At 44.6% G+C, this 144,179-nt stretch overlaps 1 protein-coding gene across 9 annotated transcripts; it reads right to left on the bottom strand.

The window, feature by feature from the left end:
* Positions 1-39,463: 39,463 nt before the first annotated feature.
* On the bottom strand, positions 39,464-128,359 carry PAX2 (paired box 2). Of its 9 annotated transcripts, none has more exons than XM_064716571.1 (11): positions 127,763-128,359; positions 123,791-123,959; positions 122,268-122,465; positions 93,736-93,821; positions 91,592-91,711; positions 70,028-70,203; positions 68,092-68,218; positions 56,788-56,997; positions 53,014-53,115; positions 47,098-47,184; positions 39,464-45,189 (listed from the first exon to the last, which is right to left on the bottom strand). In XM_064716571.1, exons 1-11 carry the CDS (start codon positions 127,803-127,805, stop codon positions 45,113-45,115), a joined length of 1,395 nt encoding a protein of 464 aa, XP_064572641.1. In that variant the 5' UTR covers positions 127,806-128,359; the 3' UTR covers positions 39,464-45,112. The 9 variants fall into 9 exon arrangements, with proteins under 9 accessions (XP_064572641.1, XP_064572639.1, XP_064572648.1 ...); XM_064716569.1 differs by having other exon boundaries at positions 39,464-45,170; XM_064716578.1 differs by having other exon boundaries at positions 123,791-123,956.
* Positions 128,360-144,179: the final 15,820 nt, after the last annotated feature.

Raw genomic sequence — 144,179 nt, 5'->3', positions numbered from 1 at the left:
TTGCCTGCTTCTTACTGTGGGTGGCTAAATGTCTCTTGGAACTGGTGATGGGATAGGAAATATTTTGCTTTTTATCATTGGCTGCTAATGTCAGTGAACAGAAGTTCTCAATTTCTGCAGCCAAACTGGGAAAGTGTAAGAAATAAAGAGCTGGAAGCTGAATATGGTTTTTGACCTGTACAAATGACAAAAGAGTAAACACTTTTCTAACAGTGACAGAGGATGGACTAAGCTCTGGATCAGTGAGACTGGGGGGCATAGTTTCTTTCCAGATCTGGAGGAACATATTCTCTGTTCTAAACCAGCTAACTGTTGCTTTGGTGACAAAAACACCCCAAGCCATGATGGCTGGCTTCCCTGTCTTTCCCTTGTATCTGTTGTTGGTTACTAGGAGAAAGTGGCCACAGTTTGGTTGTCATGGTGCCCCAGCAGCCAAAAGAAAATGTCATCCTTTTGCCATTGTAAGGAGAAGCTTTGCTGCAGAAACTTGGCAAGCTGGTCAGAGGGGAAATGATAAAACATCCCTGGTACCTATCAAGGGGTTAATGTTGATAGTTCTGATACAAATGGCATGCTGCAAGTAAAACTGCAATCACTATGCCTGCTGTTGATTTCTGGGCTATAGCAACTGCTCTGGAATGCTCGTGCCTGTCTTTTCCAGGTCTCTGTTGGCAGTTTCTGTGGAATAACCTGTACCAGCTCCATTGCTGCCAGGTTGATGTATTCCCAGAGTAAGGAATCTGTGTTCTCTCATATTTTAGTAAGAAACACCTGATTTTCTGCCTTATAATAAACAATTTCAAACTAGTCACATTGCTTTATGCAGTTCATTTTCTCTACTGGAGAATCAGGGACAAAGTTACCATTGCTCTTTGCTAAGCCTTTTCTTGGCCTGAAGTGGAAGGGACCTTCTGACATCTTCATGGAGAGACAGACAATGGATGCAGGAAATCCACCACAGGATCACCCACAGCCCAGATGACACGGGGAGCATCCAGATTTCCCTATCTCATTCCAGCAGGGAGACACAGGTGACACCTTGGTAAACGTTTCCTAGCAACTTGGCCTGGAGCAACGCAGGAGAGCACTTGAGTGTGCTCCCCACCGAGTGTCCCAGTGCCCCGTGCAGCATCTTTGGCTGTTGGAAACCAGATCTGGGCAGCATGGAGCAGCCAGACCAGGAGGTGGTGAGGGCAGGAGGAGATGGGCGCGTGTGGAGTGCCCTTGGGGCTGCCAGGCACCTCTCATTAGAATACATTTGTTCCACAGTATTACAGCCGGCTGGTTCATCTCTTAGTCTCTTTGCGAGGCTGTTGCTTACAGAAGGTAGAGGCAGGGACTTGGTCTGGGTCCAAACTCTGGTGCTGCTCTGCCTCTCCTCTCCTCGGTCTCTCGCTGTGCGCAGAGCCGGGCCCCCTGCTGTGCCCTCGCCAGCTTTTACAGCCGCCCTGCCTGTCAGAACAAATGGTACGGCTCAGAAAATAAACTCATCTCATTTGTATGACAACACGGCCCCTCCGGTTAGAACGCTGCACCATTGCTTTTAACAAGGCTTTAAGCTGTTCACTTCAGAGATTGTTACAGCCCCTGGTTTATTGAAATACAAACCTTCTCCTGCTCAGTCATCCTAGGCATGTTCCCTAATGCCTGACCTAGGCTATGATACCCTCAGTGCTCTGTGCCCTGGCTAAGGATGCTCAAGCTCAATGATGTCACTCTTCTGCCTTCATCATAACCTGGGCCCTACATCCCGAGTACTGCTCCCTACAGGGGTGAAAGGAAGGATGATAAAGACCTTTATTGCTAAATAGTGCAAGTGGCTGGGTGTTTCCTCCTGTGCTGTATTGTGCTGTATTGTGGCTTTAGCGTGTGTGCAGGGCACTGTCTGGATGTGGCTCTGGTGGGGTGTGTGTGTGTGAATGCAGGCAATTTTCATTTCTGTGTGTCTCCCATGCTGTGAGAGTCTATGTTCATGAGGGTTGAGTTTGTGTGTTCCTGTTGACCTGTGTGTTCATGTCTTGTTTCTGTGTGTTTGATGTATTGGGTTTTAAGGATGCTTCTGCCTGTGCCTGTCTTCATGTAGCCAATGTTTTTGTATTTATGCCTCTCAGATGTGTATATGTATTCCAGTGAGCATGCTTTCATAAGCCTCCTGCTTACCAGTACTGGAGGGTGTGCAAAGGTTCTCATTATATTGCACGTTTCCCCTTGGTGTGACACATTCCAGCAGTTCATAGGCAGGTGATTGACAGTGTCTGTTCTTTACATGCTGCTTGGAGCAAAGTAGCCCAAAAAGGAACCCTGGAGCTTTAGATGATCCTAAAGGGTGCCTTGTTAATAAGGAAGGAAAAAATTACAAGGAGATGGAAATAAACATTCAGTATATATTTGGTGGCATGCAGCTCTTTCTAAAGCACACCATATGTTTTTTCTGATGATAAACAGAAGATCTGGTCCTCTATTGTCAAAGGAGTTGTAGATTTTCTAGGGTAAATGGTTGCAAAATCACATATGTAGAACAAGTGAAGCTGTGCATTAGATAGAGATGGACACGTGCTTGTAGATGGGTCTGTTATTCTCCCTTTTCAGCACTCTCACTACAGAGTAACTACAGAGTTCCTGTCTTCCATACCTGTTCAACTTGTGGTGGACCAAATGTGTAACTGTTTCATCTTCTCATTAGTGCAAATGCTTAGAATCAAGACCTGAATCCTTACTTTGGCACTATCTTCCTATGTGACCTTGACAAATTACTGTGTGTTTATGCCTCCTTCATTTGCAGGAAGGGCAACTCATAGTGGGTGACCTTACAGGGATGCCAGAGGGCTGACATTGCTCACATATTTTAAGAGCCCCAGAGTAAAGTGGTACTGGCAATCACAAAGTATTAACTCTTTAGCGATATTAGTGTTGCTGACGACCAAACCTGCGATACATCCTTAAGCATGTGATGGATTTCCCTTAGGTGAAAGAGAATCTCTGGGATGTTAAAAGCAAAATCCTGGCTGTCAGTAAAACATGGGGTCTAACATGGATCCAGCTGAAAAGGTTTGCTCCCCTGACTGGACAATAGGTAGTGGATGCTGCACTCCTTGATAAGCTGGGCTTTGGGTTCACAAAGCTTCTGTCCCCAGATGCTGGGCAAAGGGGCAGAGGCTCCCCCTGCATGTCTTCTAATGCCTGCAAACAGGGATTTCCATGGTGGAGAGGGAGCACTAATGGAGTGCACAGCCATTTGTTAGCCAGGGGCTTGGGGGTTTGCAGAGCTGTGCACATTCCTGCTGACGAATGCATAGACAGAGGAGTAAACAATGGCTGTCAGATTTACTGCTGCAGCAAAAACAAACCATTTGTCAAAGCGAGGATAACACAGGGATGCCAACAGCTTGAGGCCACACCTCCTTGGGATGTGACCTGGTTATACCTCTCAAAGCCAGCAGGATGGGATGGAAGCTCTACTGGGATTTAGCCTGAGTCCTTTCAGAAGTGCTTCCTCCAGAGTAGTAGAGAGGAGAGTGCTGAGGAGTTAGCAGGGTGTGCACAAAATATTTCTTTATACAATGTTGTGAGGTCCTGGCAAATAACAGTCTAAGTAAAAACCTAGTATTAGTCTAAACTCTATGCTGTAAAGCATTTCTGTCCTATAAATCAGATGTTCCCAAACACAATGCAAAACTAGATTTTTCTCTATAGACAAAAGATGGTCTCAAGGCTTTGCTGGACATTCTGCATTATTTTAAGAGAAGTGCTCTCTGCATGGGATACAGCAGCATTGATCAGAACATTTGTGGTAATTAAAAACCCCATGGCAAGTTTCATCAGGGACAGGTGACAGGTCAGTTAATTATTTTTAGGAAGCAAAATTCCCTCTTCAGTTTGGAACAAAAGATAAAAGTAACAGCAAAATTAACCTTTCCCAGGGGTGATGGGATATTGTGATAATTATTAGTAGAATATACTTCCTTTCATATTTGGAAAAATTTTGATGAATGGTAATATACAGTATACATTAATTATGTGTTTGGTAAAAATTAGCAAGAGTTAGCAAAGAGTTACTTAACCTGGAAAACTGAAACTGATTTTATAACAAAAGGAGATGTAAATTTAACCTGAAACACAGATTTCTAATAGCAGGAATAATGCTGGAAAGTAGAAACATTGATACAGGTTTTCCTGATGAAAAGTTAGATGCTAGAGTGTACAGAGATATGTCATGAACACCAGTTGTCTTCCCCTTGTATGTTGGTATTACAAAACATTTGTAATATTTTCTATATAGTTAAAGTGGCATGATACTGAAAGGGATTTGTCCCCTTAACTTTTCACTGGAGTTACTGACTCCCAGGTTGGCAAATTAAAGGGATTAAGGTTTGGTGAAGGACCAGGCTTTGCCTAGAGATTCAGCATGCCAGAGTACTGCTGCAACAGTGCTCCTTTGTCTAGGTCCTGGCAGATGCAAATTGAAATACATCACTTGTATGAACTTCACTGCTAGGGTGGATTGTCCTGGAGCACGAGGAGTTTGATCCCACTCACACTCTGGATTGTGACTGGATGCAGAATAATGTGGGGTTCTTTGGTACCGGGAGGAGCATGATCAGAGAAAAACAGAGCATAGCATAGCATAGGCTGAAAATTCCCTTACTTGTAAGAGAATTGAAAGATATCTGTTAAAATCTGAGAGAGCCTTCCAACTCTCAACAGAATGAAAGTGGGAAGGAGCAAACATCAAAATGCTAAGCAGAATTGGAGTAAGGAAGATGGAGTGCAGAGTTCTGAAGATCTGTGCCTACCTATCTTTTATGACTGTAACAATTAAGATTAATTGTCTAATGTGAAGCTGCTGTTTTGTTGTATGAGAAATTTAATGACTCCCAGAGATGAAACTTGCAATTGCTGTAGCTGAAGCTGCTACAAGGGGATTAGGCTTTGATAGTCTTCATGGGCTGGGCACAGGGTAAACCTGAAAGCTACTGACAAACAAGTTATCCTGGGATCTTTTGTACAACTGCAGAGCAAACACCACAGCACATTCTGGTCCAACATAGCAGAACTGGCTCACATTAGGCCCTTGGAAAGGGTGTGATGCATGCACCCAGTTGTCTGCCATGTTCAAGGGAGCCATGCTTATCACTATAACATCCCTCTTCTATAGGCAACCTACCACCTCTACCAAAAACAAGAATGAAAGAAAGCCTAAAAAGGTGAAGAAGGATTTTCATTATGAAGTTAATTAGCTTCTGAGCCAAGCTGCACCTTTTCAAGGGGAGGAATTAGAGGGATTTAATTGCTTTATCAGCCTTCTCTTTGATTTTCAGCAATCAGGCCGATTCCATTTAATTTAACTGCCACAGATGAGAAGAAAATTGATGCACTCACCTGCCTTGGAGCAGAAAGAGAGAGTGAGAAAGAAAAGTTGGAGAAATTGGCAAATATAGTGTCTGCAGATTAATGAAAACCAACAGCATTTGCTCACAATTGGAAATGATGTGCCTGCCCTGAGGTGTTGGAGCTGTGCGTGTGCTGCTGTGCATGGTGATGTGAGACCCATGTTAATGGCAGAGAACAGGGAAAAGCGGGTGGACCTGCCCTGGGGAAAGAAGGAAATATTTGTGAGATGATCAGGGATCAATTAATGACTGGATGTGCGGGGGGGTAGAGAAGAATGGGGGAGAAAGTGGCCAAAGACTCCTGCTAGCAGACAGGCAAGCAGAGGTCAATGTGTTGAGTGGGCTTGGTGTGATATCTATTGTCATCCTCTACCAGTGGGATGCATTTCTGGGTCAGAGGGTTGGTTCATGTTACAGGTAACTGATGTTTGTTTGTTTTACTGAGGTACAAGGGAGAGGTTAGAAACGGCAACACAGGTTTTTGGTATAGATCATGCCTCTGGTGAAGCGCCTTTCCTTGTCAGAATGAGATTTCCTGTTGCTTCCTTCAATGTTTCTAGAAACATTTCATGCAGGCGTGAATAAGACAAAACCCAAGGTGTCAAAGAGAAAGAAGGTGAATAGATGTGGTGGGAGTAGCAGAGGATGGTCCATCCGGAAGTGATGAGGAGAAAGTGGCGTGAGAGGAGCTGAGACCTGTAGAACTGTGATCCACAGGGTGAGAGCTGACTTCCCCCAGCTAAGGTGTGCCTTTGGAGAGGGTCTGCTGAGCTTTAGTCACCTGTTAAACAAAACAAGTGCCTGCAGCTGTCTGTAGCCATAATAACAGTCTGGGAAAGATGTGTAGTTCTCAGACCCTTCCTTTTCAAAAATGAGGACTCAGAGGTAATCCTTCAAAAATGGGCTCAAGTAATTGTTTTTAAAGTGATGACCCAAAATTGTAACGTGACTATACTGGGAAGTTTGATTTTCAGTGGCAGAGTACTTGAACAATGCATTGCTTTGGGAGTATATGAGCTAATTTCTTCACCCTTGCTGGTCCCATTTAAAGGCAGCTCCTCCCTGAATTAAAGAATTTTGGGCCAAATTCTTGACTGGAAAACTTTGTGTCCTTTTGGTCTGTGCAGGAAAGGTGAGACTTCTTCCTGGTTCTCTGGCTAAGTCTTCATTTGAGGGAAGATGGTAAGAGTGGGTAAATAAAAAGCATTCCAGAAGATGGCACTTCCTTTTTCTGTGTTCTCTCAAAAAAATATAATTAAGGGAATGGATTGGTATGAAAAGAGTGTTTCCTGCCACAGAAGATTGTTTAATTGAAAAGAGAAACTTATCTCTGAAATGTCAGCTTTACTGATATTTTGTTTCACAAAAGTTTTTGACAGAAGCCTGTTGGTAGAATTGTCACCTTCCATTTCCCTTCTTCAAAAGCAAAAGGTGGTTTTCACTTTGAAATGACTTTTTTCAAGAAGATATTTGATTCTGTAATATTCAAAAGGGGTTTAAATCAGAAAATTAATTTTTTAAAAAATTATTTTATCAAAATAAAAAATTTTGACCCTTTTTTTTTTTGCCAGGAAATGTATTCTATTGCAGATTTCATTCTGTGTGGATTATTTTCAGTCCCATGCTAAACAAATTTCAAAATTGGAAGCTTTTTAGAAAATGAGAATTTTCAAGTTCCCTATAGTTGCCAAAACTGGGACTTTCTTATCCCTGGGATTCTGCGTCTGATTTCTTTTTCAGCACTACATATTGAACTTAACACATTTCTTATAAATAGCACTTCTCTCATTGTTTAGATATCATATTATCTTTGGTGCAACCTGATTATGAGAATGATCTCTAATTATTTGTTGAAGTCCACATTAAATTTTGAGCTGATTAGCTGCATTATGTTAGGTCCTACTGGCACCCCATGTTAAGAAATGGCATTTTCTCAGGCAAAAGAGCAGATACGAGGGAAAGGGAGGGTTGAATGACTTGGCCAGGGCTTTGCAGCAGTGGGGAGTGGACTTGGAAACACTGCCCATGTGTGTGGACCTGTAGGGAATTGCTAAAAGCTGATAGCCCGGGCTGTGTCTCTGTCAGTTCATTGCTGGGCTTGACATTGGTGGTCAGTCTAGAGTAGAAGCAGGAGCATTTAGGAGCTGTCATTACCCTCACAAATCAGTTTATAGGTCTTTTAAGATGGAGGTCGTTCTTTTCTGGAATTTAACACCTTTAGGTATAGTTTTAAGAAGCAGCAGCTTTGTGGGCTGTAATTAAGACTCTAGAGGAGAGTTTTTTTCTGGCGATTCTCTCTGCTCACCCACAGCAGGTTAAATGAAGGGGTTAATAAGGTATTATTTCCCCACAAAAGCCCTGACGGTGCATTTCCTCACAGCTTGCCTGCCAGGCTTGGCCTAGCTCTGTGGATCAAAGGCTGGTTATCGCTAATATTGAGCTGTTGTAACCTCTGTCCCCTTTGATTAAAGTGGCGCTGCTGTGAATTTCTCAGTTAATCACACCTTGGCTCACAGGGTCAGCTTGCAACTTGGCAAGTTCAGAAAACTACAGCAGAGGAGAGAAAGGTAAAATGTATTATGCAAATGCAATTATGATTGACTCTGACTCCATCCGGCCAAGGCCTTGTACTGCTGGAGAGGCTGGAGGGAGAAGAATCAATATCCTATCCTTCAACAAGGGCCTCTTGGCAAAGAAAAGGGAATAGAACAGGAGACTCTCCTTTCTTCTCCCTAGAACTTCCCACAGTATTGAGGAGAGCAGCATTTTGAGGACCCTTAAGCCTTCAGCAGGTGCAGTGTGTTCAGAGGAGCATGTGACCTCCCAGACATTTTCCATCCCTGGGAGCTATGATTTACAGTTTTTCCTTGGACTATATTGAAATGGGAGCTCTGCCAATGGGTTCAGGACTGCTAATTCTGCTTTCCACTCCACATCACTTCCCAGAGCCTCAGGATGAGAGGAATCAGCAGGCATCATGGCAATATGGCTCCAATTTCAAAGCACACAGTAAGATAGGTATATAAGTCACCAGGTGTATGTGCAGGGCAAGAGATGAAGATTTGAGCCCCAGGAAGGCCATGGTGTGGAACGTGAAATTTGACACAGTTGGCAGTTGAATTAGGTTAGTGAACACAGCAGCCTAACCTTGTTTTGAGGATCCTGAGGGACAGGACTGCTGAATAGAAAGAAAAGATAATAGGAGTTGAGCCTTTTTATGAAAATCACTTTCCTGTTGTATGTTTTGATTTCATTACCTGCAACTTAGAATGTGACGGATTGCCCTGCCAGATGGAGGTGGATATGGGAATTCCTCAGCACTCAGGATATGGGCTATTTTTTTATATAGGAAAGTGCCCTATTCTTAGTAGCATTTCAATGGTCTGTAGAACCAGCCTGTCAAGAACTGGGCTATCTGCAGGCATGTGGTAAAGCCATATGTACATGCAGAGATTTTAATGATGTAGAAACACCAGGATGACTTATCAGTTTTGCAACTGCAACTGAAAAGCTTCACTGAGCTCTGTACTTTCCTAGCGAATCCAAGTGAAACAAATTATGGCTATAACTCCATTTTTGCTATTATTATTGCATCTTCAGGTGTGGTTCTGCCAACCATCTGTTTATCAGGGTTCAAGTCGTCAAGTAGAGTTGCTCCATGAGAGGTGTGCTGTCGGATCTCAAGATCTCAGTCCTGAGATGCTGAGCCTCTGAGACCAGCTTAGGGGTCTCGGGAGTCCTGGAATGTTGCCAGAAGTGTCTGGTAGCTGGACTTTAACCCTACACAGGAGACGACAAGGATGAGGGCTTCACCGGGTGAATGGTGAAGGGATTAGTTAATTAGAGGGTGAGACACAAGGTTTAAGATTTATGTACAGGGGGGTTTAGAGGAGTAAGATGGAGGAATTGGGGTGTGTCCTACCCTCCTTCTTCTTCCTTCTCTCCTCCATCTTCTTTGGCCACGGTGGCACCTTTGGATTGGTTATTACTAAGAGTACACCGAGTTATAAGAATAGATGGTATTGGGGAAAAATGATAAATATTGTATACGTAGCAAAGGGTATAAAGATAGGTGCCTGCCCCGGAGGGAGACAGAGTGTGCCCATGGCTGACTGCTGAGCAGATCTCTGCTGGCTGAAAGAACATCTTTTAGATAAACAATTAATAAACATAAAACCAGAAAGAAGAACTGAAGCCTCTTCTCGTCCTTTGACACGCGGGTGCCCCAAGGCCACCTCCGGGCTCTCCAGGCCCCTCAAACAGCCGAGATAACCCGGACACTTGGCGTTCCCTGGGCGGGCCAGAACCACCACAACCTTTCGGGGGAAGATAACCGGACATTTGGCTTCCACTGGGTGAGCTCTGACCACCACAACCTTTCGGGGGGGCCACCACCACCTTCAAAGCCCTGAAGAAAAAGAGAGAAGAAGAAAAAAAAAAGCCAGCAGAGACTGCAAAAAAAAAAAAAAACAGCAGTCACTGAGAATTCCACCTCTCAGTTTCTGCCGAAGAGAATTCGTAGCAGAACAGCCCGGACTGGAACCAGAAGGCGCCCTGGGTCCACCTCTCGTGATCTGCTGGACAGATCGAGACGTCCAGACTGCTCTGGCGACAGATTTGGTAAGAAAGCCTGAAAAATAAGAACATGGGGGCACACCTTCCCAGGAACAACGGGAAATTTTGTCCACCTTATAAGGTGTGACACAAACATACACAAAAAAAAAAAATTAATTAGCTCTGGCCTTAAAAGGCCAGGAAGGAACACCCCGAGACGCACCAGACGTCCGGGGGGGGGCCCTCGAAAGAGGGGGGAGCAATGCAAGACTCCGGAAAAAATTAGCTCTGGCCTTAAAAGGCCAGGAAGGTAGACCCCCGAGACGCACCAGACGTCCGGGGGGGGGACTCTCTGAAAGAGAGGGGGGAGCAAGGCTCCAGGAAAGAAAAAAATTAGCTCTGGCCTTAAAAGGCCGAGTGGAAAATGCTCTTGGAAAAAAAAGAGCAAGAAATATTATTAAAACACCCGGTCCCAAAACCCAGAAACCCTGGGAAACTCCCAAAAAGCGTCCAGAAAGCCCAGAGAGCATGGAGGATTCAGGACCGAGGGGGGAGAGCAGGGGGGGGAAGAAAAAGGGATCAGGGGAGGCGCTTTCTCGCGGCGGCGGAGCAGGCGGGGAGCGCGGCTGAAGAAAAAACAAAAGACGCGTGTTCAGATACGGCTTTGCTAAGCTCAGGGCCGGGGGGTGCAGCGGCCCCGGGGGCCGGCAAGGTAGCAGAAACGCGTGCGGCAGGCAAAAACTCGCAAGAACCCGGGGCAGAAGTCACATGCCAGCGCAGCAGGGGCGTCCGACATGGGCAGCGGCATGGGAAAAATTGCGCAATCCCAGAAAGGCGGTCAGGGAGACGCAGGAGGCGCGTGGTTGTGACGCAAAAAACCCGGAGCGAGTCGCGGCGGGCGCGGGTGCCGGCGGGACGGCCGCACACACTGACGAAAGGCCACACACACACACAGCGTCGGAGGAGGAGGAGACAGTCAGGGGCAGACCGAGGGGGGAAAATTCAGAGGCGGAATAAAAAGGGAGAGGAAAAAATTACCTCGGGAGAGACACAGAGCAGCTCGGAAAGCACGCATGCGCCGAGCGCGGGCGGGGGCGGGCCAGACCCCCGGTGACGTCTCAGGCGAGGAGGGGCCCTCTCCAGACTTGGTGCCTTTGGTAAAAAACCCTCGGGGTCCTAAGCCTCTCCCCTCCTGGGGAGGCTTGTGTGTTTTCTAACCCTATTGTCAGTTGAATCAAAAACTAGGTAACCCCTGAGTGCACGACATGCCAGATCGGTTCAGCAGAGCTACAACATCATTTCGTAACAAGTCTGCAACTATCCAGCGATTTTCCTCAACAAGATATAAGAAGAAACGAATACTCAGACAAAAGTCGGGACTCAGACTGCAAAGGACAACTCAGAAGAGAAACAAGAGGAACGGAAAGACTCTGGGGGGTTTTTTTCTCTTTGGGGTCTTGAATATTTCTGTATAAGAACGAAAGACTGGGAGGTTTTCTCCTTAAAGTCTTGAATTGCAATAGGCAATGGAGTAATTTACCTATTATAGGGAAAACTGACAAAGGATCATATATCGATCAGCTGGTAGATTTCTTTGACATTTCTCCCATTTGGAGAAGAATTTTAAGGGCAGATTTCTTTGACATTTCTCCCATTTGGAGAGGAATTTTAAGGGTAGGATTTTATGTTTTAATAGTTTAGGATTTTATATTGTAATAGCTTTCCTAGTTCTCATCCATGTCGTCCCAGATGCCATGAATCGGATTGTAAAAGAGGTTTTCTTGGGGCAAACAGAAGGGGGAGATGTCGGATCTCAAGATCTCAGTCCTGAGATGCTGAGCCTCTGAGACCAGCTTAGGGGTCTCGGGAGTCCTGGAATGTTGCCAGAAGTGTCTGGTAGCTGGACTTTAACCCTACACAGGAGACGACAAGGATGAGGGCTTCACCGGGTGAATGGTGAAGGGATTAGTTAATTAGAGGGTGAGACACAAGGTTTAAGATTTATGTACAGGGGGGTTTAGAGGAGTAAGATGGAGGAATTGGGGTGTGTCCTACCCTCCTTCTTCTTCCTTCTCTCCTCCATCTTCTTTGGCCACGGTGGCACCTTTGGATTGGTTATTACTAAGAGTACACCGAGTTATAAGAATAGATGGTATTGGGGAAAAATGATAAATATTGTATACGTAGCAAAGGGTATAAAGATAGGTGCCTGCCCCGGAGGGAGACAGAGTGTGCCCATGGCTGACTGCTGAGCAGATCTCTGCTGGCTGAAAGAACATCTTTTAGATAAACAATTAATAAACATAAAACCAGAAAGAAGAACTGAAGCCTCTTCTCGTCCTTTGACACGCGGGTGCCCCAAGGCCACCTCCGGGCTCTCCAGGCCCCTCAAACAGCAGAGATAACCCGGACAGTGTGCAGCCTAGGAAAGGTCCCAAGTGTGGTGGAGTGACAGAGCTGTGGTTACAAACAGTTCAGTAGCATATCCAGGAGCAGAATTGTGTACCCAGAGCTACAGCCCTCATGTGACAAAATTCATGCTTCTGGTGCCCTGGCTGACTTCAGCATTGATTCTCAGATTCAGCAGGTTGCCTCTAGAAAAAGGGTATTTGCTGTTCTCACTAACCTGGCAGCATCTTTCCTTATCAGTACACAATTTGTTGGAATCCCAAATTAATACACTAAATCATCACATTCCTACCTTTCTTCCTACTCCTAAGGAAAGAGGTGTTTTACTGCTACTGCTGAGACCTGTTGTGCTTTGTAGCTGTGACAGTGAGAAGAGGGAGGGAAGAGAATGAGCTGTTTCTAGGGAGACGTGTTCAGGAGTGCTGGTTGTGGTGTCACAGGGGGTTGTTTCGGCTCCAGCTGTGCTGCAGAGCTGAGGTGAGGGGAGCAGGCACACAGGGGCCTCTGTGCTGCAGTGCGGCTCTGAGCAGAGCGCTGGGCACAGAGTGGGAAGGCTGGAGGAAGAAAGAGCATGGAAGGGCATTCTTGATCAGACCCACTAATTAACTGCTTTATCTTCTTTTATTTACTCCAGTCTTTCTATTTTTGCATGATTTGTTTCCTTATTCAAGTGAAACAGCAAGTAACTTTTTAAAATGTAAATTCAGAAGTGCTGGAACTGAGTTCCTGCTGGGGAGAAAGTCCTGGAACTGTGCTTCTGATGGCTTTTGGGAACATTTTCATTGTCTCTTGCTCCCTTCTAAAAGCAGGTACCATTCTTCTCAGTGGGGGCATGTGGTTCTTATTATGCTATCAAACCTCACAAGCATGGGAACAGAACCACAATGCCTGCTGCTGTTTCAAAGACCCCAAAGCTTGAATTTTAGTAGGTAGCACATACAGGCATCTTTACATTGTGAGTTTTTCTTCACTTTATGTATATCTTTCCCTTGTGTGCTTCTCAATCCCTTTGCACTGTTTTGTTGCTCTGAATTCCTAATGTATGATTATTCTGATTTTCTTAGAGATGTCAAAGATACGATCTAGCTGGCTCAAAGGTGTGACATGGTCCTAAGAGGATTTTAATTGAAATTGTCATTAATAATAAAATATGATAACAGTAATAATGCTAAATTACAGCTTTTTTTTGTCAAAGTGCTTTGGAAAGGTAATGGCCGTGGTACTGCTGTCTCCACTGCAAGGTTAATGTGTCTGGCAGAAATTATTCACCCAAGGTCATGGGTGAGGTTTGTACTAGAGTCAGGAGGTGAACAAGTGTTCCTGGTAGTCAGTCTGTGCTATCATAGCTTCCTTCCTACAGAAAGTTTGCTTTCCTCCAGCTTCCATTTTCCCATGTACTGAATGTCCCTCTGACATCTGTTCAAGACTCCAAGAGAAGAAACTGGCCTTGTGCTCTGAGCCAAGGATTAACAGACTTTGCTCAGGCCCAGAATGAGTGATTCAGTCTAAGCACTTGCAGGTTCACTGTCCAGGAGATAGTCATGAAACAGCCAGTGAAACTGCTTCTCAGGACTCAGGCTTTGGTAGGGCTCTATAGAACAGGAGCTGTGCCTTTGACTTTCTCTGTAAACTAATGCAACTCTGAAAGAAAGGATGTGATGGGCCAAAACCAAAACTCTTAAATCTCTGCTTCTTACCCCACACACATTGTTTCACCTGGCAAGAGTGAGGACCTTCAGCCCAGATGAACCTTTCAGCATCCTTTATGTGGTTTCCTTTGCAAATCTGGATCATCTGTAAATGTGATCAGTAAAGGAGCTCAATGAAATTAGGCTCCCAGGTCCTTTTGAAGTCCAGTGGAAGCTGGGCATCTCTAACTATTCACTTAGTTAAACAAATCTCTGGCAGGGACATAAAATGGGCTCATCAGAGCAGGCTTCTTTGAAAGACTTAATTCCATATTTCTGTAGTCATTCATACCTGATCTCTAATATGGTTGATTCAGGTGTGGGTGCAGGTGGAACTCCTGCTCAGTTTGATGGAGCACTTGGTAGTTTTTCTAGGCATGCAATGTTTTTAAGCTTTACAGGGCATGCAGGAGAGTTGTGCCTGGTCAAACAGAAGTCATGGTGTGATGGGTCTGTGACTCGTGTCGTTACAGAGTCTTTTGAAGAGATATTTATACGGACAGTTCTTTCCATAAAATACAGCATTCTGGAAGCTGCTCCGATATATTCCAGTTTCCCCCTGCAACAGCCCAGTATGCCAAAGTTACACAAGAGGTAAATGCTAACCCCTTTACTTTAGAGGTCCAACATAAAAGCTTATTCCTTATTTATTTCATTTTATTTTTTCAGTGGTGCCTATTACTTTCATGTCTTGCTTTCTTTCCCTGCACCTTTCCTTTCCTTCTGCTTTCTCTTGCCCTTCTTTTCTTTCCTTTCTTCCCCTCAGCCCTCTACTTCCCTGCCTCTTGATTAAAATGTTGACTTTAACTTGGAATTAACCTGATTAATGTAATTGAAAGTAAAAGTCCGCTGCTCAGCACTTTGGGTGATGAGTGGAGATGGATTGAGAAAGAAAGCTTTCAGATTGAATACACTTCTCTCCTCTGGCTGTTAATTGCACCGTTTACTGGTACCTGACTCACTGACCGTCAGTGTTTAGTCCAGTTAATGATGATACACAGTCCATACTTTCCAGAGATAATTAAAAAACATTCCAGCAGACACTGCTGCAGAGAGCTTTTCTATCTGTCGCAGTCAGCAGGCCCCAGGGGTTAGGGGTTCTCGTGTGTAAAGACAGAGTTCTCTGGACAGAGTTGAGCTGGCCTTGGTTATGCAGGCATTTTGAGGAGTATCACAGAATGGTTTGGACTAGAAGGGATCCTAAAGATCACCTGGTTTTGCTCTCTGTGTTGTTGGCAGCGTTGGCTTCCACACAGGTGAAAGGTGGATTGTCCAGCTGTGGGGCTCAGCCGCTGCTCAGCAGCTGTCTCTGCATGCCAGTCTCCCTAGCTGCTGACATACAGGCTGCTGAGGCTGCAGCCCTGCTCCAGCTGCTCATACACACCATCACACTGGCCAGGAATTTCCAGGTCCCCCCAGTGGCTCATGGCTGTGGGTTCCACACCTGGAGACCAGAGCTGATGAAGCAGCATGGTAACTACTTCACATGTTGGCTTTAGTGGGTCTGTCTCTTGACTCTACAGTGCAGTGTGCAGGTGAGCATGGAGGCTTTCTGGAGCTGGGAGTCTGCTTCTGTACTTCTAAAGCACTTTGCCTAAGACATAAGATTTTTAAGTAGAGTGCTCTCCCCACAGTCATTTGAGATCTTATCCATAAGGGATAAGAGTTCAGTGAGAATTAGACATTTAAATGCTTTATGCATCAGGATGTAGGTCTCTTGTGGCATACTTTTACATTTGCAAAATAGGAATGCTCAGACTTCCTTACAGGAGGGGCACTCTCAAACTACGCTGGACAGAAATTTACAGAAAATGCCTTGGTTAACATATTCTGGAGACTCACATACACTGAAGTGATAGTGAGTGAAAAAAATTCTTCAAATATGAGAATCCATTAAGAAGCAGACTGGCAAGGGGTATGGTGAAAATTCTCCTATCACTGAAAGAAGTATTCAGGCAAAACAGGCAATCTGTAACAATGCCAGAATTGGTTAATATATTTGTTAATTATCTGAAAAGGTAATAAACATACGTAAGAGGAATTTGTAGGTGTGACAAAGTTTGGCTGATCAAGATCAGGAAAGACTATAAGGATCATGTGAGGGACTGGCAGCAGTGGACAAGTAGGTTAGAGAAAAAATAGATTTGCACACAGAAGGAATCCTGAAATAATCTATTTTGACCTCCTGAGCAAGACATATAGTGTACAGTTTACATTGTGAGAATAAGAACTCACTATTTCAGTTGACGCTTTCAATTGCTAATCACAGTGAATTGAAACAGTGGAGTATATTTTTCCTCTGAATTTGTGTTCTATCTTCTTGTGTTCTATCACTGTTTTTTGTTAGGCTTTTTTTCTACTAGACTAAAATAAAATCCCTTTTATACTTTGTTTTTTCTCTGTTCAGATACTTCTCTGTTAGACTCAGTGCAGGATTATGTACACCCAAAACTATGATTTACATTTCTTGTATGCTTTATGCTGTCAACTCAGGAAAAAAAAGCTAGGTGTCACTGTGACCAGCTCAACAAACATAAGTATTCAGCATGTCCTCATCCACCCTCTCTTGTCCTGCTGCCATTTCCCTTTACACATGGGCTATGTTCAGTGACCTGACTATGAGCAGTGTTGAAGCTCTGGGGAAGAAGATGAGATTTTAATGAGAGGAGTGGGGTTAGTGTTTGTGTTACAATAGCAATGAAAGGCTCTCGTGAGATCAGAGCCCCTGTCATGATAGGATTTGTCTCTTGTTTAAAAAAAAAAAAAAGCCAAGCAGATAATAATTTGGCTTTGTAATCCAACTGATCTGAAATTTCGGAAGGCTGCATCCTCACACACAGGAAATCAAGTATTTGGGTTTTCAACCACACAGGGGAGAATGAGAACTCTTGCTTATTAGTCCAACTCTGATTTTGCAGGATTCTTCTGTGTCTTGGGCAACTTTTATATTTTTACTTGGATTTAGAAAGAGTAAAGATGGTGCTTTTCTATACTGCCTCCTACTTCCAAAAGATTGTAAGTCTGTATATAGTCATGGTATATTTTTATACAGAGAAATGAATAATAATAGCAGTTGTAGTAAATTTTAGGGGCTACAAAGCTCCTCTTCTCTGATCAGGTGACTCCTCTAGGGGATTTTCAAGCATTAAACCTGGCCCATTCCAGACACAGTGTCAGTCAGACATCAGTCTGGATACCTAGCCAAAGCATCCAAAAATACAGAGTCCTGCTTCCCATCTGAAGACGTGTTATTTGGGGGTTTGTGGTGTTTTTGTGTTTTTGGGTTGTTTGTTTGTTTTTGTTTTGTTTGGGGGTTTTTGTTTTGTTTTTTGGGTTTTTTTCTTTGTAGAAACTTTGAAAAATCTCTGGGAAATCCCATCTTATAAGAAAAAGGCAAAATGTCAGAGCACGAATGAAGAGCTGTATCATGGCTCTGTTCCACAGCCTTTATCTTTTTAAATTTTTTACTTCCATTCCTATATCTGCTTTAGCATTTGTTTCATGATCTTTTCTACGGTTATCCCATCTTTGGTGCACTTCTCTCTGCTCTGTATCACAGCTGCTTGTACCCTTCCCACATTTATCTTTGTCCATAGCCCCACATTGTTCTTTGTCAGATTTACCCTTAAGGCCATCCCATGGAGTATAAGGAGCACTTTTGTCTCCATTCAGCAACAGAAAAAATAAGACTCAGGAGAGCAAAGGGACTTGGGTAGGAGCCACCTGGCAAGTGTTGACTTGGTTTGACCAGCCCCTAAGACCAGGGGTACTTAGTCACTTAAGAGCTGGATAACCTTCCTCTAGATTTGTAGTGGGATTTTCTTCACTGAAATTTTCCCCATCATAATAAGAATGCTAAGCTGAAGAGAGGGATCATTTCCTTGCAGTGGGCTGGATCCTGCTCCTGACTGACCTGTGCCTCTGGAAGTGGGACACAGATGCACCTGAGGGCAGTGTCCTTGAGAGCTGACCACTGGGTGGGTTTCCAAGGGACACTGACCTGTCACAGTGGAGACTAGTCCTGCTCTGATTGCCTTGGGCTTGATCTTGATGCTGCAGTGGGCTTTTGATGGTGCCTGAGTGTGGCTGGTGGTGAGGTTTGCTGAGGCAGAGCACAGAAAGAGGATGCCATGGGACCAATTGTGCTGGGCACCTGTGAGGAGGCCAGACTGGCTGTTGTTTGCTATTCCCTGCACACACGCGGGGAGCCTTGTGCACTAAGTGACATCAAGGCTCATTATTTTCATCAGATGCCACATTTGTAACCTGTTACCAAGTAAATTGTGATAAAATAGACTGGAGCAGCCCAGAGTCTGACACTGTGTGCTGAGATGGCTGCTGTGTGCACAGCAGGCAGGTACAGAGCTTTACAGGACTGTTGCTTTCAGCATCCTAAAGGAGTGGGGAGCTCTCATGGATAGCAGAGTGCTCAGGTCAAAACCAGCTTATGATGCATCTTTTTTGCAGACACTGTGTGCTTGGATGAGGGTGAACTGTCTTTCCAGTGTTTCCAGGAGGTATGTCGTTTACCTCCCTCCTTCTTCTTGCTAATGGGGGAACTGAGACAAGGGGAAAAGAAGTGATTCACCCAGTGCCACATAGAAATCTACAGCTTCATATTGTAGTTCTTGCCCCTGTGCTTGGAGCCAAGAACGGGTCCCTCACATGTTGCAATCCAAATGGTAGGGTGTACAGCAATGTATCTGCAGTTTTCACATTCTCTTTCCCCCAAGCTGGAATCCAGATGGTGTGTGTGATTTGCAATGACATCTGAGGGTGCAGGAGAAAACCCAGCTCATTGCTGGAGTTTAGTTTTCTGTCTTTAAAGATTCTTAAAATCTGCCCAGGATGTTCAGGTTTTTGAAGATGAACTCTGTGTGTTTCTGAATTAGGAGATACCAATTGTTTTGTTTCTGTTGCTTTGTCCTCCCAAGCCTCTGTCTGCTCTACTGGCAGAGACAAAAATATTTTCCCTACAACATATTGTGGAGCTGTATTAAGTAATATCTTCAGTTTGTATGTATGGAAACTGAGGCAAATGGGAAGCTAGTCAATGTCTGCAAGGACTCTTCTGTGCCTTTGAGAGTTAGAAAGCTGGGAACAGGAGCCTCTCCAGAGCTCTCCCCACTTTACAAGATTTCTAGCCTGTTTCTGATATACACAGAAGAACATGCTGTGGTTTTAAGGATCAAATGGGACCTTTACTGGAGATCAAATCCTCCAGTGCTGTGCATATACAGAATTAAACTAACACACTTTATTTGCTTCTAAATAAATGTCTTTTTACAGGACTAATAGATGCTGAATAGCAAATACTAAAATGCTTCACATGTGAACAGTCTGCGTTACTTGTGGTGCTGCAGTGGAACAAGCTGGAGGTAGTCATAATGATAGCTGTAAATAGAGAGTTTCTTGGGAATCAAAAGTATTCTGTGATCCATAATAGTTGGAGAAGTTTGGCTAAACAGGAATGAAGCAATTTTAATAGCAATGTGAATGTTTCACTTTGGAAAAATTACCATGATATTAATTTTAGAACCCTTCTGTATTCTGGCGTTTTACAAACAGAAGAAAATGTTCAAGTGAAAATGTTTTTAATAGAAATACAAACAAATAAACTGGTAATATTTGCTTCCAGGTTAGTTAAAAATATCTTTGGCATAGCTAAATTATGAAATACTTTATTGATATGAAAGGTATATTGAGGGGTGGAGGGGGAGTGCATGAACATTTTTTTTTTAACTTTAGCTTTGTGCATCTGGACTGTGGTTACCAGCTAACTAGGTCTTTACTGCAGCACTTCTTTAATGCTTACTGATCCTTTATAAATATAATAGAAGGCGTGCTCTACTCCCTGCCCCAAAGGTCTTACAATTTAAATTGGCAGTTCAGAAGAATTATCTCCCTATTTCAGGAACTGGAGCATAGCAAGATCAGTGATTTGCTCAAGGTGACATGGAATGTGCAAAAACCAGCCCCAGCTCATTCCACTGTCCGGTTGAGATCCATCCTCCAAGTTACCCCTCACTTTGGGAGCACTGTGACACCTGAGCTGCCTGGCTTTACTGCCCTGAGGCTTGAGGTGTGCACATGGCCAGTGGCTGGGCTGGGAGTGGCCAGCCAGCCCTGCTGCAGCTGTCGCTGCTCTTTGCTGACAGTTGCTGTAATCCATGGTACCTGCTCCTATGGAGCTAATTAATCTCTTTTAATTAATGAAATCCTTCCACTTCATGTTCCTCCCCTTCTTTTCCTCTTTGCATCTCTCCAGCTTCCACAGCTGAAACCTACAGCCCTCCTTGAGCAGGGACTGATAAAATCTCTAGCCTTTAAACATCTCTGTGTACTCATCTGTGGCAGTGCTGGTGGCTCCATCTGCTTTCCTCCTTTGGTGCAGTAGCAGCTTAATCTTCATGGCCTGTTATCTTTGAAGCACACTTGATTTCTCAAAAGAAAAACAGCTAAGCATTTTAGCACCCGCTGCTTTCCTTCATAGGCTGCTACATGTCATTGCTGTTTAATCATGGCCTGAGTTTGCAAACACTGTGTATGTACAAAGTACTCCTTTGAATAGATTTATGGGCTTGATTGGGACAACACATCCAGATAATACTGCTTGATCTGCAGATCTTTGCACTCCAGGACTGCTTATTTTCTTTCATTTCATCCATTAAGTCCTACTCATAACCTTTCCTCTCTTCTCAGGGCACAAATTCTGATTCTTGCCCTTGTGCTATGAAACTTGTAATTCCATGTCAGGTAAACCCAGAAGCAGAAAACTGACTTGGGAACTGCAGGACTGGGTGTATCCAGCCTGTCCACCAAGTTATCACTTCTGGTATTCCTAAAAAAGCAAGGACCAGAGCACATTGCTTAAACAATAACACACAACAAAATATAGTCTTCATTCTGAAGGACATTCAGTTCATGTTGGGACACAGACCACATTTCTGGCCTCACAGAGACATGTCACTGCTTGGCTGAAAGGTGATAGAAAATTCTAGGCAGCACAGCCATCAGCATTACAAAAGAAAGCTTCCATACTTCTGCATATTCTACTGCTAATCACAGCATAATCTTCCCCTCTGTAAACCCTGCCAGATAGTTCTCTGTTTACATTTTTTTCATCAGCTTCTTTACCTCTCTCAATATCTAAGTTTACAGTGCCTTTCCTCCAGCTCAAGTGGCTGATTTACATACAAAAGTGATCAGCTGTGGGATGAACAGTCTAGCGAATCAAATAATAAGTGACATTAAGTGGCATCTAAATGACATTACTTCGATTCTCTGCTGAGCTATGAGTTGCAGTGTGACCATGCACACAGTAATTAATTCCTGTGCCTCAGGTCCCCAGCTGTAAAATGGGCAAGGTTCTGAGTTCCTGGGAAGTCCTGCATTAGTCTGGAGTCAAAGTGAGCAGTGCCTGTGCAGAACTGAGAAACCATGGGGGTGGGATGCATTCAAACATGTCCTTAGAAAGCTGCTAGGAAGGCAGTTACTGTGAGTGAAAAGAATTATATTGTGTCTTGTTTATATGACAGAGAAGTGCTTTTATATGAAATAAGGACTGCATAGGGATCCTCTAGTTGTATTAACTTTTGTTTTTTTTCTGTTCATCCCCATCCTTTTTTGTCAGAGCATACAAACAAATCAGTGAAAGGTAGAATTGATTGATTCATTAGCATGGCGGAGCACACAGAGCACTATAGGGAGATACAGTGAAATCAGAAAAACTTCCATGGCTCATATAAAATTTAATACTTTAGTCAGAGAGAGAGAAAGAGAGAAGAGACAAAAAAGCATGTGTAAAGAGTGATCATACAAAATTTACAGTAAAAGAACCCAAACAAAACCAAATAATTCTATTTTGCTGAATGCATCAACTCACACTCTATGATCCTCACTTTCCTCATGGACTTAGAGGTGTAAATCTGTAAGATTTGTTCTGTTAAAGTCAACAAGAATAAAATAATTTTCAGTGTATGTTTTCCATGTACTTGAACAAAATCAAGTCACTGCTGTATCATCAAGTCACTGTTACACCAGAAACTGTAAATACACTGAGAAAGATATGGTTTTTAACAGTAAAGGATTAGATTATTTTCCTGGTTGGACTCCTGTACATCACAGATGACTTTTTTCCAGGTCAGGGTGAACCCTGACAGGCTGAATAAAGCCTGATCAAGATGCAGAATTACCTGGAAAAGGAAGGGAGTAACAGGGAGACCACAGAAACTTGGTAAAAGCTCCTTTCATCACCTTCTCTCATGGCTGCACACAAAAGCTCTACCCCTACTTAGACTGTCCCAAAAATACACCCCAAGCATCCCTTGCAGAGACCTTTGACTCTGGATCAGGAGCAATTTCAGCCAAGCAGTGAGGTGGGCATACTGACCTTTTCTCCCCAAGGACAATCTCATCCATCCTTGAAAGGAGACCTGAGCAGCAGTGTGCAGTCTCATGCTCCACCACGCTTCTCAAGTGGTAAATGGGTACCACAGAGAGAGGCTGTGGCATCTCCACTGACACCAAACATGTCACTGAGCTGCCAACACAATGGGAGCTGGGAGAGCTGCTGGCCTAGGATCGGATGTCAAGGAGAGGTGGCAGGAGGTGAGAAGTGCCAGGAATACTGCTTCCCAGCTGGCTCTGGAAACAGTTTATGCCTGTGTCCATCTGCACTCAGATCAAAGCCTCCCTGAATTATTCAGGTGCTCTTTGAAAATTCTCATCATGCAGCAAGTGAAGGCAGCTTGGCTTTACCTGCTGGAAAACAAGCATTCATTGTAAGCTCCAGGGCCAAACCAAGGTTCTTCTGCTCACACAATGACAGCAGCTCCTCCCACCTTTATGGCAGAGTTCTCTCCTCCTGTTACACCAAGTTCTTACATATATGTCTCAAGTGTGGGGGCCCTCAGACCTCACAGGCTTCAGTAGGTACTTTGCATCTAATTGAGGCTGGCCTCGCAGTCCTGATCCTGCCTTCTCCAATGTGTTGGGCATACTGATATGTGTGCTTAAGAACAACCACTGGCAAACACACCTGGATGGTGTTCAGTGCTTCCAGCTATATCAGTGAGAAGAACATTCAGTTCAGCCTAAAAAAATAAGATAACAAAAACTTGAGATTTCCAGGAGGGCAAGGGCATCAAGTGTGATCCTTTGTGCTGTGATGCTGCAAACACTGTTAAAGTAATTGGGCCCCAGCACTGACCCCCATACTCTGAGAGCTGCTGTGTACAGCAGCTTAAAATAGAAAAAATGGCCTGAGAAGGAGGAGATGGGGTCAGAGCTCTCTGCTGTCCTTTAAGCTATCAACAACAACTCCTTCTGGGGCGTGAGTCCAGAACTCCTTGTATTAGAAGAGCTGTTTTGGTGTCATGGGCAGACACATCTGTTTTATAAGAAAAGACTATAGACAGTCTTCCTACTGCTTTCTGCATAATAAGCCCTCTGCATATCTAAGGCTGGAATGACTCTGGCATTATAAGCTATTACGTCTTTATAATATTTTAATTGTGTATTTTCTTTTAAATGTCAGCAGCAGGAGAAAAAATATTACCCTAAAAAGTAACTTTCTCTTCAGAATGTAGCTTTACTAGCCATGTAAAAGGTGAAAGGGTTAAAGTAAGATGAAAACACTCAGTCATCCCTGTCATTTTTTGCTTTTGGACTTTCAGGCTGTTTTCTGACTTGCTGAACACTTGCAGATAGCAACCCCCATTATTAGAAAGCTCATCAGTCAAATACCACTTTTCATCCTCTGCTGTTGACTAAGTTAACAGCCTACAGAGTCAGACTGTTCTTACAAGAAAAGGTATCAGCAATAATAGTGCTCATGACGGTCCATATTGATCTCCTAGAATCACAGGATTCTTTTCTCTGATTGTCAGTATTAGTTACACTGCAAAGCCTGTGTCCTTGATATGCATAAGCTCGGATGATGATGGTCTGTACCCTCTGAAACCCCCAGCCTCCTCCTCATAAATCATTATCAGCTGCATCACAGGTTATTTCCCCAGTAAATAGTGAAGTGATTTGACATTTTCACACTAGGAGCTAATGACCTGTTGTGTTTTAGCTTAGGCAGGTAACTTGCTAGGTATGTTCTCCCCTCTGTGTACTGTGATAGGCAGGGAAAGGATTTCTGGCCTCTTTAAAGTGAACAACGATGGAGTTGGGAAAGGTAAAGGCAAGAGCTTTGTGCCAAGATACAACTGCAGTAGTTCATAAACTCAGACTTTTGCTGTGGTTTTGCTTTTCCTTATTATACTGATGAGAATGAAGAGACAGATGTTTATTTGGAGAGACGTCTGCAGAAGAAATGCACTTAAGCCTTGTTCTTGAGTATTCCTGAAGGCTAGTAAAATCCAGATCAGGAATCTAAGACTTGGAAGTATAGGTCTGTTTCTTCAGGCATCAGATGAAATAATATGGCAGAACAGTCTGACTTGGAAGGGGCTCACAATGATCATTGAGTCCAACTCTTGAGCGAATGGCCCATATAGAGATTGAAGCCACAACCATGGCATTATTAGCACCTTACTCTAATCAGCTGAACTAATCTGAGAGTCAGCTGGAAGGGTCCAACAGTGCAGTTCTTCACTGGACATCAAATGTGAAGGAAAAGTTGTTTCTTCTTCAGTGGGGGACTTGAAAGAGCAGAGCTACTAGTGAGAGGTCTAAAATCTGCAATGCTAGTGCAGTATCACCACTCCCAGGATTTCTTCATGTTTTTAAGCTGTCTAATGGAAGATGAAAATTTGGTTCTACTGACCCAGTTGGAAAATTCATGTTCTGTTAGATTAAACTAGAATGCATCCTGTTGTTTTATAAGCAGGCAAGAAAATATTAAAGAGCAGCCCATGCATCATCTGTAAATCTATACCATGTGGTAGAGACATGTCTGTCTCTTACTTAAAGGTGGAGATACATTTCAGGACCTGGCTTGATGGGTTTTTTTTGTGAGGGAATTGACGTTTTCAAACTCTAAAGCCACGTGCAGGGTGAAGAGCAAAATGTGGAGCACGGAGGAGGACTGTATTGGGAGGTTGTATAGCCTTTTTTGTTGATAAGATTTGTTTGGCCAGACAAAAAGGTTTAGTACTTTAACGGTGGTTGAACCTGTCTTGGCAAAGGCATGGTCTTATCAATCTCCTAAGGCCAACTTCAGCCTTATTTTCTGTAATTCTGTGAAAGGATAGAATTGTGTTTTTATAATAACTGTTGTTATTATTATAATAATAACTGCTGTTATTATTCTTTCTGTTACTACCATTTGAGGAGGACTTCTCAGAGATCAGGCATTGCCTGGTGCTTTACTTGTGTGTGAGAGAAGGATGGTCTTGCCCTCAGAGAGCTTTCAAATATGAGCCAAGAGGCAATGGCTAGTACGGACAGCTGGGGGAATACAGCAAGGAGCAATGAGACACTATTGATCAGCAGGATAGGCAGTACTCATAATACATCAGCAGCCTAACTGCTGTCAGATTTTTGCAGGCATCATGGCTAAGGAGAGTTTGAAGGAGGATAATGAGGAAGCTTTGCAAATGAAATCTCCAGGCTCCCACCATCCCTGCTCTAGAGCTGGGCAGCAGCAGGATAATGGTTTGCCTTCTACCTCTGGATGTCCTTGTGTCCCCATCTGCCGCTGCCCACTCTCACTGAGGGCACAAGTGGTCCTCTTCCAAACTTGCTTCTATCCTGTATTGTAGCAGGGTGGCAAGAGACAGAGCCAGAAAAAGGCCTGGCCCTCTATCTCACATGCTGTGGGATCTCTCCCAGTGACAAGAAGTAAAGTTGATGAGTCTGTACTGAGACAGTGAAGTGACCCCCGTGCTGCTCCACATAATTAATAAATAAAGCACTGGGGGAGTTTTTGCCATGCCGGCTGCTATGACAGGGCTGTCTACAGTGCACTTAAGCATTAAATGACCAATTTCTGTCAGACTAACTTCCCAAGCCTCTCTCTCTCTCTCTCTCACACACACACACAAAGCTAGCTTCCTCGCTCCCTGCACTTGGAGTTTTTCAGCAACTGATGGCTCCTGGTTCATTTCTGTGGAATTAATTGGTCCCTGAATGAATTCTGTTGACAGGGCAATTTATCATGTGTTTGGGTTGACAGTGTTGGATACCGGTAAAGGGGGGGAGTGGTGTGTGAGTAGGATGAGGGGAGATGGACAGGATGGGGGTGGGTGGGAGGATGAAGAAGAGGAGGAGTAGAAGAAAGAAGAGGTGGAGGAAGAGATTGCTTAGAAAATAAAATGAAATACAAGAAAATTCTGTTCCTTTTTGAAACTCTTCCTTACAACTCAGTGCAATGGATAATGCACAAGGAGGATTGGGAGAGGAAGGGAGTGCCACATCTCTCATAGTGGGAGTCATAGTGCTGCTTTTCCACAAATAGCACCATGACTTGGGAGGAAAAAAAAGGAAGAAAAAAACCCCAACAATAAAAGCTCATAGTTGTTCTGTGGTGGCTTTGGGGCTCAGCCACAAGCTTCCACCTGTAATGCTTACATCTCTATTTCTCCCCCATAACAAAGTGACTGGGAAGTTAGGGACACATCTGGTTAACCCTCAAAAATCTGATGGGTGCCCAAATACAGTTTCAGTAGATACTGAGTGATGTCTGGCACCTTGGGAGTCATTGGTGTCTGTCATTGTCAGGGATGTCCAAGAAGGCATCACATCTTGCAAAACAAATTCTGTGATTTGCGTTCCTAGTTTTGTCTCTGTATGAGTCGTAAAGGGGTGCCTGGTCCTATATATGCCACTGATGATCCCAGGTTATATAATTTCACATTGTCCGCAATTGAGACAGTGCAGGGCTTTCCAATGTAATTAAAATTACATCACTGTTACATTTTCATTAAAATGTCGTGACTCTCACATAGGGATTCAGTTTTTAGTCAGAGCAATGTATCTGATCATTTTACTGCTTTTGACTTCACAACTTCTGAATGCAGAAGAGCGGGTGTGCATGCACATGCATGTGCTACAGCATGGATAATGTTAAAACCTACCAAAGACAGAAAGAAATTCAATTTGGGTGCAACAAAAGTATGTGCATAAACATTAAATGAATTTTTAAATTATGTATCTTCTAGGAATCTTTAGTGTCCTAAAGAGATGTATTACAGACTTGGTCAGGGAGAGATAGGTCTGTGAAATGCTGGTTGTATGCATGGGTAGAGAACCAGCTTCATCATCTTTATCTTGACCTCAGCTCCTCCCATGGACTTCTCTCCCCTGTAAGTGGGATGTATCAAAATAACTCAATGCTGAGATCAGTGGAAGAATTACCAGCAGCATTCCTGCTCATCTCATTGCAGGCAGCATTAAGTCAGAGCTCAGCATTTCTGGAACAGCCATCCAGAGCCTTTAGCTGCCGGCTAGTTGGACATGCCTTGGTTTTGGAGCACTGTGGCTCAGTTTACCAGCCTTCAGCCATCTTGGGACTCAAGATTTCATCAGTCCACCTGTCAAAATGAGTGTCCATATCATAAACAGCTTGGAGACAGAACTGAATTTGAGTGGCAAGCCCCAAACTGGGGGTGGTAAAACACAACAATGTGTGGTAGACGATCTCTCTTTATTTTGTTTGGTCATATTAAAAGCAAACACAAATATAATTCTCATCTGTTAAAAACTGTGTGACTAGGCTTTGAGGAGACCAAATGCTTGTTTATGGTTGTCTTTGTATTGTTGCTTTTATGCTGGGTTGGGTCAAGCCTCTAGCCTTCATCCTGCCGGACAACGTACGAGCATCAGAACTTATAGGGCGCTAAAACAAAGTGGGTTGGGTGAGGAGATGTAGGAAGCCAGCAGCTATCATAATAAAACTGCAAAGGATTTAAGACAGTCGTCTTGTAGAGCCCCCAGGTTTTTTGCCAGTTAGAAAGACATTTAAAGCTACTGTGCTATGAGCAAGTGTACAGAAAAGAACATAAGAATAGTCTCTTATTTAGGGTGACTCCATACACAGATGTAAAGTCTAAATTCAGGTTATTTATAAAAAGATTTTTTTTCTCCATAGAAGTAAGATTAATAGTGTTACAGTTTACAAATATGAACAAAAATGAAGGACATATTGTTTGGTAGCAAAGGACTCTGCAATATAGCTTGGTCACAATTTGCTATCTGAGAAGCTCCAGCACCTATAAGTTGATACCAGGTAAATTCAACCAGAAAAAAGTGCATATTTCCAACAGTGCAGGTAATCAGCTGACAAAATATTACAGTTAGGGTTCACTGTATTTTCCAGCACTTGAACTTTTACAGTTGGTAGCAAATGTTCCTCAGAAATAGATTCTCCTACTTCAGCTCCAGTTATTGGACCCACAGCAGGAATTAATTCAGAGCAGCCCTATGGGTATCTCATATCAGAGGCCAGACAAGATGATCACAGTGCAATAGGAGTCTCCTCTGGGGTGGCTGCGGCAATGAACTTGAAAACAGCTATCTTAAAAGTCAGTGCCTGATTCCAGTTTCACTTGCTCACTGTTTACATGAATGTTACTCTTTTGACTTCAGAGGGCTGACTGACAGTGGTGCATACAGAAGGCAAATCAAGCTTCTGCGAAAAATGGTTATGATCAAGCTGTCCTGAGCCAGTGAGGTGAACATGACATAGGACACATTAAAGAAGTAAACAGACATATTTTCTCCTATGACACTGAATCTTTGAGACAGGAACACAAACAATTTTATTTAAAAATTACCCCTTATAATTGAAGAGAGAGAGTAAAACCTGAAAAAATACAAATCTTCATGCATTGCGAAATACAGATGAAAACTCCTGTTACTGAAGAGGCAGTTCATTCAAAACTGAACTCTGCATAAAATAATGGAGATAAAATGAACCAAAATAAGCTTCAAGAGGGTTGCAGTTAGAACTAACCAGGATATAATAGGTAGCTAAAGCAGCAAGACAAATGACTTAAAATTATTCAATATGCAGCTGCTTCAGCAGGCCCCACAGTTAGAAACGCAAGCCAAAGTCGCAGGCTGTGTCCTCCCTTTTAATGGTATTTCTTTGTATTTAAAAGTATAGGATTTGTAAGAAATGCTCATGTTTTGCATGGTCAACCACCTCTAGCAGTAGTTTCAACAGATTCCTTACAGGAAGGTAGAATTGTGCAATGGGCAGACAGAGGAATCTCCTCCACTTTGTTGTGAGCTCAGATAATCTGCAGAATGCTTGTTGGGTGCTCATAACTCTGGATTTTTTTTCTGTTTATAAAACTGTCAAGAATTTTCTGGAATCTTCGTAACTTCCTGTGGTTACAAATTCAGTTGGTCAAAATACAAACTGGTGGGGAAAAATTTTAATCAGCTTTTAATTTGCTACTTTGTAATTTAATAAATTGCCATCTTTTTCTTGTGTTCTTGTGACCTGCAGAGTCTGGTTCTACTAAGGAAGCCTGTCGCTTATCTTCTGGGGAGTGTTTAGGAACCTTTTTAATGAATTCCAATTAAGAGTCTTTCTGACACCAGGGGATGCAGAGGTCAAAGAATGCCCTGAGCAGCACAGCAACAGACCATGTGGAGCACAGATAAAGGTAGGAAAATGTCACAATTATGAATTTGAACAGAAATTCCTGAAGACATGAAAAGCATTTGAATTTGGAAGAGTTTTTGAGTGAATTGTGCAGCTAAGATTTCTGCCTGAAGCCCTGAAGAGCTATGTACAGATTCTTGTATACTTGGTGGAGGAAGTAATAACAATGCTATGCCTCATTTATGCAGTGACTAATCTGGAATGGAGGTTTACAGAAAGTTGTAGATGGTCTAATCAGAAACAAGAGGTTTTTATTCATGTGTGAATTGTAAGGGAGAATTATTGTGGTTGCTTGAAGATAAGAGATCCCCGAGTGCCTTCTGGTGTGCTTGTGATTCAAGCAGAAGATGGCAGTGGTCTTCTTAGCATTTTGTCTTTAAGCAACTCTGTTTATGGCTAGTAAAATGAAATTTAGGGGACTAACCTCATGGCCAAGTGGATACTCAGTCAGGAGCAGAACTGACAGATTCTCACTGGCATTTGTAGAGTCAACCTCTGTTTTTAGCACAGCACAGGTAACTTGTGGTACCAATACTGCATTGTTAACTGAGCTTGATAGTAGCTCTCCAGTGAGTCTGAGCGAGCTAACCATTATAAAGGTGAACATCCTGAAGATTAAGAAAAGGTACAGAAAGGACAAAAAAGCAAAATCTCATTGTTCAAGTTGAGAACCATAATTGATTGTATGTACAAGTTGGTTGCTATCAATATCATGTATTTTCAAACACTGGAGTCGTGCCTGAATTCACAGCAGAAACTTCTGTGAGTATCAGTCTGCTACTTTGGCAGCACAGAGAGTCGCATGAAGGAGTTCTTTAGCACTGTGTTTATTCAAGGGTCATGAAGCCTTCCATGGAGGAGGTCTGGCTGGGGCTTTTGGTTTTAAACTCTTTCCCCTCCTCCTTCTAATGACCATTTTCTTCTCTCTTTGGCTTCTTTAGTCTGGGCTGTATCTTAGGTGACTTGCTCAGCATTTAAATAAGAGGTTGACAAAAGCTCATTTTAAGGGAAAAATATAATACAATGGGAATAGATGGCAGAAACAGTATGTTGTTATTATTTTGGCCCTGCTAACCAAAACTAGAATCCTGAATTTTTTTTCAAGGTAGAGCAGTTTAGGAGCAAGCCATATTAGACAAACTGCCCACTAGTCCTGTGTGCCAAAGGAGAAACAGTGTCAGGAAAAATGTTTTCTGTCTTTGCTAAGCAAACCAAATGATCAGTGGCTTACATATTTACCATGCTTTGAAATAGGGTTAATGGGACAAAGTGAGAGGACCTGCAATCACAACGCTTACGTCTGAAGAGAAGGAGCGTAAGGAAGTTCTTGCCTCTGTATGATTGTTGTCAGTATGTATCTCCTGTGGTAGCAGCATCGGGTGTTTCAAAATTAGTATCTGTTTTGGCAAATTAGGAACTATTCTGGAGCATAAACCAAGATCATTGGTCTAAGCTTTCAGCTGCCTTCTGGGGTTTTTGGTTGGCCATTTAACGTGTGCTCTGGTGCTCACTGTTAACATGCACAGATAGATACGTATTGCACAAAAAACATGTTCTGTGCATAAGCAACCAAATAATCCAGCCTCAGCTTTGCTGTGTTCTGAGTGGTTATGCAAGGGAAGAGATACACCAAAGCTTTGATTTTCATGAATTAGAATATTTGTAGTTCAGAGATGACAAAAATAACCTAGTACCCTTGCCAATGTATGACTCACTTAGAGGAAAGGCTCCAAAAAGCCTTCCAGTCACCTTAGAATGGAACACAAAAATGATGAGGCCCAGCCCTGAGATATGTCCTTGGAAACATCTTCCTTTCCCTACAGACTGTTCGCCATGGGTCTCAAATGTTCTGGTGTCTCCCTCTTTTCTGAGGGAATGGATGGTATCTGTGCTCAGACTCACCTTGGGACTGCAAATAAAAATGTTATTTCTTTTTTTTAGTTTTGTTGTATTATCAAAGCAAAATACAAATGAAGATGTAAAACACAAGAGTAAACAAACAATAATGAGTCAAAATGGGCAATCCATACTCAAAGACAAAACTAGAAAGGCATTTTTGACAATATCAGAGATATTGATAGAAACTGACAACTCTCCAGAATCAAGACTGTTCTGAGATACTTTTAGTTTTGTTTCCACTCTCTCTCCCCTCTTTTGGTGGAAACTTCATATCTAGTACTGTGACCCAGAGCAGGAATTTCCAGGAAGGCAGTAATTTCAGAGAATTCACCTCCAAGGAGAAGATACATTCAACATCACCCGAATCTTTCACAACAATGCTATTTGGTGGCCTTTTCTCCAAAAATATTTTGCTGTTCAAAGTTTATTTTGTGGGAGCTCTTTGAGATTTCTGCAGGGGGCCAAGAGCCCACTATGGTACCTGTTGTACAAACACAAAGCAGCAAGAGAATTTCTGCTGCAGACAGTAATATCTACATCTAGTGAGAGTGATCAGCTGATATAGACAGAAGGGAAAGCACAATTAAATAGCTGGAGACGGGGTATAATTTAAGTTTGTTTTGATTGATACTAAAACCCAAAAGGAAGTTGAATGGTGAATATGTAATCTAGTTGGTAGAAGAACAGGATGAGTTTTTCCTAATCAACCTAAACCCCAGAGCTTTCAAAGAAGAGCAAGTTAAGCATAAATGAATTAATTTATGTGAGTAGATAGACATGAAAATGATGGATGGGTTTTCAGGGATCTTTAACAAAAAAATTCAAAAAAGCTAAAACTCATTGTATAATGTGCAACTGAGTGTCCACTTTTCAAATTCTTGTAGTGAAAATACTGAATTGTACATATTTACATACCTAGCTCACATTTGAACTCTTTAGAAGAGCTGGTTACAACTGCAGAGACTGAGCCTCTGGAATATTTTGACAAAGGAGAAACCAAATAACAAAAGATTATGCAGTTCAGAATATTGGCCAGTATCTTGCAGTTGTTGGGCAGTGAACCTACAAAGCAGAGTCCTGTGATGGGAATAAATCATGGAAGGAATTCCACTCCTGCATGCATCCACAACAAGAAAAGATGCTTGTGAACAGGGAAGGTGCTGGGCTTTTGGTGATTCTGGGAAACCTGTGATGTTTGGTTAGATCCTTGAGTATGACTTACGTTTTAGAGAGCTGCTTTTGGACTCTTGGCTGAGTGTCTCCCAAAACACTTAAAAACTTTATGGACATTCTTTGGCCTATTGGTGTGCTCTCTGTTAGCACTTTATTTCCACAAAACAGCCTTATAAAGTTTCTCTTTTTTTGTCACAGTGTTTTTCAGTTCATTTGCTTAGACATTGTATGCATTACATGTATGTACTCCCCTGCCAGAATATGATGCAGCAGGTAGAAAACCTGTGCTGAAAATTTATCTCTTCTTTCATTTACTTTCACAAGAATCTGTTAAAAAAAAAAACCAAAAAAACCAAAAAATCCCCCAAACCAATTGATGATAGTTCCCTTTGCTTTTATCCATACCTGCATAAAGAGCAGGAGGTTCCAGCTGGCAGAGCTGTTGAGATTTATGTGTTGTTCCTTTGCTGTCAATGATCAGGTGAGCAGTTCTGAATGAGTCACTTTCCCTTTCAGTTTTCTCTAATGATAAGTAGGCTGCTCAGGACAGGAATGATGTCTTACTGTGTACAGTGCATGAGACACAGAGTCATTGTCTCAGGATCTGTAGGTGATATTAATATGGCTTATAGTCACAGTTTGCAATATTCCTTTCCAAGACTGCAGCCTGTGGCTATGCTGCTTTGTGTATTCACTCAGTACTCTGTAACCTGCCTGCTAAAAGCAGTCTGTTCAAGACCTTAGACACTGAGGTACAAATTGTATTTTGACCTTATATGTGTAGCCCAGCAGGTGTGTATATGAGGCTAACTAGTATCACCTGGTCAATATTTTACCAGATTCATCTCACATGAAAATCTGTACTATGTCCAGTTTGGCAAGTCTCATGCACTCAGTAAGTAAGAATAATGATATGACCTTTAATGTTGTAAAGAGCTTTTTTGCAGTTTGATTTTAGGCTTTTTGTCTTTTGTTTTTGAGCCTGTAATTGACACTGGATGGTAGAACCAAAAGAACTCACAACTGTTTAGGAAGGCTGAGGTTTCAATCTTTTATCACATATCCTTCTTGGAGCAAAAGCACAAAACTTTGATGAGACTTGCACGGTAACTGTGAGAAACAGTCATGTACTGTATTCTGATTTTGAGAGAACTGTTTGGCTACTGCCTTGCCAAGATAATTACAATGATTCCTGCAAACAGTGTAAGTCACATATGAAGGCAGGGATGTTCTGAGCAAAAAAAAGTAGAAAATAAAAAAGGAGGTACCTGAGATGAGGTTTGTGATGGGGTGCCTAAGAGGCAACATAAATCCACCATCAAGCAACAGTTCTGTGGAAGAAAAAGTTCCTTGATTGATTTAATAGCAACCTAAAGCAAGTATGCAAATGAGAACATTTAAAAAATAATTTCAAATCAGTTTTTGGAAAGCAAAAGAAAATAATAAAGATTTGGCCTCCTTTTTTGGGGCAGACAGCAGAGTTCAGAATTTTCCAGTGAAAACTGGACAAGTTGAGATGTCCTATGAAGTTCTGCTCTCTCTGGGGTTTGTTCCCAGAGTTTCATCAGCTCCTAAGTGCCAGCTCCTCTCAAGTCTGGTGGAGTGAGCTATTGATCTTTGCTGCCATTTTATTCCCTCTTTTATGCCTTTATATATGAAATACTTCCTTTGAAATGCAAACAGTTTGCAAACCCCTTCTTTCCTAGCAGAGAGGTAGAAATACTTTCTCTGCTTCTCCTCAGTGGCAGACCAGATAGGCACAGTGGCACAGCAGCTTTGGAAAGGGGTTTGGATTTTGTCCTGTCTCTCCTCTGGTATTGTGGCTTAGTTCCCAGAGCCCCAGGGATATAGCATGTCATATTTACTGCTCCTTTTAGCCACCAGAAAACCTGCAGTTTAAGAAATCAAAGTGCTTGCTTAAGATGTGAAAAAAGAATTTTCAGAACAAAAGGTGATGCCAGTTCCTTGCCTCCCACCAGTGCTATGAGGAAGGAGCCAAGCTGCAGATTGTACTGAAAGTGAGAAGGGTAAACTCCCCCTTTCTCCTTTCCCATCCCAGCCCCAACCCAGCCCCCAATAAGGCTTCATCTCTCCGGGAATCGAGTCCCTCTGAGCATGATGCTGAGCCAGAGGAGTGACAGGTGCCTCCTGATATGCCTAAATGAGAAGAACCAATCGGAGGAGCCTGCCCAGCTTTTGTTGTCATCTGGCTTTGCTCACGAAAGATGAGTTTGATTGACAGATGCATCAAGGTTCACAGTTTATTGGTTTTTGCAAAAGAGCCAGATCTGCCAATTTAGACAGGGGAGTGACACAAAACTTTCCATCTAAATGGACTAATTTTACCACAGGGAATTCCCTGGCAGAGCGCTCCAAGGCAGGCGCAGTCCTGTTTTATATTTTAACAAGGACTGAATGACAAATATAAACGACAGTTCTAGGCTGACGGAACATCAGCATTTGACACTTCACAGGGGAGCGGTGAAATAAACAATAGGCAGAGAAATTGAATTAGAATCAGATGAGAGTCAGCTAGAGAGGGCGAGGAGGGCCTGATTCTCTACCAAATCATTTTTTAAATAGCAAACTGAATACTAAGTAGCTATAACATGCTCACATCCTGGTTGATTAGGAAATTTAACCTACTAGCATATTATACTTGCTTGATGTTAATGGGTTGCTGGACAAAGGTGGATGAGGGTGTATACAAGGAGTTTCTGTTCATGATGGTGCAAACCCCTTCTGCTAATCTTACCCTGTTACTAATAGACTACCAAGTTAGAGAGCACGAAGTATGACAGGTTGATTTAATTTCTCTCCTGTTCCCTCTGGCACATTGCCTGCAGAGTTCTGTCCAATCTCCCTGTATTCTGGCACTTACTAAGTTTTGGGTACCCTCTTTGTTGCTTTGGCTCAATTATTGTACTACTCTTTTTTTTTTCTCTGAGACTTTTCAAGTTCAAACAGGCAATTCACAACATTTTAAGGAGAATGATTCTGTGCAGAGTCTGTCTGGAACTTTCTGACTGTGAACTGTATTGGCCTGAGAAAAAAGGTTGACTTAGCTGGTAGCATTAGCAAGCTGTTATCCTATTTCTGCTCAGTTTTGATGGGAGATAGGATATATAAACTTTCCTGATAGGTCAGACAGCTAACTGTTAGCTAGATGTTACTGGTTAAAATTTGGGTTCCTGGATTTTATGTCATGTTCTGTGATATAAGCATATCTAGATAAATGATTTTCAATCTTATTCAATTAGCAAAGAGTAAGAACAAAAAGCAAGCAGTAGAAGAATAACTGCTTGTACAGTCCATCTCTGTCCACAAGCTTACCTTTCCCAGTTACATTAAAGGCATTTTCCTTAAAAAAAACTAGTGATTTTAAAAGTGTACACTAAAAACTACTGGTCTTGATGTTAGAGAAAGCAGCATGAAAATAGGGGGCTTTGGGTTGATTTGCTTGAAAATGATGATTTGACTTTCATATATGAGTCTGTGAAGTATATATGTGGAAGCTGCCTGATTATTTAGGCAGTGTAACTAACCATTGCTGGTGTATTAAAGACATTCTAAATGCAGCTCTGTGGTTAAGACAGGATTCTCATGGATGCTAACACAGAAAAAAAAAAAAGCTTCTTTCTTCTGTGAAGAGAGGTTCTCTACCTGTGTGAAGTTTCACCCTGTTCAGTCTATTTGAGTTTTCTGTGTAGATTTTGTTTGTCTTCCTTTTGTGGATGTTCAACAGGATGTGTTTGAAATTAGTCTCAGGTTAAAAGACATTACAGAATCGTAGAATGTTTTGCGTTGGAAGGAACCTTAAATTTTGTCTCACTCCAACTCACCTGCAGTGGGCAAGGATGCCACCCTCTAGATCAGGTTTCCTCAAGGCCCATCCAGCCTGGCATTGAGCACTTCTAGGGATGGGGCATCCACAACCTCTCTGGGCAACCTGTTCTAACGTATCATCACCCTCACAGTCAAAATTACTCCCTAAAAATCTAATCTAAGTCTATCTTCTTTGAGTTTAAAATAAAACCAAACAAACCCTTCAAAACAGTCCCCTACAGCTTTTCTCCCAATGGTCAGAAGCCACAGAAGGTTGCAGTTTCAGAGGGTCAGCATTTGCTTACAAATGGCAGAAAAAAGTTAGGGTGCCTGTAGTAAAGATGTTGCCTCCTTCCTGAAACTTTCTGTTCCTTAGTAAAGGAGACTGTGAAGAACAATGAAAACAGTAAGGACAGAGAAGTTGCTTTGAATGTGTGAGGGAAAGGGAGTAGTGTGGAGAAGCCACTAGTACCTGAGCATGGAGTGTAGGGTGCTGGATGCTCTCCCCAGTGTGTGTAAGAAACATGTGGGAGGTTATACCTGGGAGGGTAGGAGGAGGGAAGGAGGAACAGAGTTTACAGAGAGTCCATGTATTCCTCATTGTGAGCAACATCAGGGGTCAGCGTGCCTGGGGAAGAGCTGGCAAGGCATAGAAAGAGATCTTGAAAGAAGGGCCTGGCAGGAGACAGGGTTTGCAAGAAGCAGCCAAGGTTCACAAGAGGGTTCTCCTGGTACATGGATAAGAGCCAGTGGAAAACAGTCCTTTCCAAGCTGCTACTACAGAATGAATTTTCAGGTAGAATGTTGAACCTGAAACTATCAAATAGGCTTTGGAGGTCATCTTCCACCAAAATGTCACACAGGAGAAAACACCCAAGCCTTTGATAAGCTTTGGTATCAGACCAGCCCTGTCAGCCTTGCCAGGAGTTGCTGGGCCATTTCCAGGTCTTGTGACATTTGAGCTGCTTCCAAAAGCACTGAGCCACAAGGTCCCTGTGATGCAATGAGATGCTTCCTTTTCACTAGAAGTAAATTTCTGGTTCTTACAGAGGAAGAAGCACCATTAATAATGTAGTTGTAGATGTCTTGAGAACACTGAAACTAGAAGTCAGATAAAAGTTCTTTTGTATTTATGTTATATTCATGTATATAAATATACATATATACAAAATGTTGTTATATACAAATTACATTATTTCTAACGTATCTTGTGATTTTTGCCTGTACTTGGATCATGATTTTTAAGTATGAAGTGCTGACAATACAAACATTCTTTACTTCGCTGCAGACGGGGCCTGAATCATGTAAGTTAACTGTCCTGAGGATTTTTCCAGTTTTTTTCTAAAGAAGAGAAAAATTTATATACAGACTGTTTACAAGGCATATCTTCATTAACTGCTACTTTTTTAGCGAGTGGATCCTTCCCTTAATATTTTAAAGCATTTTTCTTTGGACACAGACATCATTGTATAGGCTTGCTAGACTATAGTTTTCAGGATGGTCTTTTTCCTTGTTCCTTTCCATTGATGTCATGTTTGCTGTTCTTCCATTTTTGCCCCTCCTCAGGTTCTTATGGTTTTTCAGTACTGATTTTGTGTCCAGTATATTCATCTGCTACCTAAATGAATATGTGTATTATCTTTTCTTGCCTACACTCATTATTAAAGAATGTATTTAAAGAAGGATGTCATCATCTCAGAATGTTCAATCTTTTCTTTATTTTTCTTGTCAGAGTAATCATAAAGAGGATTTCTTTACTTAGTGTTGTATAAACCTTCACAATATCATTTTCCTCATTAGGAGACAGACTGTGGTGCTCTTTTTAGTTTTATCACATAACATTTTCACACTGAGAAAACTCCCATTGACTATGCAGAATTATTAAAGGAACATAATACTAGTCTGAATGGTGGAAATAGCTCTTTCATGCAAGTATTTATTTTTGCAAGATATATAAGTTCTTGAAAGTTGCAAAAGTTTTGCTGTAGTTCTACTGCCAGTTATGGAGACTTACACAGGAATGTCAGGGCAAAGATCTCTGGACTGTATTTTGTGGTGCAAATGAGATAATCATGCTAGTTTCTAAATCATTCTTATAAGATTATTTTACCAGGATGAATTTTGAAAATCCATTTTGCGTTTGTCTGACACATCTATCTGGTGATTCTTAGCCTGTCTTTTACCTCTGACAGTGAATGTACATTAATAATTTCCTTTTATTCCAGTCAATTTAACATCTAGGATTCATCTATCAATTTTCTTTTTGATTCTTATCACTGAAACTTTGGTAGAGAAAGAGAATTCTGATGCATAAAAAGTGTCTGAATTGGGGAATCCAGTTTTATTCCAATTTTGAGTGCAAGCCTATCCCTACATCACATCCCAGGCCTGTCTCTCGCAGGCAGCAAACCCTGGCAACTTGAGGCCTCCAACTTCAGGACAGTTGCCAGGCAGTTTTGCTGCAGTGTTGTGAAAACTGAATTGCTTTTACAGTCTGTCTGGATTTCAATGAATTGACTTTCACTTACAGAAAATGTCCTGTTGGGGGATTTTCAGCCTATGCTATTAATACTGGAAGGGAAAAATAGAAAATAAACAAAAGGCAATTTAACTCTCTGATGAGCAAAACTATTTGATTTCTCTTTAACTCTCTGATGAGCAAAAATATTTGATTTCATGACAGCACTTAGGGCAGACTTGCCTTAAGATACACATGCACTGGCAGAAAATGGGGCCCACTGGCTTTTATGAGGAGTTATGAAAATATTTTATAATTACTAAAAATTGTAGGAGCAAAACGGGTTTGGCCTAGTCTGACTTCTTGCTACATTTTTAGTCCACCTCTATGACCTTAAACTGTACAGGACTTCCTGGAGAACTAATGCTTAACTGAGGAGGAATTGACTGAATACCTCAGTATTTGTTATGTTTATAGCATACCAGAATATAATGCCCAGCTTTTGTTAGGTGGATGACGAATAGCTTGGAGAATGGGTAATTTATGACTTTACATTGGGTTTTGTTCCCCAGTTCATCTAGACAGAGTCTCCCAGTTGGGCTATGAGGAATGGGATTAAAGGGGGAGGAGGCTCTGCGTTTCATTCCACATCTTTCTGATGTTGTGGCTACCCAATAGCATTTTGATTTTTCGAACTACCTGGGGGTACCTGATGTGTTATGGATCATTGGGAATCAATTGAGTGAGATCAATAGAAGAGGGAGTCCTGCTGGCAATGCACGGGAGCGTGTGGTGGCTGCTGGGGGCTCAGAGGCTGGATTGTGCTGTAGGGTGTTGCAAGCGTGTGCAGTGCCGTCCATCACGCAGCGTGGTGGATGTTAACAATCATAATGTTGTTTACACGGTGCCCAAAGGGTGCCAGGTGCAACAAATGTAACTTCCTAGAGACCTCAAGGCGAATCTATTGGAGAGTGAAGTGTTGTGGGAGTGGAGGAAGAGAGAGAAAGAAGGAGAGGGGAAGAGAAACAAGCCAGAAGCCACAAAAATGACATAGAAAAAAAAATTTGCTTTTATTTCTCATGTGCACAAAAAGAGAAAAGAAAAGAGTCAAACAGAACTGAAGTGATGAGGAAAAGCCAAGAAGGGCTGCAGAAGCCTAGAATGGATGTGACCCTGCACCTGGCACTGGCCCCCTCCCTCCCTGGTCTCACATCTGGCTTAGCCTGGAGATCATCAGCAGAGCTGCTCCACAGTTACATTTGTTATCAGTTCTGTAATTATTGGTTTGGTCCCTCCTTCCTACTTTGCAAGTTTACCACCATCCTGGGCTCAGCCAAGGAGCACTCTTGTGGGTATTTGTGGGTCCCTCAGAAGCCCTCACTCTCTCAGTGCCAAAGGGGGCAGCTCAGCAATGATTCTTATTTCTTTTTCTAGAGGGGTGCTTTTCCTTGGGGACAAAAGGGTAGAGTTTTTCCAACAGTTCAGCAAAACAAAAATTCCTTTAGGAAAATGTTAATAAGTATATATAAAATTATATTCAAGAGAAGAAAGAGGTGCAGGGCTTTTTGCTTTCCTTTTCTTGTTTAACATCCTCACATTTATGTTGTGATTAATTCCAAAGTCTTACTCTGAGTTTGATTCATCACTACTGATGGGTAAGACAGCATGCAAACTTCTCCCTGTTTCCACAGCAGGGCTCATTGCCACCAACCCTCCCCAACAGATTTACAGGCCACAAGTGTCAGCTTTACTGCATCCACCTCATGCAATCCTCCCCACATCCCTTTGGGCTAAAGGGATGAGAGCTTCAGAGGGCAGGACTCAAAGGTACTGCCCAGTTTGGAATGCCATGGTCCCTGTTGTTTCCAGCCAAGCACAGCATTTGAGATTTTGTGAGATTCTTCCCCCATGATCGAGTAGAGACGGAGGAGACCCAGTCTCACAACATTTCTGCTTGGTCCATTAGCTAAACCAAACATAGCAACAGATTTAAGAATGACCTGAGGAAAAAGAAGTGAAGGGAGAGCTAAGGAAGAAGAATAAAGAAACAAAGAATGATTTGTGTGAAAAAGAAAAACAGAAATGTCATGGAAACATTAATTATTATTCACAATAATGCTTAAAATTTTGATATAATTTTCTATCCAGAATCTCAAAGCACTGAGCCAGTGCTAATTAATTCAGCTGTGCAATCCCCCTGTGAACTAGAAACTGTTGTTATTCCCATTTGACAGTGTTGGAATTGAGGTGTTTGGGGAAGTTGGAGTTGACAAAGGTTTTCTAGACCCACAAGGAGAACTAGGATGTTTAAGATCCCAGAAACCTGTTCTCATATCAGTAATGCTCTTCTCTCCCTGGATAGAAAAGCGCATTGGGAATGAAAAATAATAAAAGAGAGGGATAGAAATTGATTGGAAAGAGAGTATGAGAAAGAAATGTGAGAAAGATAAAATTCAGCAGAATGGAGGAGAGGTTTGTGTTATAGGCTTCACTGGATTTTGCATAATGTTTTCTTCCTCCAATCCTTGTTCTTTTTCCTGTAACATTTTTAAAAGGAAAATAATTAAAACCCCCCACCTATAGCAAAGCAGCTGTTGGCCTGTTGAGGAAAGGGTCCTTACAAGGTTTGGCTGTTCCCTCAAGTTCTGGGTTTGTGCTGTGCTTTATTGAACACATTGTTTTGTTTTCAGTGAGCACAACGAGACTTGCACAGTACACACAGCGTGTTCCTTATCTACAGGATGAGACGAGGCTGTTTTAATAACTACCATGATGAAGATGGAGATGAACTTATATACAAGAGGAATTGCCTTCACATTACACACATTATCTTCCTACAAAGCAGCAATTGTTTTTTGCAAATAACATAATATTAAATAATTGGTAGAATTTTTGCGTTTCCTGCATAGTCCAGTCTAATGGAATCTAGATGAATATTGATGGTTTTCTTCTGCATAATATCACCACATAAATCCCCATGTCAGCTACTAGACTTGGGCTATAATACTGCTTTACAATGCATCCACCGACTGTAAATCAAAACAACCAACACAAGAAACTCTTTGGCAAATGTAATTCAGTACATTCGCATGAGGGTCTACAGATGGTGGTGGAAGAGGATTAGACTGCCCAGTCCTTTGCATAATTCTGCTTTTCTTTGTATTTTCCTGGTCAAACTACATGCTGTACTTATGAACTTTCCAGACCAATCCAATGCCTGGTGGAAATCCTCTTTTACCAGTGGAGTTAAACCAGCAATAGATTTGGCCTTCCAAGAGTCAAATCAAGCCAGCCATGAGTGAGACAACTAAATTCTGCTTTCAGACTCTAGCTCATGTCCGCAAGTTTAGTGAAACACCATTAGAAAAATAAGCATTTCTGAGCTTCTGGCTTCTCTCAACCTGGGCCCTGGGCTGCAGGTGGCCAAGTGTGAGTTGTGACACTCCTTTTCTCTAGCTTCCTCAGGAGCTTCTCTTCGCTGATTCTGGGGTTTCTTGCCTGTGCACTACCTCCTGAGTGAATCTGTATGGTGCACAAGTAGAGCAGAGGTTGTACTGAGAGGCTAAAAGAGAGACCATTCTAACAGGGTTCAGCATCTATCTGGTGTCTGTGAAGGAAAACAGAAGGAGTGGTGAAAGCATTTGTTTAGAAATTGGACAGAATTTTCTTCTCTCACAGAGTAAGATCAGACAACAGGCCAAATTTTGGTTGTGGTGATAGTGTAATCACTCCGCTATATGAAGCAGGTTACTCAGAGGTAAGATGTGCAGAATGACACTTTTAATAGATCAGAAGTTACCTCTTGGATTTTATTCTGTACAGGAACAGATTTTAGCTCTATATCTTCTATGTAAATGTCCCCCCAAACACCCTTATTCATTTGGGCACCCCATTAAAGAAGACACAGACCTATAATCAGCTAAAGCCATGCAGCGGCTGAAAAAGTTAAGTGAAAGGGGCCTTTGGGATCAACACAGCTGTTTACTGAAGGTGGATTTCATACATACAAGTTAAACTTGGAGACAGAATACCAAGTCCACTACCACATCTCCTCAGAGGCTTGAAACTTTGGATTTTATACATGATGTTGGCTGTAGAGATTGCTCCACTGTTCACTTTTATGCCCTTTGGGGGTTTTATTTTCAATCCTGTCTTTGTCCATGGACAATAGCCCATGAGTTTTATCTGAAACCTCTCTAAAACAACAAGGATCTACTTTGGCAGACTTGGTGCCCTGGGGACAGGCTATAGCTGCCTTCATGTTTTCTTTGAGTAATTTTGAGGAAGTGTCAGTGCAAGGAACAGTTTATGAGTTTGCTGACAATACAGGATAATAAGCATTTCTGTTGACATTCAGCCTTTGCAGAACAGTGTTTGTCCATCAGTTGTGAACCAAAATGAGCAGAGAATCCCTTGAGAATCATCAGGTGAGCATTTGGGATAAGGGGTAGATATTAGGGTGCACAATACAGGATTGAAGATGAAAAGATGGGACTGTATATTGGGTGTGGCTGGTAGGATGCAAGCATATGGATTTGAATGGAGGCCTATAAATTAGTAGGTGTATGAGCAGATGGGTGGGGAATCAAAGGGGGGGCCCATATAGCAGGGCTGTAATGGTTAGAAAATTAGGTGTTGGGCACAGATAATGACATGGTTGTCACCAGCAGTGGAGATCTGGAGAATGGGTGTTGGGCATATCTAAAATTGCAAAAGTTGGGATGCGGGTGAATTGAAGTCATCACAGGTACAGAGTTTAAGGTAAAAGGACTGAAGGCTAAGGACTAGGGAACCAAGCAATTATCCCAGCCAATCCTGAATTTGTCCATCTCAGTCTCAGCTGTCCAGAGGGCAATCAGATGGGCCCACATGAAGCCCCACACTTTCCACCACTCAGCGCAGTGAGAGCGCAGCTGGGCTTGTTTTCTTTGTTTGCCAACCAGTGACATGGAAAACGTTTGTTGCCTCAGAGTGCTTTTTTTTTTGTCGACTGATGCATTTGGTAACTTTGTCAGATGTGACTTGTCCATACTGCTCCCCAGAGACAGGATTTGGGGAAGGAGGGGGAGGAGGAGGCGACCGGGTGGAGCTGGCATCCAATCCTCTCCAATCATCCCATTGTAGTGCAAAACAGAAAGGAAACAAAACCCTAGAGTGAAAGAGGAGCATCAAACGTCAGAGGAACTCTGTCTGCCATTCAGGTGGTGGGGAGGGATGGGACTTGGAGTTTTATTTTTGTAGGGTTTTTTAATTATTATTTTGGTTTTTTTGTTGGTTTTGTTTGCTTGGGTTTTTTAGAAAATTGGGGATTTTTTTGTTCCTTTTTACAGACCTTCATGACAAAGCATAAAAACACAGTTATATTTATATATCTATTTATATATTTCTTCATTTCGTTGGTTTGTTTGTAAATGTTGCTCCATCCTCCTGTCTGAGCTGATTGTGTGTCACAGAAATTGTGGGTGTATGTGTGAGGTTCCTCCCAACTCTGGCCTGCAAAGTCACCACCCGTGAGGTGCAGCCAACTCTGGGGGAATCCATGCTGGAAAGTGGGGATGAGGTGCACAGAGAACCCCTCATGGGGTGCAGATCTTTACTTGGTCCTTTCTTCATTTGCCAGATGGGCCAGGTGCTGCCATCTTTGCTCTAGCCAGACTGTTCCCTCTGTCCAGGGAAAGAGGGTGAGCATCACAGGTTACATAAAGAGTCCACCACAGAAGAGTATATCTTTGGGGAACAGTGTTTCACAAGCGGCGTTCTCCCCTGCTTCCCTGGCCCTTACCACTCCCAGAAAGGGGTCCTGTAAGGCAATGGTTGCCAGCTGCATTGCTTCCCAGTGCCCCTGGAGTCCTGGAAGCTGAGGGGACTTGGCATGGCTGAGCTTTACCCAGGGGTGTTGGAGGCCTCCTGCAGGGGAAGCCACTTGGCGCAGGCTGTTTCCGCAGGGGCGGGGGGCAGGGGGAATGAGGGGGTCTCAGTCTCGTGTGGTGAGTGCTCGGTCCGGCGCCTTCGTGGCGAAGAGGAAGGAACTGGACTGTGGGGAGGAACGGAGAAGGTCTCTTCACCCTTCCCAGGGATGTAGGGAGGTGATCAGACAGGTACAATGTGGAGGCCTAAGCTGTCGCCCTGCAGTTTCATGTGGTTTCCATGGTAACTAGTGGCGGTCATAGGCAGCGGCAGCAGTGGGAGGTGCGGAGCCCCGGGATGTGGCACTATAATAATAAGGGGAACCTGAAAGTTAACACAGGAGAAGAATGGACTGGTTGAAAGGACAAACAGTAAACAAAAAAAACCAAAACGAAACAAAAAACAGAAACAATCAAACTAAGAAAAGAAATTAAGGACAACTGAAAACAAAAAGAAAGGTAGAAAGAAAGAAAAGCAAAAGAACCAAAAGAAGAACTTGGAGACTGAGCTCCTAATGGGATTAGCGAAAAGCAGTAAGTGGAAGCCAACTGAGGGCCATACTTCAGTTGACAGATGCTATGGTGGCCTCTGGATAGGACACCCCTCTACGGGAAGGAGATATTTTTGCATCCTCTGACAATCAATGAATAAGCCCACGAGCATTTGTGCAGGTTTTGGCTGGGGTATAGTTAGTTTTCTCCACAGTGGCTGGTAAGGGGCTGTGTTTTGGATTTGTGCTGAGCACAGGGTTGATAGTACAGAGATGTTTTTGCTATTGCTGAGCAGGGCTCACATAGAGCCAAGGCTTTTTTGCTTCTCCTGCTGCCACACCAGTGAGGAGTCTGAGGATGCATGGGAAGGAAAGAGAGGCAGCTGGGACAGATGACCTGAACTGGCCAAAGGGATATTCCAGACCAGAAAATATCCTGGTCACTATGTGAAAGCGGGGAAGGAAGGAGGAAGGAGAGATGTTTGGAGTGACACTGTCTGTCTTCCCAAGTAACCATTGTGCATAATGGGGCTCTGCTCTCCTGGAGATGCCTTCCCATGGGAAGGAGTGAATTCATTCCTTGTTTTGCTTTGCTTGTGTGTGTGGCTTTTGCTTTTAAACTGTCTCAGCCCAGGAATATTCTAGTTTTTATCCTTCCAATTCTCTCCCTGATCCTTCTGGTGGGAGAGTGAATGGGTGGCTGCATGGGGCTTGGCTAATGCCTGGGGCTAAGCCACAACAAACACTGCAGCACGATATGGCACACCTCATCCATAGCCACAAAGAAAGTGTCAGGGCCAGATGTTCTGAGTGCACCTGACAAAGTGACTTTAAAACCAGTAGGGGAGAAAAGAAACAAAATTACAGTATTTTATTAATTGGGATTGGGGTCACAATTGGCATGGAAGCTCTTTAGATGATTATTGAATGTGTGTTACATAGTGATTGATTATTAAGATCACATTTACTGAATTTTAATGGCACTGGAATAAAATGTGCATCTATTATCCAGTTGTTAAACCTCAGTAAATACATAGGTAATAATCACAACTGATTTATTTTACATATAGTAAATATCTTCCTATTCCCCTGCAAAGAAATGTTGTATTAGAAGCTAATGTCTTTTAGGAATTTTTTTCCCTTCTGAAAAAACCCTTGACTATTTCTGAGCATATCAGTGACTGGAGATGGATATATATCCCTGCATGGGAACTCTACTGACTATTATAAATCTTGTGATGCAGCCTGTCTCCTGCTCTAGACATCAGTCCAACTTTGTCCAGTAGGAAGAAATTCTATGGGATTTAAAGATTTCCTAGGAATTGACTCTGGATTTAGCCTGGGAGAGGAGTGAAACCTTATCTGAATTTTTAACCAGGCCTTGAAAGTATGCTGGTTGTGGCTTAAGAGTAGCAGAACCTGAATTTACCTTTTGATATAATTTGTTGATGTAAGTGTGGATGCAGCCCATGGAGAAGCCAGAGCCAGAACTCGAGTTCTGAACTGTCTCATGAAAGAGGAATCCACTTCAGAACTGGTACAAAATATGCATGAGGTATATACCCATGTCAAACTGGACTGGAGAGTGAGGAAAAAGGCCTCTCACCTGCCCAAATACTTGAAACCCCTCTTCAGAAACAAACAAACAAACAAAGAACCCAAAGAGAACAAAGAAAAGAAAACAAAGAGACAAACAGAAGGAGCACGAGGCTGGGGGCGTGCTGTGGGAAAGAGGTACTCACTTAGTAATGCAGGGTTGCTGAACCGCCAGGCCTCATTGTAGGTCGTGTACTGAGGGTGGCTGTAGGGATTCCCTGAGAACTCGCTCCCTGGAAGAAACCAAGGAAGGTGTGAAATGCAGTAAGCAATAAAGATTAATGTCTGCTGTTCCATCAGACCAGCGTTCATGCTGAATCCATTTGCCAGCAGGAAAACTGGAGCATGTAGCTTCCTTGTCTAACTGGAACTCTTCCCTTCAAGGCACTGCTGTGCCTGTTCAGTGCAAAGTTGCTTACCCATACCATTAAGCATCACAAAATTGACATCTTCACAGTCAAGAAATTAGTTCAAATTCAATAATACAAATAAATTATTTAAGTGGGGTGGCTTTTTTCCTTTTTTTTTTCATTGCCTTCTGTCTTCCAATTCTCAAGCTGCGGTAGGACTACATATGCAAGTTTTTATGCACTTAATTATCAGCTTTCTTATCAATAACATTGAAGGTTCTCCAGTAGCATCGAGACAGCAGGCATGGAAGGTTAATGGGACAAGCTCACAAGAAACTCTTTGGAGCTAGCAGTGCTGTTGAGAGCAATAGGTATTGCTATTTTTTTTTTTTATTAGGGTACTGAGGGTGATGGCATAACTGTGAAGAAGAGTATCATTCATTTTTGGAAATGCTCTGAGTTGGCTGTGCTTAGATACAAAACAAAATGGAAAACACATGAATCACTTTCTTTCTTACTCTGGATGATGGTATTAGTCAGAAAAGTGATTCATACATGATTAACCTCTCTTTTATGCTTAGTTAGTGAATTATAGAGAAAGCTTCCTGCATTCTAGCTCTGGAAAATGTTTTTCTAATGATTAGCACTTTAGGTACTCTGCTGAATCTGAAAGACAAGTTGTGCTACAGCTCCCCTTTTCACATTAGGAAAATGGGCCCAAACCAAAATACTTCCAAATTTTGTGACCTAGTAATGCTCTGCACCAAGATCTGAATGGTGCAGAGTCTTCTAAAGCATTCAGTTTTATTGTGCAGAAGGAGTTGAGTCTCCCTGTTTCTTAGAAGGCTGTGCAGGGTATTTGGTAACTGAAGGGGTCTGGTGCTGCATTCAAAATAACAAATCTCCAAACTTAAACATGTATGCTTCTATTATGGAAAATCATGACATGATCTGATCATAAGCTCAATTTAATGTAGTATCAACAAACTGTGGACAATTAAGGCCATCTGAAAGGCCTTATGTGCTTAGAATACTGTAGGTATTAGCTCCTGGTCTGCCTGAAGGCAGAGGTGGAATTGTTCAAACAGAAGTGTTTGAGAAGCACCTGGCAGTTCCTGCTAGATAGCACGGAAGAGGAAAAGAAGGTAATGCAAGATGCCTGTGATACAATTACCAAAGAATGTCAATTAATTATGGCATAATCTCTGCAAATCTCCTCTCACTGAAGTATTAAAGCCAAAACCACAGATTCTCAGATGGTGGAAATTAAGTCTGTTCAAGTTAGGGGATTTGCACTGCTTTAAACTTGAAGAGGATCTTTCCAGCAAGGTTTTTAGAGGTACTCAGGGTGATAACCAACGTACTCAGTGCAAAATTGAGTATGAATCAAACGAAATAATAATCCAAAGATATTTTAGTCACAGGAGCATTTAGTTTCAGTATAAAACCTCATTTTGTGTGAGAGATCTTTCTAACTACTGTTTTAGTGATGATAACTCAGCATAATTCCATAGCTAGAAACATCGTGCATGGAAAATTGGCAACTAGCTAGGAAGGAATAGGTGAAACCTGTGAAGATGACCGTGCAATGCACAGTCCAGATTTTTCTCTTCTGAATTGACTTATCTCTGGAGTACACTGGAATTGGTTTGCTTCCCAAAGAAGGAGAAAAAAACTATCCTTATGAGAATTTCTGCTTTTGAAGTGTTTCATATGACATAACTTTACTCTATGGAGAGAAATTGTTCTGATATTTCAAGACTTTTCTCTCACTCCCTGCTGAGTTGACACACTAAACTGTTTATAGTGTTGCTAAAGCATGGGTTAAGCACAGGAGAAAGAGCCACAGCTATGGAGCGTGGGGAGGAGGGAGGGCAGCCACTGGAAACAGTGTTTATTGACGAGGAGTGAAAGCATGCATGCAGCAGGATAATGAGCTTTTGAGCTCAACTGTGACCAAGAGGAACTGAGCTATCGCCTTCCCCGATCACTAATGAAACAAGTGTAATTTCCTCATCAACATTGGATTCTGTTTAACGACTCCCTGCCGCTGCCGTCCCCAGCCCTCTGCAGGCTCTGCACTGCCCTGTGTAAACTTCAGTTCCTGCAGTGGATGCTGACTGCACTAAAACAGTTTGCAGAAACTTGATGTCCTTTCTGGGAAAGAGGAAGAATTGAGACAGGAATCAACGGTATTCTGTTACCTTTGTGGGAAACTTCTCTCAGATGTGTAGGTTAAGTGTAGCCCAATACCTGATTCATCTGTCTGTGAGTGACTAACCCCTGCTTTTCCAAGTGTGTGCTCAGGACCACTGGCCTTCGTCCATGTTTACAGCCTGGGACCTGAAGTTACAGGAAGGGCAAATGCAGGGATATGTATCTTGTCATCTGCATAATCCTCAGAGACATTTGCATTTGTTGGCCATGCTGCAGGAATGCAGTGCTACAGGAGACAAGGTTTTCTCTAGACTATGTGAGTAGAAGTCTAGTGAAAGGTTGTCATGGGTAGAAAATAGCAGCTTTGATTAGCACTGGTTAAGCAATCTTCTCAGAAACAGTTTTCCATTGGAAAATGCTGTCTCATTGAAATGGAAATGTCTTGCTAAAGCTTGTCAGCTTCAATAGAGTTTTGGAAAGAAAAGTTCTGAAGTTATTGCAAATTGAAACAAAGTGTTATGTTTCAACTTTCTTGTTTTGTTTCATTTTGCCTTTCTTATTTAATTTAATTTCCTTTCAGTTCTTTCATTATTTTAATATGCCTTGACATCTAGAACATGTTGATGTTATTGAAATGTTTCATCCTGATATTTGCAAACTGAACTGTTGCAGGGTTCTGACTCGTCATACCAATGCAAGATGAAAGCAAATATCAAGGAATCAGAATTTGGAATGGGTTAGAAATCTGATTTCTGAACAGCTGTGTGTTTAGCTCTGCACCTTTGTTAAAAGAGGACAGAGCCTCTTTCCTATGTTTTCTCACATCTGAACAATAGGTTTGTTTGCATGTTAGTGGCTTTCTTAAAGATACTTCCTGAGTAGTCATCTTGCTGGCTTCTTGTTTCCAGTGTAGTTAAAGCACTGGCTTCTGAACTTTCTTGGCCTGAGGGCACATAACAAACCATTGGCATCATTGTATTGGATTGTTCAAACTGGGCTCCTAACAGAGGTTGCAAGTCAGCACAGAGGATTGATCTCAGGAGGCCTGTATTCTGTGCAATCTGTGCTCAGGGAATCTTTACTAACACTATTTCTTGGCATCTGTATTTAAATCTTAATGGTTTAGTCTTCTAATACAGAAATGATGAGGCATGAAGTGAGCCTAGCAGGTGGCAGGCTCAGAAAAAATAAGGGATATAGTTTTCACAAAATATGTAGTTTAGCTATAGAACTTTTTGCAAAAGATTTCTGTGCATGTTAAAGGCTTATATGGGCTCAGGAGACATTTTTTACATTTGTAGATGGAAAACCTATCAAGGGTTTAATCTTAAATAGAAAGATGTCTGGCTTAAAAAATTTATTAGCTGCAACATGGAGGCTTGGAGATATTTCAAGAAAGTACCAATACATACTTGCTCTACTTTTACACCCTTCCCCATATTTCCCCTGTTGGCCCCTGACACAAAGTAGTGGCTGCAGAGGTCTGCAGAGTGACCCATTAAAGGAAAATCTTCTGTTTCTTCCCAGGAAGCCTCTTTATCTCCATCTTGTTGGCTTCAGCCACACTAGAAAACAGGAAGAAAAGGGCTTCCTGGCTGGGTCTGACCAGTGGGGTATGACTGAAACAGCCAGAACCTGATGCTCTGTTGAAATATGCAGTAACTACTGCAGGATGCCCAAGCAGGCCACTGGAAAAACTCCCTCTGATTAAATGTTGACATCAGATTTAATGTGAAGATATCCATTTGACCAGAATAGGTTTTTTTAACTTTGAAGTATAACTTAACTTTTTTTTTCTGTATAATTCTATTAATTTTGTTTTGGGGAATATTTCTGGGTTGCCTTTTTTTTTGGGGACACTACTATCTTATATGCAGCCTCCACATTAAGGAGCTGAAATACCTTATTCTTGGATAAGTGACCCCTGGTATTAGTGGTCTCAAAAATTATGTCCCAGTTTAGGAGTCAGTATCATCCTTGTAATGATGACACTAAACTTACATAGTAATCACTGAACAGTTTCTACTCAAAGAGCCAGCTATTTTGATATTATTAATAATTTCCATATGCTGTGACCTCTTATAAGTTTTGACCAGAAATGATCTAAATATTGTCAACTGATTTTACCTACTGTTACTGGGCGGAGTTGTGTGTGGGGTGTTAATTGATCTTATGTTGTCTTAGTGCATGTCTGATTCTGGATAATGAATCCTTCCTGAATAATTTAGTGTAGGACATCCCTAAAATTTGCCCCCGGAATAGGTTGCCCAGAGTAGTTGTGGATACCCAGTCCCTGAAAGTGTTTAAGGTCAGGCTGGATGGGGCTTTGCACATCCCCTAAAGATGTCCACCGATGACAGGGTGGTTGGAACTAGGTGACCTTTAAGGTCCCTTTCAACTCAGGCAGTTCTATGATTTGTCACTTTAAGATGTTAAGACTTTGACCTGAAAACATTTCCTAAGAGTTATATTTTCACTGTCCTCACTAATGTTAATGTTCATTTAGCTATCTGTTCTGAGGTCTGGGTCAGAGTTAAGTTAGGCTTTCCACTCGTAAGGCCTGGCAAATCATATGATAGTTTAAGAGCTTTCTGTCCTCAGCTTGTTGCTGCTTTAGTTCTGGACTCATCCCTTCAGAAGCAGAGGCTGCAGAATGGCTGTGTACCTGCCCCTTAATCACACAACTCACAGCCATGGGCCATGAAAAGCAGAAATCAGTGGCAGATGAGTTCTGAGTTTGGAACTACCATGTCTGAGAAAAATCCTGCCTCTTCATTTATCTACTGGGGACAACTGTCATCAGAGGAGAGTGGGTAATAGAGCCTGAGGTAATAAACTCCTCAATTGTCCTAGAGTAAATGGTTCTCTCTTCTTCTGAAAGAGTGGGAGAATCCAAATGCTGAGATAAGGTATTTCTCCAAAGCATTGGGTATCAAAGAAAGTTTGTCTTTGGATGTAGGATTAGGTTGGTAATTTCCTGGACTGGAGGCACTATTTTACAAACAGGACGTGGTTAAGTAGTTGGTTGCTAAGAGTGAATAGTTAGTTTCTCATGAAATGATGTTAATAATTTCTGAGTTCTTAGTAAGTTTAGGCTATATAGACAGTAGGTCTTCAAATACTGTAGGTATTAAATTGCCATTGATAATTTTCATCTTGATGGCCCTGGATTTAGACAAAAGGTGAGTTGTCACCCTTAGTTAGTGGATAGGTGAGTATCTTGAGCCAGGAGCAGTACATAATAATCTGCATGGGTCATTGGAAAATAATTACATTAGTTAATGAATACTAGGGTTAATTAATTACCAATTAATTGCCACAGGTTATAGCTAGCTAGCTGCCCATAGCAGCAGTGAATCAGTTACTAGGGGGAAAGAGATACATTACAAAAAGGGTTTTTAGCTACATTGGTTATAGGCTCCTGATGGTTTCTTTATAAAAGAATAGCTCTTCATGTCAGCAAAGCAATAGCCAAGCCAGCTGTGAAAGCTCTCACAATGCTGGTAAGCGTTCAGACATGTGTGCACCATTACTGAGGGCTGGCAGCTGACTTACCAGGAACCATTCCTGCAAGAGTTGATGTTGGGTAGCTGCCTTGTCCAGTCGGGGGAACATGGGGTGGGTAGCCAGGCAAGGTGGTGCTTGCCATATCACGACCTGAAAAGAGAGAGAATCAGGACAGGTGATCAATACAGATAAGATCTTTCAATATTGATTTGGTATCATCTCTTGTCCCACTGTCACATGACTTGATAGGCAACTGCTGCACAGCCTTTTCTTACATGAGTTCTGTCTGCTCACTGAAAATTTTGGGTGAAGATTGGGGCACTTTTGATCTCCCACTGTAAGGATGGATGTAAAAACTTAGCTTTGATGAGGCTCAAAAGAATTTGGTTTGATTTTGGATCTATTTTAACTAAATCAAAATGGCCTTGATCTGCACAGAGTGGCAGCATATTCATTGCCAGAGTAGCTGAGGTCCTGTCTATATGCAGTGGATGCGGTTCCAAAACTGTGGTGATGTTGCTTTAGGGCATGATCAATGTGCAAGGCACTGGGAAGTGATCCAAGAGTTTTCTGTGCCTGTCTCTCTTCCCACCTTTGTAATTCACCTGCATATGGTTTTAGGCAAGTCACTTTACCTCTCTGTGCTTCTTTTTGTGCTGCAAACTCTTTGGTGCAAGAGCACACTTTTAGTACATTTGCACAGTGCTTAACATGAGACCAATAATGGTTGGACTCCTTCCAGATGTTGGTGTACTATATGTAATAATAGGATCATGCAAATTAGTTTGAGTCTCACTTCATTTTTTTCGCAGGTACAAGTGTTTTTGTTTATAATACTTTAAGTTGTGATAACTTTTCATCACCAAAGAAGCAGAGAGGGGTGTGGATTTGGTGTATGATTGTAGATTATTTTTCCTCTCTAGGAAGTGCAGCTGGGGGTTTCTTGGTTGATGCCAGAGGCATTTCCTCATTTGGACTGGTTAGCCTGAAAATGGGCCAGCCAGAAGGGCATTTGCTGTTAGTGCTTATTGCATTTAAATGAACTAAAATAATCTCAGAAGCTGCTGGGAGTTTCAAGCCAAAGCAAAACAAAACAAACAAAGAAAAATAAAACAAAACAAAAAGCTAAATAAATTAAGATAATCTTTCCCCCACAGCTGCTGAGAGATTTACAGCTCAACCTCCAGCACTGCCTACTGAGATGTCAGCCTGTTCCAGGCATCAAAAGCCTTTCACATTCCCTAGGTGAACTATAGCTCACCAAGAAGTTTGTGCTATTATTGTTTTGTTAAATTTTGTCTCTCCTGGCAAGAGTCTGATTCACCTTTAGGAGTGTCAGGCTAAGTAAAGCCCATTAACACCACTGGAGTCACAGGAACCATGCTGGGATATGCCAATGAAAGAAGAAGTGTTTGGTTAGCTCTACTACCGGCAGAATGATAACTGATAAAAGCAGGCCCTGGAACAAGCATGAACCTTGGCTGGGGAAACAGAAATAATTAACAGTTACAAGGCAAAGCAAAAACTAATAAGCATGGAACATTAACCTGAAGGGAGGAAGTTTCTCTGGGATGAGGTAGGCTAAACCAGTGCCATTGCTTTCACAGTTTTGAGTAAGGATTACTGAGGTGATTTACTCAAGAAAACAGAAATGCAAGTTCATTCTTTTTTCCAGAAGAGGTTCCCTATCAGTGGCTGAAGGGCATAGTTTATGTCCTCTTAGACAACCGCTAAGCCATTTTCCAGCCACTCCCCAATACTGATAAAAATAAATACATAATGTATCAGGGATTAATATTCTACACTCTTTTACTCTTTTATCGCCATCATTCCTTTAGTGACTTGTTGCTGTATGTTAAACTGTATGAATAACACCTAGTAGATATAGTCATATTTTTCTCACTCTGGTTTAAGGCAAGAAACTTTTATGCTTAAAAATCTTGTTCTTTTAGTTTCATTTATTGACTAACCTGAGAAATAACAAGTGATGAGTGAGAAAACAGTGTCACTGAAAAGTTAGAGATAACATTATCTAGCTGCAGGCAAAATTAATTCATTTTGACACTTTCATTCAGGTGGGATCACATATACACTCACTCTGCTACTTGATGTGTGCACATATGCCCTGTGTTTTTATTCAGACATGAGCACACAGAGGTTGATGTTCAAAACTGACCATGGAAAATTTGTTGGGAAGTGATCATTTGTCAGAATCCCAGTCTTGAAAAAGAAGATAACAAACAAGTACTGTATCAGTAACATCAGTAAGACTCCCACAGAGAAACTCTTCAAATGCTGTTACATACAAACAGGCCCCTTCCATAACCTTCTCTCATTACAAACAGGTAGACAGGATTATTAAATTCTTGTACTGCAGGGCTATGGCAAAGCTAGCTCATAACATGATTCCAACTGCAGCCATTCTTCTTCCTGCAAGAACTTTCTGAGTGAGGAACAGCACTTGAATCACTGTGACACTGCGCTTTTGAACATTTTTGTTCCAAGTCTAATTCCCTCTAAGAGTCTTAAGGCATGTGCCTCTCAAGAAACACAGAGCCTTCTAGGCTAGAAGATGGTCATATATAACAGTATCCCCAGATAGATCTCTACTTTGGAGCCATTTCTTGGCTTAGGAAGTGTCCAGAACTCAGAGGCTCTTACTGGCTGCAGTAAGGTAGGACCAAGATGGTCTTATGAACACAAGCCTTCTTACTTGCTGTTTTCCTACATGGAGGTTTAGAAATGGAAATCTGACATGACAAGACAAAGGAAGGATATTAAGTCAAAAGAGAAAAATAATATAGGAACATGAAGAAGGCAGAAGTAAGAAACACATTTCTTGAGTGTTAGGAAGAAGATAGTTTCTTGAGTATTAGTGTGGTCTGCACTAAGTCTTATCTTTTCTGAAAAAGCCCAGATTACATTGTTTGAAAAATAGTCAGTGGTCACCCAAGACGATACCCACTATTTCACCCAAGTCACCCCTGAGATTCTGCAGCAATGTTGCTTCTGTCACCTTGCTCAGGAGTTTCCCTTAGTACCTACCTGAAACTTGACCTTCCTCCTCATCTTTCCCTCCTGCCTGCTGCTCATAAATGCTGCCATCTTCTGCAACCTATTTCTTCACTGCTGCTTTTCCCTTAAGAGCCACCTGCTCTTCCCTTAAAGGCTACCTCAGCTCTGTATTCCTTTGGCTGTAAAAGACAGTCTTTCACCCATCCTTCCTGCTCTTGACGTTCAGACATGATGCTGGGTTTCTTAACTGCTTGATCTGCTGTGTGAAGGCACCAGCTCACATTGACACTCCCAAATCAGGTGACTCAAACACTGCTCACAGCACAGCTATGGCCGTGCTCACCACCTGCCCGTGTCTATTTGACTTAGTATCTGCAACCCATGCTGAACAACCCAGGCAGGCCTAGAGCTGGCTGGAATCTTCACGCTGCTGTCATCTGCCTTGGGCTAGCACACTGTATTGTGCCTGCAGTACATGCCTACTCATGGCTATTGAGTCAACACAGGATTTTGCTGTATGAATGTTTCTACGCTAAGTCCCAAACCCAATCCAATTGGGACACCCAGTCACTTCTAGGTAGTTACAGCTTCTTTTCCCATTTTATTTTAAAAAGAAGGACAGGCATGAAAACTTTTTGATTTTTCATGGAGCTGAGAACATACACTGCAGATGCAGACCTGGAGCATGGTTGCTGTGGTTCCCACTTGCACTCAAAGAGCTTGCAGCATTTACTTGCCTCCCCATCAGACGAAACTGAACCCCTTGCCTACAGCATCCCCGCTCAGTTTGTGGCCAAGGCCGGTTACCTGCTATCAGAGGCTGGCTGCTGGACTGCCCAAAGTGGGCACCATGATGAAGGAAGGCACTGTAGCAAGGCGTGGACGCATCGTCTGAAAGGGCCATGTGGAAGGGCTGAAGATCAGCCTGCCCAGAGCCGACCGGCGTGGTGGGGGTGAAAGGGGTGAGAGAGGCTCCATGAGGCTCTTGCTTTATACTGAGGGGAGAGGAGAGGTTTTCTGTGGTAGGGTAAGGGATGGACACAGACAGACAAAGGGAACAGGGGAAGGAAGAGGAGGGTGGGGAAGGGAGGAGAGGAAGAACAAAATGGGTAAATGAAAATGGAGTGGTTAAAATCTACAGGGAAATTAATTTTAAAACAAAAATAAAAATAAAAAGGCTAGGAGTAGAGCAGAGGAGCCAGTGCTGAGACAACAGCAGTAAATGTGCCTGGGGGCTAGGCTCAGACTGCAGGAATGCCTCTGCAGAGCAGCAGGAGATGAGGGGAATGGAGTGCAGTGGCAGAGGGGAGGAATGGGAGGCAAGAAGAGAAGGAGGTAAGGGAGGGAACATGCAGGAGAGGGAGGACAGGAACAAGCATAGGATTGGGAAGAAGAATGCTCTGAAGCTTTTGTGCTCCCTTTCCTGCTGCTTTTTTTTGCTGGCCAAAGGCATATGAAGATGCTACGCTTACACAGTTTGGGTCCAAGGAATTGCACCACTTTTTCTCTTCAAACTCAAGATTACCTTCCTCAGGAGAGTAGCCTTGCTATAAGCATCTATTAAACCGATTGCTGGGTGTAATGGCCAAAGCTTCTCTACCCAAATTTCATAAAAGCTTGACAAAAATGGTATAGCTGGAGTTTGAGGTTAAAATACAAATGGGACTGTGCAATTAATAGGTGGATAGACAGATGGATCAATCAATTGATCTTGTTCACAGTGGCACATTTTGGAGATTTAATCATAAAAACAGTCAAGACTGACTCTGATTGTTCCCAGAGTGTAGTTTTGCCAGATAGATACCTTGACAGAGAGACATAATGGAAGAGAGGAAATGTAGGGGACTTGTAAAAGATCTAATTTTCATTGTTGTTTGCATTGGGCCTCCATTTCTGATCGATTGAGCTTTGTCACTGTTCCTAACTTGGCTGCCAAGTAGGATGTTTGGGAATTGAAGAACTCTGTGACCTAAAGCATGAGTACTCCAGAACACCCACTGCTGTTGGGTCAGTAGTAATAGAGTCATGTATTTGGACACCTGAAAGCAAAGCATGGATGATATTAATCAGATCCAATCCAAATTATCTACCAAAGCATCCGCTGTGATGGCAACTATTGCCAATGGCCTATGAAATAAGTTAGTTCTGGTGGTTTTGATTTATACAGAGAAATAGAAATGTGACATATAATTAGGACATAAATCTGACTTCATTAATGTAGACCTGGCTTAATTAACTTTAGGCACCTTGTTGTGAGGCTGTAGTGCTCACCTAGACAATAAAGGCCTGGGCAATTTCTCTCTGTGAATGCTGTTTACCCTGAGATATTTGTTTCCTAAAGATTTGCTTCCTGGCAAAAATGATAGTTTGCCATCTGTGTTCTACTCCAAGTACTTCTAACATGGGTGGCCAGCAAAGGTCTCTCATCACCAAGATTTCTTTGCAGCAAAGACATACGCTCATGTTTCAATTAGTTAGGAAGGATCAGTCCTGGCCAAGAGGGATACACTTCGTCCTCACTTAGTTTACTAAGTCAAGTCACTGGTACGCTAAGTGAGCATCATCATTTCTTTTCCCTTTTTGGTACAAAGCTCTGTTTGCCAAGGACCTTTTGTGGAGGATATGGGGAACGGAACTTGGAGTATCTGGATTTTATTTTACAGGATTTTATTTTATTTTAATTAAAGTCCCCAGAATAGGCAGCCCATCAGCACCCAGCTTCTGCCTTACAACCATACACTGTCCTACTTGTCCCACTAGTGAGCCTTCATGTGCCAGAGCCAGTCTCTGTAGATCAAGAACCCCCCCAAGCTATTTTGCTCCTGTATCCTCTGTTCTCTGCAAGGCAAGGAATGCACAGATTTACTTTCAGACCAAAGAGGCAGAGTCACCACCAGCATTCTGGGAGTGCTTGAAGCCTTTATCCAAATAATGTTGATACAAGATAATTTGGATGACTAGACCTATCTGCAGGCAGAGGTCCAAAAGTTCCCTGGGCTTTCACAGGCTGCGAGTAAAGGGATATTTTTCAAGGAAGTCATTGGACAGTGATACGTAAATAAACTGGGGACACTTCAGTCCTGGGCATTTTCCACACTCTTATTTCAACTCTTTTTATTATACAAGAGACAGCAGGTGTGGGGAACTGCTGAGGAGGAAAGGGCAGAGAATAAGGTGGACATGGAAGCGTGGGTGGGCAGAAGCAAGAGGTGCTATGGGCAGGGGTTAATCCTGTTTGCACAGCCCCCAGGCACGTTGGGTTTCCTAGTCCCTCCCCTGCTTTATTTCTCTTTTAAAGCATGGAATTTTCAGCTATAATCCTTCCTAAACCGCAGCATTTTTCAGGCGCTCTGTGTAAGTGAAACCATAATCTCTGGTAAAACAGACCGCTTAAGCTGCTGTAGCATTAGGCCAATCTGATCCAGCCCCTGGATTTCCGCTCTGCCCAGCCACCACAGAGAGGATTTCAGCCTGAAAGACTGTGTAAAGCCCTTGCAATGGGAATAACAGTGCTAGGCCTTGCCTTGCAAAGCTGGGAAGGGTTAAGGGACCAGGAGCTATTTGTCCCAATGTTGTGAGGCTGTTAAAACCCCTGTCAGACTCACAGCGGAGATGAGCCCAGCCCTCTCTTGAACACATCAAGGCTTATGAAGAAAAATTCCTCGCACCTTCCAGAGCCATCGCCATTTACTCAGTGTGTGGGGGGATAAAGAAGTCAACAGTAACATGGCAAAGAGACTTGAACACAATAATGCTAAACACTCTTCTCTCTAATAGTGGAAGGGAGGCGAGGATAAGGTCAGACAGCGAATGATTGCACAACTAAAACTCAGACTTATGTGTGTCTATTTATCTGTCTGTCTTTCCCTCTACACTCTGCAACTGCACAGACATAACTTATATCACATGTATCTTTACTGATGGATGGCATTTACCATTTTTTACTCCTTTGTTGTCCAACTCTCCACTGACTAAAAGCACCTGAATTCTGTCTCTGGTATAACTCCTGCCACTGCTATGCTGCAATAATTGCCCCAGTAGTGAATTATAGCTCCAAAGCATGTCACTGTATATGAAATCAATTGATTGATCTATCTATCCACCTGTGAATGGCACAGTCTCATTTTTCATTTTAACCACCTCAAACTTCAGCTGCATCTTTTATGTTTTCAATTTTGATTTTCTCCATTCTCTAATTCTTTCATATTTGTGATGGAGAAGTTGCCTCTGCCTATCCCAAGTACCACTACTGCCAGCAAGCTGTGGAGCAGTGCAATTTTGGTTTGTCTATGTTTTGTTGGGAATGTTTCTTAGTAAGGCTCCTTCAGTGAATCCCAAGGTATATCTTTCTCCTAGGGCTGGAATACCAACCTGAAATCAAATGGCAGGAGAGTGGAGGGGAATGAGTTTGCAACCCCTTTCCAAATCAGCAGAAATATATTCCTGCCCCAATCTCCTTTATTCTTCTAAAAGGCAATATCCTTGTTTATAGGTGGCGAAAAAAGTATCACCCATTGTCGTGGTGGGGGAAACTTGAAACTCATCAGGGTGGGGATATAGCTGGAAACATAGCAGAGGACAACATTTTGTGAATCACCTACTCCTCTCTTTCTGACTGTTTTCTGAGTTTTCAACCATTTTCTGAGTTATGGTTGTTTTTATTCCATTCTGGCCCTCTCTTCTGTTATTTTGGTGGAGAGCAAGAACTGGTGATCTCTAGCCTAAATTCCTACTGTGAATGAAGGGATTTTGGCCAGACAGAGTGAGAGGAAGATTCACAGCTTTGGGTTCCTATGGAGACTCATCTCAGCTTTTATCATGTTCTCTCCTGCTGAAGGCAAGGGAAGTGGGGTGGGGGTTGGTTGCAGGACTACATGAGCTGCTTGTTTTTCATTGCTGTTTTCCTGGAGGATAAGCTATCTGCATCCAGTGCTCCTTTCCTTTATAGTACACAAAGAATACCAAGATGGCACATCCATGCATGAGGGATAGCTCTCACACACCCATTCAACCCTGCTTACCATCTTGGCAATGTTTCCTGTTTTTTGTCTTTTCCTGAGGTCTCTATCAAATATTTGTATGACCCCAGTGCCCCACCCTTCACAACACATATCTTTACAGCATTGCTTAGGGATCACTCTTTTATCTGTGAGGAACTGAGCCCAGAGAAGAATACTCAAGTTTGTGTAGGGGCCCTGTGCCAAAGCTGAATCTTATCTCAGGTGTTTTGAATTCTATCCTTGTACCCACCTCTGAAATGTCTTTTTCTGTATTTGTGTTCTCTATTCCTAAGAAGAGTTTCATTGTGGTAAACAGAAAGGGACTGGGTCCTCAGAACTCATAGACTGGTGAGTTTACACTATAGGCAGTGGAGTTACATCACTTTCTCCCTTGTGGTGATCTTGCCTCAAATTCCAAAAGCCATACAGAAGACCAGACAGGACTCACACAGCATACTGTTCCTTTTGCTTACTGTCATATCAGAATAACCACTTTTCCTATTCTTAGTTTCCTAGGTTTTCTGTTGTGAGAGCATTTTTCAAGTTGCACAGTGCTTTTTCTCTTCTCTGATCATAACAGATCCTTGCTAGAAGAACTTATAGGTGTCCTATGATTAACCTGCTTCTTGTTGTACCTTTCCTGTCTTCCTACTGACTGGAGAGTGTGCCTTGTGTGTTCAGATTTTTTTCTGTTTGTGCACACATTCACCCATGCTCTTAACAACCTTGGGCTGCTTTCCCCTAAGAGTCAATGCTGTTGTGACATCACATCCCACGTCAAATTTTGTAATGTATTTTCTGTATTTTTTCATTAAACTGAATATTATAAATCTAGATTTTATGTCTAGTCTGATCTGATCAACTGCTGCTTTCCAAGTAAACTGACATGCTAACTCTGTATATTACTTTGAAGAGAAAATTGTATACCCTTCATATGGAGTAAAACATGGAGCTTCCAGTAGACCTGTGATCTGGACTTACTCTTTGAAGCTACTTGAATCCTAACCACTTGGGAACTCTACTGGAGCCTATTTCATGTGGCTCTCAGTACATTTGTTTAAAGATGGAGCTGAAGAGGAAAGATATGCTTTGAAGTCCTGGGTGGAGGGGAGAAAGATATGCGTGCAACTTGTGGACTTGACAAACAGAGAAGTTCAGTGGAGTTTATATTGTTGCCTTTCTTGAGTCCCAGCCCATTGGATCTGGCAATTTCTACCTGTCTTGAAATGTAGCATGTGTTTATTCCTTGCTGTTTTGTGACTTGAGTGTTGCCTCTTAAACAAAATGCTTTTGAAATACATACTGGGCAATGCAAAACCTGTTAGTTTTTCATACAGTCCTCATTATAGGTAACTCCAAGGTTCCATCATAATGGTATTTTACTGATCACAAGATAGGATATATCTTCCTGGGTAGCCACAGCAGTGGTAAACTTAAAAAGATGGAACAAAGATTACTCTAAGCTTTCAATTTCTCTGAAAGACTGCAGTGGGCAATTCTGGTTGTACAAAAAGTGAGCCTGGTGAATCCAGTACAGTTGACAGACACCAAAAGTTATTAATGTCTGCTTAAATCAGGTGTAAAGCACAGTCTTGCTACACTGGGCAAATGTATACATCGCAAGAATTTTTATCAAAATCGTACTCATTGGTTCCTTCATTTAACTTCAGAAGAAAAGGCAAAACTTAAATTGCTGGAAAGACAATATAATACAATTATTTTCTCTAAAAAAGTCCCCTTTTGTCCAGCAGCATAGAGTGTGGCAGCCTGCAATGCTGCCTCTTGCTGAAGAAAATTGGACTGGGAATGCCAATTCACTGCTATTGTCGTTATATGACATTATTTTCACTCACTGCTATTGTCCACTTAAATGCTAATTTAAGGAAAGCAAAGATATTATTTCTTTTAGGCCCGTCCATTTCTATGTTCTTCAGTTGAATATGCCTTTAAAGCCCACCAGCTGCTTTTTTCAACATCATAAAGTTACTGTCAGTGAAAATTCCACTGAATGCATATAAATAGTTTATGTGATTCCTTCCCCATCACCCCTGTTCCTGTCTGTTTCAGGGATCATTCATCTGACCATCTATCACTCTGAGCCATTTGGTCCCAGAAAAGAATAGTAACACCTTTTGCTTTTACAAATTCCTTGACTAGATAAGAAGATGCTATCTCTTCTTAAAGAAGGGAAATGGCAGATTAAACTTGGAGGTCCTGTTGACTTCTGCTTTGGCCAGTTCCTCATCTTCAATTTGACAGTCTTGCTCACAGAAAGTACTACCTTCATTTTAGTGAGGTAGGGTAGTAACAACCTTGTAGTAGATGCATGATTGATAATCAAATTCCATTTTCAGGGCATTGGAGCATCCAGAGCTGACTGCAGCCGGGCTGCTGGGTGGGGTCAGCATCTGGGATCTGCCATCACCAAAGCCAGCTTGGGCCCCCCAGCTGTTTGCTATGCAGGTTATTTAAGTCAGATGAGTCAAGCCCTGACCAGGGCCATTGCTTGCTGGTATCAGAGGCTAAAGTGGACTGGAGTAAGGCAGGAATTTTTCACCAGTAAAACAAAGAAAAGGAGAAGAAAATACTTCCCCTCTCACTGTAACGTTACAAGTACCACTGAATGTAATGGTCAATTTTAGTCATTATTTAAAACAGCAAATTGGATCAACTTGTTTTACATTTCCACTGTGAGGCTGTTCGCTACAAGCTTGAATTTTATGGGAGGTAACAAATATTTTGACAAATTAAAAATTCACCCTAAACATAGTTATTTCAGTTTTTGCTAAGTAGATGAACTACATCAGGGGCACATTTATTTAAGCAATTATGTTGTTTAATATAATTTGTCTTCACATATTATTACATGGCAAAATAGTGAACGATGAGTCCATATTATTATTTTATTAGATTATTAACTTTTTACTTGTTATCTGTGTCAAGTTATATTTGTATGGAAATTAGAATTAAATTAAAAACAGTATTTGTAATTATTCATGCTAATTAAATAAAATGACCATAAGTTCCCTGACTTCCTAAATATATTAGAACAGAAAAAGCAAGCTTTTCTAAGCAGGTTTTGCATTAAAAAATTCTTTATTAACTGGAGGGAAGGATAGCTATAAGAAGGAATTTGGATTGGTTTAAGAACCATATTTTAAAAAGAATAGATTTCATTCTTTCCTACCAACTCTAATTCACTTACTTTGAGGAAAACAAATGTTCCTGCTTTTTCAAATCTGAGTTTGTTTTTTCATTTTAAATGACCAGATATTGAACTGAACAGAATTCTCTTTGGTTCACTCGCTAATCTGAAATTAGGGAAATAACATCTGCGGGAGGCTAAAGTTCTCGAAGGATTGTTTAGCATTTCAGAAAATCTTTCCAACTGTCTAGCCAGCGATTTCCCCATGATTAGCATCACTGCTTTCCTGAAAATCAGATTCTGTGTGAATACTACTTTATGTCTTTCAGGTATAGCAAGAATCCTTTTTTGTCAGTAATTCCAACATTTTTTGCATACATTCATATCTGAATTAAAAAATAAACTGAAAAAACCTTCATTGTATGCCAGAGAGGGGAGGTCTGGAGGAAGGTAAAATCCATGAACTTTTTTCTCTCTCTGAATGTTCACAATGCAGTTGAAAATTTCTGCATTGTCTGTTCCATATGAAGGACAGCAGGGTAGGTTTCCTAGCCTAGTGTCCAGCAAGTCACTAAGTGACAGCTCATTCATGGACATTCCTTGAACATACTTAACAGGGAGAGATAGCGATGACCTGTTTGCTCCATAGTAAAAAATGGTTTTGTTTACTTGCTTTCAGATATTTGAGTAATAAATGAGCCAGCTAAGATATGTTAATAGAATAATTGTCTGAAAGGGAGTGTTTGATATTGGCAGTACTAGCAAGGCTGGGCTGTACACAGCTGTGGTGCTATGCTGTGTCTTTGAACAGATACCCAGGGCTTTAAGGAGGGCCTTCTGGCCAGCTGAAGAGGTGGCTGCCTGTTTTGCAGCATTTCCAGCTCTTCAGTTCCAAGAAGCTCCCAGACAGATAAAGGGACTTCAGCAACACCATTCCTTAACTGTCTCACTACATTTCAAGATTTTAGGTAGCTACAGATTGTTGAGGGTTTGATGCCTTTTGGAGGGGTGAGGTCTCAGAATGGTGTGAGCTGAAAGAGCTTGCTGAGGACAGTTAATCATGAGCCAGAAAAAAGGACTTTCTCTGAAGTCTTCAGAAAGGAAGACCTTCTGAAGACTGTACGATCTGGTATCATACAGCCATGGTGTGGAAAGACCTAGTACTATGTTTTTCTGTTTGGGAAGACTAAGCTGGGGAGATTTGCCTGCAGACTGAAGCTCTAAGTCTCACATTGTGAAGTGACTCCACACAGAATTTGTACCCTGCATGGGTAGGTTTGTTTCATAATGTGAAAATGTGAGTTCAGGTGTCAGGTATCACCTGAATTCACAGATTGCCCTGGACATTTTGTGAGGCATTTCAAGGATAATACCATAGCAGCAAAAGAGGCACCCAGCAAAAAAACCTCACTATTACTCCAATATCCCTTCCTGGGATCAGGAGCTGGGTGATACCAAAGAAATCCGCATGCCTCTTCCTTAATTTTCTAGCTGGGGTAGATCAGGGGGTAGGACTGAGTTCCTCACATCTCTGCTCCTTCCTGAAAGCATTGCCCAGCCCCATAGCAAACATATCATGAATCATTCATCTTTAATAGATTATGCAGATTGAGAACATCAGATCAATGAAGATCAATACCTGCAACCATTTAATTGCCAGCAAAAACATTTTAAGAATGAACATTATCTGAAGTCCTTTCTTGGGTAATGGCACCATTAATCCAAACATTGGATCCTGGCCTAAGTGTACAGGAAAAATTCTCCACCCCTCTTCCCTTGATGCCTTTCAGGTTGTTGAGGGGCTTTTTCTTCCCCTTTTCATTTCCAGTTTCTGGGTTTCTCCATCATTACCACCAGTGAACAGCTCCCAGTGCTAATAGTTCTGCTTTTGTTACTCTGTACTGATTGAAATGTCGCATACAGATTGAGATGTTAGTGCTAAGTTGCCACCTGGGAATGTCAAGCTGGGTCTGAAATGAACTTTTCTCACTCTTGGATCCAGATGGATCAGATGGGGATGTTCTCAAGCTGAGCTGGGAGTGTGGCAGGGAACAGAGTAGGGGTAGCACAGGGTGGGAGGGACCTGAAGAATTTTTTTTTCCTCAGCCTACGGTCTCTTCTGTGAGACCAAATCTGCCTCATGCTGTGCCCTTGTGAGAGTCATGTCCAAGGCTTGTTTAGTGTCCCAGCCTTCAGGAAGCCTCCTCTCACATTGACAAGCTAGAATGCACCATCTTCACTTAGGCAAAAGGACTAAAAAGAACTATTTTCATGGCTTCTTTGAATCTTAAACTGATTGTAGACACACCATCTTTACATTTAGCTGTGTACATCTGTACATTTAGCTGTGGGGATTTGCCTTGCTCTCCTACTGGCTTTACCCCTCAAAGACAAGAAGATATTTCCTGTAAGAGATGTGAATCTGCTAAACAGTAGATGAATGACAGCTGAGTTTTGCAAATACAAAGAAAGGTAGAACACTTTTGCCACAGCTAAGCCATTTTTTTTTTCTGGTTGGCTAAGAAACTGCATGTCTACAAGGATTCTGAATCAAGCCTGATAGCTGTAAAAGCCATGCAAAGGGTCTGGGATGTCATACTTTCCAGACATTTCCTGAATAATATAGTTCATCTCCCATACTCTCCATGAGATTTTGCAGACATGCTGGATGTCCTCTGTGTTTGAGTTAACTGTTACTAATCCTGCCTGATCCCAAAGTTTTTGGTAGCCAAAAGTTGCATACAACAATATGCCTTTGCTCAACGTTTGCTGAACAAGCAATGACTGCCTGCCTCAGCCATGAGCTGCCCTGACATCAGGAGCTATTAGCTGGGGCTTCTGCAAGCAAAAATAGAGATACATACTCCAATGCTCTTGATTCTGTGCCATCAGAGGACACCTTTTTGGTCAAGGGACAAGAAGCTTCTTCCCTTACTAACAGGACTTAGACCTTTGTCATGAGTTGTTTCTCAACTTCTACCACGAGGTTTCTAGAGGGGCTGCAAAAGTTGTCGAGAAAGGGGAATATTCCAAACAGGGGCAAGTCACTTGAGCCTTGCAGCCACTTTATCTACCCAGGAGGAGATGTGCAAGTGTGGTAGCTGTAAAAGGAAAAGGAGAGGCAGCCACCAATGGCAACCAAGGCCTTGAGAAGAAGGGCTGTGACACCAGAATATTTCCTTATGGCTCTAGACACACGCAGGACAGGCAGCCTACACCAGTATCAGGACAGTGTGGGAGTGACCCGTGGCCTCAGGCTAAACTGTGCCACTCGGGTTCTGCATGTGCTACCAGCAAAAAGGAAGTTTCAGTGAAGCATCTGCTACAGGGCTTGCTCCTATTTCTCTGCATCCCGATTTGTCTGCTTTCATGTGCTTGCTCACAGTTTCTACTCTCCCAGACACACTTGAGTTTAAGGTGCCCACACATGAGGAAAGGCTGTGAACAAATATTTTTGCCAGCTTTCCTAAGAGACTCATGGACTTAAGAAGGAGGGAGTTTAGCAGTTGCAGTTCAGCAGATCTCAGTTTTTAATTTGCAAATGCCCCTTCCAAATGCCAGGGCTGAATAAAACTATTATTTCTCCAAAAGAAAAGCAAGTGAAGATCATGGGTAAGTCATGACCCTGTTGTTCTTAGATACAAAGGAAAAAAATCAGTGTGTACTTGGACATATTTGTTCTCCACCAACATCCCAACCTTAAGCCCCATCTGGGCACACAAGTTTGTGATTCACATCTGGGTTTGCCTATTTTTGAGTCACACCTGGACACATCTAAGTGTACTCAAAACTGCCAACACTCTGAATTCCAAACTTCTATTGAACCCTTATGTTCTCCACAATCTTTCTGTCTCTTTCCTTGTTTGCCACAGAGGGGTATCTTGCATTAGCAGAAAAAGCAGAAGCTAATGGTGATGAGGGAAATAAATAAAAAGCTTGGTTCTGCTGTTTGGTCAGGCAGCTTACCGGTCACCACAGGGTACGTCTGGGGTCCTGACACATTTGTCCCCAGGTCTGGGTTAGCAGAGGTGGATAGACTTGATTTGACTTCATCGAGACCAGGGGTCAGAGCTGGGAGGGAGTACTCATTACCCTGGGGAAGAGAGGAGAAAGACAGCTCGCTATTGATGTGATGGGAGAAAGGCAAGGGTGCACAGATGGGGGGGAGGAAGAGGAGAGATGCAAACCCTTGCACAGATGGAAGAGGAGGAGGAGGAGGAAATGGAGAAGATAAAGTGACAAGAAGGTTGAGGGGGTATCCTAGGATGAACTATCCCACCTGCCTGCTTGATGCTGTGAAGGGGAAGAGAGGTGAGGGATCTGGCCTGTTATCTGTGGTATGGCTGAGCCCTCATTTGATGCTGTGGGGATGGGGGTGACTGTCTGTGCCAGCCCATGGGAAAAAAAGGGGGAAATCCACATCCCCTCCTCTTGGCTGAGTGGAGATGGGAGGTGTTTGCCCTGGTGACAAGGACAGCTGGGGCATAGGACTACAATGACATGACTAGGACAGGCAGGCTGTAGGAAGCAGCCAGTGTTGGCGCACTGTCACCAGGGTCTCTGCCTGGGTCGCCTGTCTCCCCTCCGCTGTTACCTCTGTCCTAGCTTTTTAAAAACAAAGAAGCCTCATCCCCTGCCTCTGTCACTCTGTGCATTGGGGTATGAAATTGGGGAGGGGGGAGCCACATGGCTAACAGAAGGGTGGGAGGGGGAGAGCCATTGAATCTGAAAGGGTGTCCTGTCCGAAAGCCTCTGGTAATTGCCTTTTTATTGTGGCAGCCTCCAGACCAGACGCGGGAGCTGGAGAAACCAGGAAGGCTACAAAACAGCAGCAAAAGTTGCTCTGATTAATATTACGTTAAATTAAAACTGATTTTCTGCTCTTTCTCCTCTGTTTTTTTCCATGCACTTCCCCAACCCCCTCCCCACATCTTCCCCTCCTCCAGCAGGTTCCACGCATGCTGCCCCCTCCCCGCCCCTGTCCCTGCTTGGCTAGGACTGCCTAGTCATTTCCAATTCCTTCTTGTATTGATCTTCCTGTAGAAATCAGTTTTGTAATTAGCTGCAAATTAGGCCTTCTACTGGGGGTGAGCCTGCCCCCTGATTTATCACCAGAGTAATTCGCTGTGATCGGAGAGAAATTAAAATGAACTCAATTAGGCTTTGGATTTGCTTTATGGGCCCTGCTCAGAGTTTCAGGGGGAAAAATGACTGTGCTGGTGCTTAATAGTCTAATGAAAGTAAATAAAGGTTATTCATTGTAATAAACCCAGGGACTCTGGGATGAAGGGAGTCCACAGCCAACCTCTCCTTCTCTTCCTTTGTTGGTTTATGGCTTGGGGCGGTTTAAAAAGACTTTTGATTTTCATTTTATTAAGACAAACAGCTTTTGGGATAAAAGGCTGGGAGAGCGGGGGAGTAAAGAAAAGGTGGGCAGAGCTGCAGAAGTGTGGAAAACTATGTTGGAGATAGGAGTCGAGTGTCAGCTTTGGGCCATGAAGGAAAATGATCCATTTAAACCCAACCCTGTGGCTCGCTGGTCACCAGCGTAATCTCAGGGTGCAGGAGTTTCTATGCAGTGCTGTCTGCCAGTGAAGATAGATGGGGGGTAGGCATGTTCATGGCAAGCTACAGACAGGTTTGTGTGCAGAGGGAAAAGTGGTCATGGGGGTGTAGGGAGAGCACAGTGTGCACATTTATGGCAAGTTTACCAGAAGAGGTAAAGCTTGTGTATAAGCACAGTGATACAGTTATGAATAGAAAGGGCTGTAAAAGGTATGTGCAATAACAGGTCAGCATGAGAACAAGGGACAGAGAGGAGGAGAGGGATTTTGGTAGGGGAATCTCCCTGCCATCATCCTCGCAGTGCCTGTGGGTTCCCATTACCAGGCCAGGCCCTCACCTGCTCAGATTTGATGTGCTCTGATGTTTGAAAGACGTCAGGATAAGAAGGACGCTCAAAAACTCGATCTAAAGCTTCCAGCTGCTGCTGGGTGAAAGTGTCGCCACGAAGGTGCTTCCGCAAACTGTCCACGCTGCTCTGGGAATCTCCATTGGGAACTGAGCCCTCGGATACATCTGCAGGGCACAGACAGAGAAAACAGGGAGTTAGCACCACCCTGGCTTGGATGGGTAATGGATGCAGGACAAGAACAGAGCAGGAAAGAGGGAGGCTCTGTGCCTCCACCCAGGTAGCTGCGCCACTCCTGAGGGAAGAGGAGGCTGCAGGGGTCCAAGAGGAGCCCCCTTCTCTCTGATGGAGTGGCCAGGCTGCTCCAGTGGGTTCTGTGGGATTCTCCTGCCCAGGATGAGTGAGGCTGTGGAGAATGGTGCTTAGCTCAGAGATGAGTTTCGGTTCCGCTGATTTTCAGTGTTAAAAATTGCCAAATCTCCACTGCCGAGCATAAAATGGGAGCAAAGCACAGCGATTAGCATCGCTAGAAGACCACTGGAGAAGCAGTTCACAGAGAAACAAGAGTGCTGAGGATGGGCTATAGTGGAGAGGACTGAGGGAGCCTGCAATGGGAAAAAGGCTCTCTTGCAATTTGGAGGGGAGCCAGTCTCTGTTGTAGCTCCCCAGTCCTATGAGCTGCTATCACTGTTCTAATTTCATCTGATCATATCCTTTCATTCCCCTTAGATAACAGGGAAATCTGGTTTCTGACTCCATGTTTCACCAGAGACAAATCTCTCCCTGCGGGGCAGCTATCCCATCCAACATATGTTGGTTTCTGTCCCATTCACCTATGTGTAGCTTGTGATTTATCATGACCCATATCTCTGTTATAAAACTCCCTCCAAAATGAGATGACTCTTTGTCTCTGCCAGTCTCCCTTCTTATCCAAAATGAATTACTGTATTACAAAACCTAGGTGGGAATTACAAAATTCCCACCTGCTCAGTGGGATTCAGCCTTCCTTGTACTACTTTGTTCTTACTAGGAATATAGCTGCATTCTGGTAGAAGCTTCCCTGGAAGTGCATCTCTGTCCCTACAATAGCCCTCTGACACAGTCCAATCTCACAGCAGTGCCTTCTGCCATGCTCCAGGGCGTCTCTCTTTCTGTTGTGCCATCCTACATCCCTTACAGCTCACTCATCCCCTCTGCTGTGAATCCATTATAAATGCCCTGCCCCATCCAGAGTGATTTTTTTCCTATGATAAACCATCTGATCACCTATCTGGGTTTGGTTTGGTTTTTTCCCTCTGTTATCCCCCAATTCAAATGAGGTGCATTTTTCTCTGTTATAACCCCTTTTTATCTAGAGTAAGTCTCCTGCTATTAGCATCTGTCATATCCAAGGTGAGTCTGTCTGTTATAACCTCCTGTCCCAGCTGAAGTGAATCTTCCTCTGTCATAATCCCTCATCTCATCTAAGGTGAGTCTGCTCATTATAATCTCCTCCAACTGTGCTGAGTATCTTTCTGCTGTCACATCTCAGCCTAACTTTGGCAATAATCCCTCCTTCATCCATGCTGATACACCTCCATACTCTCCATGCTGAATCCTTACCTACTGTGCTTCATCAGACACAAGTCGGCCTGCCTTATCACCCTGACTAACCTAAGATCAGGTTCTCCCTCTTGTGCTGCAATTATCTTCCTGGTTTTTCACTAATATGCCTCATACTTAAGCCTTTCTTGGTGGCCTCCAGTCAGTGAATCTCAGCAATCTGCTGTCAGGAAATTGGTCCAGAGTTCTGTATAGACCTTTTCCTTCCTCCATGCAATCATGAGGTGCTCATGGACGCATGATGCTCCCAGGAGCCTGGAGTGACATTCACTGTGCAGCATCCAGAACAATACCATTCTACTGCTTCCTCTTTTAGCTCATGGATAGTGCCAGGATGGTATTTTCCTGGCACAGTTAATGCCCAACTGGTGGCCCAGAGTTATGACTGAGCCTGCTGCCTTCTGGCTATGAGATATATCCGTTTATAGGTGATTATACGATATGATATAATCAATAGTACATTATATACAGTAGCGTAGTACAGTACCACTCACAAGACCATAGAAAATATTACATATTGATTTGTCCCTGCCAGCAGCCTTCCCTCAAGCAGCCTCTTCTCTCTTTCTTTTCCACCACAAGCCAGAGCAAGGCTGTTTACTGGCACTGATCCCTGGAGTTTTCTCGTCTCCCCAGGCTTATTTGCCCAAGAGAAAGTTATAAATTTCCTGAAATCTGGAGTTCATGACAGATTTGGCTAAGAAAACAAAGCAAGGATTAGGCTTGGTGGACTGCACACTGTGTGGGTCAGTACAGTTTTTATGTTTTATATGACACTGGGCTGTTGCTGCAGGTGCTGAATTTCAGGAGGACTAGAACTCTGTTCTTCCCTGCAGAAAGCTAGCACAGAACTCCTGAGTCCAGACTCAGGAAAAAAAAATGTTTCTGTATCAGCCTGAACCTGTCTGCAACCTGTGAAGCTGTTTGTCTTTGTGGATTTTTCCACATGTCAGTCAGTGTGTATGATTGTACACACCATGACACTAATACACATGGGTATTTTTGCAGTAGATAATTATTCTGTTATTCTTTAGATTCTGCATCACAGTACATACCTGACCAGGCATTTGTCTGTGGCTGCTGGTTTTGGCTATACCTGATTTTCAAGGATGGCAGCCTTAAACTCCACCTGGTGTTTGGTGTGAGTGGCCTGATGCACAGTAAAACTTTCACTGATTGTCATTAAACTAGATTTTACCCTTAGTGAGTTGCCCTGAGTGGTTACACAGATTTGTGCACACATGCACAGCTATTTGCAATTCTGTCTGCCTTCAGAGCCCTGTGCACATGTGTCTCCTGCATGTGCACAGGCCATGCCTTTGTGTGAAGAATCTGAAATCACAGCTTTCCTGAGTCGCTGTAAGAGTCTCTTTTCCTTCATTTATTCAGGGGCCCTTCAGATCTTGACAAATCTGTCACTCTAAATTTGCGGGAGATTATGGTGCTCTCTGCCTAGCACGGAGAGAGGTGATATATGATATCTGCTGCCCCTATTGATTGCCTGATCTGGTGGCAGAGGGCTGGCGAAATGAACTTGAAATGAACATCATGCCTCAACTCATTGTGCGTATAATACACTACTTAATCCCACATTTTTGAGCCGCTATGGAATTCAATTGATCAATCATGTCCCTCTGATAGTACTGTTTTAGGGGTTATTGCTGCTCTGCTCACTGACCTTTCTATTTATTTATTTATTTATGTCAGAGTGTGTGCGTGTGCATGTGCACACATAAGTGTGTATGTGTATTTGGGAAACCCAGGACCAGCTGATGAGAGAGCATCTGTACAGTCTACAGGAAATGAAAGAGAAGGATGAGGGAAAGAGAAGGGTAAAGAATGGGGTTAAATAAGAAATAAGAATGATCAAAGCAAGCAAATGGATAGAGAGGGGTACAAAAGTTGTAAGGCAAAAGACAATGCTTTAGTTTCGGTTGAAATTCCTGGAGGGGAGAGGGATGAAGGAGGGGGATGGGCCACTCTGCCCTAGCCTATGCTTTAAGATCTGCAAAAGCAAGGAAACTTTGACAGAGGCCTGCAGGGTACCTCGATGCCGATCTTGTCTAAACAGCTTGCAGTAGGATTTGGCTTAGTAATGGTAGAATGCATGAATCCCAAACTTCACAGACCAATTATATGAATTGTGCATATATATTTTACTTTTGAAGCAGAGGTTTCACAGAGGTGATCCTGAAAGACAGGTTTGTATGTCTTGTGTTGCTAAAGCTGAGACATTCACAGTTACAGATCATTTTATTTTCTTCAAAATCAAATGATTATAAGTCCCCTGTGTTCGTCTTCTGGTGTCAAAACCTACAGAGGATGTGTTTTCATTTTTTCTCTGAAACTGCAAGGACCAAACACTTATATCTGATTTTAGATCAAAGTTGAATTCTCATCTAAGGGTATGACTCTGTAAGCTGGACTGTCAGGAGACGCTTCAAGTAGTGTAATATACAAAGTATAAGAGCTGACAGCCATGTGGGTATGAGCAAAGGCGGCAGAAAAGACCAGAGAGGACTTTGGAGAAGAGATGGAGTCCATCAGAGGGCTGAGGGTGCTAGTGAAGAAAGGGCTTATGGGGAAAATCTGATTTGGGAAAGTCTGTCAGATCCTAGGAGGAATGGCACTGTGATGGGCAACAGTCACTTCAGCTGATGAAGAACAGTGCTAAAAGCTTATATTGCCAAGAAAGCAGATATTGGAAGGGGTCCTGTTCAAAGGAGTAAAGGAAGACTTCAGCTGCAGGATGAGTCTGAGGATGCCACGTGGGTAACTGTGTACCCAATAGGAAGAAGCATCATCCCCTTTCCCAGTTCCCTTTTAGTGGAAGGGAAACCTCTCTTTTAAATCATAAGAATCTTAACAAACTGCTTGAGAGGCACACCATGGCCTCAATCACTCTGTCCCTCACAAAGGCACACATTGCTGTCAGTGTGATCAGGCCTTGCACATGTGACAGGAAATATCTCTCCTCCAAGGGACAGCCAAGGGAGTACACACAGTGAATGTTCAGAGTAAACCCTCAACACAAAACACAGAAATGCTCCATGGGTGTCACAGAGCTATTCTGACAGATAACAAGGAAATGCTGTGCCAAAGAACAACAGAACAACCTTGACTACATCTGACACAGGGAATATGCCCATTAAATAATTCCAAAACAAAGAGATATTCTGAGGTCTGGAAGCCACAAAAACACCAAAATGGACAACTAGCGCAAGGTAGCATAAGTCATTACTTCCCTGGCTACATGTGACAGACAGAACTCTTGCTCAGGGTGGGACAGGACCATCTCAACAAATAACTCAGAAGTATTGCTGACATAGGGAAATCTTTGTGGCACAGAAACATCTAGGAAGGTCATGAGAAGCTGTGCAGCTACCACACAAACATGCAGATACTGCTCTCTTTTAGGGAAGGGGCTGTTACCATTCCTATGACGTCTGCCTGTAGTGCCATGGGGCCTTGATTTCAGCTGGGCCCTTGCAGCTCTACCAATAAAAATCACAGTCATAACAAAAGCGAATGTGACTGGCATGAGAACTGCCAGCCGGGTGACACAGCAGAACCCATCTAATTGTCAAAGGCTCTGAGGGAAGCACAACTGTCTGATGCAGTGGTGCTGAGCTGGCTGCTGCAATGCTGTCCCTCTGCACCAACAAGGTGACCCTGTCTTCTCTTGCAGCCTGCCTGCACCATCCCTGCCAGGGTGCTCAACTCAGAGCAGCCCTCTCCCACTCCCTGAGCATTTGTGGATACATGTGCTGCCCCTTCCCAAATCACACTTTTGTGTTAAGACTGCTCTTTCCCTTTTTCCGATTTCTCTTTTTTCCCCCTCTGATGTCCCCATGCAGCCTGGGCCTGTCAGGCAGCTTTCCTGTCCATCCCGGGGGGCCTTTCCCCACACTGCCAGTTGTTGCAGTTTCAAACTCAATTGTTCTCCTCGGTACTGAGGCAAATGGAGTCATTAATTACCTTCTATCGGCTGGGCCGAGTTCAGAACGCGATCGATAGCCAGTGCTTGTCATTCAGGGCAGCCAGCCCTGCGCAGGCCCTCGTGCTGCCTTCAGTGCAACACGAAGGACCCCAGCACCAGCAGAGCTGGCCTTCAGACCCGGGTCTCAAGCTCCCCCTGGGAACAGCACACATCCTGCATCTGTGTCTGAACTGACCCCAGCCAAGAGAGAGGCGAAGGACAAGGACCTTGTCCTGAGGTAGTGGGTCACACATTTTCAGATGGCCAGGATTGTCTGGTACTGATGTCCTGATCCACACAAGCTCATCCCGTCTAGCTGTCACAATGTTTCTAGAGACACTGTTTGCATCCTCAGTAATTATTAAACTAATACTGTACTCCCCCCAGTAAGGATAAGCGCAAGGAATGGCAGTCCTTACCTGGTGATCTTTTTGCCTTTCTTGCCCCACTAGTTAGAGGTTTGGAAAAGGAAGGCTGTAAATTTTGGGTTACATTTCCTTCCAGGAGAATTTTTGTGGTCTTTTAGACAGTGCAAAAGATGTCATCTCTAGATGGGTCACTTCTATGTTTTAGCATGTAGTAGTGTTGCAAGAATTCTGAGTGCTTTGATTGTGATAACTGGTGGGGAGAAAGATGAACCTCAAATTCAGATGGGAAGGATCCTAAGTGAATGCAGAATAGAGATGATGGAACATGGAAGGGGCTGGCAAGGTTCAGGAATGCACAGAGAAGGAATGTTATCAGGGATGTACGCTGCGATGGTGAAAGAAGATACATTATGTACAGTATCCTGAAGAAATAGGGATAGTGGGACACAAATACTGGAGGATTATCACCTCAAGGAAGACCATTAGCCTTCATGAACTCCAGACTTGTTCAGATTCCTGTGTCCATTTGCCTCAAGGGAATCCACAAACCTGAATTTCAGTATGCTAATTGATAGTACTGTGCTGGTCCATGTGTCCCTGTAGTTTAAGTGTGTCAGCAACACATAGACTGTATGTATTTCTTTCTTACATGCTCAGGCTTAAAGCAGAAAGGCTCAGAAACAACAGATTTTATGTTTTGAAATGAGGGTATAGCTCACATGAGAAATTGGTGAGTAAGGAAGGCTGCTCGTGCAGGGAAATGAGTGTGCCTGACTGAGGAAGAGTGAGATGTGTGCTGGTGCCTGACAGCAGTGCTTTTCACACGGGGTTGTGTATGACTGAGTACCCTAGATGGAGCAGGAACGGGCAGTGCAGCTTGAATACAGGGCTTACATGAGCAAAAATGGCAGTGCTCAATGAGAATGTAAATGTAATGAATTGTGTGTGCAAATGTGTAATGAAGTGTGTGCCCAGATCAGTCTTGGATTATCATGGGAGCATGTAAAATGCATTTAAGGAAGTGAGTGTGTATATGCATATGAAAATCATATGTATTTACTACTGTATCTAAGTGTATGATTGCAAATTTGGACAAGAGCATCTGGGAAACTAAGTCTGTGTTGGATAGTAAAAATCAGCACATCAGCCTAACTGAAAATGCCAGCAAAAGTCTTTCCAGGTGTTAGGATGCAAGCAGCTGTCTCAGATGTGTATACAACACATACTACAGCATGTGTGGGTGTGCAAGTTTAGCCTAGGTAGTAGTTTCCTAAGGGATTTTAACCTAGGTAGTAGTTTCCTAGGTCCAGTATCTCTTACTAGTGCTGTTAGGTTTGACTGTTATACAAACAGAAATGCAGCTGCCTCTAGAATCCAGTACACTGCTTTGTTTACATTGACAGAATAGCAACTGGCATTCTCATACAGTAAGCCAGATCCTCTGGTCAGTGTAAATCTATAAGTCTCTTGCATTCAGTAGTTATACTGATTTACACATCCTAAAAGTTATCAGAAGGGTTATGCTGATTTATGCTGTTATGATGTTGTGGTGTCCACAACACCGCCTGTAGTGCAGTGTCTTCGGGTACAGCTGCTGCTGCAGGGAGCTCTGAGCTATGCTTTCCCTCTGCCGGAGAAGGTGATGCTGTCAGCCTCATTGGTGTGGCTTAACTCTCTTCTCTCATCTTCCTAAGCATGTTTGTTGGGGAGCTACTTCTCAGCAGGATCCCCGCTTGGTGAGCATATAAAAAAGGGGTGGCTTTTGTTAGCTCCAAAGGAGAGAAGCAACACAAAAAATTACATCGCATGCAGCCCTAACTATGCTTGTTTAGAGGAACTGCTTGCATTTATGAAGTCTTTGGTGCGGAAAGCAGGGTTGCAAATGACTGCATCAGAGCGACAGTAAAGGCCATTAATTTCCTGTTATGTTTTCCTGTGTTGGGGGCTTTATTAATTTAATTTTACACTGTCGAACAACAGCGAGCGCTGACACCGCCACACTTGGAGGGTTTTTTTTTTTCCTCAAGCAGCGCTTTGCCTGACATGGAAATCAACACTGCAATCAGGATGGTTAGACACAAAGCAGGGAGCCCAGAGCTCAACTGTCACCATCCAGTTCCACCTCCCAGTTTGTGGGAATCCCTGAGATTCCAGTGGAGAGAGCTGAGAAGACACCAGCATATAGACTGAGTGGATCTGGGTCAGACCATGGGCAGTCTAGAAAATATGAATTCCCCTTTAGACTGCTTGGTTCCATCGGCTTGGTCCCCCACTAATATGCCTCCTTTCCTCCTGTTTCCCTCTAGACTTTCCCTTCCTTTCATTCCACCTATTTTCCCCTCATGTACACTTTTACCTTAACCTCATCAGTCAAAGGATTCTGTACCTGCCCCTGAGCCAGATACTTGTGAATCATGTTATTGGAAGCTCGTCTGAGTCAGCACTAAACCAGTATTCAAGCAGAGTGTTTTTAGAGCTGCCATTTTTGACGTGCCATAAAACAAAGGCTCCAATCACTCAGAGTCATTAAAATTCCCATGGCATTTTTTGCAAGAGTGCAGACATTAACCTGGCTGTCCTGAACAAAATCCAGCCTGAGTGATTACCCACAGCATATCTTAATTCTCCTGTGGTTTCATTTGGACATGGCACAGCAAAATTTCACAGTTGATGCTCTGTATTGTTCAACATCTGCCATGGTCCACCTGAGAGTCAGCCACATTTCAGTAGAAAATGAGATCTTAAGCATGGGAAGGTTAATAAACAACATATGATACAGGATGGGTAATTGTGAAATGCCATGCAATAAAAGAGCTACAGGCTTGCAGTAGGCAGCAATCTGCTTGAAACATCACCATGCAAAATATTTTTTTTTAATCCTCATTCCTATAATAACTGTTAACCATTAGAATAATTTGTCATCTTTCTGCATGAGGTCACACAAAGGCCATTATAGGTTCATGAAGGAGCCCATACTGATGTGACCTCTATAAAATGTATATTGCAATATGTTCCAAATTGTAAGAGCTAGTCTCCAAACAAGAGAGAGCCCAGCCATGGGCAGCAATCAGTTTCACAAACAAGTGAGGTCTCTGCAGAGAAAAGCCACAAGTATCTTTAAGGATTAGCTAATGGAGTATTGTTTTTTGTTTGCTGGGATTTAATAAAGTTGTCCCAAACTCTAGAACAGTTCTGATCTTCTTGGAAAGTCAACCCTTCTGTTCAAGGCCTACCTCTTATCAGACTAGATGCCAAAAGCCAAAGCAAAAGAGCACCAAGTCCTTTGGGAAACCAGGCATGGAAGTATACCTGTCCTTTATAACAGCCTTTTCTAGGGCATTTAAGAGAGGAGTACAAGGCACTCAAGGTTTGATGAACATTTCATAACAACAATCACCTCATTAAGGTTTAATCCGATGTCTACCAATCTGTTGCAATGCAGATCCCCTAGCTTAAAACCAGAATAGCTCCTCTGACAAAAAAAAAAAAAAGGCAGGGCCAAAGAGAGAAAGAAATCCTGACCTGATGCACATCCAAAAGGAAACCATGAAACCCATGACCTGGCTCCTGTTCTGGCTCTGTACTCATATGTGTTTTCCTGCAGCTGTTGACCTCTGTGGGAAAAGGCCTTTCTACTTTGAACCTATTGGGATGTAAACAGTAGGATGCTTGGATGAATGAATGAAAAGTGAAAGGAAAATGTGAATCCAGGCATTATTTTTAGGTCTCTTAACAAAACTCTGACATTTTAAAGGGCCTTAAGATGGGCATGAATTGCATTTGACACCTATTTAAAGCATCCTTTATTTTATCTGATTGATTCTTGGAAAAATCATCTTCAAAGAGCTGTGGATGGAGACAGAAGATAGAACATGTCTGGTGTGTGTCAATAGATGGATACAAATATGTATCTGTAATTGCTTCTTTCCAGCCATCTACTACTAAGAGAGTTATTCCTCACATGCAATATCCTAGAGCTTAGAATAGCCTCTGCAGATCAACACAAAATGCTGGTTTATCAGCAGAGATACCTGGAGTCCTGAAAGTCATAAAATGTTCACAAACTGCATTTTTTTCAAGCAAGGTCTGGTGACAAAATTAAACACACTGGTTTTTCTTACTTTCTCCCCTCCAATCAAATTGCCTCCTTGCCCCTCATCTATCCAGTCAAGATTCTCACGGGCTAACCGCTTAGTGAGATCTTGTTGTTCCCCTGGGATCCAGTGAAACAAGGCCAGAGGATCTGATACTATCACTTAGGGAAGTAAAGAGCTTCTGCTTTCCTTCCAAACAGCAGGAGCAGCAGCTCCCATTTTGGGAGGAGGGGTTTCAGTGGCCCTGACTGAGAACAAGGTGCTTAGTGTTTTCCTTTAGCACAAGAAGACACTCCTCTAAAGGAATGATTTACATCTATGAACAGCAAGCGATGCTTAACTTTACACTGATGTAGATTTGGGAGTGCAGAGATAGCCAAATTAGGAGCTAATTGGTGCACTGGGGACTGACTGTTGGGCCCCCTTGGCTGCTGGATGTGATCACAAATAGAAAGAAAAAAAGGAAGAAAGAAAGGGAGAGAGTAGGAGCTATCCTCCAGCCAATGCCTCTCTAAAGGTTGGGATTCCTGAGGCCGCTTCTGTCTAGTGCTGTCAAGGTCAGCAGGTTCAGGTTCACTGAACGGTCAGGATGGTTTGAATTACTGGCACTGCCTGCCGATTCCTCCGCTGATCGTGATCCGTCTTCCAGCACCAGCTGCGGGATGATGCTCCCCAGCCATGTGCTGTGCACGGTGTGGGGCACAGGAAATGTCAGAGAGGCAGATGCTCTTGTTAAAAGGATAAGTTTTTAGGAAGATTTAAGGACCCAAGGCAATGCTGAAGAAAGGCACATGCTCCAACCACTGAGCATATGGAGACTAGGTTTCTAGAAACAGCCATTCTCGTCCATTTTTCTTTTACCTGGATAACTGCACTTTAGTATGTGCAAGTCTTTATTTAAAGAACACTGCTTGGACATTTTCTCCCCAAACACATATAGCTGTGTGATCAGGCTAAAAGGCAGGGTAGCCAGCATGTTCCTACAAGGCAGTCTGCAGAGAGTGCCAGAAGATGCTCAGAAAGTTGACTGCCAGTGTGTCCTGCAGCAGGTAGTCTTGGAGCCACTGAAGAGACCTCACCAGAGCAGGTGGCGAGAAGCTGTGCCTGCGGAGGTATGAGTTTGCATAGCTAGGCTGGCAGTGTCACAGATGTGTGCCTGCGGTGGCACCAGGGTGTGGCTGAGTGCCTACATGTGTGTAGGTGTGGGTGTGTCTGTGAGTGTGGGTGTGTCTGTGGGTGTGTGTGTGTGTGTCTGTGGGTGCCATCCAAGTAGCCACAGCAGCAGTGATAGCAGAAGTATATGAGAAAGAAAGTGGCAGGAAAGAGCAACAGGAGGGATTTAGAAGACAGCAGGGTTGTGTAGAAGTAGTGTCTTGTGTTTGTCTTAGATGAGAACATGTCCACAGACATCCTTTACTTGCTTTCAGTAGAGTTGCACTACAGAGAAATCTGGCCCTCTCAATCTGTAAGCTGAAGTGCTTACTCTTGCTTCGTATTCTGAGCTCTGTTGTGTTCCTCTGTGAGTCAGTCACTAGTGTGCAATAGCCATGGATATGCAGCTTTTGTACTCACACCTCTGTGTCTGCTTGCCACACGCATTTCTACACCTGTTGAAAACTCCACGTAGAGCTGAGAATGCAAGAGACTGCCCATACCTGGTGCCCATACATGAGGCCTCTTGCACAGCACCCTTGGTGCTCACCAAGACATGGAAGAGATCAGGGTTAATGTCATGAGATCTGCTCCACAGAAGGGAAGCTCCCATCTCCTCTAAGCTTAGCCCAGCTATTCTAACAAGCTCTGTGTGTAGCCTGCTCTAGGAAGTATGTTGTGCCTACTGTCACCTCTCTTCAACTCCTCTCCCCATTCCCTCTTCCACTGCAGAGCAAGGGGCTATGGAAAGAAGGGTCAGAAACAGTGCCCAGTATCATGCTGGTTTACATTAATGAGATACACACAGTGTAATCCGGCAATGGAATCAGCTCTACAAAAGGAGGTAATAGCAGGCTGCCATGAGCAGAGCAGCTCAGGTAATTGGTTTATCTATCTAGAAGCAGTAGTAGCAATCTCTGCACAGACAGAGTAGCAGTAAAGTCTCTTCCTTAAGGCTATTTCCTTTGTCTTTTCAATTGCTTGCACATCCATGTGAGATAGAGAGAGAGAGAGAGAGAAAGAGCTAGAGAGAGAGAGAGGGAGAAATGTTAATTTGTGAATTAATGGCTTTTCTCTGCGGAATTGTAAATTCAAATGTCACCTCACAGGGTGACACTACGCTGGGCTGCTGAGGAAGCAATGATAAGATCCCCCCCATCCCCATGCCGACATATACCCATGCCCCTCCCCTCCCTGAAAGATAGCTACGAAGTGGAACATGCTACTTTTAATTTGCAGTAACACCACAGCAGAGGGATGCAAGAATGACTGCTTTCCAACCCTCCCTTCCACAGCAAGCTGGGCCACATCTTTTCCTCTCTACCTCCTTCCACCCCCTCTTCAACCCCTCCCATTTTAAACTGTGTCCAAGACAACACATTATCTAAACTCCCCCCACCCTGAACTAATCAAAGGATGAGCTAAGGGAGGGCTCTTTAGAATGGATGCCTCTGCAACCCTCTCCTCTCCTGCAATAATCAGGTGAATTAATGACCCTGAAGTTAAAGTGAGCGCTGATACTCAGGCGTTGTGCAGCGTAGGGGAGAAAGCCTTCATTGTTTTCGAGCAGGAGGCGGGCCAGCAGCAAGGGAGATTCATGGATGGAGATTGAATATGCAATTTTCTTTCACCTTGCCAAGAGCTGCCCCTGGGCTGTGCCTGGCCTAAATTTTTTTTTTCCTCTTGCCATCTCTGCCTTATCCGGCCCTCCCACCTCCCTTCCATTCTTTCCAGAAAATTACCTTCAAAATTGATTTCCACTTTTACAAACAAATATAATGGGAACATGAGGGGGGAAAAAAATCTTGGGCTGTGATGAATTAGGGCTGTCAGGTGCTTCCAAGTCTCCTTTGTTTTTGTTTTACTGCCTGTTAGGTTCTTTGTTTTTCCACCAACTGGGAATAATGCCCCTGCCCACGGTCCCCATGGTGCATGGCTACCTTCACAGGATATGGCCACCACCTGATGTCGACACTGTGTTATCCCTGCTCTCCATCACTGTGAGCAAACAGCCGCTGCTTACAGGCTGTCCTGGCCCTTCACACCAGGACACACCTGATCCTGTGGAGACACTGGATGTCCCAAACTACTGGTGATCTGGGTCCTACAGCCCAGGTACAGGTCTGTTGATTTGCCTCTGATCTTCTTCACCCTCCTCCTCCTGTTTTCCCTTGCCTTATTCAGCTGATGGACAGATCCCAGCTCTCCCTGTTCTGACAGATCAGCCTGAGTCATTGGCATGTCACCATGACCCATGTTTTGTGTCAGTGCCATGTCACCTTTATTCCATGGTAGTATTGCCCTTATGTCTCATTGCTATGTCACTTGACCCCAAACCAGTGTCTCTCACTTGTCATGGCATCCTCATCCACTGTTATACCAACAACCCTCTAAAATACCATTTGCCTGCACATTGCCAGCTATTTCTGATTCCTTTTGCAGTTGATTTTGTCATCCACTGTGCATTAACCTGGGACCCTCATGGGTTCAGACACCATGCCCTCGGACACCCATACTCTTTGCCTCCATGACAACTTATAACAGCCACCTCCATGATTGCAGGCAGACCCAATGTAAGACTCATATAAAGTGAACAAGAAGATCCAGAGAACCAGGCATCTAGCAAAACTGGGGACCAGCCTTTGCACAGGTAGAATCATTGAGGAGCCAGAGACACTAGGAGGAGTTGTAGCTGACTGACTCCTGTTGACATGTTAGCTCCCAAGAATGAGTCAAAAAGTGGAAAAATATCTAACCACAAACTAATTACTAGTCAGAAAACCACACACTTACGGTACTCACACAAATAAATGTAAAGGAAAGCTCTATGCATAAGTAGCACCCACAAAACATAGCAAATTAACATTAAAGACACAAGAATGCAAACTGAGACACACAGAGGTACTAATGTAGGTGCATGTCAATTAAATGTAATTTCTGAATAAACAAATAACTTACAAAAGTATATGTACACTAACTAAATGAAAGCCTGTAACTCAAAGTAATTTCCTTAAATTAACATGTACAGAATCAAATAATGTAAACAAATACAAAATATTTACATAAATAAACAGCCTTTATACAGGCAAGAACAACCAATATGTGTATATATAAATATATATATAGCATACACACAAATATATAACCTCAATGCAAATACACATCTGTACAAACTATACACAGAAGTGCACAGCATTAGCAGGCTACATATTCATATCCAGCAACCACAAAGATACATTGATACTCCAAGTATGTAACAACACATACACTCAGAATATACATACAAATATACAACATTCACATATAGTCTCAAAATGTGAATACAAATACCTCTCATTCATAAAAATACATAGCACTAATACTGAGCCATACATGCCCAGACATCCATATGATCCACAGTACCCATCGTCGTCCTAGGCAATATTATACACAGCTTAACATACACATTTTCTAGGTCTCCATAGGCATGCACAAAAATACGGGTCCAACCTGCCACTCACCCCAGTACACAAGCACAGATAAGTAGAGACCAGTGATCCTAACACAGAAATACAAACACCAAACAGGCGTGCATTCCTAGAGATACAAATACACAATCAGAGATGCACACAAATACAACTGCAGCCAGACCAGCTTGTCTTCAGAGAATAGCAGCCCCTGCCAAACTAAGCAGCACTGGAAGCAGGGCATTCTGTCCAAACTGCTTTCTGTGATGTAAGCTGTTAACTCTCCCTTACCTGACTTCTTTCTGAGCAATGTGTACTCCCCAAACTCTCAGCGTATGTGCACACACCTCACACAAACACATGTATCCTGTTTCTCCTGCTTACAGACTGACCTCCAGATTCCTGGCGCAGCAGCCCACATTTCTGCATTTCTGTCAGTGCTGTGCTGCTTATTCACTGTCTTCTGCTTCATCCAGTTTCCCCCTCCTCTGTTTTCCTATACACACTCTCCCTTTTCTGACATCCTTCTGCAGCTTATTTATAGAGGTGCAGGATGAGTAGCAGGTGTTTTTCTTATGTCCTTCCAGGGGTCTCACTAGCTGAAGACATTCAGGAGGGAGAAATGGGTGATCACCTGGAATAAACTCCCTCTTCAATTTATATTTTCGTCTAGAATGGCAGGGAGTGTTTCCTACACTTGTGTGTATGAACACAGTGAGCCTGGTCCCCTGTGACTGCGCCTGTTTGCAGAGATACACCATTTCTGCAAGCTGCCAGTCACTGGAAACTCACCCATGCTGCATAAAACAGCAGTCCCAGAGAAAGTAGGAGAAAAACACTGTGAGAGTTTGAAAGACTCCAGAATCTGCTCAGCCCATCTGCACATCCATAAACTGCTGTGTATACACCCCACAACTCTGTGTGATGGTTGGAACATAGGGTTAGCACCTGAGGCAATATAACTGCATGTGTCTCCGGTATCATTAAGACTATTGCTGACCTGCAATGAAGCAGCCATATAGAATAACACAAACAAGTAAGCTGTGGTGACAAAAAATCACACTGTGAAACAATTCAGGCTCGCCACAGACAGTAGTGCTGTTCCATCACCTGCAGGGGTCCAAACAGACCCTGTTGTCTTCAACAATTATTAGGATTTGAGGAGAACAGAAATATACCTACTATGCCCAGAGATGGACATACATCAGGCCATGACACAGTCAAGTGGAATGACTCATTCATATTCTTAGCAAACATATGCAGGCAGCATAGAAAAATGAATGAATGCATTTCCCCATAGGACAGCTCTGGGCTAGACCTCTGCTCTGGTACAACTCCAGCATAAGCAAAGCATCACCATAGTGCAGATGACAGCATAAGCACACTGTATGTTCTGAAATGACCCCAGCATGCTGTGGAACACTAATATCACATTTCATGAAAACACACCATTCTGAATATGGTGCTGCAGTGACATAGCTGTATTGACTTCACTGTCATGGCCAGTCTATTTTCAACCAACACATTATATCAGCTGCAGTAACAACTCTATGAATTGCAGTGACAGCACAGTAGAAACTGCACCAGTGAACCAACAATTACCATGTTGAAACACCCTTACTGCATGCCGTGATGCAAACATACCACAAAAAACAATTCAGAGCTGCTCCTGTGAAGAGTGTAATGGCCTTGAGTGTAATGGGGCAGCAGACCAAGTAGTGACACAGTTAATCTCATCATTAGCATCACAAACCCACAACCTATAGTGATAGTTACAACAGGATAACCACAACCAAACTGCCTGCAAACACATATTGTGTTCCACTGACAATGACACAGTCGTCTGAAATATCATAGCTGTGTCTCTCACACCGTATTATCCCTGCCACTCTGAACAACACAAATGGGATCATACTTGCAGTGGCATACTCAGCTGCTGTATACCTGCTCAAAAACTTAGACACATTACACACCTCTGCTCTATGTTACTTTCCACTTGAAGAAAATTTTGAACCCAAGTCTTTAAAACAGTTTATGTCCTGGGGCAGTATTTTAAAAAACAACTTCCAATAGTGGAACTGTCACAGATGTCCCTGCCTCGCACTTCATCAGTTTTTACTTTTCCTATATGAAAATCAGATCACAACAAGGTAGGAAAAGTCCCAAGCTGAACACTGTCAAGACCCTGCTCTGCACTCAGAGTCCTCCCATTTGGAGTGAGGAAAGAGAAAGCCACCTGTAACAAAAGCACTGATTTTCAGTAGAGGATCTTATGGCAATAACAGTCAGAAAATTATATGAGCAGTAGCAAAGAGAAGGGCAGTGATGCTGCCTATCCTATAGCTCCAGGATTAGCAGTGCAGATACTCCTACAGATAGTGGCAGCACCCTGTTCAGCACGGCCCAATTCCATTTGAGGAGTATGGTGAACCATCTGCACTGATACAGTTAACTCTTCTTGGAAAACGCCACCAGATCTGTAGAAATCTTGGTGACTCTTCATTGTCCCACTGCACTGACACAGCCCTGCATTACTAGGCATCCATGTAACTCACTCTAATCATCCAAATGACAAGTGAAGGATGGGAAGGAGGGACTTCTGCCTTTTCAGGCTTGCTCCCCCATCTCTGTTTGGGGGATTCCTTCACTGCAAACACCGTATTATTGCCATTTACAGTAGCAATCACTCAGTCCCCTCCTCTCCCACAAACCTAGTGCTGATATTAGCGCTGATCACACTAACAAGCCTTTGGGTTTTATTACTACTGATACTAATAATACTGGACACATTACGTCTGCTCCCACCAATAACAGGCTGCAGATATGATCCCCGCTAATGTCGATAATACTGGGGGATATTATCTCTGCCATTGTCAGCACTGCAGATATTATTGCCAGTAATGCTGTCAAATACTACAGATACTGTCAAGGACCAAGATTAATAATGCTGAGAATGTTACAGCACCAACCTCATTAGAAGTTGAATCCCAAATGAGAATTTAGGGTTAGACAGGAAGTGTGTTTGCAGTCTATTATGGAAAGAAAGGGCCGTGTCTCATAAGAATGGTTTCGTAAAAATTGCTGAAGTTTCACCCAGCTGAAGATGCAGTATTATATACTCTATATACCCACGCTGGCAGCAGCGTGATATACTCTTTTCCTGTTATCTAATTACTTATCTATCTATCTATCTGTCTGTCTATCTATCTATCTATCTATCTATCTATCTATCTATCTATCTTTGTATTTATCTGTCTTTCACTTTCTCGGCATTTCTCCTTTTTTTCTCCTTGTACAAGTTGACTACAAGTGTGCTCAAGACTACAGTATGAGTGACACTAAGTTTTTGTTAGTGCCTCTGGGTCACCCCAGTTCTCATTCTTTTAGCTGTCAATTAAGGGATTATGAAAAAGCAGAAATAGTTGCATATTCTTCCCCTTTGTCCTTCTGGATATTATATTGCTGCTTCTTAGTCTGGCAATGACCCTGCTGGTTGGCCTGCCAACACAGAGTACTACAACACTCAAACCATAAAGAGTCAGGAATTCATGTTTTCTGATGCAACTTGATAGTGTAAGACCCTCACTGGTCTTGAGAAAGTCATCACATGCTGCAGGATGACCTCTGCCTTTGGAAGATGGTGAGTATAAGTGATGGTGGGTGTAAGGTCAGAGGGAAGTTACAGCTCCACTGGCAATGCCCACAGTGCTACACAAATGTTTAGTCAAATGTTATAGTCAAATTATTTTCAAAATCACAGGAGACCAGCTTTATCACAAAAGTCAGAAATTTTGCAATCACTGGTTATAAACTGAAAAAAAAAGTGTATTTTGGTCTTAGCAAGGCAAATCCTGACCATCCATTCTTGGCATTCACCTGAGAAGGACATACTGAGTTTTGAGGAAAGACTCATGGCCAACAGTTCCTTGTTGTGACTAGTAGACACAAAGAGCTGCTTCCCAGCTAGCTCTCTCTCAATGTCATACATCACCCAGGCCACCCTTGCACTTTCAACCAGCGTATTTGGTAGGTTGGGATTCCCACTCTTTCCTCTAACTCCATGTGGGGGACACACCTGGCTGTCAGCGTCCATCTCCGAGCCCACCTCATGCATCCGTCTGGCTCTTTCTGTCCAATCGGGAGTTCTGCTACATCATCTTGACACATAATTATCTCTCTTCTTCTTAATCATCTGTGCTACTGTCTAATGTAGACACCAGCTGCAGCAAGGAGGACCTGGGGGAGGGGGTGTGCTCACATAGAAGCTTCTCTGTCTTTCTCCTACCCTGTTCCCCCCAGCCATCACAGAGGTTGCTAACAAGGTTTTCAGAACTGGTGATTCAGGAACAGTTTGGTACTTCCCCTTTCTGCTGAACTGCATTCCTCACAGAGGAATCCTTACAGCAGAGCTGGTCCAACAGAGCGGAAAGAAAGAGAGAGCACTGCTGCTTCTTCTGCCTCCTTTAGGGAAGAACCACTCCCTAAATGCTTGGAAAGTAGATGTGCAAAGCTCACAAGGGCTTTTCAATGTGAGAATAAAACCTGAAGTTAAGAAAGAAACTGCAAAAAAGTGTTCAGAAGCCCTGGGAAATACTGAGAAGCTGTATGCATCCAGCATGAATATGAAAGAAATACGTTGTATCTCTTGACAAACTTTTCCTACTCCCATCTCAACTAGAAACAATCAGAATGTTCAGAGCTACAGAAGAGACTGCCCAGGAATGAGTGAGGATCACTGGCTTTGCAAAACTTCTCCTTGCACCCTTCTAACCTTACGACTCAGCCTCGCAAAGGGACAATATTTTTCATAATTTCTGAAGGCCAGTGTGAGCCCAGATAACTCAACTCATGGTTAGAGATGTTGAGCAGCTAGCTGGAGGTCCCATGTGAGCTTTCTCTGGGTCAGGAGCATGTGTCCCTGCAGCAGATAACTGGGATGGCAGGATTAAGGCTGTTATCTAAGGCAGTTGCAACCATATCATGTAACTGCCACCTAAAACTCTGAGAGTTAAAGACAAACAACATCTGCAGGATTGTCTGGTTGGAACCTTTTTGATTCCTAGTAGGATATTTGGGCACTTGGCCAACAGCAAGGAGCTGCATAGTGTCAGTTGCCTAAATAAAATCTGGAATTAATTAAGGACAGACACAAAGACTAGTTCTTACCGTCAATATATCATTGTGAAGTGTCACAGTCTTAGATGGCTGCTGTGTTGTTTCTGTGTTTAATTGTATTGTTCCAAAGAAAGCTCAGGTTCTGAGGCTGGAAGGGACTGTGTGGCTGCATCTAAAGTGGGATGATCTTTCCAGGTATAGACGGAATAGTAGCTAAAGCCAGATTGAAGAGCTTAATTTCTAATGAGGTGTGGAGACACCATGTTGAGAGATGGTGATCACCACATTGGACTGCATGAGAACAGGGATTCTCAAAACCCTCAAATAACTGCCAGGAGATCTGCACAACTGTTAGAGAAATGTGTCATTCAATTTGAAATGTCACTATTTCCTGTGTATGTAATGATGGAAAATGCTAGAAAGGTTTGCAGTACTTGTCTTTTATTCCTGACATTTTTTGACTTTGAGGCATTGACTCAGTCCTTCCATTGCTACATTTTTTTCTTAGCTGGGCCCTACTGCCATCTAGCTGGGAAATGGATCTTCCTCTGGGGCCCCGGTACAATTTCCAATGACATCAGCAAAAATCTTCCCATTTGCTTTTACAGAAGCTGGATTGGGTCCTTGCTTCTAGTTTTACTTTGTATAAGGGAGGAAGGAAACATGATGACTGCCTGTTGTTCTTAGGATTACTGTGTTTGTTTGGATCAAAAACTTACAGATGTGAACCTCACCAGAACCAATACTGAGAAAATTACTAGCAAAACCTCAAAATGCAGCATCTGTCTCAGGAGAGCTTTTTCTTCTCACCACATATCACAGAGAACTCTCATGTTCTCTTGCACTGCACAGCATTGGGATTACAGCACACACAGCACCTTGAGCCACCTGTCCTAAGAGGTCTTTCCATGCAACAAGCAACACAACATACTGAAGTCCGAGCTGAACCCAACAAACTGGTCAGTCAATATTCTTTAAAAAGTTCACCTCCTGGCCCTCAGGTTTAGAACAAATCAAATTTAAAAAGACAGACTTAAGGAAAGGTGTTTGAAAGCCACCATAAGAGCACCAAGACCTTACCCACCCCTCCTGACTCAGTCTGTTTAGACCTGAGGCTCCAGCTTTTGATTCATTTCAAGATCTTTGCCCTGAATACTTCACGGCAAGTAGGATGCAAAAGGAGAGAGCTTAATACTGTTTCATTATAGCCTTATTGAAAGGCTTAGAAACAACCTTAGGATCACAATACTCAGAAGACCTCCTGTTCTGCTTTCAGACTGTTGTAAGCATGACAGCTCTGCTGTGGTAGATGCTACTCATTGAAAACTGGGCCCTTGTGATCACCAGCTAATGTAGCTCATGGCACATCACAGGGCAGGAACTTGTTTGCAAGGGGAATGAAAGACAGCTCCCACATTGCTGGTGCTTCTCCAAGATGGCATTTAGTTTGAAATCAAGTGTGTCAGGGAAACCATGTTTACCCACAGTTCAAAGTCCGGGCACCTGCTGGCTCCTGGGGAGCTCAGTTCCAGCCGTTTCCAGCAGTGAATGAACTTGGGATCAGCTCCAGCAATGGAGACGGCTCTCTGCCTGCTGAGCAGATGTCTGGAGACGCAGCCTGTCATGAAAGGCCTCGGAAGAAGAGCATTCCAAGCCAGCAGGGCAGTGGCGGGGAACTGGTCTCTGTTGCTAAAACTGATCTAGCCCCTGGAGCAGCTGCAAACCTTGGCCTGAAATTGGAGCCTGTACACGGGGACAAAGAATATAAAAGGGAGGATGAGCTTCTCCCCTCCCCCTACCTTCATCACGTTTCCTCTTCTCGCCATTCGACCGAGGAATCCCCAGGATCCCGTTAATGGAGTAAGAGCCCACTGGATCATTGGAGGCACTGGAGACAGGAGGGGATGCTGTGCTGGGCACTGGACGAAAGGAAAAGGGAGAAAGGGCCATCAGGAGAGCAGCACAGCACTCAGGGATCCTCAGCTGAAAGCTATGCATGCCACCAGTCTAATAGGAAAGCCTGGGCACTAAGCAGATTCCTGGTCCTTCATGTTGAAGGACTTACTCTACTGTATCCCAGCAAAGCTGCATCCCAGCTTTGCTTGTCCACTGCTATACTGTAGCTTCACAGCCTTCCAATACAGGGCCATTGATAACAAGTGTACTCCATCAAGAAGCTAAATGTTGTTACATCCCAGTTCAGAGCAGGCTTTCAAGGTAATCCAGTGAAATGCTGCATAGCCCACTTTCTCTAGTGACCTCATACTCCATCCATATTTTACCAGATCATTTCTTCTCAGTATTTTTTCACCAGGAGTGCACATGCTCTGTCTTAGGCAGACTAGACTCTTACATGCCAACCTGAAACACTTAGGGAAAAATTACCTTCTTAGCATAGATTAGAAGCACTTCAGTATTAGCCTATTAAATTCAGTTCCCTACTGGAATGACTGAGTGATACATTCTACCACCCAGATTAATGAAAATCTAGTGCCTTCCTTTTGTACTGACCAATATCAATAGGCAGAATGCTCTGGCCACCTGGCTGTCCAAGATTGCTCATGAATTTCCAATATATCAAAAGTGACAAGTAATCCAAATTAGAAATGATCCCTTTGTGATAATCAGGCCTTTAGAAAATAGAACAGGTAGACCTATGCATCCAGCAGGCATACCTATTGTGTCCCAGTGTGTCCCAGTAATGGAAAGAATATCCCAGTTCTCTTACAGGCCACTATTCATCATTCAGCTCATAAAGCACTGATCTGAAGCAATCAATACATCCAACAGAAGCCTTTCAGGATGGAGCAGAACCTTGCAACACTCTCCAATGTATACCCACTTCCTAGAATATCCCAGAGCAATGAGACTCCACTAGAAGCACTCACAATCACTACCCCAGCTCAGCCATTGCATTCCCTAGACATTGTACTGCTGTTCCAAGAAGGAATCTGCCAGCTCTATCTGTTGTGATCAGTGATCGCCAGTCCAGTGAGCAAGTCCATATTAAAAGAGCATCCAGAAATGTTCTTCTATATTTGCCCATTGTAATCCTGAATACAGTTTGTGTACAGGATATCTACCAGCTCTGTCCCATGCAGATGATCATTTTCTGGTAAATCCTTGTGTAGTAGCAGATTCTCCATAACCAACAGAATTTAAGAAAGTCTTAGGCCACAAATAAACCACTGTAATTCACAGTATCCCAGAATACTGCATGTTTTTCCTGCTCTAGTTTGTCACTAGATAAAGCTCTCCTAGCAAGAGCAGACATATCCACCCCACAGTTCACAGATTAGAAAGTATCTCATCACACATCTAACACAGTACCTCTAAACAGACTAGGAGGCATTTGGTCACTATATTACAGCCTCCATCTTTTGTTCACCTCAACAAACTAGCAAAACATCTCCCACGGCATTCTCAGTGAAATACACCCATGGGATACCTGACTGCAGAGCTAGAACAATGAAGAACTTAGTTGTGAGGCAGCTGGAATATCTTACCCATGTTTGTGTGTTACTACCATTAAAAAATTGACCATTTCCATCAAAGGGAGAGGAGAGAAGAAAAACTGGTAGGGAGGAAAAAGAGAGTCAGAGGAACGACAAGGGAAAAGGTGAAGACTGATGCTTAGACAGGACAGCAGTAAATAGTTCTGTATAAGGAGATGAAGGAGAGAGCATGAAGATGAAATGGACATTAAGGCAGAATCACTTGGGCAAACCCCTACTTTGGGCTAGTTTCCCTGTGATTCACTTCTCTGCATTGCAACAGGGGAGACCAAGAATAGAAAACTGTGATTTTCATGGAGGCTTCTTTCCCCCCACCCCTCCTCCCTTTTGCTCTGCTTAGCATCTGCTTGTCAGACTTTGTTCCCTCAACTAAGCTTCATCCCTATTTCCACTTGACCTGTCACCACCCCTCATGCCGGTCTACTTACCAATAGTATGTCCTGGTGCAGTCACACCTGTCCCACTCCCATCTGGTGTTGGGTGAAAAGGTTGCTGAACTTTGGTTCTGATGATCCTGGAAAAGAGTGAAACACATTCAGAACTCAAATGCATCTTCTCTGTGCCTTTGCAGACCCACAGTCCCAGATATCAGAAGCTGAAGGCTCGATCTGAGCTCTCAGTGCAGCAGAGTGGCTTCATTTGCCTTGTGGTCCTGATTCTTTTGCTTTAATAGTCCAGCTCTCAGAGAATCATCCTATTTCTGCTCCGTCATCTTTATCCCAAACTTGGGTGTTCACTGCATAAGGATGGTGTTCAGTGAGCAAGCCAGGATCTGCTGTGTGTTAACAGCTGCATTGTCATTTATGGTCAGGTCTGTGAGCATAATAACAGTGCAGTCTTCACAGCTAATAGAGACATTGCTGAATTTACAAATGGAGTAGCTGTAATTTTGTTGTCTACCTGAAAAGTACCCTTCTAACTGACTAAACGCTTTGTACTGCGTAAGGTTTGCCCATAGCCCTTGCCCTTCATAAATGAGGTGAAAGCGGAAGGCATCTGTAGGGACTGGTGATGGGATATAGACCACCAGGAAAAAAAGGTCCATCAAACAGGGCAAAAATTGGTGTTTGTCAGGTGGTGAATGAACACAGCATTGGAAACTCAAAAAAGCATCACGAAGCTTATAGTGTAGCTTAGAATGGCAATAAACTGAACTGTAATTGTCAGTGCTCTGTTTCTTGTTACATGAAATCTTTCACCTCTAGGTCACTGGTTTAAATCCAGATGAGGTCAGTGGTGAAAGAAAATCACTAGTACCTAGTACCTGACTGCAAGGTCCCTGACTACTGGCAGATATTGGGTATCTGTGAGTTGGGAACAGCTGTTCCACCAAGGAACTCAGTAAATAAGCCATGACCTGTGGAGGCCATGGAAACCAACTTCCTTTCTGAGATTAGAACACGCCGCTCCTCTCTTCAGCCACTCCTGCTGGCGTGTAGGTGCAGATTCTCTTCAGCCTCAGCTTCTGGAACTCTCAGCCCTGCATTTTATTAGCTTTATTTTGTACCCAAAAATCTCTCCAGAAAGTGAAAGCAAATAGATTTGTCCACTTGAGAGCTTCCCTTAAAAATTTGTTCTGAAGAGTAAGTTGGCAAAACTTCAAAGAGCAAATGTGAGTGATATGGCATGAATAGAGATAGGCAGAGACATTGTGGGGGCAATTTTTAGAAAACACTATTTCTGAGGATGAAGCCTTCTTAGGAAAAGAGAACATCTCACCTCAGGATGTTAGAAGACTCTGCTACAAGCTTGATGAAGCCTGATCTGTAGCTGGAGTGCCTGGGACATAGCTGGAGACAGAGAATGTCAAGGTTCTAGCTGAGGATGGAGATCCAGATCCTCACTTCATATAGATCAGTGGTACCAGATGCCCTAATCTACAGTTGCTGAGAACCTATACAAAAAGTGTCTGAAGGCCTCAGGGCCAGATTCTGAGGTCATACAATTTGCACTAGGTGAAGAGCTGATCTGAAAAGTGTGCTATGGCAAATAATATAACTTTTTTTCTTCTTTTCTCTTTTTTTTCTTTTTTCCCCTCTTCTCTCGCATTCCCCCTAAAACACCCTGAAGTGCCACTCTGGTTGTGTGAGTTTATTGATTTCCCCCAGCCCATAGAAACAGAAAAAGGGGATGGGGTGCAGGCAAAGGGATGGAAATAGAAAGCTATAAATTATTTGTGACAGGAAAGCAATAGTGCCAGAGTGCTGAGCACAAGTCCCGTGTCACTATTAGATTCCTTTTAGCCTGATGACACTGTAAAAGAGGTTAAGTGTCTGATGGAATCGTACACCTTGGGGGCAGGGGCAGTCCAGGAGCAGAACAAGCCACAGAGAGCGGGTATATCAATTCTCCACGCCAATAATATTCCCCTCATTGATCGCAACACAAAGTTCAAAAATCTCATTATAGCTAGGCAGTCCTGGAACTTTTTAAAAATCAATAGAGTGATATAATATATGTATACTTTGTATAAATGTTTCTATCCATCCATCCATCCGTCTATCCAAAATCTGCCTGAGGGTGTCTAAGTTAACCTACACATTATACTGCGTTATGTTCTATTGTAGTGTAGCATAGTGAATGGATTAGAAGATTTCCCCTGCAGCCTTAGATGACATATTATAAAACGTCCTGTTAGCACTGAGGTGACATCAGATGGTTCCATTCATACTGAGATGTGACATCAGATTTTCCATTTGTACTGGGAGATGGCACCAGACACCTCAGCTTCTACTGAGGGGAACCATAAGATGAGTCTAATTATACTGAGATGGCAGATCAGGCTGTGCTGAATCATGCTGCATGAAAATTGCAAAGTTTCAAAAACCCATTTAGAGTAAAAACAGCCTGTGAAACGCTGCAGGTATAAAATGCCTGTCCATAATATTCCAAAACCCAGGCAGGGGATGAAGAGGAAGGTTCAATTTCCTTTCCCATTCAGTTTGAGGTCTCTTGGCTGAGAACACCAGTTAGTGCCAGTTGTGACTGTGTTTACTGAGATGTGTCCATTAGGAACTGGAATGAGACTCACCAGCTCATTGCACCAAGTAGCTGTCAGCTGGTAATGATTTTCGGTCACTACCAAGCAGGGCCAGATTTCTGCTAGTGACCCAGAGGTGAAAGGCTCTGTTCAGAAACGTCCCATTCCTAAGAATGAAACCGGTCTTATGTCAAAAGAAAGTGTCCTTAAACCGTGAGCAGAGGAGAGCAGTTCTGGCTGTGCTGCCTCCAGTGGCTTGGGTCAAATAATTTGTGGCATCAAATGCACAGTGAACCTAATGAGGTATCTGGTAGAATGTATTTTCTATGGCTAAAAGAAGAGGCAGATCTTGAAAAGATTCTCCCCATCAGTGTTCCTTTGCCCTAAAGTCATGACTCAACTCCAGTGTTTTAAGGAAAGAGGGGAAATTCAGGACTCTAATGCTCAGTACAGAACATGGCAGTGCATCCCCCTGGGTCGATTCACTTAGGGGCAGTGATAAACAGCAGAATAGCTAGACAGCACTGCTGCTGCTTTGAGAGGCTTCAAGTGAGTCTGTCCTACAAAAGACCACCTAATGAAACAGCAGATGAAAGATGAACAGAGCTGACCTGGCCCCGTAGCAACAAATGCAGCATAATAATGCTGTCTTTAAACTTCAGTGTTGCTGAAAGCTTCTCACCCTTAGTAGGGATTGAAATACTCACTAAGCCAGCTCTGCTGCCTCAAGTCTAGGATTTCTGGATTACTGCTGTGTTAGAGGTCACAAAACCTCGATCACCTCTTGCTGTCTTTGATGGGTTGTTCTTGCCTTCAGACACTGGAGAAAGGGAAACCTTGCAGATTACATCCTCAGCCCTTCCCAAAAGCAGAAGGGACACAAGCCCTGACACATCAGTTAGCAGTGCTGATTTCTTGAGATAAATGCCAATATTTTCAAACATCTTTTTCCAAGAGAAATTGACCCTTTGGACTAAATTCATCCCTGCTCTAATTCTATCACAATTACTGACTCCAATAACAGCTTTTGTATTTAATTAAGAACGGAAACTGGTACTTACTGTAAATTCCCATTTTTCATTTTCTGGTGGGAGATTTTTGTACAAGTTGACTACTTTGAGTTTTGGATAATATAAACAGATTTGACACATAGCCTTCTGAAGTTTCAGCAACAGGACATTTATAGATCTTTGATTGCAGTAAAGCAACTGAACTTCATTTCACAATCTGAATTTAATATGCAATATTATGTTAAGTGATGGCATATAATGTCATTACAGTAAATAGTATCATACTGTGAATTATACATCCATCCTGGAATTCATGAGTTGCTATAGTTGGCTTGTAGTAACTCCTTCTGGACTTAATATTACATACAGCACCAGCTGAAAACAACAGCTTGTTTCCAAATGCCTTTGACTTTTTAAAATGCTCAACAATAGGTCATGAATTTCCAATGTTTGATTTCTATTTCATTGTTTTTGTCAGTTTTAATGGAATTCCTTCTCCTGATTCTGAATACAGATGGGCAGACAAAAATCTTCTAGTATTACAATTGTAACAAGCTCTAATCAAGAGATGTAACAAGAAATATTAGAAGTTAAAATTAGCTGAGCCAGAGTGCTTCCTGAGAAGAACTTTCACTCCTTGTAAATAAGCAAGTAGAAAATCACTTCTAAACTTGTGAAAAAATTACTTGTTAAAAGAACATAGAAAAGATGGCAGAAAACTCACCTTGCTTCTCTGACATTTCTATCCAAACTCTCTTAAAGCCTAACATACTTGGTGGTTTCTTCTCTCTTACTATGGCTGGCAGAGTGTTTTGACAATATCTCAAATAAAAAAACCATACTAGGGCTGATTAGAGGGAGATAAGGTAGGACGGAATAATCTGGAGTCACAATCTAGACATTGTCTTAATCCTAGAAGAACAGAGTGAAGTTGAACTGAAGGAAAGATTGTTGTGTCCTGCTGCCTCAAGAAGACCCTGACAGGTTTCAGAAAACATTGGTATCCTCACTTTGATCAGATTCCATTGTCGTGGATTATTTTTGAGGGTGGAAGGACACACTGAGCCGAGCACCAAACTCCTTGTAATTGTTTTGGAGTATTCATATTTTAAATGCTCCATATTAGAAGCACATTACAAGACCCCAGGGTGTGCATTACTGGGCAATTAAAGCGGTTCTTGGAAGGCTAACATTGTGAAGCTTCAGCCTTTTCTCTGCGCTGTGTCCAGGGGAGGCTGTGATGGCCAAGGCACACACACCCTGCTGTGCCGCGCTGCTTAATTAGCGCTGGGCTGCACTGCGGGGCCGGGCTGCCTGTGCAAGGCGGCCTGCGGGCACACGGGCAGGGCTGAGCGGGACAGAGCCCCCTCTGCATCACATGGCTTCCTGCAAAAGGGCTTGTGACCATCCCACTGATGCTGCCAAAGAGGGACAACATCGGATGAGAAGAGGCAGCTTTGGGGTCTTTGGTGAAAGCTCCATGGAGCCATCAATATCCCACCTGCAGATCGGTGCTGCAGAGGCATAAAGAGCGCTGAATGTGGCTTTGCTTCAAACAGAGGCAGTCATATGTTTCTGGGTGTAGGTTAATACGCAGCTGAATTCACGGTTGAGCAAAAGATGAGGGGAGGGAAAATCTTGTTTGCCCAAAGTTCAAAACGGAAAGCAAGCTTTGTAACATGGTGAGGAAAAACAGCCAAGGGATTTGGGGGTGAAGGAAGGGAAATAGAAAAGTCTGATAGTTAGAGCCTAATCCGATTTAGGGAAGGGCTTCAGTTCTTGCTCTGTCATGGACCTCTCTCATCAGGAGTTTGGACAAATGGCATTTCTCTCTGTGCTCTGTTTCCTGCCTGAAGTGTGAAGATAGGAGCATTGCCGTGCCACCTGGGGCACAGTGAGGACAGCTGGAAGGAGGAGTGAAGAGCTCAGACTCTCTAATAAACAGGGGCCAAGTAAGTGCTTCAGCGAGCTGTAGCACAGTATTGGCTTCATTTTCCTGCTTGAAGCAGAAGTGACATGTACCCTGCTGACAGTGGCTCTATGTGAAGGGAAATGGGCAAAGGCAACAGGAATTGTGTTTCAGCTGCACAGACTTTGGTGGTGGTGTTTGCATTTGCAACAGAAGATGTAATTGGGAAAATCAGAGCTGTAGTTGCTACATAAAAGCCAACCAATAATTTCTCATAGGAAGTAGGGTGGGAGCAGTAGAAGCTACTGCTCTCAAAATCTACTGCAACACTTAGAACCTTCAGAAAAATAGCTGACATTGGCAGGAGCAGCTTCTTCGCTAGCTGGCCTGGGGCTCTGGCACTCCCTGCCAAAACAACAGAATGCCTTCAAACTCTGCCATATTCAGGGGCCACAAGCAATATTCACACATTCAAACTTGCTTCTATCATGAAAATTGCATTTCTTTCTCCCTACCTTTTGGAAAAGGAGAGAGAAGATGAGTGATCATGTACTATGTTAGCATATAAGCACAAGTATGATAGATTAATTAGATTGATGGTCCTAAAAGGTACATGAAGACGGATTATCTGTTTTCTCAAAGCTTCCAGATAGATGAGAGGTTAAAATGGAGATGCCTTACATACTTCAAAAGACAATCCCAGCCCTCTCTGAGGAGAATTGACTCTGTATGTGCTGTTAATATGTGTGGGTCCATCAATTTCACTGGGGCTAGGCTGACATCATGCCTGCAGACATGGGGAGAAAAGTGTCACTTTGTTCCAGGTTATCCTGCTCACTACGAACAAGAGAGAAAGCCCAATCCTGCCCATTTCTCTCACTGCATTTCTTGACTGCACTCTAAGACACACAATTCACAGCATCAGTTTTACTATCTGAAGGGCTTAGAGTGGAGCTAGGATTTTTTTGTTGTTTTAAATCAGTGACCCATGATGACACCATATGGTTTTATTTCATTTAATTTGAGCAGAGCATTAACGTTCAGCTTATAGCAGATCTCTACCCATCCCACTTCTGCTGTGCTACATGGTACAAGTGCAGACATAAGGAAGAGGGGTAGAAAGAAAGGAGAAGATGTCTGCCTTCTGAGAGTAGATGTGCCAGGCAGGAGGCTGGCCTGCCACCTCATTCTGCTGAGCAATAGTATGCAACTTCATGGCCCTGGCACTGATGATTGACAGAGGTCAGCCCCATGAGGATAGGTTGCCTAGCCTGACCCCCTAGAATGAATTGCTGCATGTGGCTGTAAGAACCATTTGCCCACCTGGGAAACAGGTGTACTTGAATATTTGCTGTGCTATGCAAAGCTGTGGCTACAGAGCCATCAGGACCCAGGCTGGCTGGCTTAAAGGTGGCTAAAGCATGTCTACAAGAGCTGCACTGAAGCAGTGACTGCAGGATAGAAATGTCCTCAGGCAGGTGTTTCTAGTTTCATTTTACTCAGTTAATGTCTGGAAGACTTTCTTCAAGAAATTCATTAAAATCCAAACATTTAGAAGGTATCGTACAGGTACCAAAATATTGTAAGTAAACTTGATCCTGGGTTTTTGACAACCTGGTTTTAAGGTGAATTGAGGAAATCTTAAATGACAAAAAGAGTACTACTGGTCTTGGATGTAGAAACACAGACCTAGGAGGAGCCACCTGGGTCATCAAGTCCAAATTTTAATACCATAGGTAACCATGGAGCAGACATTCAACTCAGAGGATCCATCAAAATATCCATTAAAGCAGGTACAGATCTACCTTTCCCCCTCAACAAATTCATAATCTCTGCAACAGAACACCAAAAGCTGTAAAACTAACAAGCCATAGGAAGAGAACAGGAGAAAAGCATCACTAGTAGCTAAAGTCCCTTTCACTAGCAAGACATTTCTGCGATGAAAAGGCCCAGAAATTTTTGACCTCTTAGGAATTAAGAATTGTTTTCTGATTACACCTACAGTGCAATGATGTGTAGTTCAGAGTGCCAACTCTGCAGTTCAGAGTGTCATCTTGTGTTACCTCTGGCCTGGCCGGCTTGAGTGGTGCCAGCAGTGCTGCTGCAGCAGCACGGCGCTGGCGTTGGGCACGGCCCCACGAGCTGCCAGCACGCGGTCAGTGCCGCGCGCCGCGCGCTGGAGCTGGCAGAGCAGCGCCGTGCCAGCGGGTGAGTTAAGAGGACCTGCAGAAACACATGGGCTTGCCAAGGTTAAATATCTTAATCTGGAGTATGGGAACTTTTAATTGAAAGCTTTGCTTTGAGCCCGTTTCCAGTTATTAAAATTCAGGAGTCTGTGCTGAATTCCTTGTGGACATTCATTTTGATTAACAGAAGACATGTGTGTACTAGGAAGGGAGTCTTGAACTGGGAGGAATCAGATAAATGTAGATAACATTCTCAGCCCTCTTGCAAGTTATGCCATAGCTGGTATTTTGTGTAAAGCCTTAGATCTTGAAGATAAACAATTAGTTCAGCTTTCATTTAATACCAAGGTATTTCTGGCTTTCATAAGTGCAAGGACCAGGTGGAAGTGGGACCTGGCTGCCTCCCAAGGGGCCAGAACTGGAGGCAAAGGGAAAAAAAAACCTTATTTACAGCATTGGGAATTTTATGCCAGTCTCTTCATTAAGGAGGGTACTGACTCAGGACTTTTTAACTTTTGGTTTTGGCAGCATTGTGTATTAGCTATGTATTATCTCTGTATCCTGCAGAGTGCTGCACTGCAGTGCATGCTTGCATGTGTTGGATAAGTAAATGTTTCCTTTTACAGGGATGTACTTTTGTGTGCCTCCCTTACACTACTCAGAACTGGGGAAAATTTTCACAGTGGACCCTTTACCGTTAGAAGATTTTTCCCCAAAAAAATTTAAAAAAAAAGTGCTGAGGATGTGTTTATTGAATCTAATGTTCTTTTTACCTCAGCTTGTAAAGAAATCAACAAATTTGTAAGAAAAATGTAAATATTATTAGAGAGGAAAAAATTTGGGGTTTCCCTTTAAAATTACCTTTTCAGGTGAATTGTTGACTATGTTAAAAATAAAAATAATATGTTTCGATTTTATTGAAAAAGAAGGTTCTAACTACTCTGAAATGTAGAATTTTAATAAAGTTTTGGTTCAAAAGCACACAAAAAATATTCACAAAGAACCCGAATCTTTCCCTTCCTGCTCTAGTTCTTGTTGTTCTTGGTGTCATTTATTCCTTGCTTCATTGTGTCACCCAGATCAGGTAAGCACAAGTGAGCACTTCAGGGTGTGGGTGCTGCATAGACTCCCAGCATCAAGTTGGTGCCTGTCTCTGTAGAAGATTGTCTAGTTTTTGTATTTATAGGACAAAGTCAGTTTTATATGGTGAAAAGATAAATCTGTAACCAGTCTTTTTGGATCATATAAGTCACTGTCAGGTCAAGTGTTTAGAGATACAAGTTGTATGTTTATGTGTCCATATTGTGTTGGCAAATGCATTAGCGTTTGTTTCTTGGCATGTTTTAATTCCCCACACAGACAGCATACCTGTTTACCTATAGGTCTGCATTTGTAACTGTGCCTACATGGAGTTAGATATTTGGGTCACATATTAAATATTCAGGTCTCATGAAGAATTGATAAATATTTTTCAACCATTTCAAGTTTTAACAGAGTTTTATGGGAAAATATTTAGATGTGGCTTGAAACCATCATCAGCTATCTATATGTATGTTTTTGTACAGCACATACATATTAAAAATTATATGTCACAATCACCTAGCACTAGTCTTTAACAAGGCTCTAATATCTATGATGTAATAGCTAACATATCTGAATACTGATCAATAATTTATGTGGAACCCTGCTGTATTATAAGGCCCATACTTGTGTGTACATTTGCATAATTGTGTAAGTTTGTGAAGGCAGAACTGCTCTATTCTCAAAAAAACATATCTGGCTTCCATCTTATTAACTACAGAACTGTGGGTTTCTGTGAGCCTTCATCAACCTATTACATCCATCCTTTTCTGTTACAGTTGCAGTGGCTGGGGGAGTACCCTGTGCCTCTGGGTCCCCTTTTTCTGGCTCCTGCATAAGTACAGTCTCTGTCCATAGGAGTTAGCAGATTAAGGGTTTATCTACATAAGGCTCTGCAAAATAATTTGAATTAACTGAATATGTGAAATTAAAGTGGTCTAGTTAAACTGCATTACACCTCTGACTCCCTTGTTTAGAATTAAAGCAGCTTTAATTTAGTTTAGTTTAATTCACTTTGGAAATGAAGTGAACTTAATTCAATTTAGGACACTCAAATTTTGAATGAGCACCTGAACAGTGTTTTAATGCTTTTAACCAATATAGTTGCAAAGTTAATTCAGATTAATTTTCCTGTCTGCCCCTGTGTAAACAAGCCTGTTTTCTATGCCCTCTCAATGAAACCATCTCAGCTGAGACCCCTCCAACAACTCCGAATTGACAACCAACCTCCCAAGAGGAGCAGTTTAAATGATGCTCCCACAAGCACAAGTGTTTCCTTATCCCTACATCCCCATGCAGACAACTTTTCTCCCAGTGAGCTTTAGTGATCTCTGAGACTGATTTGTCTAGAGCTTGACTTGCTGAACCAGGCACTAGCTGGGGTAAATACAGAAGAGATGCAGCAATTGTTCAGCACTGTCTGAAGACCTAAGTTATCAATATTGAATTATTCAAATTTTGCAGTTTAGGATTTTGCAGTGAAATACAATATTGCAAATTATTATATATTATTTCTGCAAATCATGATATCCTATGGAATTTTAGAGATTTTATTCAGTTCCATTATTTCAAAACATGGTCCCCTTAATCTGAATTAAGTACTTGTTCACCTAATGAATCAGAATGCCTCCAGCTGTAAATCAACATGTATTTAATTTTTTTTAATCTAACTTAAGTTCAACAAGATCAGATACAACAGGATTCATAGGCAGAGGAATATAGATGGACATAGGCAAGGAGATTTAAAAAACTATACTCCTATATTCCCTTTACTTTTTTTCTTGAATGTTTTGTAGTCTAAGAATACAGGAGGTAGCATAAGGTGAACCAAAGATGCTATCATGTCATTTTTTAAAGGCAGTTGCAAAATCAATCATAACCTTAGAAGTAAGACAGAAGCATATTTTAATGCAGGAATATTATTATTATTTTTAGAGCATCATTATGGAAATTTCAAAATTTTCATTACCTTCCTTAATTTTAGAACACACTGTGTATTTGACACACTGTGTATTTGGTCAAAAGATACCTTAGGAAGGAAATTCTGTCAAATATCTTTATCACAATGCAAAAAAGCCCTTGAAAAAATTGCCTTTTGGAAAATCTCCTCTCAGAAAGCAGCTGCTCTACGATTTTGCTAAAAAGTCAACCAGACTAAAAAAAACCCCAAAACCCCAAAGAAATCAAAGAAAGCCACTTAAATGTCCCAAGCCATCCAGTGCTCTTTGATTAGATGGTTAGGCAATATTTTGTGTGCTGTTTTTTATGGAGCTATTGCTTATGAATAGTGTTATTTGATGGCTACAGCAGTCTCAGATGTTTGAGTGGTAGAAGATTAGCATGGTTTCACTGAAACAGTCACAGTATAATGCAATAAGGAGACAGTCCTATATATTAATGTGTTTGTGCAGAATGCACTTCAGTGTATGTGGGCATCCATTTATGTGCAGCTAGCTGAGAGGATGCTCCTGTGAGTAAAACCTGGGCTTGCAGAAGCAGTGACTGTCAGAGTGGCTGTGCTGCTCTGTGGGGCTGTGCTGCTGTACCAGTGTGGGTATGTGTGTGCTTGTGGGTTTGTATACACGGGCCACTGCAGGTCTGTCTGTCTGTCTGTCTGCAGGTGTGCTCCCACTTCTGTGTGTGTGATCTGGCTGCGCTGCTTTGTGAATGTCAATGAGCTTAGTAAAAGCATGTATGTATTTGTATTTGTGTGTGCATCTATCTGCATATGGATGGGCTTGTGTGTGTCTTTAGATCCATTTCTTTGTGTGGTTTGTGCGTCCCTCCTGTGAGATGGGGGCCTTCTTGAGGCCTGATCTCAGTCAATGTGAGCACTTTCATTCTCATAAAAGGCACCATCATTCAACTGAAAAAACACAAACTAGGCACCAGGAGACCTGGGTCCCTGTTGATGAGCTCTGAGATGAGCAGTCTTTTAATTAGCTCCATGCCTCAGTTTCCCCTCCCAGCCTTTTTTTAAACTCAGGCTGTGGACGCACACTGCTTGCTACTATATGGGCATAATATAATTCTCTGTGTGAATGGCTCTATTTGCTTCAGTCGAGATCCTGAGTCCTGAGAGGCCCTTCTGATGCTGTGCCGCTGCCTCCCAGTAACATCCATCCCTGCATGTACCTGCCTTTGTGTGTTCGTGTTTGGGGTGTCCATCTGTGTACTTTGTGGCTGGCTATTTGTAGGTTTTATCTCCCCCATGTACAAACAGAGCAAGAGAAGATGGAAAGGAAGGAGTTATTAAATGCCAAGCGGATATGCAATAAATCCCATTGATTTTACAAACTCCAGCTTGTCTTCAATCTCTTTCCATTCTTTATCCTGGGGGCATTGCAACAAAACCCTATTTTAAATACCTTTTCTTTCCCTTCCCCCTTCCCCCTCCTCTCACTCCCAAAAAAGTGTCAATATTTTATTTGGATTTTTAACTTCGCTCCATAACAGTTGTTTGACCTCCTGACTCATGTGAGTCACATAAATTCTGGGACTTTATTCAGGAGCCATGTTCCTTCTATTGAATAAGCAATTTGGGAGGGTGAATTAATGACTTGTGCTGTTGCTGGAAAGTCCCTGAAGAAATATTAAAATTGCTTGCAGACCGAATCAATACTCACTGAACACCCAGCATGAGGACCTGGGCTTCTTAATGGCTACAAGCAGCAGCACTGGGTAGAGGAAGGGGAATTCCTGTACACAAAACACACGCAGGCACACACAACCAACAGCAGCCTTCCCCCAGCCTTGCTGGCTGTTTCAATAACAGCACATTCTTGTGCATGCAGCCTGCTACGAGCTGCTGCCTGCTGTGCCAGGGAAAGGACTTACAGACTGGTTCCCCCATCTCCCTCCCAAGAAGATCATGCAGGATTTGCAAAAGCTGGCTGTTTGGGCTGTGTGCTAAGCGCTTGGGTTAGCATGGTCTGGCACAATCTGCAAGGCACAAGGAAGGATGATTATCTGTGGTGTTATGAGCCTGTTCTGTGTGTCACTTTGCCTTTGTCCCCTCTGAAGAGGAAAGACACTGCTCTCTGTTAGGTTTGGGGGTGCTGCTGTGGTTTGGAAAGAGGATTTGTCTGTGTTACAGAGGCACGTCTGTGAGATAGTTCTGTGGCTTTGGGTGGTAAACAGTATTTTAATCGGTCCACAGTGTGAATTTGTTTTGTTTGCAATATTCTGTAGTATTTACTTTCTTATAATGGCTTGTGTTTTGGTGACTGTCATGCACCCCTTCTTGTGTTAAGAGTGCCTGCATGATGCTTTTGGTCATTGAGCAGGTGTCACTTCACTAGATCAGTCTATTTCAAGGCTGTGGGTGCAATTCTGAATGGTTCTGAGTGCCCTGGGAGTCCACCAGCCTCACTAGGACATGAATGTGCTCAGTTGTGCTGCTCAACAAGGCTTTTACTATTTGCTTCTCACTACACTGACAACTGCCAGATTTTGCCCATACCCTAAGACCCCTCTGGCAAGGGTGGGTTTTGTTACCACTGTTTTCAAGTCTCCCTTGAGAATGTGGCCCCATGTTTTGGTGTTTTGCCCTCTGGTCGTGAATGGCTGTTTTGTATTCGCTTGTTGGGAGGCTGTTATTGTGTATTAACACCAGGCTGGGTGTGCTTTGTATGTCTGCATGTCTGTCTCATTGATTCCATCAGTATTATTTTGTAATCGTGTGATTGAGTTAGTGTGCATTTCAGGGCTCCTGTGTATTGAATAATGATGTCAGGGATTGGGTTGTTTGACTGGGTAATGGCCTCTTTTCAGTGTTGTAAGTGAATGTGTCCTTCTCCTGTTTCCCTGTCTCAGCTGGGGCAGGATCATTTACACTAGGTGATTCCTTAAGATGCTCACATGCACTAAAAGAATATCCCTTTGGCTCACGAGCTCTCCCTGCCCACAGGGCATGCCAAAGGTACGTCTCTCGTGTGTGTGACACGTGGGGTGGCATGTCTGGCTGGTTCTCAGCTGCATGCTTCAAGGTGTGTGTGTCTTCTGGTGTTCTCAGGGATTTTGCTAAGACCTTTCAGTTACGTTTTTGGATAAGGTTCTTCACAATTACATGCAAGAAAATTCTGTGCGGTTTCAAATAGATTTGACTGAGTCTGTGAAAGGATCTATAAATTACTACATGTCTTCAGTGAAGTGCACACTTGCCTTTGCAAGGGTCTTCTTGTATGACTTTCTGCATTAATGCATAGAAGGGCATCAGTGTCAGTTAACAGATGCTTCTGATCTGTGTGTGACTGACTAGCAATGTTCTCAAGTCTGAACTGACCTGGGTCTCTCATATATGTAAGAAAGAATGGGATTCTGTGTCAGCAGCATTTAGCAGTAAATATATGTGTTAAGAAATTTTAAACGTACAATGAATCTCTGGGTTTGTGCAATGGCTTCTGACTGGTGCGGGTATTGTGCAGTAATGCTTTAAGACAGTGTGGCCACATTTGGTCCCTTGGAAATGAACAAGAGAGTTCAGTTATTTTTCAGCTGATGATTATGTGTCATTGCTGCATGAATTTATTTGCTCTGCACAGGCAATGTGTCTGGCATTGGGCGTGCTCTGTCCTTCCTCAGCCACCAGGATTTAGCCCAGCAGCAGTCACATCCAGACAAAGTCTATGAAAAAGGGCATGAAAGATCCAGAAAACTTCCAGAGAGAGTTTTCACTTGTACCCTCTCATCAAAATATCTCATCAGGGAAATATCTATGACCTCTCTCAGTCAGGCCATCTATATGGCTGGGATTTAGCAAGCAGTGAATTTAGCTTATATTTTTCAGTGAGGTTGCTAACACGGAACTCCTTACTCATCCTTGCATTAGCTCAAGCCTTCTTACTTCCCTTACTCTCTTGTTTGTGCTCTCACACTCTTTTCCCCACTTTCTCCTCTGCATTCTGGCCTGAGTTTGACCTTGAGCAGATTACATGGTCCTTAGCCCAACCACTGCTTTACCAGATCCCACCCCTCACACTGGGGTAGCAGCATCAGGGTAATAGGGAGAAGGGAAAAAAATGAGGGAGTGAGGAAGGGAGAGAGGGAGGGAAAGAGGGAGAGAGAACTGTTTGAAAAATAATTGGAGGCTGTTAAACAGAGGAGCCCAGCATATCACTCTAGTAATGGAAATAAATTCCATTGTATTTGCATTTTAATTTTCCACATAAACAAAGGCCCGGAGTGAGCTGGCTTCGCCAGAATCACCGGCCAGAATTTAATTAGAAATGAAAAGTTTATAGGGTCCTCTTTAATGCGATTAATGCACAGTTAACATTTATCACATACATATGCTGGAATCGCCTTTTTTAAGCAACCACCGGCCATGAAATGAATTTCTTTTCAACTTTTTTAGCATGCGTGAGGAAGGCTGTCTCTGGTGAGGCGGTCCAGTGAGCACACTCCTGACAGCTTGGTAAACTGCAGCCCACAGAGGCTTAGTAGCCCCCATCCTCACTGAGGAAAGTTCAAGGTGGCTTAGAGGGAAGCATGGTCTAGTGGTTAAAGCCTGAGGTTGGGAGTCAGGGGATCTGGGTTGTATTCCCAACTCTGCCACATGCTCACTGCATGACTGACTTGCTCTCAGCGTCTGTTTCTCTGGGTGTTAAAAATAAAAGAGAAATCAGCTGGAAGAAGATATCTCAGCCCCAGACCCCTCCGTGTCTCAGTCTCTCCAACAACTTGCCCAGCCCTGTTGTATGGGATCTGGATTGTATCCTGTACTGTGCTGACCCCTCAGCTCATCTCCCTGTGCCTGAGCATTCCTATGCCAGCTGCAGGGACGGGGGAACATCCACAGAGCTTGCCTGATGTGGGAGGCTGGGCCTCCTGGAGGGACTTCTTTACAGTGCCCCCGCTGCCTGCACATTCATATGCATCTCACATGGGCATGAGTTCCTGTGGATCTCACACAGGCAATCTCACATGGCTTCTGTGAGATACACATCTTCCTGCCAACAAGCATGAGTCAGGAGTGGAACAAACTCTGCCTTTGCGGTGTGGGAGCCCCCGGCAGCCCTGCCACAAGGACCTGTATTCACTGCTGAGACAGCTTCATGTTTCTTAAGGGGATCCCAAACATGCCTGTTTGGTCCAGAAAACTACTAAGAACATCTTGTGAGATACTGGGTCTGTCAAGCCTGAACTTCAGATTCTAACATAAACCTACTCAGGAGCAGCTACCAGCCCTCCTTGTGGAAGAGGTAATTATGCCTCAGTCACCCTGAGGGGCCCTGAGAGGTTCCCCTGTGAGTGCTTATAAAAAGCTTGAGCTTGTCTGCACATGGATGCTAGGGAAAGCAAGTCTAAATAAAGAAAAATTATCCATATCCTTTCATTGCAGAGCAACGATGAGATAAAAGGCCAAAGGTGAACACCTCCCTTGTTAATCTGTGCCCTTGCTAGAGCCAGAAGGATATCAGACTTCTCACCTCCCTGCCTCCTCATGAGTCCCAGAGGAGACTGTGGTCCCTTCCTTATGCCCCCTTGCCTGCTCTGGCTGTGTGGCAGACAGGGCTACAGCCCCATTCTACTCCCACACTTCCTTTCCAGCCTTGCAGACAAGCAGAGTAAATAAACCAGGCCCATGGACACAGAGTGTTAGCGTGTTAGGGACACAGCAGGGGAAGGAGGAACATGAAACCTCTATTGATCCCTTGAGGAATGATGTCCCTTCCTTATCTTATCAGATTCTCTTCACTCTTCAATTATAGTCTGTTGAAATTGGCCTCTTAACCCAAACAAGATAACCTGGGTAATGAGGAAAAGAGTGCAAAGGGAGGGGAGAGGAGAGAAGGGCAGAGTCCAGTGCATTAAACTATAGCTATAATTAGAAATATCTCCTTTTGTGTAATCTCCTTTGCCCCTACTATCCCTAAGTATCCCCTTCTTGCATCATGTATCAGGTGAACTACCACACATCCACTCCCTGACAAATGTATCACGCCATATACACCCTTCATTCCCTTGCTTGCACTTGATACCCACAACAGGCACATGTCCCTACATTTGTGCATGATATTTTCTTTTATATATATATTTGCCCTGTCATACACTTATTGTGTTCAGCAGATGCCACTTTGTCGTACACACTTGCACACGTGTTTGTGTTACTGACGCTGCCCATCTCACCAGCTGTGTTTCCTCAGCACATTGGTGGTACAGCTCCCAAAGCTCCTTATCCCCACATCTGTCCAAAAGAACTGCTGGTGAAGATATGAGCACTGTTAGGACTTCCCCTGCATCTGCTTAGAGCCATAGCTCATCAGTGCATTTACAAGACTCTCTGGCCCTTGGGAAGCAGTGGCACAGAATCCCGTGCAGAGTCCTGCATATTGCTGTGCCTTTGCTCACCACTGTGACTCCCTGCATGTAACTGCAGAGTTGCGACGTTGTTTCCATGGATAAGACTATTCTTAGTTCTTACACAGACCAATAATACCTACTTGCTAAAAGTCTATACTCCCAGCTGGACATGTTGCCCTAGTGATATGCCCAATGCTCCTCCTTGTACACATGTCGCAGGGTATAGGGCATGTCTCGCCCAAATATCCATTACAGACAAGATTGTCTAGTGGAACAATAGAGACTCAAAGGTTTATCTGCACAAAGGCACCCAGGTTTCCATGCTCAAATTACTTCACTGTGCACAGAGTGATCCTGGAGCATATTCAAGAGGTGCAGAAAGTGCTTTCATTTTGGAAGGCCGTGCTCTGAGCAGTGCTAAGGCTTCATTTACAGGCCTGGCATCCTCCTCATGCATGCATGCTTCAAAAGTCTGTGTTCCCCAAGATCACTTTATCCCTTGTCTTTCACTGTGCCAGGGGCATTTCCTTGTATACACATCCACCTGAAATGGACCACGCTCCCTTCCATTTCATGTCACCCTCTGCCACCAGCTCTCTAATTTTTTTCTGTGGGGCATGAAGAGCAATAGGTATACCATAAATGTGTATTTTTCTTTAAATATTTGCAGGTCACAGAAACTCGTGCAAACTGCAAAGGGGGTTTAGAATTGGGGCACTCATCTTTTTACAAATTTGTTTGTTCTTTCTCATGTGCAAGCATACAAACTCATCCATGCAGCTCCTCCCTGCTCTCCAGCCTGCACCCCTCACATGAATCTGCATGCAGCCATACCCACTTACTCTGTCCCCATCCTGTCTGCCTTCATACTCACAGACCCTAAACTCAGGTTCATGTGTAGCCTGAAATTGTTAAAGCCACATAAGGGAGCTGGATGTTAATACTGAATGACTCGGCATCTTCTTTGGCACAGTGGCCCAAACTGCCTTCTGGAAAGCTGCAGCAGGTCTCATTTTGACAGTATACAATTCAAATCTGCTTCAGCCTTTCCCTCCATCCTTATCTCTTGCTCTTTCCTTATCCAACCTCACCCAACTGTGTTCTCTTCCTATTTTGGAAACTTCATGTTGTGGCTCATCTGTCAAAATCAGCACTACAAATATTGTCTCTTTTAAACTCTAAATTTTGTTTTGTTCCATAGAGAAAGGGAAATTGGGACATTGCACATTTTCCACTCTGCCTCTGCTGGCACTGCCTTGGCGTGTTTGTACGTAGTTTATCCCTGAAATACACTTCCCCATGCACGCGGTTTGCAAACATGATATCCTTTTCTTCAGAAATGTTATTCCTCCCTTTTCTCTTCTTTTATACATCCCCTCCATTCATATTGATTTTATAAATTTATATATATTTTTGTGTGTGTGTAATTTATGTATAAATTTTTAATTTTTCAAGTTCAAAAGTCTGAAGTTAAACAACCAAGAAGTGGCCTAAATTTAGGCAAATATTAACAGCAGGCACTATTACCTAGCTACATCAGGCTACGGTCTTTCTTTGTAGAGGCTGATGACCAAAACTTGTTCTTAAAAGTATTTTTAGAGAAACATGGGTATATTGAAAGGCAGTAATCCCTTTAAGAAGAGTTCAAATCTTAGTGCTCAAAGAATCTAGTGAAATTTTAAAGTGAGAGCTTGAAAGTGAGCGGTGGGATAATGATGCTGCTGTTGTATTTTCGCCCAGCTTGAAACAAATGAGGATTGATTTTGGGAATCAAAGGGCTGTGATAGTATTCCTTCCTGACCAATGAAATGAGTGCTCTTTTTGTTGCCAGAACTATGCAAACTACCCTGGAACTAGAGGTGGTACAGGGCATCCTGTCTGACAGATACATGAGGGTTTCTTTTGTGACTTTGTTGTCTGGTTGCAGTCTCTGCTTTTCCTTGTGTAAATTAGCAAGCAGACATCAGTCTGGTTGCAAAACATGGGTACCACCCTTCTCAAATGAAATACAGTGATGGGCATTTTGAGCAGAGCTGATCACTAATCTTGAAGCAATTTGTCTTCCAAGCAGAGATGGCTATTTAACCCTTATGCCTTGGAACCATAAGAGAGGGAAGAATTCTTACCTTGAAAGGAGGAAGATCTGTTGAAAACTGAGCTAAACATGAGAATAGTAAATTTTTTCCCAGGAGTGAACAGTTATTAGAGGCAAACTTCATCCTAACAGTGTATGTGTGCATGTGTTAGGGAATTGCTAGAAGTCTGGGGAACAGTATGCTGTGCAGGTTTTAGAAATGCTACGGGAACTGCAGAGCTAAGGGATGACAAAAACAAGAAATGTCCTATTTCTATTTTTCATAGAGGCAGGGACAAGCCACCAGAATCTCCCTTCCTGAATTAACAGTGAGGTTTGGGTAAATGTTTCATATATAGCATTTTCTGGGAAGTCTATCTGGGTACTCACAGTCTGTTAGCTTGGGCTTTGGCACATCACTCTTCCTCCTCTCTGTCAAAACTAGTACACACATAAATCCCAAGCCAGACAAAGGACAAAGGAATATCCTTCCCTGACTGCACTGAACTCCTGAATATGCTTCCTTTTGCAGAGCAGCATTTTGTGTCACCATCTACGTGCCTGCTCAGAGACACGTGCCCTCTACCATATACCAATATGTAGTATCCAACCAACAGGCACGTTTTCCCAAAGGTGCCTATCTGCCTTGCACTTACAGTCCCTGTATAAATGTCCTGTACAAAAAATGCAGTATAATTTGGCTTTTTTGTTCCTTATACCCACCTCTGAACACATTAACCTTACAAATCTGCCTACTATATACTAATGTACCCTGTACACTCCTTATCTTCACTCCTCCTCAATGTCAGTATGGACAGACTTATTCTCTCCATGTCTCAAACATTTCATGCATATATCCTGTCATTCTTCATACCTCAACCACAGCTATTCCTCTCCAATGGCTCCAGGATTGAACTATTGTGTTGTCCATTTCCCAGTGACAAGGGGTCTAGTTACCGGGTTATTGATTAGTTTTCATGCAGACAGATGGATCTGCCTTTGGTCTCCCCACCAAAATCCACCTCTGTATGGGCTGATTGTCACTGCTCCAGGGATAGGATTTCACCAGGAGACCACCCTCCATGCAAACATCCTTCACCCAGGCCACGGATGGTAATAAATGGAGTCAGGCTGAGCCATAATAAAAGCAATTGAGTGGGTTACCTGTGCAGACATGAGATTTATACCTCCTCATATTTGATGTGATTGTTTTATTGAGTTCTCAGTGCAGTTAGGATGCCATTTATTTATTTATTTATATGCCTACTTATCATGGAAAAGGGGGGAGGCTCTTTCAGCCTGGCTGGTGTGCAGTCTCCGTCTTGTCAAATATGAGCCCATAGAAAAGGACTCTTCAGTTTTGCTCTGCTTTTTACCTAGACTTGGACTTGATGAGTGAGCCCTTCCCACATATCTCATTTCCTATGACAGACAAAGATGTTTGTTTCAGGACCCCTGAAACCTTGAGGACTGTCTGAATTATGAGCCTAGTAGAAGCTAAGGGTCTGGTGTAAACCAAGACATGTGTATATGCTGATTTTCTAAAAGTGCCTCTTGAAAGAAATTCCTATTTATGCTGTGCCTGTTTTGGACAATGGTTTGTGATCTATGCACAGAGCCTCTTTATGCTATTGCAATAGAAATAGTAAGCACTGGCATTTCTTCTGACTCTGTGATCACATGTAGGCATTGAGAAATATTAGCAGGTGTAAATTGATTGGAAATGAATATTTGTAAGTGCACCCTGAGGAATTTGGAAACCAAGTGATTAGATTTGTGATTTTCATCTGGGTAGATAGCCATGTAAGTGCTGCAAAATCAGCCCTCAGTTACTGGCAATAGAAAAAATTGGAGGCTAGTGCTGAATATCATAGTGTTTAGTATTTCATCACAACCCTAACCGTGTTTTTTTGAGGTTTTCCATCTCCTCTAGTCAAGTGGTAGCATGAGAATTTCAGTTCTCATTTAATAAAGTATGTTGCCAGTGCTTGTGGGGGCTTGAAAAGGGACCTGTCAGCTTTCAGAGGACTCAAAGGACTGCATTGTTAAGATGTTTTTAAAGATGTTTAATAGGAGTCAGATATCCAAATCCCCTTTAAAATTTAGAGTAGAAAAGAGAAAACAAGTGAAAACAAACCTACATTGTATTACAAGTGCTCATGATTCTTATGCCAATTACACAGTTTAGGCTCTACCTTGGCATTTTTAAACAGTTGGGACTGATAAATATGGCAATGCAGCTGTAGGCTCCAATAGGTTAATTTGAATTAGAGTGGAAAGAAATTCTCATTCCTGTTAGTCTCAGTTTAAAAAATAATCATTTGGGAGAAGAACTCAAGCCTTTCTGATGCTTTCATGACTAGTAATCATTGTTGGAGCCATCAACACACAGATGGGATTTCCTAAACCCCCAGTGAGCTATGTGGATGTCAGACCAATGGCAAATGCTTTTAGAAGTTTTTGGCTTTCCATTTATAGAGATCAACAGCAAAAGTGTGATGGCTAAATATTTTGCTGATTTTCAGTGGAGAGCTTGAATTACATTTGAATTTCACTATGCCTTAGTTAAGGACAATAGAATCTAAGTGAAGATCAGTCTTGTTCAACTGTTTTGAAGTCGTATACTGTTATTCAAGTAAAATGAAAATCTTTTGTTTGAACAGGCTTTGGGGTTAGAGATGGGAGTTTTCTGATATTTGATATATGTCTGAAAACACGACTTTGTTTTGTATGCATCATGTCATATCATAAAAGGTCCAGCTGGCCTGCTAGACCATTATCTGTCTCTTTAGCCAACACAAGATTATTTCTTATTGTATATTTGCTTGTTATTAATGCCACCTACTTTTATATATTCCAAGAAATCAGGAATTCCTATGGGATGCAATTCCACATTTTAATGGACCTCCCTATCAGAGGATACCTTCTGCTACCATTTAAATGTTTCCTTTCTTATTTGCCTCCCTTCATTCCTGCCAATAGTGCTTTGTTTAAATGTGAATAATTCCTTTCCTGTTGGAAGGACTGTGCCCTTCAGATCCCTATATTGTTCTCACCCCTTCATCATTTCTTGGCCAAGCCACTTATATTTTCTCCTCTTTTCTCTCAAAGTCAAATGAGTTTTTTCCACATAATACTGATTCTGGTAAGTGAGGTTTAGCTCCGTAAGACTCACTCTCCCAGCACAGAACTGCAGCTACCTCTATGGCAGAATGCAGCAATAATTCAGTAGTTGCAAAAGCTTGAAAATATTTGACTTCCAGCAAAAAATCAAGCTTTTTGTACATCTATAGAAAAAGGAAGGGCTGGAATTTTTAGGTGATAAAGGGGCCGATACGGTTCTGAACTTCAAGGTTCAGAGAACAGGGAGTTCAAAACTTCCCAGGCACAACCAATTCTACTTGCTGACTGGCTCTGTTGAGCTAATATCTCTGCAATATGAAAATTAGAAAAAATGCAGCTAGCCTATTGTACTTCCCCCCATACAACCTTCCAATGGCCAGATACGATGAATAAGACAAAGAGAAATGCTGTGAGCATTCATTTACTCTTTCAGCTGCAGTAACATTGTTTGTAACCTCTGCTTTATGAGCCTGTCCTTTATTTGCAATGATAAAAAGAAGATAATACCAGGTTTGTGTTTGATGGAAAAGAGTCTGAATTTAAAGGAGTATATTCCCTGTAATGAAGCCCTGTGTGACCCGATTGCATTCTCTGCTCCGCTGAAAGCAACTGGCTAGGAGAAATCTTCTACCTTGAGAGTGTGCTCTGATGCAGGAAGTCACATAGGAACCTTAAACTCAGCATCAGCTGGGAGAGAGGATTCCTGCTAGAATCCCAAGTTTCTTCCCTGCCCGCTAGGAATTCCAGTTTACAAGTCCTGGTAATCTCCATTGAGTACTGTTGGACAAGTTTTCTTCACCCCTGCCTTGCACCAAAACAATGTCAGACAGAGGCAAACCCAGTGTATCTGACAATCGAACATTTGGTGGCTATATTGAGAAAACTGATTTGTGCCTACTAAATACCAGCAGTGGTGGTAGGTTTGTGTGACACGCACACCCACACACATGCTTGCAGGTTAAAACTCAGGCAGTTCGCCCTAAGCTCACTGCAGACAATGCAGTTGTCACTACTTTTGATCACTATGAACAAGCTGCCATTGGAGATACTCTGTACTCTTACAGCTTCTCCCTAGACTCAATACCTGTCTTCCAAGAATTCCAGATTTGTTCAGGGAGAAGGAAAAACAAGGAGATTCACAGTGACTTTGGTGGGATGTCCTTTGGGGATTTCTCAAGTGCTGCTGGCTAGCGAGGGTGGCTCAGAAAGCTCTGTTTGCATAATACTGATTTCTTCATACAACACAGCTCCTGCCCTAATGTGCCTGCTTCTTGGCAGATAATTGTCTTGAAATGTTACATTTACCTCAATTGCATGAGCTAAAGCCTCAGCTGATGTAAAACAACCTAGCTCTAGTTTTGAACTTTTTATCATTATGTACTCTATTCAATGGAAAGTTTTAGTGAAAGATCATACTGAGTCTTACAAAAGTAACTAAAAGCTGTTATTTTTGTTTTACAGATGGCAAAACAGCCTTCTAAGGAGTCCGTGTGACCTGCCTAAGATCAGTCAGAAAAATAATGTCAGAACTGGTAAGAGCAATCTGATCTTTGAATATGCCATTCTTTGCTCTAAACTACAGGCCGGTCTGCAGCCACTGAAATTGGCGATATGCGCAATAATATTCCAATGTACAAGTATGTTTCACTGGTCCTTATAACGCAAGTCAATGTATGTGTCTTTCCATATGTATTTTTAAAAGCACATCATCACTGGAGACTTTAACTAGGCATCATTAGCCAATTGCTATATCGTCAAAATGGAAACATCTCCCTAAACCATATGCTTAACACTAGAAATTAATTGGTACCCAATACCTAAGAGAAGATCGAAAGAGCATCCAACAGTTTGACTGAGATAATACATGAACTAAACTCTGTTCTCTGCTATGGGGTATCAGTTATGTCTGTTCTCAGGAACTCAGGGTACAAAGTGTATCCAGAAGACTGACTGAACTCTGAAATGCTTTACCTTTGACATGCGTCAACTAAGAACGAACTGGGAGTTCCCATTACTGAACCTGGCCATCCAAGAACTGGGATAGAGGTGAAAATCAGGGGGAGGTTGTTTTGCTTTGCCTTTCTGGACCTCATTCATTAATCTAAGATATTTCATTAATTTAAGAGAAGCAGGAAATAGTGCTTAAACAACAATTGCATAACTTACAGTACTGTGAAAGTGTTCCGTGACGTGCTCCCTCCTGTTCCTAGTAACGTACACTGTCTAATTCAGATTTCTCTGGGACGATTATCATCTCATGAAACCTATGTTCTTAGGTGAACTGTATGATTTGCTAAACAAAGGAAAAGTTCTCACTAGCACCTGCCTCCAAGTTCATTTTTAGGAGACTGCCACAAGGAGCATCTAAATTTAGCAGTGTCTAAATTCACTTGAAACAGTCTAACCTGAAAGGACCAAAGAGAACTGGTTTATAGTCATATGATAGATGGGAAAGTTTGGGCTGGCAGAGTGCTCAAGAAGCAAGGTGCTCAAGCAATTTAAAACATTAATTGCATACCAAAGAATTAACACTTCTGTCATTTGCCTGCCTCTCAATTACATGCACTGTGTATATGTGTGTGAGTTTACATATATACACGTACATATACACGTTTGTATGTATGTTATGTGTACAGCAAACATACACAATTGGGATATGCTGCATAGTGCTTACTGCATGAAGTGGGAACAGGAAAGCGCAGAGATAACTGATCTCAGTCATGTCATTTCTGGTGCACTTTGCTTACGAACTCATATACTCCCTAGATTTTTCCTGTAATTAAAAGAAATCTACTGTATAGCAGAAGACTCTAGTATTTTTTCCTGAATCTTTACAGGGTAGTTAAGACATGTTTTTTTCACTAGAACTTGTATCTACCCTTTGTCTGCGTGAGTTTGGAATGAAAAAGTTTTTGATATAACTCAGAACTAAATGACATGTTGTCCCAAAAGAGTCCTTCCAGTCTCAGTGCAGTAGTGACAGATCATAGCAATGTAGGCACACAGAATTAAAAAAAAATTCGTAAAAACATTTTAAGTGTTTAAGGGAGAATTTAAAAACTGAATTGAAACTGTTGTTCTGTAGTCTCTCACCCAAAGACCTTTACTAATGTTAGACTAATTCTCAGAAAGAAAATAAAAGGTAATTAATAAATTTTCAAAAAGTCTTATAATAACCAAAAGTAATTTTTTTCCGTCTACAAGGACATCTTCATTTTGAAGCACAGTATTCACAGTCTATCTAGGGATATAGGTAACTTCTTTTTCCACAAATGCATTGCTAATTTGCCTTAAGATGCTCAAACGTTCCTGGATGTAGTTCTAACTGTTCTAGACATTGGGTAAAACCAGATTTTGTACTGGAAACACCACATTTTGCAGAAGTAAGAAGACAGATATTTACTGATGGCTAGGTTTTAAAATTGTCATCTCTCTGAAGCTGCTCAGAGACTAAGTGTTAGATTAACTCCAATTTGTGATTGGTGATCAGAGAGATGACAATTTACTGCAGGTAAGGGATTTGCTATTACAAAGAAACTGTCCAGATTCTCTATGTGAATTTTTACAATGAGGGAGAGAAAAATGTATATTTAAATTGTGAGCTTCTTTGTGTTTTGTGAGTTCTGTGAGCTGGAGTCATGAAAGTCACTGGAGTGATGAAGCTCACGCTACTCTCCACAGCACTAGGATTGGGTGCTAATATACTCAATATTTCCTATTTCACTGCAATTTTTCCCCTGTTCTTGTCGTGTTCTTGTCTAAGACAGACTTGCAAATTTTATGACTTGTGTTATGGGCTCACTTCCTCACAGATGTGAGTTTTGAGGAGCTTCATACAAAGGTGAACAGTGCGAAGTTTGGTGTGAATTTTTAAAAGGAATGGGGAAAAACTAAATCTTATGAAGCTAAAATGCTCTTGAGCCTTGAGGACTACACACTCAAATACCATTGTCATGGTGGGTCACAGCTGAGCTTCTCTAGTATAATAATACTTAGTAGCTACAAAACACTTGTCCTCAAAGTATTTTATAAGCACAATCTAACTGGCATCTGTTTCCACCTCCTTCTGAGAAAAATTAGTTTTCATTTCCAGTGTGGGGAAACTGAGGTACAAAACTCCCCAAACCCCGCCGCAGACTGGTAGCATGGTGGGAGCCAAATCTGGTGCTCAGCTTTCTGCCTGGGACAACACAACCCAGACGTGAGGCACAGGGTCCAGCAAGCATGAGACTGAGACCTCAGTGACTTTTGGATGCTGAGATCCCTTAAGCTAGCTCAAGTATAAATATATGTTGGGTCTGTACATGCTGTTTCTCCAAAGAGCCTATGGCCATTCCTCTGGACTTCCCTGCCACCAGCTCAGTTCCTTACAGGTATAGCTGTCTGTCCTTCCACAGCTGCCTTTGTAAGGTGTCTGAATGTCAAACTGTTATTATTTCAATACCTGACTGAGAGAGTAACAGAGACCTGGAGGTTTTTTAGGAGGGTGTATAATTAGCCGATCAGTATTATGTTACCCTGTTCATAACTTAATAACCATTTTAATACAGATGGCACACACAGGGATAATTTCCTAGGGTAGCCTAGCAGTATATTACAGAGACAGTGTGTCTGAGGGAATCTTTCTTAGCCAAGGTACATTCCACTAGCTAATTCTACCTGCTGTTTTCAAGATGATTTGGGATAATTTCATATCATTTGCAAAATATTAAAACCCATTTATATAGGATGCCAGATTTGGAAATACACAGTCTGAGTTATTAGACATATTTTGATAAATCTGCCATGAAAAGTGCAAGACAAAAAAATACCACTGTGCTTTCCTTGCTATTTATTTTTTGCTTCCCTTGCTATAAATACACCAGGTTTTGGTTTTGATTTTTTTAATCTGGCTAAATTTGTTATATATCAAAAAGGCCAGTATACTGATTTGTGCATTTTATCTATGTAGACACTACAAAAGCCTGCATGCTTATTTACACATACACCGTGTATATTTATTTGGCTGGGAAGACCCATACATTTGGAATTGCATCCAAAATTTCATGTATTTTTACTCTGTTGGTAAGGTATTTCATGCCTATGTATGTACCTTTTGCAAATATCTTTGCATTACTCTGTTTCTAGAGGTTGTATTTCTGTGGGCACAGTCAGGGTATCTGTACATACATAACACTAAAACGGTGTAATTACTTTTACGGTGTGCACAAGAGTGTTGTGTTGCCAAAGTGTGAAGATCTGATGTACGTTGTGTTTGAACGCGCATGCATGTGAGCCGTCTGAGTGCTTTGACGTCTGTCAGTACTTGATTACATCTATTCCTTTTTCTCCTGCATCGATCCTGATTTTTTTTTTTTTTTTGCCTGTCATATAGTTATTTTTGTCACCTCAAACCTGAGACCAAATCTGAGTACCTCCAAGAACAAAATCAACAAAATCTGCACCCTAGTAGCCGGGGGAGAAAATGAGGCAGGAGGAGCGGGGCAAATGGTTTGTTAGTACGAAATCGATTCTGCTGCTGCCCAGCCTTCTGCGAGATCAGGGATCAGACCGAGTCGGGCCACAGGGACCGCGGAGAGCAGCGCTCCCCAGCCGGGTAGAGAACCGCCCGGCGAATTTAGCCGTTTCCTCAGGCTACCGATGGGGAGTGAGCCGGGGGAGTGGGTGCAAGGCAATCCTTCCTCCCGCGCCCAGCGGCTCGCGGCTGTGAGCCCGGCTTGGCAGAAGATGACGGCAGCCTTTCGGCTCAGAGTTCTAGTACCCTGTCAAGGCTGGAGATCATCTACACCCCGGTAGGGGTGTTCGGGAGACACGGGAAACCCCGGCTGCGCAGCCCGTCACCCCTCCAGCCTGAAGAGCACCCAAACCTTGCGGCAGTGCCGGGCTGCTCGGCGGGAGCCCAGCTGCTCTGGCAGCAGCGCTGCCCCGGCCCCCGGCTGCCCCCGGCCCGGGCGGCGGGCACAAGCTGCGGCCCTGCCGCCGTGAGCCCCGGCCCGGATCCGCGCTCCCGCTGCTCGGGGCGGCTGCTGCGGGAACGGGCAGTTGCTTTCCGTTCCGCTGCTTTCCGTCCCGCTGCCCGGAGCTGGGCTCGGAGGTCACGGCGAAGCCAGGGAGCGCCCGCTGGACAGGGCCGGGGACTGGCGGGCTATGCCCACGGGTCCCGCTGCGGACAGGGGACCGGAGAAGGCTGGATCTACCCTGACTGAGGAAGGATTAGGCCGTCCCTGCAGTTGGAAGGGGTTTTATGGGGCCGTAAAGATGCGACTGGGCCGCGAGCTGCGGGGTTGCTCTTACCTGTTTATGGAGGAGACGCTGGGGACCGTGTCGTTGTCGCAGATGCCCTCGGCCAATAACCTGTCCCGGATCTCCCAGGCGAACATTGTCGGGTTTTGTCTTTTGTACTCGGCGATTTTATCCACTACTTTGGGGGTGGCCACTTTGGGTTTGGAGCCTCCGATCACGCCGGGCTTGATGCTTCCCGTCTCGTAATACCTGCACAAAAGATGGTCAGTGCCCTGCCATCCTCGAGCACCCAGAGCCCCAGTGGCCCCCAGAGCACCCCGCGGACCCCTGCCCCGTGCCCCATCTCGGTTTCGGCCCGCGGGTGCGCGGCCTCGGGCCGTGGCCGCTCGGGCGCTGCATATCGCCGCTCCGCGAGGCGCTAGGCGGCATGACCTGGGGCTAAGGCAATCCCTTCGTCTCCCTAGGGCTCGGTCTCCTTTTTTTTTTCTTTTTTATTTTTTTGGTTTGGTTTGATTTTTTTTTCTTCCCCCCCCTTCCCTTTTTTTTATTTTTTTTTTTTTATATGTGTGTGTGTATGCTAGAAGAGAGGGGCGCTGCCTTCCTCTTCCCCCGCTTTACGCGCACACACTTCCACACTTCTTTTAGGCCCTGGGGTCGGGTAATTAAACAGAAACCCTCTCGCCGCTGCAGCCGTGCGGAGGCGAAGCCCGCCGAACGCGGAATCGGGCCGGGCGGCCGGGAAGGGGGCGTGGGGAGCGGGCAGTGGCGGGCTCGCACTCCCCCGCCTGATCTCCCGGCCGGCCGCTCCGAATCGGGGCGCTGGCCGGGCTGCGGATGCAGGAGAAGGGTTTATCCCGGCCCCGGAGTGCCTCTAAAGCGGGTGCTGGTGGCGGGCAGCGCCAGCCCGCGCCCCGCTGTCCCTGAGCTCTGCTGCCCGCAGCGTTTCTGTGCCGGTCCTCGCCGGGCACGGCGGCGCGCGTAGCGCTCGCACGGGCGGCTGGAGCACTGCCGCCTGTCACACCGCTCCGCAGCCGAGCGGCGGCCCAGGGCCCGGGCTCTCCCCGAGCAGCCCCTGGGGATATTGCACACCTCATTTGGCGATGATCGGTTTACCGCGGGCTTTTATTTATTTATTTGTTTGCCCCGTTGTTTGTTTATTTACCCGTGTATTTGGTAAGGCTGCTTACGGCTTGTTGTGAGTTAGGATTTTTTTTTTTTTTTTTTTTTTTTTCCTGATGGATTGGGGATTTTTGGTCGTTCTTTCGTTTTGTTTCTCCCGTCCCTTCTCTTTTCCGCCCTCCCACCCACTCTTCTCGAATTATTTTGTCCTCCCAGGAGTTTTCAAACACCGCCGGTGAGGGAAGGGGGGAGGCGGGGGAGAAACACGTCCTTGCCAGCTGGAGGAGGGGGCCCTGCTCGGCCGCGGGCTCCCACTGTGCGAAGGTGCCGGGGCCGCTCGGGGTCGTGGTGGGGAGAGCCCGGTGCCGCGGGAAGGGCGGAAGGTCATACGGGAGCGGGGAAGGGATGCAACGTTGCAGTCTCAGGAGAGGGGAAGGAGCTGCCTCTTTCCTTACCTGCCCAAGATCTTGCTGACACAACCGTGGCTGACCCGCAGCTGCCTGGAAATGTCACAGGGTCGCACCCCCTGGTGAGCCAGCTCCACTATCCTTTGTCTCACCACGTCAGGTAGGGGCCTGCCGTTCACAAACACCCCCCCGAGCTGGTTCACACCCCCGTGCCCTGCTGGGGAAAGAGAAATAAAAAAAACACAACAACCCACGCACACCAGAAACACACCGTTAGTCGTGGATTCTTAACCACTCGCACTGCAAATTCTCCAGTCATTACAAATGGATGGAGGTGATGGCAGGGGGTCGAGAGTGGGGAACAGGACGTGGGGAAGCGATAGAAGATAAAGAGGGAGAAGGAGAGAAAGGAGCTAAAAACAGGGAGAATGAGAAAATGAGAGAAAGAGATAGAGAAAGAGATAGAGAAAGAAAAAGAAAGAAAGAAAGAAAGAAAGAAAGAAAGAAAGAAAGAAAGAAAGAAAGAAAGAAAGAAAGAAAGAAAGAAAGAAAGAAAGAAAGAAAGAAAGAAAGAAAGAAAGAAAGAAAGAAAGAAAGAAAGAAAGAAAGAAAGAAAGAAAAGAAAGATAGATAGATAAAGGAAGGAGAGGAGGAATGCTGCAAAGATGGAAAGGGAAGGCAGAATGAATTTTCCCGAGACGGAGGAAGATTGTTCTCCACCTTCCCGCACGCCGCCCTCCCTCCCCGAGCCGCTCTCGTCCTGCGGTCCCGATCGGGATGCCGGAGCGGTGGATTCTCAGGGCCATTGTGATGGGCCGAACATAGAAACAGAGCAGAGCCGAGATGTACTCCCAAACTCCAGAGCTCGACCTCTCAGAGGCTCCGGGCGGACTCTGCCGCACTCCCCTTTCTCTTTACTCCTGGGCTTTTTCTCTCATTTTCTTTCCAGGATTTTCTATCACGTTGTCAATTACAGTTCCTTGCGAACTCCGCCCTCCCTCACCCCGCGGCATGTCCCCCATGCAAGCAGTCCTATCCCGTTATTTTGGGATGCGAGTTGAAAGGACTCACAGAGAAAGAGAGAAAAGGAAAAAATGGAGGGAGGGAGAGAGAGAGAAAAAATATTTTGAGTCCCACAGCTGGTGTTCCTTTACAGGCAGACTTTCTCTCTCATTAGCTTTCGATCTTTACAGAAAAAAAAAAAATCCAGAAAAAAAAATAACAGACCCGTACTGTTTCGGGTTTGGGTTTGTTGTTTTTTTTGGTTTTTTTTCCCCACCGTACAAATCTAATTCATGGAGAATTTAAATTCTCCGTTTTCTTCTGTTCCCCCCTTTTCAGGCAAAAACCTGCTCGCGCTCAGATAGCATTGCTAGGATGGCTTTTTTTTCCCCCGATCTGTCTTTCTCCATTTCTAGAAATAACTTGGGGGAAAAAAAAAAAAAGTATGCACCTGCTAAGAGTGGACACGATAAACGGAGTGGCGGGGATTAAGGGAAATATCTCCTTTTGGGACGCAATAAGACAGTTGGTCGTGAATCAGACGTGTACGTTCGAGCCGAGAGCAGCTCGCCGTTGCCAGGGCATGGGGAGATGCCCGCTCGCAGGCGGCACAGCTTCGCTGGCGCTGCTACCTGAGCAGCGGAATATCCAGCTGATATAGCTGTGCAGTGCACTCTGTATTAAAGCTTTCCTTTCACACAACCCTAACCTCCAGTATTTTCCTCTCCAAGAGATCTTAGTTCGTTTTGCAGTTTGCTGAAAAATGATCTGTTTGTATTTTCGTTGTGTTTTTTTTCTCTCCTGCTTCTGACACTGACTTATTGGCTCTGAACTTAGTGGAAACTCTCATTGCCCTACGATCGATCCAAGTCCTTTCGTACAAATAGAGTTTTTCCCATCTCCCCCACCCCTTCAGTAACACCTTCACACATCCCCTCCCAGCCCCACCGGCCGGGGCGCCCGCTGGCTTCCCCGTCGTTTCCCGCTGAACCGGGGTTATGTTTTGCATTCTTTTGTTAGTCTTTTTAAAAACATATTTGGGGTTTCAGAGGGGACGGGGGATATTTATCTTCTTCCACTGAAACCCGCGGGTATATATTGTTGTGTTATTCCTCCATTTGTTCAGAACCCCTTCTGCACATGTTGCCTCTAAAGTTACAAGATAGCAATTTCTTCGGCAACTCCACGATAAATAATTCAAAGCACCTATTATAACTCGCATTACAAAGTATTAAAGGGCAACAGATGCAAAAAGATTAAAAATTAATAATTCAAATTATTGCAGTCCGGATATTTTTCACACGAGTTTGTTTTGTTCTGCCCCGTGGTTTTCTAAGATTCTTTCTATCAGAGCAGTCAGATATTTACGTGTATTTATCTGCATGTGAGTGCCGGCATCTGTGTGTGCACAGGCTCAGTCGTGCCGCTGTCGTACCGATCGTGTGTGCTGTCTGTATGTCAGAGCCTGTGCCCGCATCTCCTTAAATTGCTTAATAATATCCAGGTCTGTAGCTCTTGAAATACACTTTAGGAAACGAATCAAATGTTGATGGGGTCTTATTGTTTTGTTTAGATTTGGTGTTCTTTTCCCCTAGTCGGAAGCCAAAAATTGGTCGGGAATCTCCCTGGAGTTTTTAAAAAATCAGCGACAGTGAAATGCCTCTTTGGTCTGCTGACATGTTTCGGATCGTACTGGAGCTGGAATTACTGACATCACGTCTGGAAACAGATCGCACCGCTGAAAACTAAAAATAATGTCTAAAGCACGGGGTGTTTGCTGTTAAAGCTCTTTGGAAATCAAACCTCACATTTTAAGCAATGTATTCTGGAAATCAGTTATTAGGAAACAGAAAGGCAATTACCTACATCCGCGCTTGGGGATTTAATCTTAGGTTTGTATTTCTGCACCTTCCTTCTCAAGGCAAAATCGGGATTTTTTTAAAGTTCAAGCATTTCCATTTTCTATCTTTTCGATTTGTGTTTTATGCAGCGGGCAGGGCGTGTCCTCAAAAGTTTCGGTGTCAAAAGTTACAAATTGCTCTTAATTATTCATTTCCTGACTCAACATACTCTCAATCTCGGTTTTCTGTTTGTATTTTTTCTTCTTCAATTTAAATCTCGGAATTATTGTCTCTTCTGCGGTTTAATTAAAATCACTGGAAATTCCTTGTTACATTCCCTGGTAAAAGAGGCTTTTCACGTTCCTTAGTCCCCCTCTTAAGAAAGGCTTTTAAAATTGAAAATGTAGCACGAATGCCCTTTCCTCTGTAGCAGGAATGTATTTAAAATTCACACCGGGTATCTGGTAAATAAACTAGGAGGGATCGTGACTTCTTGGGAGCCTCCAAAGCCATTTCATCTCCCTGCCATACAATTGTCCTATTTTTTCCCGCAGTCCAACCTTTCGCCCAACGAAAACGACTCACAGAACAGGCACCGACTAACCCGCCATTAATTCGAAACTGGCGTCTTCCCTGTCTGCCACCGAAATCCAAAATCAAAGCAAAGAGCATCGCATCGCGGGGAAATCTGGGGGGTTAAAGCCGCGGAGCGTTGCGGGGAGTCCCGGCCCGGCTGGGCACGGACAGGGAAAGGGCCCGTCCCGGGGGCTGGCACGAGTGAGTCAGAATAAACTCTTGTTGTCTGAGGGGCGATGGGGAAAGTGTATTTTGCGGAGCATAGCTCCGGTTCGGAGGGGGCTTTCCCTGACGCACTCAGGGCACGCAGCGCAGGCACAGCAGCGCTCAGACCCCTGCCCTCGGACTGGGGGTGCTGGCCCCCGGCCCGCTGCCGGCACGGAGCTCTGCTCCCCTCGGCTCGGGGCTGCCCGGCATCCTTGCTCTGCTGCTCGGGCCGGCAGCCTCCGTCCTGCCTCCTGAACGCCTCTCTGAGCCCGGCATCGGCCAGGGTGAAAAGGTGGACCTGGAGGAGGATCAGGTGAGGAAGGATGGCTGGGGAAGGAGGAATGAAAGGATGAGAAAGGGACAGCAGCGGAAGGAGCCGGGCTCCAGTACTCACGGTGCATTGCTGAGAAGGGGTCTGCTTTGCAGTGCATATCCATGGGGAGGCAAAGGAAGGGGAAGAAATCGGCTGAAGCCGCCGTGTCGCCTCTAAAACTCAACTTCAAGACTTAGGGGAGAAAAAAAATGAAAAAAACAAAACAAAACAAAACAAAACAAAAAAGCACACGAGGAGAGGAGGGGAGCGGCGGGATGCGCTGGGCCCCCGGCCCGGCAGAGCGGGCAGCGAAGTACTTTCCGGGGGGCGGGAGGGCTGCGCCGGCCTTGGGGGAGTCAGCAGAGTCCGTGGGAGCGAGGGACTGGCGGCGCCGGGGGGCAGGTGGGTGTCATGGCTGGGAGGGCTCAGAGCATCCCCGGCGGCGGGGAGGGGGTGCCGGAGCAAGGTGCGGCCGGCGGCCAGGCGGCTGAAGGCGCAGGAGGACGCGGCTCTCCCTCCTCCTCCTCCCGCGGTCCGGGGCTAGTTCATTTAAGTTCAGAGCAGAGTAGCAATCCCCGGGAAAGCGGCGAGCGGCGGGCGGGCGCGACCCCTCCTCTCGGCCAGGCGGCGGATCCGGCGCCCGGCGGACTTTCGCCCGAGGTGGGAAGTGCTTGCGAGAAGCCGGGGCCGGAGACTGGAGCCTCCGCTCCCGGTGTGTGTCTCTCTAAAAGCCGCAGCGCCCTCAGCCCCCCGCCCGCCTCCCCGGAGATGGATGACTTGTCAGACAAAGGCAATAGATTCCGACACTCTCTGATTCGCCAGCGCGCCGAGCCGAGCGCGGCCAGGAGAGGAGAGGAGAGGGGAGAGGAGAGGAGAGAGAGGAGGGCCGGGCCGGCGGCGCTCGGCGCGGGGGGGGCCTCGCCTGCGGGACCGGCGGCGGGGGAGCCCCGGCCGCTCGCTCCGGAGCGCCCCGGGCCGTGCGTGTGCGGGGCGGCGGCGCCCCTGCCCGGCCCCGGGAACGGACGGGAGCCCCGCTTTGTTGTCACTTGCGGCCCAGGATCCTTAACTCCCTTATTTAACACAAGCACACACGCCTTGCTAGTTTCACCTCCCTTCTCACGCTCCGCGTTTTTTTACCGGAGACTTTACTCGGTGTAAAGCGGGACAGGAGGGGGATTCGATACACATCAAGGCTTCCGTGGTGTGCGGCTTAGTGTGGGAGAAAGAAAGAAAGGAGGTGAGGGGGAGAGACGGAGGAAAAGAAAAAGGAGAGAGACAGAAAGAGAGGAATGTATAAAGAAGGAAAAGAAAGAAATATAAATAGAGACCAGACAGAGAGAAAGAACGAGACAGAACGAAAGAGCAAGCAAGCTTCTCGCACCTCTTTAAACCAAGAGATTAGGCCCGTTTCAGTCATTGCAAAGTTTCCCCTCACATACATTTGGAGAAATAACAGCAAATCCAACCTCACACTTACCACATCTCTGCTGCTTCTCTCCCCCTCTCTCTCTCAATTTTTATTTTTTTTATGTTAGAGTGGGATTTTAAAATTATTTAAATTATTTTACAAATAAGTCTTCTTATTGTAGCAGTTTATTACTGCTAAAATAGACATGGCTTTGACTTAGCAGAGAAATATAGAGCAAGTAAGAAACACCTTCTTAGGGTAATAACCAGGGGCAAAAAGGCAAGACAGAAATTGCTGTGAGCTCAATTTTGATTTTCAGATTTGAGAGTTTACTACCACCTGAAATATACTTCCTTCTCTTTTCTTCCTTCATTCTTCCCCATCCCTCTGCTTATCTGTCACAAAACCGCTCCCCCCCTTTTTTTCCCCTAACCGCTTTAAGTAAAGAATGTCTGAGAGATCTTTATGAAATATTTTTCACTGTCTCATAAATCATTTTGGCACTTCAGCTGATGTTTTATCTTTCTCTCTCCTCTCTCTCTTTCCCTTGTGTGCAAAAAAAGGGATGATTTGGAAAAGAATTTTTTTTGTTATGCCACGGGGATTACATGGAAGTGAGTCCTCGGTGACTGCGGGTTTGAGCTGCGGGCAGGCGCGGCTGAGGCGGCCCTGCCCGCCCCTGCCAGCAGCTCCAGCACAGGGTGGACTTTCCACGGGACTAGGGGCTCTGCCCTGCCCGCTCGGGATCTGCGCTGCCGCCCGCCCGGCGAACGCAGAGGCACGGCTCTGTCTCTCCCGGGGAGCTCCCGCCGAGCGCCAAACTGGGGGCGGCCGCCGCTTCCCGCGGGCTGCCCCGCTGCCGGGCCGGGCTGCCCCGCTCCCCGCGGCTCTGACCCGCCGGCCGCAGCTCGCCCAGCCGGCAGGGCCCTCAGCAGCGCTCCCGGCCCGGCCCGGGCCCGGCCGCGGCGGGACCGCCCCGCGCAGCGCCTGAGCGGCGGCCGGGCTCAGGTGCGGGCGGCGGCGCTGCCCACGGTGGCCTCTAGATGGAGCCCTCCGGTCGCTTGGCGGAGCGGAGAGGAGCCGGCGGCGGGCCCGGGCCACCGCCATCCCGCAGGGATCCCCGGCACGGCCCGGCACGGCCCGGCACGGCCCCTGCGTGTCTGTCGGTGAGACAACGGTGGCTGTCGAGTCCCCCCGGCAGCAGAGTCTCCTGGTCACGGCGGGGCCGGGAGCCCGCTTATCGCCACTGCCGGGAACCCCTCCCGCCGCTCGGCGCCTCCCGCGCTGCCCGTGGCTGGAAACAGCCCTGTCACAACTCTCCGTCACCGACCGGTCTAGGTCGCTTCTGGTCCTCCAGCAGTCACCCCCGGCCTTGCTCCCTTCCGCCCCTGGCAGCCCCCACTGCCCCGCGCTCAGGCGCTCAGCCGAGCCGAAGGCAGAGCGGGAGGTGCGGGCAGGAGCCCCCGGCAATGCCGGGTGGAAAGGAGCTCCTGCGCCTGCACTAACGCTTGGTGAGTTCATGGACCCTCTCTCAGAGATGCTCCGAGCCTTTGGAGCTGACGATTGCACAGTGAGGAGATAACAGCTTGGTGGTGGTCTGGGGCAGCCGGCGAATCTCAAACCTCTTCCCGATAATGTATTTTGCCTTAGTTTCTTCACTATTTTCCCATATCACTGAGAAGAAAGACAGGAATAGCAGGCTCGAGAAATACAAAAAATGAGCACTCTGCGACACGAAGCCTGAATCCCACTTAGGGAGGTAACCCGTGTAAACCGGGGAGCCCTGAGCCTGGTAGAACAAGACGGCTTTCTGAAAGGGAAGGGAAGGGAAGGGAAGGGAAGGGAAGGGAAGGGAAGGGAAGGGAAGGGAAGGGAAGGGAAGGAAGGGAAGGAAGGGAAGGAAGGGAAGGGAAGGGAAGGGAAGGGAAGGGAAGGGAAGGGAAGGGAAGGGAAGGGAAGGGAAGGGAAGGGAAGGGAAGGGAAGGGAAGGGAAGGGAAGGGAAGGGAAGGGAAGGGAAGGGAAGGGAAGGGAAGGGAAGGGAAGGGAAGGGAAGGGAAGGGAAGGGAAGGGAAGGGAAGGGAAGGGAAGGGAAGGGAAGGGAAGGGAAGGCTCTCCACTTGCTGTCCCCTTCCCCCACCACACATAACAAAATATCACCTGGTACCCCTTCCCACAGTAGACTTCCTAGAAGTGTTGCTTTGTCAACATTTAAATCCACTGAACAATTTCTGCCAACTAGAATTAAAAATACCGAGCTGTCTGCGCGCCCCCGGGCACTGCCGTGTGCCCTGAGGGACTGGGCGAGGCCAACACCACGGGCCTCTTTCCACTCCCAGGGCTTCCCATCTATTCCACTTCACGAGCCCTGTGTGCTTATTTCCCTCTCCACTTTAGATTATTCTTTTCTTTTTTTCTAATCTCTTTGCTTTGCTTTGCCTTGGTTTTCCTTTTTTTAGCTCCTGCTTTTATTTCTTTTTCTCAAAGAGAATCTGAGGATCTCCCCCTTCTTCTCTAACCCAGCCTTCTCCCCCGCCCGTCTTCCCCCGAGCTAGAAACATTTACACTTCAAAAGAGACGGCCGCCTCTCTGCGGAAATTTCAAGAAAAATAAACTTTTGGGGGAGTTACAATGATAGCCATCTTTCGATCTGCTTCATTAGCCGGCTTTCTCCATCTGATCAAGTCGAAATCTTCTCCATTGATCCTGTTTCCCACCCTTGGTTCCAATACACATAACCTCGAGGGTCCTGTCAGCTTCCCTTCGAAGTCATTGGAGTTCTCCCGAGCCGCCTTGGCTTCCCTAGCCTGCCGTCCCTGGGAGCCCGATTCTACAGACGCTGCTGTCGAAACTGCTCCCCCTGCTCCTCTCTCGGCTCGGGAAGGGCGCCGTGCCCGGAACAATAGGGGTCGGGCGGAGGGGGGAGCCCCTCGGAGGGCCCAGGCCTGGAGCAAGCGCTTGTGCCTGCCACCGCAGTTGGCTCCAGAGCCAGGGCTTGCGCCCGCGGTGGCTCCCTGGTTTCTACGGGCTGTCTGTAGCCACTTATGCTGAAAAACAGCTAAACGCGACCTATGGCCACAGGATGCAGGACGGTGTGCTGCAGAGGTAGAACTTTTGAATTTACACCATGGAGATGCCGCTAAGTTCTCGGCTCCACATCCTGTCTGCCTTCTTCATCTTGTCAACTGTGCTAACGCTTACAGCCTAAATGTTGGTAGTTTGGAGGGGATTTAGCTCAACCCTTAATATTCTCAACATCACATTTAAGAATTCACAGAATAAATCTACACTGACCGTCTAGGTGTGTTTTTGTGACACATAGTTTCTGCGTCAACTAAGTTAACTCTCACACTGAGAAAGTCAGTGGCGAAATCCCTGTCTGCAAAAAGATAGAGGAAAAAAATTATAACACATCTTCCCTGCCCAAAGATACGAGCATTTAAGGGAAGTAGTCGGTATGTGTGTGTCAGAGAGATCTTCAAGGAAGGGGACACTTTGCAAAAACATTCCTGGACGACTTTTTGGGTGCTTTGTCTGAGGAGAGGATGATTCTGGCCTGAGATTTCTCGCTGCCTCTCGTCAACGAGCACCCAGATGGAAGGGGTGTGCACATCTTCGCTGTATGGGTGCTGTGGTCTGATCATACCGGAGGGGAGCGGCTGATGGGGCAGGGCGGAGGCGCCAGCAGTAGCGTGGAGACATGGAAACAGGACCGAAGCTGCGGGAGATTTCCGAAGGGTGCGTAGGGCCCGGCAGGGCGGGGGGAGGCAGCCAGCGTCCGGCTGCTCCTCCCCGTGCCCCCCAGCCGCTCTGCCCAGAAGAGCCGAGATTGCTCTTGGTGGTCGAGCTTAGCAAATAAACATAAAGTTTAGGTTTTAAACGAAGTAAGAAAGAGGGCGCGAAAAGAATAAAAGACCCCCATCCTCCCCCTCCCCCTGTGTCTCCGAGCCCCTCTTCCCCTCTCCCTCTTTCTCCCCCTCTAAGCACCTCTGGTCACGTTGGAGGATGAGTTTTTGGAGAGCTTCTGGTACAATATGGAGCACCACGGGCTGCAATTTCACACTCCACAGCACATTCCCCCTAAAGCTACTTTCTTTTTTTTCCCATCTAAGACCCCCTCATGTCTCCCCCTCTCTCTTTCTCTAGCTCTTTTGTGAGCCATGGGTGGGTTGCATGTCTGGGGGACGCCGGGGCCGCGCGGAGGCCGGCGGCCGGGCCCTGCCAGCGGGGCGGGTGCGTGTGTGTACCGGGGGGCTGCGCTCCCCCCTCGCCCTGCCTGCTGCTGGCTTTTCCCTTCTCTGCATTTGTTTGCCCTGAATGGTAATAGCCCACGTGTGCTGCTCTTTATTCAGTCACCGACACTTTAACCTCTCCTCTTTACAAGAGAGCGTTTGCCACAAAAACGAGACAAGCCGAAGACCTTTTGCAGCCTCATTGAGGGGGAAAAAAAAAGAAAAAAAAAAGGAAAGGGGGAAAAAAAAGAATAAAAAGAAAAAAAAAAAAAGAAAGAGTGGAAGGGGGGGGAGGAGAACCAACAATGTGAAGAGACACTTCTGCAACAAAGCCGCCTCTCAGCGCACCGGGACGGCCGGAGCTGGGGCGAGTCTCCAAGCCTCCCGGGCCATAGACATATGGAGGCAGGGGCGGCCTCAGCACAGCCCGCCCCAGCCTGCCCCTTCCCACCCTAAGCAGGCCGGCAGGCAGCGGAACCATGGCTCCCAGCACCGAGCTGGGCTCTCGGTCCGTCCCTGCCCCCGAACATCGCACCCAGTGCGGACTGGAGGAGCCCCCGCTGCAAGTGGGGTCTCCAGAGCTGTTTCCCGTCGAGGCGGCCTGCCCGGGCCGGCTTCGCCCGCTCACTACAAAGCTCCTGCCACCCATCTCTCCGTTTGTCTGTCCCGCAGTCCCAGAGCCCCTCTGGTCTTTGCCTGCTCATTTCTTTGCCCCGGAGCGGCGGAGCGGGGGTGAGGGCAGGGGGTTTCGTGTTGCTCCTCTGACCCAAAAACGAACTGGCCCAGATGTGAACCCTGCCTCTTTCGTGATAGGAGACTGAGCCACTGGCAAGGCCCAGCTGTCTCTTGGCTTTGCCCTGGGCTGCCTCTGGGGTAGAGGCGTGGGAACCCCCTCTACTGCCTCCTCCTCCCCGCCACGCTGGAGACGTCTTTTTTTTTTTTTTTTTTTTTGTCCTGTAATTTCTCCATAAAACTCCCGAGGAGTGAATTAGACGCTTATTAAAGGCTCCTTTTAATCAGCAGTAGTGGGAGATCCTCCCTCCCTCTATCTGCCCGTCCAAGGTTAGTTTGCCTCAGGGCGATTTGCAAATGTTAGGATTTACAGTTATCACACGCAAAAACATTTATATAACCCCTAACTATAATACACCCATAAAAACGGGGAGGCAGCGAAAACTGCTGCGGATCAGCGAAAAACCCTATGGCTTGCCCATTAAAGTCCCCGGAAAGGGTAATTCCAGCAGTCAGAGGGGCCAAAGTGTGGTAATGACTGCCTGGGATTCACATCTCCAAAAATGATCGCACAGAAAGACCCGCCGGGGAGAGGGGCGACTGCTTCGCTCCACTCCCTCCGCAGGGCCGGTGGGGGAAGTTGGAAGCAGACTTCTTCACACATGCACTAGAAAGTGATGGATATGTCTCGAGACTTCCTTCCTTCCTTCCTTCCTTCCTTCCTTCCTTCCTTCCTTCCTTCCTTCCTTCCTTCCTTCCTTCCTTCCTTCCTTCCTTCCTTCCTTTCCTTTCCTTTCCTTTCCTTTCCTTTCCTTTCCTTTCCTTTCCTTTCCTTTCCTTTCCTTTCCTTTCCTTTCCTTTCCTTTCCTTTCCTTTCCTTTCCTTTCCTTTCCTTTCCTTTCCTTTCCTTCTTTCTTTTTTCCTTTCCTTTCCTTTCCTTTCCTTTCCTTTTCCTTTCCTTTCCTTTCCTTTCCTTTCCTTTCCTTTCCTTTCCTTTCCTCCCCTTTCCTTTCCTTTCCTTTCCTTTCCTCTTTCCTTTCCTTTCCTTTCCTTTTTCCTTTCCTTTCCTTTCCTTTCCTTTCCTTTCCTTTCCCTTCCCTTCCCTTCCCTTCCCTTCTTTCCTGCCAAGCTGAGCCCTAACAATTTCTGTGCACACACAAATCCCCCCCCCCCAGAGAAAGTTGCCGCGGTTGCGTTTCTGGCAGTGCTTCCCAAGCCCCGTTGTGAGCCCTGCTCCTGCCCCCGCTTCCCTCCGCCACGGACGGCTCTCCGGTCGGATGGGATGCGCCGGGAGCTGGGTCGGGGAAGGCAGGCTCGTTTCCACCGCTAAACAAAGGCTGGAAACGCACCAACAAAGGACCTGGCGCGGCCCCTCCGCCCCGTGCGAGAGCCGCAGGTGAGGGCTGGGGCTTGCCCAGCCGGGCGCGGAGGGTCCTGCTTGCGGAGCAGGGCTTGAATCGGCGGCGGGGGGGGGGGCGGGGGAAGATGCGAGTCTGCAGGGCTTCAGGAGAAACTGGTCGTAAGTTGGTGGGGAAACTTTCTTCCCCCTTCCCCTCTTTGTGGGAAAGCCGGGAAAACGGGCGAATTTAGCTCTCTCTCCTCCTGTGCCATTGGCAAAGACGGGCTCGCTCCTTCCCTTCCCCTCGAGCCGCCAAAGCTCAAGTTAGGCGCCTAATTAAAAAAGTGGCAGGAAGACTCATGCCTCTTTAACATCAGCTGTTAATGGCCTCGGAGTTTTCTGTCTCTGAGGAGGAAGACAGAGGGGGAGGCAGAGGGATGAAGTGTGCGGGGAAACGGAGGGGCTGAAAGAAGGGGGGGGGGTCTCTCAGCATAGTGGAGGAAGAGAAAGAGAGATTAAAGGAAGGGTGGGTGAAGTAGAGAATTCTAACTTATAAAAAGGAACTGGAAGGTGGAGGGGGCGGGGAAGGACTGAACTGTGAGCCGACACCAAATCCCTCCAGTTTCCCTGGCTGCCTCATCTGGGCAGCTCCTGCGGGATGAGGAGTCAGAGAGCAACTCTGGGGGCGCGGGAGAGTGGCACGCAGAGAGGAGAGAGGGCGAGCGGAACCGGGATGGAGGGACGGACAGAGGGAGAGAGGGAGGGAGGGAGGTTTTCAGAGAGCGGAGCGTTGTTCCCGGGTGCCTGCCTTTCCTTCTCTTCACTCGGACCCTGGTACTTTCCTCCTTCCTCTCCTCTCTGAGGTTTTCAAACCAAACGTCACCAATCAATACGAACCCCGGCTCTGTGGGTGCGTGTGTGCGTGCGTGTGCGTGTGTGAGAGTGGTTGTTGATCCTGACCTGCTGGACTTCAAAAATCTGCCTCTTCTGACTCCCTCCTAGCCTGTAAGTTCAGAATTACAACCTTCTACATCTATGCAAACTTTTATTTGTCGGAGAATTCCTTTCTCTAGGAAAAAGAGAAATTGTCACCATATGAAAGGCTGATTTCTGACACATGGGGCTTTACCCCTCCCCCAGCGTGGGGAAGAATATCTCCCGTGGATGTCTTTAAACTGTGCACAATCCATAACTTCGGCAATGTATATGTAGTGTTATTTCTGCAAGGCAGTTTTCCAGGGTTAGGGGAGGTGGTTGCATTCTGTTAAATGGATCCTTTGTGGTGAGTGCAGATTTATGCCCAGTTTTGATTTATAATTAAATTAGCTTCTAATTTGCAATATGTGCGTCTGTGTTTAAAATGTATCTAATCTGTGAAATTGAGGACTGGGGCACTTTAAATGAAAATCTACCTTTCGCCTCAAGGGTTTCTTTATGAAGGGATAGCCGGGAGGGCAGCGTGCAGCAGGAAAGTGAGGCTGTAATTTCCATTAGGAGATGTCAATCAATCTTTCTTTTCAATACATCAATTAATAAATCCGATTGGTGCTGCGGGCTGCTCCCGCCCTGCCCCCCCCCTGCCCCCCCCCCGGCCCCCGAGGCGCTCTTTTTCGGCCGGATGGGGAAGTGTGAGGGGAAGGCAAACTTTGGCAGGGAAGTCCCCGCAGGCAGAGCCCGACCCGACCCGCCCTCCCCCTCCCTCCTCCCCCGCTCCGGCCCTGCGCGGGGCTCCGGGACCGGCTCCAGCCTCGGCGCGGCGCTGGGGGCGGCAGGCGAAGCCGGCGGGACTCCCTCCGTCGGCTCTCGGGGTTTGGCAGAACTAAATTGACACAACTTGGTGAGATACGGTCAATTCTTTTCGCCCCGATAGTGGGGGTGTGCACACGCGGTTAGATCTGGGCCCGGGACCCCCCGTCTTATTTAATTTATATTTAGGCTACACTTATTTAAGCGACCCTCCCCCACCGTCCCATCCCACGCAGCTCTAACCTGGGCAATAGTATCATCGGTTTCATTGGTTATTTTTCAATGGAACCGCAGCCCCTAGCTTTAATTTTTCACAATTAAAAAGCGGCCGGGATGGCGGGGAACTCCTCCAGCCTGACAGCTCGCCCTAGCTCTCCCTGCTGTTAGCGTATGCTCCACACCTACAAATAACCGCGGAAATGGGGGAAAGAGGGTATTTATTAGATTTTTTTTTTTAACTGGCAAATGCAGTAATGCCTCTAATTTAGCAATTACACCGATTCTCCTTTATTTTCAAGTGGCGCTGGTCGTTCAGCAGAATGTCACCGTGGTGGGCAGGCGGGTAGAAGCCCGAGCACAGCCCGGCGCGGGAATGCCCAGTGCCCACTTGGGGACAGCTGGCCTGGCAGGGACAGGGCCGGTGTGGGGAAGGGGGACAGCGCCAGGACAGGGCGGCACCGAGGGCCTCCCTTTGGGTCTCTGCTCCTAGAGCTTCGCAGTCAGGAAAACCGGACAAACAAAACTAATTCAATGTGTCACCTCTCCCTGACAGAACACACACAGTATTTTATAGAAATCCGGCTACAGAAAGGGCTGACTTTCCTGAACCCACGACCAATGTAAATAAGATGCTAAGAAGGAGGAGAACATCCTCAAACTACTCCGTTGTCATCGTCATCATCATCATGTCCGTTTGATTTAAAAACAGCACGATAGGGAGCACGCTCTCACTGAACGCTGTCTCCTCAGCTTTCTTTTTTTCCTCCCAATCACACTTTGTACCCTCAGATTTGCGGGCTACTGCTGCCGGTTTGAGTTGCTCGACACAAGCAGCGTTTTGCGTGTCTCCAGCGAGAGGGGCAACTCTGGGTGAACAGAGGGCTGCGAGCGGGAGCACGGGGGCTACGGGGGTGAACTTCGGGAAGGAATGAAGTAAAAAGAAGAGAGAGAGAATGAGAGAGTCTTCCAGGCAGCTCGATCCCATTAGCTCCGTCCTTGGGTTGCATATTTATACGGTCTAGGAGGTGAACAGATGGACTATCAATTTAATTCCATCTTCAACACCATCAGAGATTGATTTTCTACTCGCTTTTAATTTTGCCATAATTAATTAGATCATTACAACTGTTTTCTATTGATCTCCCTATTTAAACCTCAGATGCAAAGGGACTTCGGCAGATCCTTTAAAAACACAGAAGGGAAAAGGAACAGAGGGGTTTGCAAACTTTCTGAAGGTTTTTTCCAGTTTTGACTTAGAAGATTTTCGGTGCAGAATAGCAAAAAACTGCCTCTGTGGCCTTTTCTTTTAGGAGGCCCTTTTCGTTGCCTTTGTAATTTTCTTTCAAGTTTGGTGAATCTTTGTCATATTTATATGTAGTATACAGCATATATAATAGATTTAATTGGTTCGATTATGAAAACATAAGCTTGCACGTGTATATGCATATATATATATTCACACACAACGTGTTTAAAATTGAGATTTACAGAGGTGGTGCAGACACATTTATATATGGGGAAACTATCGATTGAAGAAATGTGGTTTTCTGAAGGGCGAATATTTTTATTTGCCTCCCGTACGTGTCTCTCTGTTTGTGCACTTGAATCCCTCTCTAGATGGGGGATATTTCACCCTGCGACTCCATCAGAAATGACAAAAGAAAACCAGCGCTGTTAGCTCCGCTTCCTAGCCTCGATTCCCAGCGCTCGCCGCAGCCTTTCTTTTCCAAGCCTCCCCTGCAGCAAACGACTGGCAGCCGGGGCAACAGCTCGGTTCTGTGCTGACAGTCGGTGAGGTTTGTATTTTAAACCTCTATGCTCTTTCCCTCCCCCAAAAAATCCCTTAATTAAAAGCTCTGTTTATATACCTAATTTGAGGGAACCAAACCGCGTAATTGTGCTTTTACCGCGAGCGGCAGCGCCGAGGAAAACCTCTCCGGCGGGGTTTGTTTGAAGCTTTGTTTGCAAATCATAAAATTGCTGACTGGGAGACGGGGGCGATCCGGAGACGCGTCCGTCGGTGGAGCAGGTTTGGGGGGCTCAGCGGCAGCCCCCGCCCGCCTCGCCCCGCGCTGCGCCCCCGCAAAGCCCGGGCAAGGCGCTGGGCTGCCCGAGGGGCCCGAGGCGGGGACAGCGCACATCCAGAGCCGGCACGGCGTGCAAAGTTTCCCGAGGTGGGGAGGGAGTCGGTGGAGGAAGAGTTTAAGCAATGCCCTGAACTTTCTGCGGACGGGAGACACCTCCGGGATCGGGGCAAATAGACAAAGACCGGCGGAGGGCTGGCTCGGCCGCCCGGGGCGCCTGGAGGGCGGCGAGCGAAAGCGCCCGGGGCCGCTGGCGGTCGGAGCGGGGCGGGAGGGAAGGGACCGGGGCTCGGCCCGGCTCTCGCCGCGTCTGGGGGCTCCGCTGCGGGTCCTGGCCAAGCTGCCACGGTAAACACGGTGGGAACCCAGCCTTTCAAGGGGTGCTGGAGCGGACACCCGTAAGGAAAAGGGATATTTTTCAGGTGAAATAGCAAGTGTTAGAGGGAGATCTGGCGAGGTGAGGAGGATGTGCGCAGAGGAGAGCAGAAGCAGGCTGCCTCCTGCCAAAGGAGGGAGTTGGGGGTGACGGTCTCATCCCTCCCTGCTGAATATTCAGCGCCCCCCCCGCCTTACCTGCTCTCCCTGAGCTCTGAGCCATGGCTCCTCTGCCTAATGGCCCGTCTCCCCGGGACGGCTGCAAGCCAGTAGATCCGCCGCGGCCTTTTCTTCCCTTCTCTCCTCCCCGCTTGGGTGTCTTGCTTTCCCCCGCTGACTTTCGAGATCTAGGCGCAACCACCCAAAACTAAACGGTTTAGATAACAACACACACACACCAGAGCACCACCACCACCACCACCAAAAAAAAAAAAAAAAAATAGCCAGCCACAGAGAAAGAAACGCCGCTCTACTGAGCCGGGACAGGCTAAAAGGAGGGGAAAATAAATAACAATCAAAGCAAATGCAGCGCTGCTGCTTATAAAATTGGAGAGGGGCTCACCTGCTCCAGTCTACCAGGGCTGTGCAGCCAGGGAGGAAAGGGGCTGGGGGGGTCCCGCGGGGATCCTGCGGGAGGGGGGACAACGCCTGGACTTTGAATCTGCTTCCCCCTGCCCCCCTCCTTCAAGCTGGCTACCTGTAGGGAAGTCTTGTTGCAACAGCAGATTAATTTGTTGTCTTATTACCATAAAAATGTGCTCGGAGAGGGGCTGGCAAGGGAGAGGGGGACGCGGGACAGAGGAGGAACTTCCTCCAAGTTGAAAAGGAGGCGGTGGGCTCAGGCTGAGGGGGGAGCGCGTCGGGGACGGGCGGGGAACTGGTCTGGATGGTGGCGCAGCCCACCCGGGAGCTCTCAGCTCGGGGTCCGGGCAGACTCCGGTTGGGGTGGCGGGGGATGGGGATTCCGCCGTTTAGTTTGGAGGCGACAAGAGGCAGTCCTGTGAAGTCTACCTCTGTGAGCGCCTAGCTTTTTGCCTCTGAGAGATTATTTATCCGTCCGTCCATCCATCCATCCATCCATCCATCCATCCATCCATCCATCCATCCATCCATCCTTCCATTTATCTGTCCACTCGTCTCTTGTCCTGCCCTTCCGACCACGTTTTGGTAAAGGCTTTGCGACTGAAAATAAATAAATAATAAATAGAACAAAGCTCTAAAGAAAAGAAGAAAAATTCCCAGTGCTAAAGACATCACTGAACGAATATTTTTCTTTCTCTCTTTCTACTCCCCCCCTTCTATCTCCCCATTGATTGAAAGTCTCTCTCAGCTCCAACAAGGAGTCCCAGGAAAAATGAACCATTCTGCCATCGATTCTTCATTAAAATTACATTTCTGCATTTGCTAAATTGGTTTTAAAAAGCTTCCCCTGTTATTATTGTCTTGTCAGAGCCGGCGGTGCTGGGCAAACAGTATTTAAAAGCTTGGGACCTCTCCAAGATAAGGCTGTTGGGGGTTATGTGTGTGCGTGTGTTTCTTTTTCTAAAGTGTTTAGGAAAATGTCAACAACGCGGACTAGCGAAAAGCACGTCCCAGACAAGTGGAGAATTGTAAAAATAAGGAAGGCGGAGGGAACGCTTTCCTTCATATCACTTAAAAATCACCGATTGCCTCTTCAAGCAAAGAAAAAAAAAAGTTTCATCTTAAATATTAAAATGGGGCACCAAAAGTCAATAATTGCAGCAACGAGTATTTGCCTCAGACGCCGTCTCCAGCCCGGTGTGCAGCAGCCGCTGGATCTGTCTGGAGTGGTTCCTCGCCTCCCTGCAGCCCGAGCCCAGCTCACAGCCGCGCTGAAATGCTTCCTCGGTGAGATGTTTAAATAAGTCCAGCTAACCCTGACACATGCACCAGATTCCTCCGACCTTACCCCAACAAACCCCACGGAATCCCCGTCCTCCCTCCCCGGACTGGTGTGGGAGAAACCCAGAAGGGACTCTGGGAGATTTACTCTGAATTCTGCAAATCTCTCTCGAAAGAGCAGGGAAGCAGAAATGTCTTCCTGATGTGTTTATCCCCTAATCAGTTCATTAGTTATAAACAACATGACATTAGAAGTTAGGAGGCAGTTGATATTAATTTTTATTTAACTAGTTGATGTTTAATCCGTCACGCCAGACTGCTTAGAGAGAGCTGCCTGACACAAACCAGTTAGAACTTCATACACCGCGATGATCGGACGGCATTGGGACAAACAAACGGCGGCGGGGGGGCGAGGGGCAAGGAAGCAGAAGGGAAGGGAGCAAGGGGGAGAGGGGTAAACCCGGGAAAGAGGGGGAAAAGCAGCAAAAGAGACTGGAAAATTCCCACTTCCCTGGGAGTATAAAATGTTTGTGTGAATCGGCAGAGAAGGGAAAGGGGGGAGGGGGGGCAAAGCACGAAAAATACCGTCAGGAGACTTGAGCCGAGCGGGCCGAGAAGGGCAGGTGCCCATGCCAGCCGCCTCTGCGACGGGGCCATGGGGCGGGTCGGCGGGCGGCCCGGGGGCTCGGGGCGGGCTGGGGCTGCCCGGGGGTTCGGCCCCTGGGGGGCGGCAGGGGCGGCCTGCGGCTGCGCGCCGGCGGGCAGAGCGGGGGGCACCGCCAAGAGAGTCAGTCCTCTCTTAATTAAAAGGGGCACAGGTTAATTAGCACGAGGCTAGCTCAGGGAGAACAGCAACACATGGTGGGGCCGGGATAAACGGGAACCGGACTTTTCCCGGTTTCCCAGTGTGTAACACTCCTCTTCGGTGTCAGACTGCGACCCTTAACCAAGGAGGGCAGGTGCTGCTACAGATAAACGGAGTGAACGATTATGGGGACCTTAACGGACACACGACTCTTCCTACCTTAAAGCTGTGCTGAAGTACAGTCCAACGAGAGTCTAGAAATACAGACTTCTCTGTTAAAATTTCTTGTTTCTCCCCTTGCAGCAAACTGGTACCCCACGAATGGTTATAGCGTACCTGTTTGGCTCTACACCATCTCTATATACGTGAATACCTGCTCGTTACCCTGCTGACAACTTGGACGCCCACCCTCGCCTTTGCTCCCGAGGGGAGCGCCAAGCATTATCCCAACACTTTCCCCCTCTGTGGCGGGACCCCCGGCGTTTCTCCCCCCGCGTGAGTCCTGCTGTGCGCCTTCAGTGTGCCCTTTCGCTCAGCACTGTCCAGATGTATTAGTGAGAGCTGTTTTAACTATATCTGCATGTATTTCACAATTAAAACATTTCTCGGCGAACCAGGAAAACCCTCGGCAGCAGCTCGGAGCGTTGCTTGCCCGGGACGCCTGTTCCTCCGTGCGGCGGTAGCCGTGAGACTGTGACTACGGGGAAAGTGTTCTACGACACATATTTTAATATCAGTTTCCATATTAATCAATCACCTCAAACATCTATCTGCTGGATAAAGGAAATAGTTCGCATTCCGAAGAAAATTGCCTGCTTTGCTGCAGTTAATAGTTAACTCCGTAATAGAAAGTTCCCAGGGAAATGCGGAGGCAGAGGGAGCGCGGCTCTCCCTGCTCCCAGCCAGCGCCGGCCGCCGCTTCCCCCTGGCCGCGGCCGCTCGCAGCACTCGGGAAAATCCCCCCAGAGCGGGCTGGGCTCTGGCTGCCTGCACCTTTTAGCAAAAAGGAAACCAGGACCGAGTGTTCTAAGGAATAAACTCCTGACGGGGCTGTGGTGTGCAAAAGGGAAGCTGACAGGCTCTTTCCCCATAATCCGAGAGAGAAAGTGGTGCAACAGGTAATAGGGCAGACACTAGCGACATGGGGAGCAGGGACGATTTCCAGTGGCTGGGGGAAATTCACATTGCTTGGCTGCTTGGCTGTTTGGCTTGACAGCATTGTAAGGAAATGGACGCGTTTCCCTTCGTCCGTCTCCTCTCCTTTTCTCTGAGGCAGGGTATGCTTTGAAGGGTGGAGAGGATATTCAAAAGATGACCTGCGGAGGAACGGGCAAGGGAGATGCAAGGACAGAGGCGAGGCTGGACCCCGGCCGGGATCTTCGGCACTCGGAGGCCGCTCCCAGCGGTTCGTCCGGCCGGCAGCCGTGCAGGGGCAGATCCAGCCCTTTCCCGAGAGTTTCGGGGTGACTTCAAATGTGCGGGGTGTCCGTGCCGCTGCCGCTCTGCCCTGCACGATTGCCTTAGTGTTGGGCTGACCACCTGGTGCTTTTTCATGGTGATGGCGGAACGGGGGAGGACAAAGGGAGAGGTGAGAGGAGCAGGACAAGGAGTGAGCCTCTCCCCTGTTCCGTAGAGGCTGTGAGATGAGCAGGAGTACTTTGAGTTACCAAAGTTGCAGGGATGCTGCTGGCACGGGA

Source organism: Zonotrichia leucophrys, chromosome 6 (genome assembly GCF_028769735.1).
Source record: "Zonotrichia leucophrys gambelii isolate GWCS_2022_RI chromosome 6, RI_Zleu_2.0, whole genome shotgun sequence".
Lineage (NCBI taxonomy): Eukaryota > Metazoa > Chordata > Aves > Passeriformes > Passerellidae > Zonotrichia > Zonotrichia leucophrys.
The sequence above is the reverse complement of the archived record's forward strand: the minus strand, read 5'-3'. Positions and strand labels throughout refer to the sequence as shown.

Coding starts and splice junctions, on each gene's coding strand:
- PAX2 (XM_064716569.1), bottom strand. CDS start 127,805: ATGGATATGCACTGCAAAGCAGACCCCTTCTCAGCAATGCACC. Junction 68,219..70,027: donor AGCACATCAAATCTGAGCAG/GTGAGGGCCTGG, acceptor TCTCTTCCCCAG/GGTAATGAGTACTCCCTCCC. Junction 53,116..56,787: donor CAGCCAGCCTCTGATAGCAG/GTAACCGGCCTT, acceptor CTCTCTTTTCAG/GTCGTGATATGGCAAGCACC.